General features: G+C 40.3%; 6 protein-coding genes across 6 annotated transcripts in view; 2 read left to right on the top strand and 4 right to left on the bottom strand.

The window, feature by feature from the left end:
* The first annotated feature begins 7,299 nt into the window (after positions 1 to 7,299).
* On the top strand, positions 7,300 to 44,331 carry LOC135479532 (uncharacterized). Its single transcript, XM_064759407.1, has 6 exons — positions 7,300 to 7,608; positions 18,070 to 18,265; positions 24,110 to 24,137; positions 41,466 to 41,612; positions 42,055 to 42,297; positions 43,988 to 44,331. Exons 2-6 carry the CDS (start codon positions 18,131 to 18,133, stop codon positions 44,011 to 44,013), a joined length of 579 nt encoding a protein of 192 aa, XP_064615477.1. The 5' UTR covers positions 7,300 to 7,608; positions 18,070 to 18,130; the 3' UTR covers positions 44,014 to 44,331.
* A 2,304-nt stretch (positions 44,332 to 46,635) lies between these two features.
* Positions 46,636 to 58,401, bottom strand: LOC135479661 (uncharacterized). Its single transcript, XM_064759557.1, has 7 exons — positions 58,176 to 58,401; positions 55,595 to 55,748; positions 53,155 to 53,390; positions 52,435 to 52,588; positions 51,102 to 51,313; positions 49,165 to 49,297; positions 46,636 to 47,162 (listed from the first exon to the last, which is right to left on the bottom strand). The coding sequence occupies exons 2-7, from the start codon at positions 55,659 to 55,661 to the stop codon at positions 47,002 to 47,004; spliced, it is 963 nt and encodes a 320-aa protein (XP_064615627.1). The 5' UTR covers positions 55,662 to 55,748; positions 58,176 to 58,401; the 3' UTR covers positions 46,636 to 47,001.
* Positions 58,402 to 63,057: 4,656 nt separating this feature from the next.
* LOC135479422 (uncharacterized protein YwbO-like) lies at positions 63,058 to 69,651 on the bottom strand. The gene is made up of 4 exons (XM_064759249.1): positions 68,998 to 69,651; positions 65,880 to 66,039; positions 64,644 to 64,806; positions 63,058 to 64,201 (listed from the first exon to the last, which is right to left on the bottom strand). The coding sequence occupies exons 1-4, from the start codon at positions 69,207 to 69,209 to the stop codon at positions 64,077 to 64,079; spliced, it is 660 nt and encodes a 219-aa protein (XP_064615319.1). The 5' UTR covers positions 69,210 to 69,651; the 3' UTR covers positions 63,058 to 64,076.
* A 10,039-nt stretch (positions 69,652 to 79,690) lies between these two features.
* Positions 79,691 to 85,727, bottom strand: LOC135479702 (uncharacterized). The gene is made up of 6 exons (XM_064759606.1): positions 85,654 to 85,727; positions 84,156 to 84,210; positions 83,450 to 83,562; positions 81,426 to 81,608; positions 80,835 to 80,881; positions 79,691 to 79,711 (listed from the first exon to the last, which is right to left on the bottom strand). Exons 2-6 carry the CDS (start codon positions 84,200 to 84,202, stop codon positions 79,691 to 79,693), a joined length of 411 nt encoding a protein of 136 aa, XP_064615676.1. The 5' UTR covers positions 84,203 to 84,210; positions 85,654 to 85,727.
* A 12,363-nt stretch (positions 85,728 to 98,090) lies between these two features.
* On the top strand, positions 98,091 to 107,621 carry LOC135479703 (uncharacterized; the record flags this gene model as incomplete). The annotated part of the gene is made up of 9 exons (XM_064759607.1): positions 98,091 to 98,324; positions 100,042 to 100,208; positions 101,098 to 101,348; positions 101,620 to 102,044; positions 102,580 to 102,858; positions 104,159 to 104,347; positions 104,784 to 104,931; positions 106,365 to 106,614; positions 107,513 to 107,621. Coding segments are annotated over 9 exons (2,052 nt in total), but the record flags the coding sequence as incomplete, so codon positions are not given.
* Positions 107,622 to 116,434: 8,813 nt separating this feature from the next.
* The window catches only part of LOC135479705 (inactive pancreatic lipase-related protein 1-like), a 5,044-nt gene continuing 318 nt past the window's right edge, over positions 116,435 to 121,160 (bottom strand). The window contains exons 2-7 of the mRNA XM_064759608.1: positions 120,754 to 120,873; positions 119,273 to 119,398; positions 118,373 to 118,606; positions 118,100 to 118,217; positions 117,106 to 117,288; positions 116,435 to 116,504 (exon numbers count right to left, since the gene is read on the bottom strand). Of these exons, the coding sequence (XP_064615678.1) occupies positions 116,435 to 116,504; positions 117,106 to 117,288; positions 118,100 to 118,217; positions 118,373 to 118,606; positions 119,273 to 119,398; positions 120,754 to 120,873 (851 nt within the window). The remainder of the gene's footprint in view (positions 116,505 to 117,105; positions 117,289 to 118,099; positions 118,218 to 118,372; positions 118,607 to 119,272; positions 119,399 to 120,753; positions 120,874 to 121,160) is intronic.

The raw sequence follows: 121,160 nt of genomic DNA on the forward strand, positions 1-121,160 counted from the left end.
CCGCAGAGAAAACCATCTGGATTCAGCAAAACTTGTGCCTAGGCAGAAGGGTTTCTCTGACACTAGAGCCAGACAATTTTTCCAGATGACACTCAATTGACGCGTGTCACACAGGTGCAGCGCGCGCTCTACTCATGACACATGACAGTTGATGCAATGTGGGTCACTGGAACCTGCGTTTTGGAGGCTATGTTTCATTTTAATCCTGTGTACAGACTACTCAAGCTATGACCTTGAAAGGGTTTGAAAGGGTTTTGAACAAAGGATAATGGAGCAATGCAGCATCAAAGTACAGTCCATTTTTTTATGCCCACTCGATATATATATATATATATATATATATATATATATATATATATATATATATATATATAATATATATATATAATGGTATATTTATTGTTATTTAGGTGTTTAATTTTATATTGAAGGAAACCGGAGTGCCGGGAGAAAACCACTTTCCCACCTGTGACGTCCCAGATTTGCCCATCGTATTGGTAGAAGACAAGTGGCCTTTAACGCACGTTTAATACAAACGGCCACGTGCTATCTTCGACCGCTTAAGGTTCCCACGCAACGTGAGCGGTGAAATCTACAAATGAGAGGGAAAGGTCTGTCATATTGTGCCAGCAGAAAACATCGCTTAATAACGCATCAAGATATGTCCGTAATAAATAACTGGATAAGAGTACTTTATACAACAAGTTAGGTCTGCAAAGCTGTGATTAGTTGTACCGCCCTGTCTTGTTCCATAAGTTTACCTTGAATACCTTGTACTTCCCGTGTTGTCCTCAATATACTAATGCCTTTCGCCATATAATGAGTCTGTCTGTACTCATAGCACTGGATCAATTTCCGGTTTGGGCAAAGATGGCACAAAAAAGATTTAATTTTGGAAGAAAACGGTTTGTATTTGCAAGACAGAAAACAGCAAAAGATTGTCAAACTGCATCGCAAAAGCCACTTCCGTGTAACATCTTGGCTTGGGGTCAATAGTAGAAACTACATGTTAAAATAATCTTTGAGGATAATTGAATATGTGGAGGATAATGGATTTGAGCTCCCGGGCTGTGGTTTGAATGTGGGCCTGTTTCCGCTGACATATTTGGCCTGACATGCCGAGGATATTCCTAATTTCCGCCCATTTCATCCGTTTAAACTTATCAGTGCGAAAACACCTTTATGTAATGGGTTGGACACTTAGAAATTATACCGGTAAGGCAAATACTTCTGACAAAACCAGAAACGACAGTGGTAATTGGAATCTGGGTACGCGTTGCTAAAAGAAAAACTCCGTTGCTGAATTATATATTTTGAGATAAAAAAAAACACAGAATTTTCTCTGAACAGACTGTCTTAACCATGAATGAGACGTGTGTATAGTCTGCACAAATTCCTCAGCGGTTTGATCATCTACAGCCGATGTGACCCATTTTCTAAGAAGTGACATAACTCATTTTATATGCATAAAACATACATAAATGACGTCGTCGTCTGATGTCGTAAAAAAAATCAAAACGAAGAATAGGTTGTTTTTGGTAATTAAGGTTCATTCAGCTTTTAAGGAATCAGCTTCAGTATTCAGGGTAGTCCTGTCCTATTCGTACACACACCCTAAGTGTTCCTCAGCTCAAGTATTCAGGGTAGTCCTGTACTATTCGTACACACACCTTAAGTGTTCCTCAGCTCAAGTATTCACGGTAGCCCTGTACTATTCGTACACACACCCTAAGTGTTCCTCAGCTCAAGTATTCACGGTAGTCCTGTCCTATTCGTATACGCACCCTAAGTGTTCGTCAGCTCAAGTATTCACGGTAGTCCTATCCTATTCGTACTTACACCCTAAGTGTTCCTCAGCTCAAGTATTCAGGGTAGTCCTGTCCTATTCGTACGCACACCTTAAGTGTTCCTCAGTTCAAGTATTCAGGGTAGTCCCTGTACTATTCGTACACACACCCTAAGTGTTCCTCAGTTCAAGTATTCAGGGCAGTCCTGTCCTATTCATATACACACCCTAAGTGTTCGTCAGCTCAAGCACTGTATTGGCAAATTAAATACACCTTAAGTATTTCTCTACTTGCAGTTCATTTATTTTACGTTGTGTAGATTGGCAGACCCTTGGCTCCATTGCTCTCCACGTCATAGTGACAGTCAGCAGTGCACTTCAAAACGGTATGAGGAGTTTTAAAGTTCCTCGGATATCATTTGCCTTTCACCGACTAAAATCTGCGTCTGACGTGGAAAAGCTCATTAGTTTCTTACCATAAGCAGCTGGTTTATTCTAGGATCACCCGTTTCCTCAATCCTTGAATTAAAGTGATTGGAAAAAATCTTGAGTTTGGCGTTAAACATGAAAGAGGACAGCGCCCGGCAGAAACAACATACCTTTGTCAGGTACATGACAAACTCAAGCGGAGGCTGAGTGTGTGCCAGTTGTTTCAAACACACAAGCTCATCGCTTACGGATCAATGCCCGGTTTCACGAAACCACGAGAACTCTTGGTTTTTTTTATTTGCTTTACCATGAATAAGCAATTTCGATATGTAATGTTTTTCTCAGGAATAAATCATGTTGGGCTTTGGTAAAAACTATCGACTTAGCATAAACGATATGGTGATAAAGCCCTTCACATAAATCGATCAACCGGAAGCAGAAATATGAGAGTGTTCATCAAGACATTTTATTTGGACATGTTCATCTTGTGATTGTGATTTTAATTCACAATGGCCTTTCTAGAAAGTCTTATCTCAGCGATAACAGAACTGATCATTGATCTTTCGTATGCAAGGAGATTTTAAGTTGCAATTTTATGGAATACATTACGCCCGTTTGAAAGGTAATTCTTAAATATCACTTCCTAAAATCGGCTTTCTGACTGACCATGTGAAGATTCAATTAAAGACAACTCTTCAGTCGACGGGAAACCACACATACTGAATCCGCCTCCGTATCGAAACATCGTTTGATAAAGATTTCATAAAGTAAGCAGAAGTAGGCCAAAAATTATGAGGAAAGTTGTTTGTTTTCATTTAATATAGGTTAGGATTTGTTCTGTTCTGTGAAAGTCGTTAAGACCTCTTTCCTTGAAAATGAGTTACGAAAAATGCCGTTTTCCTCTGTATGAAATATTACCTAGTAGGTGTTATTATTGTTGTTATGCAGTATTCTTTAAAGGTGTCACTTGTCAAAGCCACGATGCATGCATTGTGTGGATTAGCACAGTTAAAATCCGACAACTGAGTTTGAGGTAACTGAAAAGAGATGTTGCAATAGGGGCAGAATTGATTTATTCCGCTAAGCATAACGTAAAGAATCGTTATTAATCGAATTATCAGATTACTACTCGAAAAGCTGAGCTGATAATAGACAAAAAAACTCTCTCAAGAGAATCAAAAAGGGCAGATGGTTTGTGAATTTATCTCCCATTCCCCCAACTTCCCTGGAGAAACACATCGACGATTAATAAATGAAAAATTACAAAGGGGTTGTGAACATATTTAACTATTCATTTGATTGGTGTTTTACGTCGTTCTAAAGAATATTTCACTTATACGACGGGAGGAAACCGGACAAAGCCCAGGGGAAACCCACTGCCATCCACAGGTTGCTAGGTTGCGAAGAGAGAAAGGTTGTCTCAATTGTGTTACATTCTATAAATTTATCCGCTGGATTGAGGGTGCCTTTGATGTATGATACAACCCCAGACCGTTGCTAAGCCGTCTGTCATCATCCATCACACACGCAATTCTGCAGCAGTCACTTGCACAGATTATCTCTAAGCGATTAGCTGATATTTTGCACTGCAAATCTGGCTTATGAAATGTGTATATGAAATTGAGACATTTCTGGGAACTTTTGGCATAACGTTATAAAATTCTCACTGTTGTTTTGCAAAATATAACTTCTGTCTTATTATTGCGTACGTTCAGATTCGGCAGAGTTAGGTTATTTTCTTTGCCAAACATGTCTGGTATTTAGGTCAGAGTTGATGATAGGCCTATCTTCCCATGCCTGTATCTGTTTTAGGGTGCATTCTTCAGTCAAACCAAGTGGAATAATTGGTCGCATTCTGAAATGTTCTCTTTTAGGGATGACAACAGAGTCACAGCGACAAATGCTTATTCTGTCTATAAATGTATTTGCTACGCATGAATGACGACACAGCTTGTTAACGCGCCCAGACTGGACTGTATCAGTTGGCACTACATGGTGGGAATGAAGCCGTCATCTGCTGTCCAGATATGTCGCCATTCCCAATTATGATTCCAAAATAACTCAATGAGGCCATGGCTTTCTGAATCAGCTTCTAAAATAAAAAAACATGAATGCTGTCAACTTTGAAATAACGAACTATTTTCACAGTCAGAGCCGTATACTGTGATTGGTCGATCGAACGTATAATTCCAAAGATTTTGAAAGAATACTTTGCCTAATGGCGACGTTCGATAATCGCGGAATTCTTCGTTGTTTGGGCTTAATCACAGACCGGTCAGGAGAGTTTGGATTTGGAGAAGATGCGAGCCGTCACGTAGTGATACGGCCAGTAGTTCCGGGTAGAACACGTCACATTTGCCCACGCACCGCCCCTGTCATGCCACATCGAATAGCTCGCAATGATACATAATTAATCAGGCATTCCAGTTTTATTCACTCAGCCGGTTATAAATAAGTCTTCTCTAGCACATAAATGATATGTGGTAACAGGTATTCGTCCAATCATTTCATCATATACTCAAAGATGTGACCTTTAACTGAGCAACACATCAGGCCCAATATTCAAACACAGGTCCAAAAATAGACAGAGAGAAGGAATTTCAGCGCTTCACTTTCAGGTTCATTACTTCGACAAGTTTTCCATCACATTTTTCCTTCTGCCATGACCGAGTGCAAAGGGTTAACTCATGCAATGTGATATAGGTATTCCTGAATCTTTTCCGGTAAACCAACCGTTGCTCAACTGGATTTTAACACAGCTTCGTTACCATACGTTCACGGTAAATTATCACTTGGATGGTTAACAAGACCCGAAGAATGGATTGTCTCGCATCTTAAGATGGGTATACAGATTATATATTGAATACTCGGGGCGATACAGCCAGTTATAAGTCATGAATTTGCTTGAAATGGAGGCCTGAAAGATCACTGTTCACAGCTCATTGTCACATTGATTCTCTGTACTTGTCTGTTTGTCTGTACTGGCGAAATGCCCTTTGCCATGGCAGCTGTGGAACGATGCGTGATGCCGTCTACTTTGATACTGTCTACTTTGTGACAGCGTCAATGTCAGCTAAAGTGCGGGATGCTGTCTTTGCCATGAGATTGTTGGATATGTGTACGTTACACTTGTGATTCACCGCGGGCATTTTGGTCAAGTGACAAATTCTTAAGTAAGGCGTTTAGCAACGATTAAAAGTTGAATAAATATAGGCCTATATTTTTTTCTAGTTTTAGATAATGTTTGCTTTTGTGACTGCCTAACATTTCTGTAAAGATATTTTAATATCCCAGCTCACCTGCCGAAAAATCTTGATAAAAGGAAAAACAGCCGCCTTGATAATCACTTTTAAACAGACGGCAGTTCATTATTCATCACTTGTCACGTGACAAGCCCGTTATTCATCCTTTCAGGTGGCTTTGGTTCCTTTGCGACTCACTTACTCATAAATAGCCGCTCTTTTGACGATCCATTACTATTTTTTTAAAAAGAAATCCGATTGTAAACGGCTCTGTTTGATTTACATATTTTTTTGTTTGATAATTTACACCATGGTTAAGGGTATTTCGCCCTTAGAAGACCAGCCAGTTTTACGTGTTAAACAAGGAAGTCATTGATTCCATTCGAGACATAGTAAATGTATTCCTTATGTAACCCATTCCGGTGAAGAGTAAGTTACACGAGGAAACGATAAACGAGTTCGTCTTCTATACGGTACCCGCCATTCATGTCACGTGGCGGTATACATGCATGTTTATTGGGCGGTGTGTATGGCTTGTACATCCGTGGCATGTTTGAATATGTACTTTATGAGCAATACTGTGAGAAGGGGTGGGATTTTGCGAAATAACGCAGCAAGTTGCAAACGTGACGGTAAATATTACCCCGTCGTGGAGATGAAGAAAAAACATACCCTACACTCTAAATCCTGCCAGTCAAAGTGCGATAACTGACATATAGTTACACATAGGTGATGACCAAAGTAGCGACGACAGTGAGATAACTGACATCTGGTTACACATAGGTGATGACCAAAGTAGCGACGACAGTGAGATAATTGACACCTGGTTACACATAAATCCTGCCAGTCAAAGTGCGATAACTGACATATAGTTACACATAGGTGATGACCAAACTAGCAACGACAGTGAGATAATTGACATCTGGTTACGCATAGTTGATGACCAAAGTAGCGTCGACAGTGCGATAACTGACATCTGGTCAAACCTAATCGGGGGACCAAAGTAGCCACTTCAGTGACATAACTGACGTCTGGTTACACAGCCACGACAGTAGCCACGATAGCAGCCACGGCAGTATGATAACTGACAACTGGTCACACCTAATCAGAGACCAAAGTAGCCACTTCAGTGACATAACTGACGTCTGGTTACACATAACCGTTTACTAAATTAGCCACGACAGTAGCCACGGTAGTATAATAACTGACATCTGGCATAACCGGTGACAATGGTAGTGACTAATTTTCCGGTTCATTCGCAGAAATTAATTTCAGCAGAGCATTTCTTTAATATATTGTGGGAATACAATAACATATTGTGGGGGACAACTAATATAAAACACGTAGGCCTGCTCCGCGAGGTAGATTTTGTAATGAGGAACGCAGCAACGACAGCTTCGTTATCATACATTCATGGTAAACTATCACTTGCTCTACTGTGTTCTACATATCGCCCTAACACGTGCAACAGGTCCTTAGTAATACATAGGCCCTACTACAACAGTTAACGTCGCAAAAATAGGTAGTCTGTATAGGTCAGGAGTTGAGTGCAAGCACTACGCCAGGCAGACCTAGTTCATGTGTCTGTTTGTGTGGTAATATACCGGTGCAATTGTTAAATTATCACGTGTATAATCCGGGAAGCAATTGCCGGTGTAAATTATTCGGCTGTCAGCTCACTGCAAAACAAACCTGTCATCAAATGTTTTGAACTGCGTATGCCTTTCTCACCAAACCTTCTTGGAAATTTCTCTCAAACAATGCAATTAGGAACAGAAAAGCTTTCTCGGTAAATGAACTGCGCTCCATACAAAAGTGGCAAGCGACAGAGCTTCGCGAGGGGCCACAAGTCAATACCGGAGTAAAAGGCTTTCTGATTGGATGAGACAATTTGGTCGAGTTACAACTTCTGTGAAAGGCCATACGTCTGTAGCACTCGCCGCTCGCGCCGTCTCTCGTGCCTCCCCCTGGTAACACCGCTCTACGAGACTTGTATAGTACACGGATGCTGACGTGACTCGGTGTGAAGCTCTATAGACCTGCCCTGGCGACGTATATGATCAATACCTAGGGCTTGACATCACGAACGGGACGCATCACTGCTAGACCAGATTGAAGCAAACTCAGAAGCAAGACAGTCTATTTTACACGGTAAGTTCCATATTTCCCAACACTTTCCTAATCATACATACTGCAAAATTTAAGCGTGAACTTCAAGCTCTTTTCTGCTAATGGTAACTGATTGAAACAAATTAAAGTAAATGCACCTTAAGCAACAATTTTTTATATTTACCGTTTCGAAGTTTAAGAAATATACCCAAGCGAGAAAGTTTAAGGCAAGATTAGTTTAACAAGAAAAAGATAATCAGCATTTGCTGGTAATAACTGCATTTCGAACAAACAATTTTCATGTATTTTTATGCTTCCCTGTGAAAAGCGCCGTCTTATAAATTATTAGAGAAAACATTTACAAGACTCTGTGTACTACAATCAACATTTTCTCAGATAGCATGCAACAAATCAGTTTTTATCAAAAACGATCGAGAGAATCGATGAACATCAACACTTAAATTCTTTCATTTTTCCGATAGTGCGGTTCTGGCATATGTGCCGTCCACTGTGACAGAGGGGCAATAAATATATCTTTAGAGACCAAGTGTACAATGCGTCACAACTCAAGACCTCATATAGAAAGTTTTCATACTTATGATTCCTGACGCCATGGAAATATTTTATCATTCTGGTTTAACTGTTGTTTGCGACTCTGGAAAACTGGGTGGGGATGACCTCTTTGTAGAAGTGTCCTTAATGAGTCCGAGAGGCTTTGATAAAGCTTTTCCTTATAAAACTGTGCGGCCCTTAATTTGATGAACTAACTATAGCTGTACATCCACAAAAGCGCAATTCACGGTGTATTAAAACATCAGTGTAAGGACAAATTAGTCATTTTATATACTTTATTCCAGGCCATTTTATAGTTGTCTTCCTTGTACTTTATCCTGTTCACTTCATCAAAAAAACCTAAAGGCTATTGTAGGCTTATACGTGAAATGCTTTAGAATATCACGAAATTTTTTAAATTAGAACATGCAAATGGCTATTCTTTCACTCATCTATTTTGCAAACCACGGGAGATCGTTCTTTAAGAGGTGAAGGCGGTTTCTTACAATGTGCCCAAAGAAACACAGATCACGTATGGGCAAGCTTTAAGAAATCTTTGTTGGTTGATATTCCTATTGATTCCTTTGAAATTACGCGGAGAACTGTACATTTATAAAATAGGCCTAATATTGTTCAAGGCTAAAACTGTACATTTATAAAATAGGCCTAATATTGTTCAACGCTAAAATAAGTATTCTCAAAATCTCACACTGGCTGTCCCTTGTCCAGGATGACGACTACCTTTTCACCATTGATAGCACGTATTCGAATCCAGCTTCCGCTGAGTTTGTTGGAGAACCTCATTATTCCATCCATAAATCGTAAAAGTAAACAGATAAGAAATCAAAGTCTGTAACCCAATATTCCTGATCTTATTGGCATTGGGTGAACCAGTTTTTTTGTACTATAAACGGGAATGATCATTTTTCTTTTGATGTGTTCAGGTAACAATGTTTCTGTTTTCAAATCTGCTTTTAATGAAAATCAAGAGACAAAGTTACTTTTGAAAGTATACAATTTATTTACAAGAATGCAAAAGAGCAGCGTATACATGCCGATGTCAGCTGCGGATTGCTGCACAGCTAAGTGAATCAGACAAGAATGATTTATGATCATTTATAAACATGTCAAGGGAACATTTTTTGGACTTCCGTTCCATTAATGAGATCATTTATTCAAATTAATCTTACCATCCGTATACTGTCCACACAGGTAAACTTACTTCAGGGTATTGTCCATCAGGTCAGAGTTCTGAATAGAATGGAAGTGCACAGCACAGGCACGATATTTCTCGGTATATTTTATTTATTTATTCTATTGGCATTTTACGCCGTACTCAAGAATATTTCACTTATACGACGGCGGTCAGCATTATGGTGGGAGGAAACCGGGTAAAGCCTGGTGAAAACCCACGACCATCCGCAGGTTGCTGCCAGAATTTCCCGTTATCTACACAGCGTAATCCTGTGTTACACAGTATCCTGCGCTCAAGGTACGTGCAGCACAGTATTGTCGTGATTTTTTTTAACCCTTCTGAAATGTGCCACACGGTAAAGGAGCACCAAGCTCGGAGAAATCATGACTTCAGTGCTCAAAGCGTGAAGTACACTTGGTTTTTCTCTATACACGTAGTAATGCAAGGTTTGTCATCTTGCGTTAAGTCTTCCAAAAAGCCTATATCACCAGCCGATTGTTAGAATTATTGGATATGTCAAAAATTTAAAAAGTGTAATTCTGTGTTATTTGATGTTTGGAGGTAAGATTGCAACAAGATTATGAACAGAGGGCCGAGTGTTGAGGTGCGTGCCTTCAGTCACTAGAAGATGCGAAGTACGGTTTAAAACTCATTGGATGCGGAAATTAAAACACGTCGTCATTTCAGGCCGATGATAAAAATGAGGTTTTGTGCCTGTCGTTTAGACGAGGTAGAGTTTGCTATGTTTTCCTTTAGACGAGATGAAGTACAATATATAGGAGCTTCGCTTATTATGAGCTTTTATTGATATTACTTACTTATGCCAAAGTTGGAAATGACAGCTCTCTTACAGCACCATGCGTGGGTTATGCAACCTAAAATGATTAATTATCGACCAATCAGTATGTATGATTAAACCTGGGTCAAAAGTATAGCTCACTTATTACGATCTCGGCTGAATATTAATCATTTGTGGGATATATTGTCATAATCAATGTACGCGACGCGCAGATGAGATCCATACAAACTCTGAACTTGATAACAGTCAATAATGTACTTGCTCATATATCTGTTTGATTACTTTTTAACGCCATATTCCATGCTGGCTTCCTCTCGGCCGTACGTGGGAAGAAACCTGCGGGTGGTTGTTGGTTTCCCCCGGGCGCTGCCGGGTTTCCACCCACCATAATGCTAACCGCCGTCGTATGAAAGTGAAATATTCTTGAGTACAGAGTAAAACACCAATCAAATAAATAAATAAATAACGCCATATTCAAGACTTTCCCCATGTACGATGGTGGCCACATTCATTGTTTGGGGAAATCGCAGTGCGCAATTCCGGGCCTATGGAACGTAACTGACATGTGACATACAGATGTGTACCATATTGGTAGAAGGCAACGAACTTCATTTAAGATCATCTAATCGGCCCCACGTGCGCCTCCCACCGGTCACTGCCATGTGCCGCCCGCCGCTCATACGTGCGCCGCCCACCGTTCACACGTGCGCCGCCCACCACTGGAACTTTGGAAGCTGTGGAAGGATCAACACGTCACGTGTCCTAGCGATTGAAAGTTGAACTTCATACCACTCGGCCACAGCACTCTCCAGACAATAATGTAAACAACTACTTAACAGACATATTCAGTATTCCACCTCTTTACTTCATGCACATAAGTAATAATCAGTTCATATTTCAAAACCGAAAGCAATAGATCAAATCGTAAATGTGTAATTATCTCCACTGGCTTAAAACAATGACAGTTAATTCAAATCTTTGATGAATAAACATAAAAGTGAGTGGAGCGAAGGGTTGGCGATGGTGTAAATTATTTTGTTTTTTTTCTGCAGTCTGTTCAGTAGGCCGTTAATGTATTCTGATTGGGGGGGGGGGGGGGTGCTCCGTCGCTCAGTCGGTTAGAGCGCTAGCACAGCGTAATGACCCAGGAGTCTCTCACCAATGCGGTCGCTGTGAGTTCAAGTCCAGCTCATGCTGGCTTCCTCTCCGGCCGTACGTGGGAAGGTCTTCCAGCAACCTGCGGATGGTCGTGGGTTTCACCCGGGCTCTGCTCGGTTTCCTCCCACCATAATGCTGGCCGCCGTCGTATAAGTGAAATATTCTTGAGTACGGCGTAAAAACACCAATAAGTAATAAGCAATAAGTATTAGGGTAGTGCACGTGCGCAATCCAATCAATCAATCATATGTCTCTTAGACTATCGTTTGCGAGCCTATGCGTGTTGTTGATTTATATTAAACTTTGTAAGGAGGAAGCTAGCAGACAGTCCACAACACATCATGTAACACGACACGGGATGGAATTCTACAAGACTACACAGTAGCAACAATGGCAACACATTTCTTTTTATAATCGTTATGTTATTTTTTTAGCGCACAGTGAACATGGATCAGTATAGTTTTCGTTGGTCATGAGCGGTAGTTGGAGTATTCGTATTAAAACACCATGTTATATTGACCTCTATATGTATGTTCCGTTTTGACACACTTCCATCCTTCCAAACAACTCGAATTTTGACATTCTGGCTGACCAGAGGGTTCGAATTCTTACCAATGGAGTCAGTCGGTGTTGGGTGTGTTTTCTATCAGGTTCGCGCACATCCACATCCTTTCTCACCAATATCTGGTAATATTTATCCTAATGTCTCCGCACTGCAAGCAAAAGAACGTAGGCTGATGAACAGTGTGGTAATTGATGTTCGGCCATTGTGGAACCGGTGGAACGCGGCCATTTGACGCTTTTTCTCCATTCAAATTTAGCCCTCCGCTGCCTCATTCAACAGAAGCCGTGTTCACACGATCCGATTTGCCGTATTGACTGGCGGAATGATGTGAACAAGTGGAACGGAAATATGACAAGCTTATCTCTTAACCCACATTCAGACGGATGTGTCGGATGTGTCGGATGTGTCGAATGCTACATTTCTGTGTAATAGAGCATGCCATATGTTCTTTCGACCAGTCGAATTGGACGGGTTGTCTCGACAGTCCAGGTTGTCCATGCCTGACAAAAGCTGGATTTTAGGTATGGCAGATTTATTCAAGCGTGACCAAGGCTTCCGTGTTTAACCCAGAAAATCCTATCTCAACTGTCGGCCAATCATCGGAGTGGTTATGTACTTTAGGATGCGGATTTAAGTCAGCGTAGGTTAGTCAGGTATCTCTACACATGCGCATAACTGTACAACTGGAATATTCTTGAGTAAAGGCTTAAAGAACAATCAAGACATATATAGATAAATATATGCAAATCAGTTAAGGTTGTTCTAGCTATATATCCCAGTGTATTTTATTATGTTCTGTTTACCTGCAAAATATAAGGCCAAATAGAACAATCGCTGTTTTTGAATTGTAACTGGGTTGTGCGTTTTTTGTTTATTGAGTTTTGTGTTGGGCATTTCTGTTTTCGTGACACCGTTTGTGACGTATTCATTTTTCACTTCGAATATTATAGCGATCAATCTTTCAGTGGTTAACAGTAAATTGGAGTGGCCGGGTTATACGAATCTTTCCACGTGAGACACAGGAATATGCACACCATATTGATGGAAGGCAAGAACTCTCCCACGAACACTGAACTGTCCAAATAGCCCCACGACGATCGGAGATTGATTACTACCTCCATCAGTGTAAGCGCTGGACATGCTTTATGCTAGTGCATAATGACTTAACGGATTTCTGTAATAACATGATCTCCTTACTTCCCCACATGCAGAGTCAAATTCTGTAAATGTTTCTAAAGTGGAAAAAAACCCAACCCTCAATTTGTTATGAAAAGATAAGCGTGTAGGATATATGGATAAGCGTTAAAGCGAAGTCACAGAGACAGCATTCTTTCTTGGGGGATACCCCTTCATATACAGGTCTACGCTTAGCAGGTACTTTAATGAGGGCTACCCATGAGCCCTAGACAACTGTTTGACAATTTTGAAAAGTCACCTTTACACGCACGATTAGCGAAGATATCAGTTAAGCAATCCATTAAAGCGATCTTACGCTCAGTCCAAACAAGTGTAACCATTTGAATGAATGATTATGGCTCGACGTCACATTGGCAATGTTTCAACCATATGGTGACGAGTAACCATTTGACTACTTACAGTAAGATCCCAACACATGTATTAGACACTGTGCTAACATGTCCGACGAAGAAACCCCGCAACAAAAAGACATTTTGTTACTGAAGAGACAGATCCAATTTTCAGATGTCTTTGAAAATTGCAAAATGCTCTCTACACCGAAAAAAATGTGGCTTTGCAGTTTTTCTTAATCATTTCGTCTACATGGTACGTCGCGTGTCGTATATTTATCTTTCTGTTCTTCAGATCACATATAAGTAACAAATTAACAAGGTCATAAATTTTTTCCTCTCTTGTGATAAATTCCCGATGTCCGTGATACCTTCATTACAAAAGGACCAAACCAATTACGCTTTCCACACCAAACTTCGATTTTTTTTAAATGAGTAAGCCTTTCGTATAATGACCGGTGTTTTCAGGTGTCTTATCAGCTACACGATATTGATCAAAAGACGAGGTGTGAATAACCAATCCCTGGTTATCACCCAACAAGGCATATCCCTCAAATGGTGAACGGACCAAAACGAATTTCAAAAGCTACAGCACGAGTTTATGTTTCGGAAACCTTTCGTCCCATGCAGATGCTATTTGTCCAGTTTCTTCGACATCGAATGTCGCGAAACAGTTACTTACCAACGTGAAGTGGTATACTCCAGGCACACCTTTCATTGTTTGCTATACAATGAAAATGGCCACTGTGAACCTCCAGTCAATCAATTTCAATTTTCTTAACGAAAATGTAAATATAATCGGTTCCAGCTCTGCAGTTTTGAGCTACGAAAACAATTCTAAATAAGATCTTAACAGTGGAATCTCAGGATTTTTAAGTGTTAAAGGAAAATACGCATAGTTAGTCACTAAATGAAATATACAGGTTCAACTTCATCCAAAAAATGCTTATTATAAATTTTAAAAATCACAAAGCCCCAGAAAACCTAAAAGGTCAATGTACATGAAGCCATCCGATAACAAGCACCTTTGTTGTCGATGTAATAGACGCCCATTGTTCAGATGTATTCAGCATCAGAGAAGCCTTGCAGGAAGTTGCGATAGAGAGTCTACGCTTCCATGAAATCACCCTTTCAACATTTATTTTTGATTCTGGAGATTGTTTTGGATGTTCATGGCTAGGTGCTTTGTGTGTCTGCTACGCCTGCTATACAAATGGTGTGGGTTGCTTGATGCAGCATGGATTTACACGCAGGTTTATTGCTTTGTTGGAAAATTCAGGGATTCAGGTTTACGCAGACGTTAGTCCAATTTCAGATTATACTTTGGTCTCTTTCTGGAAAATTAGAGTTGCCTTGAAGTTGTATTTAAATTTTATCGCACATGAGGGCTCATTTGAATTTGACTGAATGGAGATCATGCGAGCGGATCTCGCCAATTCGCCTTTCATGGGTTCTTCCTTGCAGAAACAACTGTAAACAAAGGTAAAATATGGTAATGGGAAACATGGGATGTCGGCAAGTAAAGCCTGCAGCGGAAGTTGATATGTCGTCTGCTCAGAGAAAAGATACCATCGGCTCAAAGTGATTGTGCTGGCACACTTCGTTGACATTATGGGCCGTGCACAGGTCGTAATTTTGGACAACCTAATTGCAAGTTGATCGGTTGAGATGAAAGATAGTTTGGCTGTTGATGATTGGATCAGTGTGAGTGGCCATATGTAGGTCTGTATTTTGTCCCCATTTGTCACCCACGCAAACAGCCTCGTTTTCAATTTTCATCAAATATGCGTCCACTACTTTCCTCTAGCGAGATAATTCATGTACATTATACCAGTTTGTGGTGAAATTTTTGTCGTGTTATTTGTGGGATTTTGGTTGTCAAAAGGATTCCGGTGGACGTGTAATATCCTTTAATCCCCTTTTCAGCTATTTTCCTACTGGTGTCATCTGATTGTGAAGTGCGATAGTTATACAGCTGGCAAGGGAGTGTCTCGCGATAAAAACATCTCTCAGATATATTATAAGATCCACATTGTAGCATACATGCACACTATCTGCGTGTAAATTGTGCTAAACAAACGGAATTTATATGCAGATAAATGAGCACTTGTATGTCGTATGTGGGAAATAGGTGTTGGGGTTAGATGATGGTCCCGGATACTCATTTGTAACTAACACATACTTTAAATATAGCAACCGAACTACAGTGTAAGGGTAAACCACCTATAAAGCTGTGTAAGGTGAACAAACGTAATCCTTAAATATAAATTTGATTTAACGATTTGGTGACCCACAAGTAGTATTTCATCTGCGTTGCTTTCCTGTACGACAGAGCAGCAAGAGGCTGTTGGAGATCTACCGCTTTTCGACCATATGTGTCAATCCACTTAGACAAGCATGTTTGGACAGCGCTTGGAGGGCGCGACAGGCTCGCGATCGGCTCACTTGTCTGATTTCGCGAGGTAAATACTAAACGACCCAAGGAACATGCAGAGACAAGTTCTCGGTAACCGGCGCGTTTGTTTGTCGGTTTAGTTCCGATTGAAGGATAATTTGCTGACCAATTCCTCAAATACCTAAAGCCTTCGAAGGCGAGCTCCGGACTTTGCAATTTGGCCAGGAGGGTCAAAGATTCGGATCAATTTCCGGTTTAAAGGCGACTCGATATGGATTCTTTGACTTCGCCTAATCAAGGAGAACCCCGGCCTAATTGATACCTTCTATTATCAATCGATGAGCTTTCTTCGCCAAATCATAATGTTCTCAGAGTTTATGACTAGGCTGAAGGGCTACGGTCGATGGGCTCTACCGACTGGGCTTTCCCTCCCAGGCCTTGCTTGTCTGATCGCCTCTTGAGACTCCAGAACAACACTACAGGTGTACTGGCTTTTTGCTTTACACTATCCATTATCTCAAGAACTTGTCGTAAACAGGCATTGGCTCTTTATTTTTAAACGATCTAAAAGTCTTCCAAAGCAGAGGCTAAAGCACCACTTTTGGGAGTTTAATAAAATTTGATAAGTGAGTGAAATTTCGCATGAAAATTCACATGGCTATATTTGATATTGCTTTGTCCTCTGCGTTAACGAGCTGAATGGTTATGATTGTACATTTCCTATTATAGAGCTCCGTACTTCTAGGCTTTGAGGAATAAACCAGAATTCTGCTGGTGCATGAATGAAGCATCTCCGAGCTCTGACCCCGTTGCAATGTTTCTGTATGATTATTTATTAAATGTGATGACAACATAACATTTTGAGTATTCAGATGAATCACTCTAAGGTAAACTGAGATGTATTTATTTATTTATTTGATTGGTGTTTCACGCCGTACTCAAGAATATTTCATTTATACGACAGCGGCCAGCATTATGGTGGGTGGAAACCGGGCAGAGCCCGGGGGAAAACTGACATTTAAAGTTACCATTTGCCAAGTACCGGTTTTTCCCTTTGTGCTGTATAGTATTCATTTATTTGATTTGTGTTTTACGCCGTACTCAAGAATATTTCACCTATACGACGGCGGCCAGCATTATGGTGTCCAGAGAAAAACCACGACCATCCGCAGGTTGCTGGAAGATTCTGTATAGTATTTCATGTTTTATTTTATATTCTGAAAAAAAAGTCCCCAAAACAACTGTTTATGTTCCATATATCCTGTACTGATGGCATTGACTATGATTGTCAGATAAAGATAAACTGTCTGCTTTTGGGTTCTGTGGATGTCCACAGTGATTCTGTTTGTGTACTGTACCTATTTGTGTACATGTCTATACTCACAGGTTTGAATTACCGTTTGACTAACTCTTATTATGGATTCCGTTCAGATTCATTGTGTACTTTCATATCTGTTGCACAATGGTTAGATGAGGTAACTATTTGACTGATTCTCGTGCTCTGGCGACTATCTTTTCAACAAGTATTTCCATTCTCCTATGAAAAACACGAGTCCTACAAAAGAGTACTTCTTTAAAACGTTATCTCAATGGACTGTCGGACTTTGATCAAACGTTATCTCAATGGATTGTAGGACTTTGATCAAACGTTATCTCAATGGACTGTCGGACTTTGATCAAACGCCCGAGTCAGTCCGACTCATAGAGTACTATTGCTCTGAGAATGTGTTCCCTTTATATGAGTATATAACAAACACTTGCAGAGTTGTAATTTGAGGTTTTTTAAAACACATTTCTTTATGATTGCGTCTTTTGGTGTCGCGCCACCGTGGTATAAGTAAATTATTCTTGAGTACAGCGTAAAACGACAATCAAATAAGGAAGTAAATTTTTTAGTATTGCGGTTGGGAGTCATGGGTTGTACACTGATGCAAAAGAGAGAAACATGTCTTTTGTGATGCTGTAGACGAGAGGTTCTATTTTACATGGTACAATTGGCCCGGCTCGTATTACACAGAACAAGAGATGAGTTCATGGTTGTTTTTTCAGATAAAATCTGTGTAGGGTGTTTTTAACTCTTCGCATATATCACTTTGAATAACAGACTAGAATCGTTTTTTTTTTTTGCCAATTCCCCCTTCAACTGTGAACCCTACAAATGTTAATTTTCAAGAAAAACATGTCGGTTTCATCGTGAATGTCTTAATATGAACCATATATTTTTGGCATCGATTACCCATAAATCAATGAGATTCTCTGATTCGTTTAGAGTCTCGCACTTTCTCACCTTACATCGTTTGTCCTTTTCTCCAGAAGCGATCAGTAGCATTACCGGACAAGTCACTAACCAGCGCAGACCCCGGGACACTTAACCATGATAACGGTCACCCAGAGTTTATGTCTCGTCGTGGTGTGTGTAGCCGTGGCCGAGGCCTTGCCTGCTAAGAGAGAGACACGGGCGGGACCCCCTGCCTTCTCACGGAGGAGACGGGTAGAGGAAGATTACGAGGTAAGATCTTGCATCCATGTAATATTTATTTATCTCCGCTTCTCTGGTCCAGACAAACAATTCATCTACAAATGAGATCCAGCTGCCAATGAGCAGTAGGGAGCAGCTGTTTACCCTCGGGGTCTGACCCATCTAACCGACATTCTGAAATACCTTACTGTCCACATGCATTTATTTATTTATTTGATCGGTGTTTTACGTCGTTCACGCCATTTAAGCGAAATTTTCTAAAATGGAATGCTTAGATCATGGAATAAGTAAGGGAGCAAAGAAATAAAAAACAATAAGAGAATAATAAAGACATAAATGAATAAGAAATACCGCGAAATCAAGATGATGGGCGGAGAAAGGAGATTAGATGCGAGAGAAAAATATCGCCTTGATAAGTTGATCCGAAAGTTTCTTAACGTAAAGATTCTATATTGCGAGAGTTTTATTACCAGAGCTCAACCTTCTTGAGAGGAAAGATTGTGGAACGGTTGCTATTTTAATCTTCAAAGGGGCTCTGGATGATAAGGAATTGCATTTCCATTCATTCATGTGAACTTCATTGACAAATAAATACGGTAACTATAACTGTATCCCCGTCTCTTGTGAGTCACAGGGATGAAAACTGGTATAACTCTGAATGAAGACCTTATGGCGGGTCCGCTTGCATCGCCATATTACTTGGAGTGAAGTACAAATGTGTCATACAGTGTCAGCTTTCAGTTCTAAAAAAACATAAGCATTGTGATGAGGTTTTAAGTTTCAGAAATAATTCTGTGGAATCGGCCTTTAACTATTAAAGTATCGGAAGGAAAAACTGTTAGAAAATCCGTATCTAACAATGAATGTCCCTTTGGTCTGTGCGTTTAAGTGATTAAGTGTCGGTCGGTGTTAGTATTCGTTACACTTTTGCATTCGAATATTGTTTTCAGACCATCAATGTATACGAAATGAATCAGTACTTGTCATTAATAAATTTAAATCTTATTCTGCTGATGAAGCACAGTAAATTTATCAGTATTTATGACACGTTTAGTCACATCACAGACACATTGAATTGGACATTATCTCCAGGAGTTGGAATGATAGCACTAAATAGCTTTAATCTTTGTCTGAACTTGTATGATAGTTTGTTAAATATTCCTATCCTTGCGTTTGCGCTTATATCTCCTGCATGTTTTTGAATAATAAAGTACGCTGCATAATGGAGGACCAGATGGTTGGGGTCATCGAGACCTAGTATTTTACCCCAGGTGGCGAAGGCTCAATTACAAATGACTGTCAGAGAGGATGAGATAATTTAGGGGTCAATTTTAACTAGACTACGTTCAGGAACGCTCTCGCCACTAACAAGAGCCGATACAAACAGGTATTTATGTCCTGGCATGAGTGACTCGGTAAATATGTAGCTGTGCTTGGGAATGTCCGCGTACCTGCAGGGTGTTGTAGATCGCTCCTACCGCTATGTCGATTAACTATCTGTCACGAGGCATTGCAATCAAATATTCATCACTATCGTAAGAATAATGCTGATGTATTTCTGTGGCGGGCAAGTTCATCAAAGTTAATTTGAAAAGTTACTTGGACAGTGATGTTAGCCTTCAGGCTCGAATTTTTGTAATTTGGAAAAGTACGATGTTATGCGACGCATTATCTTAAGATATTTATCTTTCGATTGTTGAATAAAATATCTGAGTGTGGTCACCTTTCCACTTGCCAACCAATGCAAAACAGTTTTACCCAAAGTCCTTGAAATTTTTGAGAATGAAAAGACATTTAGACACAATTTCTACAGTAAAGTTATCTCAACACGTAACACCACAAGCTCTACAGTCACATCGTTAACACGTAACACGACAAGCTCTACAGTCACATCGATGACACATAACACGACAACCTCTACATTCACATTGGTGACACGTAACACCACAAAGCTCTATAGTCACATCGTTAACACGTAACACCACAAGCTCTACAGTCACATCGGTGACACGTAACACCACAAGCTCTACAGTTACATCGTTAACACGCAACACGACAACCTCTACAGTCACATCGGTGACACATAACACGACAACCTCTACAGTAACATCGTTAACACGTAACACCACAAGCTCTACAGTCACATCGGTGACACGTAACACCACAAAGCTCTACAGTCACATCGGTGACACGTAACACGACAAGCTCTACAGTCACATCGTTAACACGTAACACGACAAGCTCTACAGTCACATCGGTGACACGTAACACCACAAGCTCTTCAGTCACATCTGGTAACACGACAAGGTCTACAGTCACATCGTTAACACGTAACACCACAAGCTCTACAGTCACATCGATGACACATAACACGACAACCTCTACATTCACATTGGTGACACGTAACACCACAAAGCTCTATAGTCACATCGTTAACACGTAACACCACAAGCTCTACAGTCACATCGGTGACACGTAACACCACAAGCTCTACAGTTACATCGTTAACACGTAACACGACAACCTCTACAGTCACATTGTTAACACGTAACACCACAAGCTCTACAGTCACATCGGCGACACGTAACACAACTTCTACAGTCACATCGTTAACACGTAACACCACAAGCTCTACAGTCACATCGGTGACAGGTAACACCACAAGCTCTACAGTCACATCGTTAACACGTAACACCACAAGCTCTACAGTCACATCGATGACACATAACACGACAACCTCTACATTCACATTGGTGACACGTAACACCACAAGCTCTACAGTCACATCGGTGACACGTAACACCACAAGCTCTACAGTTACATCGTTAACACGCAACACCACAAACTCTACAGTCACATCGGTGACACATAACACGACAAGCTCTACAGTCACATCGGTGACACGTAACACCACAAGCTCTACAGTCACATCGTTAACACGTAACACCACAAAGCTCTACAGTCACATCGGTGACAGGTAACACCACAAGCTCTATAGTCACATCGTTAACACGTAACACGACAAGCTCTACAGTCACATTGGTGACACGTAACACCACAAGCTCTTCAGTCACATCTGGTAACACGACAAGGTCTACAGTCACATCGTCAACACGTAACACCACAAGCTCTACAGTCACATCGTTAACACGTAACACCACAAGCTCTACAGTCACATCGATGACACATAACACGACAACCTCTACATTCACATTGGTGACACGTAACACCACAAAGCTCTATAGTCACATCGTTAACACGTAACACCACAAGCTCTACAGTCACATCGGTGACACGTAACACCACAAAGCTCTACAGTCACATCGTCAACACGTAACACGACAAGCTCTACAGTCACATCGGTGACACGTAACACCACAAGCTCTACAGTCACATCGGTGACACGTAACACCACAAGCTCTACAGTTACATCGTTAACACGCAACACCACAAACTCTACAGTCACATCGGTGACACGTAACACGACAAGCTCTACAGTCACATCGTTAACACGTAACACGACAAGCTCTACAGTCACATCGGTGACTCGTAACACCACAAAGCTCTACAGTCACATCGTCAACACGTAACACCACAAACTCTACAGTCACATCGGTGACACATAACATCACAAGCTCTGTAGTCACATCCATGTGTGGAACATCCATAATATTGTAAAGAAAATACAGTCTAAATATTGTTTCCATTTCATAATGTTTAACTTCATAAACTTGTTTGACCAAAAATTCGTTGCCTCAGGTTACGCCATTGTTAATTTTTAATTACATCTTTTCATAAGAGAGTCACATTGATAAAGACATCGTCTCAAAAACAAATTTTCATAACGAGCGACTTTAATGAAAATTTTAATAAATAACAACAACAACAAAGAATAAGAAAAAAATAAGAAACCAAAAATACCCCCCAAAAAGCTAAAATGACAGATTAATCATGATGAGAGAAGACTTCCTTGATGTGTATCCTGTAATGGATGCTCCTGGTGTGGGGTTCTCATTCCACTTGCGCGTTGTCGACCATATCCAGATTAATTACTGGCGAGCGCATCCAACAAATCCCAACTTTGGCTGTCACTGTTCCTTTATGAACAATATAATATCATAAATCAACATGATGTATATAGAACGTTTCAGGACTGTGGATAGACGTGCTAGGTAAATTTTCAAAGGTCAGGACGCGCTTTCACGGAAATGCAGCCGACTGTTGATTGTAACTATCACAACAACATATGTCATGGACATGTATTGCCGGGACAGATATAGTCAACTTCAGTACCGTACAACAGCTTTGTGGAAGTGGATCCGAACATTCGAAATATGAAGAAGAATATACAGGAACATAGTCAGTGGCTGTTGTCAAGAGGAATTGCTCGTATACATGTAATTACCTTCAGAGATCACCGTAAACAGTTGTTTTAATTTTGCTTCCTACGAACCCTTATGGCACCATAATAATTAATACGTGACGTACCGGGGGCATTTAGAGTTATGAACTGCGCCCCCCCCCCCCTCACAAACCCAAAAATAAATTAAATTAAAGGGTACTTTCAAAGCAGCGAAGATGGTGTCGTGACTTGTGTACATGAGAATACTATGATATAGGGATGTGACAGCAACTGGACATGGCTGCTTCCCTCATTTATTCACTCTTACTTCTCGTTCCTTACAGCGCTTTATCGATACAGTGAGACAAACCCCTTTCCATCAGATACGGGCCTTAATATACAAAAAGGTGATATACCCATCAGATGTACGTTTAGACGTCTTTGGAGCCGAAAGGCACGGAGTCAATTCTTACTCTGTATTCATGAATTCAGAATTCACAAAAGTCGCATTAGGGAAAATTTGCTGATCAGTTGACTTGTGAAAACCCGTACGTAAATAGCAATCTGTATGGAGTGCCTCAGTGTCTTGTCACAATAACTTCACAGATTCGCTGTCCACCCGCCGAGAAAGACTTGACCGCTTTATATCACAGCGCTATTCTGTGGACATTCCAGCGGTCAGCTGACTGTCGATGTCCAAGAAAGGCCCATTTCTGCTTCCATTCCATGAGTGCCGGGTAGAAATAAGTTGCTGATATTAACTTAATGAAAGGACAACCAAGAAGCCGGTTTGGTTCATTGGTCCGTAGTGCCTGGGTTATGGCGAATTCAATAAGACATTGAATCCCACACAGCGAATTACTACAAGGAAGGGATATTTAGTGGTTCGAATCACGTATTCCTTTTGGTCACAGATTTCCGCTTCGGGATACAGTATAACTGCCGTGTATGACGACCAGTACAATTCTCGTGACTACTTTATGCCATCTGGAACCAGTTGACTCAATATCGTTAATAACACAATCTATAGACATTCTTTTTGTGACGTCGCGAGCTGAAAGGCATAGTCCAGTTGTTATACTATGTCTCTCGTCAAATTGTCCTTCAGGCTAAGGCATTCTGAACCTCAAAGCAATTTCCGTTGAAGTGTAATTGGTATCATCTGCTGTAGAAGTTTGCCGTATTAATACTGCAGGGTAACTCGCAAATTCATACTGGTCGATCAAAATATGTAAACAAGCATTGTTTTATTATACTTATTTTCCCAACTGTAAAAACAAATATTTCTATAGCAATGGAATAATGTTTTATTTATTCGTACTAATGACTAATTTTCACAGGTTTATTAGGTACTTTCTGGTACGATAAATCTAGAACCGACTACATCGATTCTAGTACCTCCCATTTACAGCTGACATTTCAGCTGTAAATCAGTGTGATTTTGGCCTGGTTGATCGGGATAACTCCATTGATCATTGGAAACTTTAACAGATAGTAGTGGGAATAAATCGTAATTTTCTTTATATTTTCAGCTTTTCTGGACACTTCCTCGGCTTATGGGTGAGTACATATGATACTTTTGTATTAATTACACATTTGTTCACCAGGAGGATGAAGTCAACGAACTCAGATTTCAGATTTCTTCCAGCTAACATAAATACTTTATATATTGGCTTCAAAGATGCTTTGCAACAGGATTATCTTATTAGGGAATGAAATCTTTTTAAAACAAATTAAGCTTGCAAAACTGACCCATGGATGAGCTATAGGAAATCGATATCTTCCCCAAATCCTAATACAGCTCCATTCGCTAAAAGTGGAAATAACCCAATCAGAATTATGTTGAGACAAATCGTGTGTTATTTTTTCCAGCTTGCATTATTCGATAGGTTAAAGTGGTCATAAAGTCAGTCACTAAATCTAAATTAATTTCCTTAGAAGTTTTCAGAGGTGTTTTAAATTTTTAAAAAATCTCTGCAACGTATATTTATTTATTTATTTGATTGGTGTTTACGCCGTACTCAAGAATATTTCACTTATAAGACGGTGGCCAGTATTATTGTGGGAGAAAACCGGGCAGAGCCCGGGGGGAAACCCACGACCATTCGCAGGTTGATGACAGGCCTTCCCACGTACGGCAGGAGAGGGCGAGCTGGACTTGAACTCACAGTGACCACATTGGTGAGAGGCTCCTGGGTCATTACGCTGCGCTAGCGCGCTAACCAACTGCAAAGAATATGAAAGAATGAATAGCAAATGATACTCAGTACATGACCACTCATTTGGTTACGCTAATTTGCCATGTTAGCTATCTAGATGGACGTAACATCCGTATGAGCTCTACTGTAGCGTTGGTGTTCTATTAAAACAACGTTGCACGTTTCCGAAATTAGGTGTACGTGATCGGGCATGAAAGTCTGATGGAGAAAAGTACAAGTACAACACGTCACATACTCTACTCAAGAGTTTCAGCTTTGTTCCGTTTTCAAAGGACTGAAGTTTCCTTGAGTTGACAGTATGTTAGGGCGAACGTGAAGGCAAACGTCGTTGGCACAGCGTCGTCCTTAGATCGTCCTTTTCGTCTTCGACATCAAGGAATCTACCGAGCACATCAGGGCCTTGTCATTTGGAGCAGACTTTTTCCTATCGACGTTGGGAAGACATTTCCTTAATAAGTGTGGCTTAGCTAAGGAATTATGCAGTGAAATCTTCTGATTCTCAAACAACAGATATCCTGAGGCGGTTACGTTGCCAACTCGCACTGACAAATTACTGCCCAAGAGGTAATATTCAGACACGGGTAGCCGTTCTCAGTTCCACATAAACGTGTGACTCTTCAGTTGAATCAAAATTTTTCAGTTTACACCTTAAAACAATCTCGAAATCCGACTTATTGTAGAGATGTCTATCTATCTACCATAAGAGGGCGCACTATCTCGTGACGCATGAAGGGGAGAGTGCAACGACTGGTTGACCCGTATCTGTATAACTACTCGGGCGGGGCGGCATACTTGCCTTCGGTAAGGCGTCTCAGTGAAGCAGCACTAGATAAAAAAGCGGTGGAAATCCGTCCTGCAACAAGGAGGCACATTACATGCGGTCTAAGGATTCCTTCGTCGTCATATGACTGAAAAATTGATAAGTATGACGTTAAACCCCAAGCATTCACTCACTCTCTCGTGACGCTTTAATATTAGCGGTTCGTGAAGTCCCTAAGGGCCTGTACCACATGTATACTCGGGCGTGAACTGTCTGTCAGCGCAATATTCCCATGCAATGTTAATTCCATCTTCTCCGCTTTCAAAACTTTGTTCTAATGCCTATGAGTAGATTTACTTCTTACTTTCTAGGTATATATAGTGACACTCTTTATGTTCGCGTTACAGTTGTTGTCAGCAAAATTACAGTCGAACATTACCGTTGGCAAACGGCCTTCAGAACGTTGTTTACTTCTAAACCAATCTTTTAGCAGTAGTAACTGTGTCTATAGTACGCTATATTCCGGGCCTGACTTGAACTCAGCTCATGTCACCTTGAAACAGGGCGCCTCGTCCGTTCCTAATATAATTAAGACGCTCGTTAGCCGACGGGACGAGGTGTCATTCAGTGGACTTAATTCTACGAGCCTGACAAACTGACGCTGTCTACGCGAGCTTGTCCGAATCACCTGCTTCATGGGGGGTCGTGGTATAGAGACCACGGCGAGAGAGAGAGACGAGTTGTTGACGATCAGTCACCACAACCAAGCAGACTGTTCTGTAATTGCTTTCTAATAAGCATAAATATCCAGCAAATGAGCCCGTCTAGCTTGCTTAGCCGCACAGCTGTGTAAGTACCCACCCTCTTCACTCCCGCGGCACTTTTGCGAAGCTCTCACACCCCTCTCCCAGCACTCACCACTATGTTAACTTGATAGAGAAGTTTCCCTTCTCGTCCCTTGCTACGGACCGTAGAACAATTTTCACGTTATTCTGACTAAAACAATACGATCGGAATGCAGACATAATTACTAGTAATCAAGCCACATCCACGGCGTTGTCTACTCGTGAATAATACGATAGTGACGTGCTGGTAAACACTGGAACCATTTTGGTCAGCCCACTGAATCATGATACCATGGTAGTGTAGGTGTTAATCGTGAAGAGAGATGCTTACCTAAAAACCATCAGCCGCAAAATGAAGACATTAGCTCATTAGTCGCTGGGTTGTTACATCTGAGAACATTAAACAGTCGAGAAAAGTAAAAGAGTGAATAAATGATTATGGCTTTACGCCAAATTGACAATATATCAACAATATCGAGGTGACTAAATGAAGGGAAAAATAGCTGAAGCAGCCATAGTAACAGAGCTCCAGTTGTAAAAGTATCGACGAATTTTACGCAGTAATTGGCTAGGCAAAAACCGAATAGGACTAAGAATACTCCGAACCATGGGCTTTAGGGATTTACGACGTTAATCTGTCTATAGTTTCTTGTCATCTCATTTACCGATTCAATTCATGTATTATTCGGCGTTCCTCACGTTAATGCTTTTGAATGCGCTAGACTGGTTAAGCGATTGCTAACTATGGTTATTTATTTTATCTTATTTATTTATTGACCTGCTGTCGGCTTTGGGCAACTGGACCAGCGAGATACCCTAATTTATCTTGGTTTCTGTCATGTTCTTATTTGTGGACATGAACAAAACGTAGACAAAAACCCCGCGGGCTGTGTTTTATATTTGTGTCTAACTCCGCTTACCCTGAGGCTGACACGTGCATAAGCCTCAGTGCTTTTACAGTTATTCCCGGCATCAGTGGTAAGGGATGACTGCATTTCTCTGCATATTTTATGTATTTGGACATTACTGTTAGTAATTGTGTCAGAAACTGGCCTTGTGATTATTGATCGTGAATGTCAGGTCTGATATGTCAGGACTGGATCCGTGTTTCCGGAGTCAGAAGAAGTTATTATTACGATGTGTGAGCTAATAGTCACTATTTCGCACAAGTGAAATATTATATTTATGTAGTGCAGGTTCTCATTTCTTACAGAGCATCCAAAAATTGTGGTAAATGACTGAAAAAACAGAAAAGTAGAAAACCAACGAAGGCTAAGCCAAACTGTTGTTTCAAACACTGTAACACAAACGCATACATCTTTGTCTATCAGCCTGCATGGTGAACGCTGTGATAGCGTCTTAGCTGACCACTCCTGGATAAAGTATTAAGAACCAAATCCCAGATGATCCTTTAATTTGGTTTAATTCGTTTTCTCGTTATCAGTAAACTGCATGCCCGGGGAGAATTTATCCATGATGCATTCGTTACACTCCATGGAATCATTTGAACGTATTGAACGCTAAACCCAGGGCAATGTCGCTCTTATGTCCGGGTAAACCTCTTTAATACAGCGTTCGCTGGAGTGAAAGACAATTGTAATTTCCTTTCAAGGTTAATATCTTGAATGAACAGAATCGACCTGAATGTTCAATTGGCGGAGCGTCATTTAGAGCAAGAGTTCTTTACTGGGATACATTTACATAGCCGTGCCCATTATTTATTGCAGATGGGGTAGTTAAGTGGAACAATTTACACAAAATCTCTCATCTGCAGGTACAATGCCCAGCGAAAAAATGTCAGTGTACACTGGTATCTTTGAAGTGTGCAGTAATTATGCGAAAGGCAACCAACATTTCATGACGTCATCAATTCGAAGTTTTCCATGCAGTTTAAATGTAGTTATCAATAATAAAGTCAATCCGCCCCAGACGCTGCGGTTTCTCTTAGCCATAAAACTAGCCACAATAAAAAACATAGATAAAGTGAATAAGTAAAACTTTAAATTATTCTTTCAGATTGACAAATACTACCTCTATACACCACGGAACGTCAAAAGTGCAGCACGGTGCAGCTTTTCGTGTTCTTGTGCATTTGGTATCCCTTCTTGGCACTTACTAAACGCCCAGTAAGGTAGAGAAGTTGGCTGACCTAGTGAAAGTCTATAAATCAAGCAATTCATGGGACTTGTTCTGAGACTAACTACCTGCCGTATAACGATCACGTCTTTAGGAGGCTCAACCTCACAAACAAGCTTCTGGTCCCGTGGTTTAGCACCAGTACCTGTCTCGTAACCGTGTATGAGACGGCCGCCAGGCCGCCATTATCATTTCTAGGTCCGCACTTAATCGCATTAAACCCACCGGACGTGGCGGAGGAGAGCCATATTCCAATCATGGAATCACGGCCTGGCAGTCGGCGCTGAAGAAGGCCGGCGGTGGTTCTTACCTCGTTTTATCCAAAATGGACTGATTACATGGCCAAAATGTCCCTCATAATCTCTCCTCGGTGGCGGGATTTAAGGGAAAGATCTGTCCTCCACCACGAGCGGTAGTTTGAGGCGATTGACATGGATCTCTTCATATAGCACGGCTATGTTTGCACGATTTAGGGCCAAGTGCGGCATTGTTCTATTAACTTTAACCCTTTTACTGGACGAAATATGGTGAAATGTGTGATTGAAAAAAAGGAAATGCCTGGCCTTGCTCGCAACTCCCTACACTTTTTAGTACCACTTTGACCTTATATTTCTAGCGAGTACAAAGCTATTTATTGAACGACTGAAATAAAAAAGGCCTGTTTCACTCCAGAACGATATCCCGATTGTCACCAGAGTCATGCTGTCAGATTCTGGGATGGAATAACCAAGGGTAATGATAGAAGCAGTTTATCTGCTATAACGTCAATTAGACACGTCACATTTCTTAGATATTTCATTTGCTCTGCGCAGGTGAGACATGTTCTCTGCATATTATTGAGTTTCAGTCGAACTGACTCTCTCCATTCTAGCCTAACACGTCTTTGATAGCAGATCAACAGAACAGATGATACCTCTGTGATAAAATTTCCACAGGTAATCTTTCTGCGAAGATCACGGAATTGGGATATTTATTTGCATGTCTTAACGTTGACTGACTTCTATGTCGCTCTCAGTTGTAAGAAAAACCCAAAGGGTAAAACTTTCAGATGTCATTTCTGGGATAAGTATGACGCACTGACGAGTTTTTATAAACGAGACTGATTATTTATTCGTTCTTTATTGGGGGTGTATGTGGTACTGAGGTCTGTTTCACTTACACGGCGACGGTCAGGATCTGGAACCGAAGGAAACGACCACCCTTCGCATCTAACGCATACACACTTGGCAGAGATTGGCAAAGAAAGATAAGCTTTGAGTTGTTCTGTTTTGCTCATTTCTGCCAGCTTCTGCGTGCATAGAAAAGAGAACGAGACAAAAAGTGCACACCGATTAGTGTGCCTAAAGGATATTTAATCGTTGTGAAGGAATTCTGATGTATTGTAACTGTCATTCTTTCCCCATCTTTCATTAAATGTTTGAACTATAAATGCAATACACGAGACTTATCAATCGATGAAAAATACTATGTGGATGTTACAAGATCCTCCAACACAAGCTTGTGTTACATTTTATGGAGACATTAAGGTGAAACATGCTGCCGCATCGGGGATTAATCTACGTAAAATTCTCTGTTGACATGTTTGTAGATAAAAAATTCAGCATTTATGTACTATTTTTTCACGCAAAAAAACGAGATATTCATTCACAAAATAGAGTGCCGTACTTAGTTTAAGACCAAACTTGTTGTGGACATGCGCATTTTTATCTGTGCAACTACTGTTATCTCCCATTACAATATTTTCTTCTATTTTCACTCTACCTGTCAAGGTGAAAACATCTAATATCAGTTCACGACGTAAAATGACCCGTGCTTGTGTTTGAACGCCACGAAATGCCGCTATTCATTTTCCATTAGCTTTTGTTGCTTTTTTAAGCAAGGTGTCCTATTCAAAGTTATTATGTATATTTGTATGCACGCAGACTGTGGAGGAAAGAAATACGCCAAAACAACAGATCATGTATAATCCTAGAGTAACAAAAACGGCAGATGGTCCTGACTGTTCACACCTTAAAGATGACAAGACCATGGATAGCCCACACGGTGCGTTTGTGGATCTACAGGCAGTTTACATCTTCGAAATGACAAGATCATGGATAGCCCAAACGGTGCGTTTGTGGATCTACAGGCAGTTTACACCTTCCGGATGACAAGATCATGGATAGTCCACACGGTGCGTTTGTGGATCTGCAGACAGTTTACACCTTCGAGATGACAAGATCACGGGTAGCCCACACGGTGCGTTTGTGGATCTACAGGCAGTTTACACCTTTGAGATGACAACATCATGGATAGCCCACACGGTGCGTTTCTGTATCTACAGACAGTTTACAACTTTGAAATGAGAAGATCATGGATAGCCCACACGGTGCGTTTCTGTATCTACAGACAGTTTACACCTTCGAAATGACAAGATCATGGATAGTCAATACGGTGCGTTTGTGGATCTACAGGCAGTTTATACCTTCCGGATGACAAGATCATGGATAGCCTACACGGTGTGTTTCTGGACCTACAGGCAGTTTACACCTTCGAGATGATAAGATCATGGATAGCCCAAACGGTGCGTTTGTGGATCTACAGACAGTTTACACCTTCGAGATGACAAGATCATGGAAAGCCCACACCGTGCGTTTGTGGATCTACATACAGTTTACACCTTCCGGATGACAAGATCATGGATAACCCACACCGTGTGTTTGTGGATCTACAGGCAGTTTACATCTTCGAAATGACAAGATCATGGATAGCCCAAACGGTGCGTTTGTGGATCTACAGACAGTTTACACCTTTGAGATGACAAGATCATGGCTAGCCCACACGGTGCGTTTGTGGATCTACAGACAGTTTACACCTTTGAGATGACAAGATCATGGATAGTCCGCACGGTGCGTTTGTGGATCTACAGACAGTTTACACCTTCGAGATGACAAGATCATGGATAACCCACACGGTGTGTTTGTGGATCTACAGACAGTTTACACCTTCGAGATGACAAGATCATGGATAGGCCAAACGGTGCGTTTGTGGATCTACAGACAGTTTACACCTTCGAGATGACTAGATCATGGATAGGCCAAACGGTGCGTTTGTGGATCTACAGACAGTTTACACCTTCCGGATGACAAGATCATGGATAACCCACACGGTGTGTTTGTGGATCTACAGACAGTTTACACCTTCGAGATGACAAGATCATGGATAGGCCAAACGGTGCGTTTGTGGATCTACAGACAGTTTACACCTTTGAGATGACTAGATCATGGATAGCCCACACGGTGCGTTTCTGGATCTACAGACAGTTTACACCTACAAGACAACAGATACCCCAGATGATAATCTCCTGGATCTGTAGACAGTTTACACCTTCAAGTTGACAAGACAACAGATAGTCCAGATTGCCGCTAACGGATCTGCAGACAGTTTACATCTAAAAGCTGAGAAGACAACAGATAGCCCAGATGACACACTCCTGGATCTGTAGACAGTTTACACCTTCAAGTTGACAAGACAACAGATAGTCCAGATTGTCGCTAACGGATCTGCAGACAGTTTACACCTAGAAGCTGAGAAGACAACATATAGCCCAGATGATATGCTCCTGGATCTATAGACAGTCTACACCTTTAAAGTTGACAACACAACAGATAGTCCAGATTGCCGCTAACGGATCTGCAGACAGTTTACACCTAGAAGCTGAGAAGACAACATATAGCCCAGATGATATGCTCCTGGATCTATAGACAGTCTACACCTTTAAAGTTGACAACACAACAGATAGTCCAGATTGCCGCTAACGGATCTGCAGACAGTTTACACCTAGAAGCTGAGAAGACAACATATAGCCCAGATGATATGCTCCTGGATCTATAGACAGTCTACACCTTTAAAGTTGACAACACAACAGATAGTCCAGGTTGCCGCTAACGGATCTGCAGACAGTTTACATCTAAAAGCTGAGAAGACAACATATAGCCCAGATGACACACTCCTGGATCTGTAGACAGTTTACACCTTCAAGTTGACAAGACAACAGATAGTCCAGATTGTCGCTAACGGATCTGCAGACAGTTTACACCTAGAAGCTGAGAAGACAACATATAGCCCAGATGATATGCTCCTGGATCTATAGACAGTCTACACCTTTAAAGTTGACAACACAACAGATAGTCCAGATTGCCGCTAACGGATCTGCAGACAGTTTACACCTAGAAGCTGAGAAGACAACATATAGCCCAGATGATATGCTCCTGGATCTATAGACAGTCTACACCTTTAAAGTTGACAACACAACAGATAGTCCAGATTGTCGCTAACGGATCTGCAGGCAGTTTACACCTACAAGCGGAGAGGACAACATATAGCCCAGATGATATGCTCCTGGATCTATAGACAGTCTATACCTTTAAAGTTGACAACACAACAGATAGTCCAGATTGCCGCTAACGGATCTGCAGACAGTTTACACCTACAAACGGAGAAGACAACATATAGACCAGATGATTGGATCTATAGACAGCTTTCATATTTTATTTTCACTCTGGCGAAAATAACAACATAAATTGTGCTTGAATGGTCATCAATGTTCCAGCAAATTATGTCATATTTAGCGAGTACATATAGCACCTAGATGCTTTTCATGAATCCTGTGAATGTTAGGATGACTTTACGTCAGAGTTTTCCCGAATTCAGAAACTAACACTGACAATACGTGGCTCTCGTACGTTGTCTTTTGTGTTGAAACTTTGTGTTAATTTTTAGGGGACATGGTTTTGGGCAATTTTCTTCTCGGGTTGTCTTCTTAGTGACTGGAGAGATTATCAGAGGTCACGGACATATTCCAGAAAAGGAAAGCAGATTTATGTGCAAAATATAATGCAAAAACGGATAGCAAACCCAGTTACTTTCCAAGGTGTGCAAGAAATATTGAGTGAAAATGAAGTTAGCCTCTATATCTGAGGCAAGAATTGTCACATTTTACGCTAATTGCATTATTCAAGCCTTCCGAAAGAGACCTAATGAATAGCACGATTGTGAGATATAGATTTAGTTCGGTCACACAGAGCGGCTGATATATAGCCACTTGACATCTTCACCGCAGTCAGCATGTTTTAGATTTATACCACTTAGGCGCCATAGTGCAGCACGGTAATGCCTGCAAGATTTATTGACTTGTTCTCGTCATGGATCGAGTGCCGGTAAATTGCACAACGACGGCCCAAAGCTTGGTGTGAAAAGGTTCACCTTTATCTGGACGTGCTTTGTGTTGGTGGATCGACCGTGTGGGAAAACGAGAAAACCAAGAAGGCAATTGTACCCCGTCCCTCAACGGAATGCCTACAGAAATGATCGACACATCGATGTCTATATTCTCGCCAAAGCTCAAAGTGTCACTTAACGGTTTCATAACAACAGACATCTTAAGGCCCACGAAAACATCAAAGTTGTGATGTGAATGTGCGGAAGGTGTTTTTCTCATGTGAAAGACCCGGGATTTCTGAATGGAAGAGCCCTTTACATTTTGGTAATGTAATCGTTGGCTTAACCCTTGAAACGTTTGTGGTAACACGGAACTGCATGAACGAACACAACTAAAAAATCGTTCTTTAAATTTGTTCTTGAAAAATTGCTTGCAAAAGTCCATGTTTTCAGACACGAGGTGTGCGTGCTTTCTTCTACTCCCAAACCCTCACCGGCTATGAGCGTTAGGCCAGGAGGTTTTCATGTACCCAGCGAGGTGTGACACCGTCACACTCTCCCACACTGCCCCCTCCCCTCCCCGCCCGCCCATGCTGTAGGCTGATACATTGTATTCTTGCAAAAACCAGCTACTGATGAACAACGCATCCCCGAGGTGTGGTCATTTTGCCTTGTTTCGATGTAATTGAACATCACTGCGTTTGTTTTTACCTTAGGTTGCTGAAACCTTTGTACCAAGGAGCATATAAGTTTGCATGAAACACTTGCATGAATGACCTCAAAACCTGAGGTATGTTGTTCAAGGCCGAATGACACCGGCTTTGTGTGGCCACGTGTTATGATCTATTTCACAGTCGCCGCTATTCTGGTTTTGTTCTCCTAGCCAGAATCCTGTATATCGCACTCTGCTCTGTCAGTCTCTTCTATCTATGCTCTTACTCTGAAACCTCTCTGAGTGCAGCTTTACCTCATGAGGAATGTCTCGTACCTGGTGAGGTGAGGTAGATTCGATCCGGTATTGCTACACGCATAAACAAGTCTCCAGTCGTCCCCTTGATAGTGGGGTAAAACACCAATCATATCATTCAATGAATACAAAGGTAAAGAAGAAGGTTATAACAAATTTCAGTGTTGAAAAAATGAAATACCGCTGTTCTGTACACCATCCAGAACCCATGACATTCTGTGCAACATTACTTGTCTAAAGATTTCAGTGTCCTTATTGGCTACACGATATTCCATATACCCAGAAGTAAATGAATACTAAAGACTTATTAGCACAATTTAAGTTATATCAAGTGCTTTATCAACTCCTTTGGAGAGCATCCAACGTGCTGTTTTTAAGCAAAATAATAGTTGGGACTCGGGAACCCCGTCAACGTCAAGTTTTTTATTTTATCTACCTGACCATGCTGCGCCGACACTGACGCCTAAGTCCCCTATCTTTTGTCTTTAACAACAGAGACACGACGGCGGCATACCAATGGCTGTCTTATGGTTCTCAAAGGCAGCCGAAGTCCAGGTGATCTCACTGTCTCCGCCCGATAACGGACGGAGACGCCGCCTGGGAATATTCAAAGTCAGTGAGACATGGTAATTCGTTTAGAGAGGTTGAGACAACTGGTGTCAGCCATTTTATTCTCCTTGTACAAATCAAATAAAGCGACCGGGGACCTTTACAAGCCAATACATTATTGAAGGAAATACCAACCACTTGCTGAACAGAAGAACATGCCAACATTTCAATATCGCCAGACGAAATTATCGGGAAAATATCGGTGGACTTCGGTTATGTGCAGGTCTGGTAGGTTTCCGGGCAATCCGTCCAGCTAGTCAGCGTGAAATACCATCCATGTGATAATGTCAAGATTACGAACATATCTGCCGGATTTCTTTGGACGATTTGTCAGCGGGCTAGTAACTTATAATGTGTGGTGGGAAAAATTGATGGGGAAAAAAACCATTGGCTTTATGTGAAATGCAAGCATCCTCTTTCATGTTATAATTTCTGCGTTCACGCCTGTTGGTTGAGGCATTTTCTACAATACTGTCATATAATCAAGTTCTTATCCATTTCCATTAAAACTACGTAGTTCTGAACAATGCAGTTGTCCTTTGAAAACAACTTTGAAACAGGAAAAGAGAAACTCGGATATGTTCCGATTGTTGTTAAAGTACAAAGGTGACTGGTGTCAGGATGCTCTGGTGACACATGTATACCGGACAAAGTAAAGCCCCTCACATCAAATGGTCACTAAATATCTTCAGACCTGCATTTGTTTGCAAAACAGTTTTAACAGAATACAGCTTAATGTAAACCACATGCAATGGAGCCATAACCACCCCGTTCTACACAGAAAATGGCTGCCCTGTACGCTGGCATGGACGCTGGCATGGACGCTGGCATGGAGGCTGGCATGGACGTTGGATAAGGCATGGTAAGGCAGCAAACTATCGACTAGATAAAAGTGTGCACGCAATCATAACACAGATAAACAAAAAGTGTGACGTAGAATACTAAAGAAAAGTGTGTACGCAATCATAACAGAGATAAACAAAAAGAGTGACGTAGAATGCACGACTAAAGAAAAGCGTGTACGCAATCATAACAGATAAACAAAAAGTGTGACGCAGTCTACAGATAAACGACAAAAAGTGATCATGGGGTCACAATAATGCTAAGGAAAAAATGTGGCATATTGCACAGAAGAACAAGGCAAAAAGTGATCATGAGATCACAATATTTATTTATTTATTTGATTGGTGTTTTACGCCGTACTCAAGAATATTTCACTTATACGACGGCGGCCAGCATTATGGTGGGTGGAAACCGGGCAGAGCCCGGGGGAAACCCACGACCATCCGCAGGTTACTGGAAGACCTTCCCACTTACGGTCAGAGAGGAAGCCAGCATGAGCTCACAGCGATCGCATTGGCGAGAGGCTCCTGGGTCATTACGCTGCGCTAGTACGGTAACCGACTGAGCCACGGAGGCCCCTAGGGATCACAATAGGGCTAAGGAACAAATGTGGCATATTACACGGAAGAACAAGACAAAAGTGATCATGGGATCACAATAGGGCTAAGGAAAAAATGTGGTATATTGTACAGAAGAACAAGGCAAAAGTGATCATGGGATCACAATAGGGCTAAGGAAAAAATGTGGTATATTGTACAGAAGAACAAGGCAAAAGTGATCATGGGATCACAATAGGGCTAAGGAAAAAATGTGGTATATTGTACAGAAGAACAAGGCAAAAGTGATCATGGGATCACAATAGGGCTAAGGAAAAAATGTGGTATATTGTACAGAAGAACAAGGCAAAAGTGATCATGGGATCACAATAGGGCTAAGGTGTATTACACGGAAGAACAGGATAAAAGTGCACGTCTAATCCTGATAGAGCTAACCAGAAATTGTGACATTTTATACAGCAGGAGACAAAATTGTGCCTGTAATGAACATAGTTTATCTAAACATAGAGATTGGCTCCAAAATGATGGGACAGAACAAGATAAAAATATGCATCTAATCGAATTTATAGAAGATATCAGAATGTGTGTCACATTACAGAGAAGAACAAAAACTGAGCATCTAATCATCATGGGTTAAGGAAAAAGCTATTAAAAGGCCTGACATAAAAAGTCTATATTTAATCGCCTTAGAACAAAACAGAAAGTGTGACATATTACACAGCAGGGCAAGGAAAAGTGTGTCCCTAATCGCCACAGAGCTTAACAGAAAGACAAAGAGGTTGTACGTTTCTGCTGTAGGCACTCTGAATCAGTATCACCTGTTTTACCACATCAGGACAGAAACACTACCACAATAATGAATAATACCCTTCCCACCTTTAGATTCCTGGGTCGAGTGACACGTAAGACCTTAAAAGAGGAAGTTGTAACTCTCTCACTTGGTGTTCAATGTGAAGGGGATAATGCAACGACTGTTTGACCTGTATCAGTATAATGCCTCGGGCGGGACGGGTTACTTGCCTTCGGTAAGGCGTCTCAGTGAAGCAGCACTAGATAAAAGAGCAGTAAAAGAGGCACATTACTTGTACTCTAAGGATTTCTTTGTCATATGACTGAAAAATTGTTAAGTTCGACGTTAAATCCAAGCACTCACTCACTCACTCACTCCCACCTTTAGACGTGACATGTTTACTTCGCGGGTAACAACAATCAAATGATAAAATTTGTCAGTCTGAAAGACTACCACCTGATTTATCGGATCGAACGTCCAATCTTTTACATCCTAAATACTTCCACGGAATATATTAACAAAATGTCATCATCTCCCCCGAGGAGTTACTGCTCATATGTATTCCGAGATCCATGCAGTGTTCAAACGTCTGCTGACTTCACCGCTCTATTTGTTGTCTTGTTAGTTGATTAGACTCACGAAAGTAAGATATACTTACTATATTAGCCCCCAAATCTTCACATGGAAATATGTATTTTTAGATGCAGATATGATTCACAGAATACTACTTTTGGAGCTAAAGCTTATATTTCCGTGTAGTATATCATCCTACCTTCCGAACGACCCAAAAACGTCTTTCAAAGATGAAAAGAACTTTCAAAATCAGAAACTGGTAACTTATGACTAAAGTTTGTTTAACAATTTGAGCACAACGTGAACGTAATTTCTTTCGCATCGATAAAATCAAAACTGCTTCTGTCTCCGTAAATGACTGCCGATGTCAAAGCTGTAGACTTGTTGAACCCACTGACAATGTGAAACAGATTGTACTGAAGTTAGCACCCTTATATTTTTGTCTATCTGTAACATCGTGTCATGTTACGACGGGAAACCAATCTACAAAAAAATATAGACAGTAAACAGGGAAGATCGATTAATTTATTTCATTGCTGTTTTACGCCGTATTCAAAAAGATTTCTCTGTTACGACGGCAGCTAGTATTGTAGTGGGAGAAAACCGGGCAGAGCGACATCACTGATATAGCTAGTGTTTGGTCATACGTAACCCGTCAAAAAGTCAGTCAGACATAACACGTGAGGTAAAGCCACGTGTCTCAGTGTCATAGTCGCTGAGACATAACCCGTGAAGTAAGGCTACACGTTTCAGTGTCCTTCGCGGGTTATGTCTGACCTCAGTGTGATAGTTGTTCAGACAAGACCCGTGAAGTAAGGCCACGTGTTTCAGCGCCATAGTTGTTCAGACATAACCCGTGAAGTAAGGCCACGTGTTTCAGTGTCATAGTTGATCAGACATAACCCGTGGAGTAAGGCCACGTGTCTCAGTGTCATAGTTGGTCAGACAAAACCCGTGAAATACGGCCACGTGTCTCAGTGTCACAGTTGTTCAGACATAACCCGTGAAGTAAGGCCACGTGCCTCAGTGTGATAGTTGGTCAGATATAGCCCGTGGAGTAAGGCCACTTGTTTCAGTGTCATAGTTGATCAGACATAACCCGTGGAGTAAGGCAACGTTTCTCATTGTCATAGTTGGTCAGACATAACCCGTGAAGTAATGCTACATGTTTCAGTGTCCTTCACGGGTTATGTCTGACCTCAATGTGATAGTTGTTCAGACAAGACCCGTGAAGTAAGGCCACGTGTTTCAGCGCCATAGTTGTTCAGACAAAACCCGTGAAGTAAGGCCATACTTGTTCAGACATAACCCGTGAAGTAAGGCCACGTGTCTCAATGCCAAAGATGTTCAGACAAGACCCGTGAAGTAAGGCCACGCGTTTCAGTGCCATAGTTGTTCAGACCTCAAAATTGATATTAAAATGGTGAACTGTTTTTGTGTAGCAAATTTGTGTTCGCGGGTGTTGGACTATTGTCGAATTGATACCCAGATGCCCTGTTTTCACAGCGTTAGGTCCGTCCAGGACACATGTAAGAACCTTAATTAGCTAATGTGTTGTGGAAACAACCATCGACGGCTCCCCAAAATTTATAGGACATCTCTCTAGAGACACTAATAGTTCTATTTCCATTAAGGCAAGCAGCTGATACTGTGCCTCACTGTGGTGAACATATCACCCTTACTTACTAAACTGGATATCTGAACCATGCGTAAGGTCGCCGTCTACGTTACCGTCTACGTTATGCATTAGTATCTACTTATGCCTGCTTCCAGTGTGCACGATGATATTAGAGCGTCAACAAGGCATCTTGGAACCGATGAAACGAGTGATATCCCTAATGGATTCACAGCCTATAAGACGAAATAACTCATTTGCTTAAGGTTTTAAGATCTGCATCATTTATGTGCTATACACTTTCACTGAAATACTGTATCTCGGCATGTGAGTATCTATAGAACCAGTGACAGAAATAACTTTCTGCACAGCCAAACTTTTACCATTTGAATCTGTGAGGTGTCGTAAGCGGTTTACAATAAACCCTTACGCTCATAACATTCCCCAAAGTTTTTTTTGTGGCGTGAGGGATGCTTTAGTTGATTTCTCTGACAGTCTCATATATGTAGTATATGTTATACCACGATTGTATATCTTTTAATTCATATATAGAATATTACCTGTCGTGTCGATGACATCAACATCATATAACAAACCGGGAGTCGAGTGGTTAAGTATGTATGTGTGTATGCTTGGGGCTTAACGTCGTACTTAACAATGTTTTCAATTATATGACGATGAAGAACCTTGCTCTAACCTCTCAGTGCTGAGCACCAAGCGAGGCAGAAACAACTACCATTTTTAGTCTCGTGAAGTAAGGCTTCATCCCGGGTCTCCCAACTTCGGCCGAGTGGTTAAGATGCTTGTCGTTAGGTCACACGTGGTTTAGGTTTAATCCCCGTCTTGGGCCGGTGGTCATTTTTCTTCCCCTTCAAAATGGTGTACCTGTACTTCACTTGTTGGAAATTTCGTCAGTCATTTGCCTTGGGCACTGCGGTTTCCTCCACCCATAAATCTGACCGCCAACATATAATTCACCCATTCACCCATTCGTTTGTTTCGGTCTACGTACTCTCTAGATGTATTGCAAGCGCTAATCTTCGGAATGATCCACACATCAAGCACAAACGTTTTGTAATAGGTAGCGTGGATCCCCGGGGATGGTATAAGGGTATGTACATGTGGTCAGCTTTACTCACTTTTCAGCCTGCTTCGATTAACCAAAAAAAACCGTAATCAAAGGGCTCATTCACCCTCTGCCTGCCATTTATTGTCTGTTATTGAATTTGCCCTTGGGTGCCGCGAAATGACGTTCATCAGCGGGACCAGGAGAATCCGCAAGCGTGTAAAAACGATCAAATATTGACGGGATATAGCTGAGGTGGGTTTGCCCGCTAGGCTTACACTACACCGCTTTGTTTCGCTCGACGATCTGGAATCAGTCATTTCTTTGGCGTTATTACATATTAAAGCCTTGTACATGGAAGCCTTTTCAATCGCTCATCTCTTATTTATGACGTTCGCATTTTTCTGTGTCGAGATTTGTAAAAGACATTGCTAATCTTCTCAAGCCTGGAGGACTTGCGAATGATTTTAACGAGTTTTACAATAGAAGAGAAAAGAATGGAACTTTTAGTCGGACCGGATGACACTTCCTTCCACCCACGATCCCCTAGCCACAGGAACAACTTATTCACAATCCGCCTTATGAATGTATGACATATGAATGTATTTTCAACACAACACCTAATTAGACAATAGAACTGTCGATCATACTGTGATTCAATGGCACTATCAGTGTTGTTGTCAATCAATCATAATTTTGTATATTTCAGCGCTGAAGAAAAGGTTCCAGATGTTCCTCGATCCCAATGATGACTGCAAAGCAACATTCGATGAAGCCAAGTCGTTTTTACAGAAGTACAGTCCCGACGTCAGCGAAGCCAAAATCAGAAAGTTTATGGAGAGAAGAGACACAAACGGTAACAACTTACTAATTGTCTGGTCCCTAACAGTAAGCCCTACTGTGATGCGAAGCATTCTTGTCCCTAACCATACCGTGATGAATTAGACTGGTATCATGAGTTTTCTATTTCTGAAGTATTCTGTACTGGCCTAAGCCTTCAGTATTACTACTGACAGCCACCGCAGACAAAATTCAAACTTCAAACAACGGAAAATTCCACATATCCTGCATTTCACAATGCTTGGATATCTTGAAAGTCCCTGTCACCGAAGTTTTAGGAGATGGAGATGACACTTTCAGAATATTTTAATTGGCTTCTGAACATTTTTCTCGTTAAATATATATTTTTCGGTTACTTTTAGTCAATTTTTTTCCTCGATAAAAAGGACACATATATAGCAAACAGTTGTCACCAATAAGACACATGACATCAACGTTACTCTTTTCTTGCTGTCAAGGTGACGGCGTACTGGAGTTCGTCCCCGAATACATCGTCCACATGTCCCTGCCAGATTACACGATAGAGGGCGCCACCGAGTGGTTCGACCTGGAAGACTCTAACCACGACGGAGTTGTCTCCCGTGCTGAACTCTTAAGGATTGCGCAGAACGTGGGTCTGGGCGAAGAAGAAGCGGCGCAGACTGTGGATGGGTACTACATGGACGCTGACATGAATGGAGATAATGTCCTTGATTGGGAGGGTGAGATATATGATCGAGTGTTTGTAAAGAAAAGAAAACTGTCGAACCTGGCTTTTTTAAGGTTCTGTTGATGTTATCCTATCTATATATTAGAATTTTTTTGTAAGCGAGTAAATTTTGAATCAACACAGTAAATACAAATACACTGACACCGCCACGTTCAAAGGAACAGTCATGGCATGTGGTTGGACCCATAGATGCCACGTCAGATTCCAACAGAGGGCGCTGCGTGTGTAACCGTTATTGCACTTGTGATGTCTTGTAACCTAAGTGTTAATGATGTGAAGACGTATTATAAGAAACTGTAACAACAAGCATCACTTCTGCAGCTACTGCTAGTAATTTACAGGATTTTTCTCACGGGAAAATCTTTAACGGCTATAGTATTTTTCTATGAAATTTTCTTACGATTTCAAACTGTGTTCAGCAATTAAAAATATTGTAAAATCTTGTAAAAGTCACGAACAATGGTGGCTCCAAGACCAGTGAATTCTTGTTACCTGTGTGCACACAAGGACGTCGTACAGTAGTAAAGGAAAGAATTGTCAGTAGGATACAAAAGGCGACAGTATGGAGAGCAAAACTAGAGTAGTAACGACAGTGTGATAAAGGCAAATGGTTACATGCAGTCTGTTGTCAAATTACCTCATTAAAGATATCATTCTAAAAGTCCATGTAAATGTAAAAAAAAAAAAAACAACCCCCACCCGGCCCAAATTAGGTAAAAATAAATAAATGCAGTGTTGTTAAATACAATTTAGTAGACGTCACTGGTCTGGAATCATTCAAAACGCTGTCAGTGTTGCCATCACATATACGCCACCCGAATCACTTTGGGCAGAAGACGTCCCACATTGATTTGTAGCAATCTCAAAAGAAACTCTTTTTTTAATCATAACTGAAAAGTAATCTTTTAAATCCATTATCTTGTAAGAGGACATACCTAGCCTTAACACAGGGCTGTTATTTGATTTTCAGTACACGGAGTAAATCAAAGAAGAAAAAAAAAGTCGAAATGAACGGCAGAAAACGTTCTATTGGTTCTGTCTGGTGCGAATAGTCAAAAAGCTAACAACTGGTCAAAATGTCTTATATTTACCGTTCAAACCAGACCACCGTACAAACTGACCTATAGTTCCAGGCAATCGTTAATAGATAAATATGCTCGTCGATGCGGGGTTGTCTCACAGCTTAAGGGTAGGAAGAGAGATAGACAAGGACAGGGGTAGTGGGAGGTGGATTGGTTCCACCGTCTAATTAGGGACCTGCTCTAGCGGCTACTACTCTTCCAACCTCCAAATTGAAACCCTTTTCCATAACGATAATGCCTAATTCCCCAATCACTTCTCGCTCCATTGCGCTCAAAACCAAGGCTTTCCCTATCTCTAACTTATTTTAACATCTGGTTAACATTTATATCTTTGGGTGACATGTGTTATAAGCATATATATGTGTACCACACTTGTATAGCTGGAGTTTCAATATCGTTCTGAATTTAAGGGCTAAGTCTTGAATTTCTTAACAACAAAAGAAACTGCGACTGGACATTATGTCGCGTTAATTGCTGTCGCTTCCGAGTTCTGCTTCTAGTTTCCTTCATTCCATAACTTGGTCAACTTTGAAAACGAAGTGATATAATTAAGGTATTGTTGAGAAAATATTAGGCTAACGAAAACCATTTCTGTTTCAGAGTATAAGAAGCTGTACAACCTGTAATAGGCTGAGGGTTTTGAATGGATTCAATCCTGAAGAGCCCGGGAATGGCCCCAAATAGATTCAACACATCAACTTTATACTTTCCGAAATAATCTGATTATGTGGCGTTGTTTGTCAGTCTGGTACCATTGTGTATTTGTCTACCATCAGTCGACGTCCGCGTGACTGTCACGTTATTTATATATAGGTTCACGTTTAGTTCACTTTTTCTTACAAGAAAACAAAATCAGAGTTTCCGATGTTCATTCATGTTTTTACATTGTCATTGATTATACTTTATATCGTTACTTATATATAAATATATACATAATAATCCTCTCATCGGGTTGTGTTGATGTATAGACATTGTCAGTGAAGGAAATAAAGCTACCAGCGTGATCGCCATGCAACCAGTGCACCTGGCTGACATCTCACGTCTTCTGCTTTTTTACAAATTGAATGTCCTGTCGCCATGCCATCTTGCCCCTCAGTGGGCGAATGGCCTATGTTAAACGACAACATGTCAATAATTGGATCCGCCAACGAACCGACAGCCGACCGGCCGACCAATCGACAGACTTAATAATCGCGATTATACAGAGCTGATAAAACTGAGAACCGGCGTGCACACGGAGTGACATTTACACCAAAATATGGTAATCTTTTTTTTAACATCATTTCCCTTTTATCTTATGTATACAATATGTGAAAAGAAAAATTAGGACAAAATGAAGAAAACTGTTTGAAAATGAACTCTGCAGAATTTTACCTTGTCTTTCTTTCTTCAGGTAATGTAATTATTTCACCTTAGTTTTCCTTCTTCCCTTTGGAATTAACCTTTTTAGCTCAGACAATAAAGCTGCTGTATTGAGTGGGTAGTTCTGTATGTCAATTTGTCGATCGGTCAAATGTTGGACATCCTATCTTAACGACGGATCTGTGTGTAACACCACATAAATTCCCATACGGGCAATGGCGCCGCTGTTCTGAATTTGTGCTCGTTAAATAACATGTATCTGTAACAAGAATTCAGTTAAGTGTGTGCCTCAAGCGTATCCACCAGCTCGATCCCAATAAAACAACAGTGAAGACACCTCCGAAAAAAAACAGGAAAGCCGCAGTTGGTCAAGCCCCAATATGTTCTCGTGACGGCATGACCGTATTACTGCCCATGTAGCTTTTACACCGCAAACATTTATTTATTCATTTATCAATCCTTTGGTGTCACAGGTCTCCGTAGTTAGTCTGACTGCCAAGCGCTCCGCAGAATCTCAGAAAGCCTTTGGTGTCGCCAGTCTCCGGAATAAGCCTGATTGCCATACGCTCCGCAGAATCTCAGAAAGCCTTTGGTGTCGCCAGTCTCCGGAATAAGTCTGATTGCCATACGCTCCGCAGAATCTCAGAAAGCCTTAATTTACACTAGCACCTTCAACAGGTGTCCACCTGATCCTTAACCTCAAAGGTTATATGGAACTACAATTTAGTCCGTAAAAGTACTCGACTGATAGAGATTCCGATGTAATGTCTAAAGAGTTTGACAGGCAAGCTCATTAGCAACCAAAGAGATCATGATGTTCATTCAAATCCAGATTTTGTGGTATTATAACATGGAAGTACTCAAGATAATTAAAGACTTACAGCATAGGGAGTAAGACCAGAGCAGCGACGACAGTGTGACAACTGGTAAATGACAATAGACATCTATTTTTCCTTCGGAACAACAGTTTCGCCATGAATAATCTTGATTATGGAAAACAACATAATAAATTAGGCGCCTTCAGAAGGCGAGGCAGACGGTACTTAAATGATCTTCGAATGATCAAATACCACATTCAGAAGGCGAGGTAGACGGTACTTGAATGATCTTCGAATGATCAGATACCACATTCAGAAGGTGAGGTAGACGGTACTTGAATGATCTTCGAATGATCAGATACCACATTCAGAAGGTGAGGTAGACGGTACTTGAATGATCTGCGAATGATCAGATCCCACATTCAGAAGGTGAGGTAGACGGTACTTGAATGATCTTCGAATGATCAGATACCACATTCAGAAGGTGAGGTAGACGGTACTTGAATGATCTGCAAATGATCAGATATCACGTTCAGAAGGCGAGGTAGACGGTATTTGAATGATCTTCGAATGATCAGATACCACATTCAGAAGGCGAGGTAGACGGTACTTGAATGATCTTCGAATGATCAGATACCACATTCAGAAGGCGAGGTAGATGGTACTTGAATGATCTGCAAATGATCAGATACCACATTCAGAAGGCGAGGGTAGACGGTACTTGAATGATCTGCAAATGATCAGATAACACATTCAGAGGGAGAGGTACACGGTACTTGAATGATCTGCGATTGATCAGATCCCACGTTCAGAGGGCGAGGCAGACGGTACTTGAATGATCTGCGAATGATCAGATCCCACGTTCAGAAGGCGAGATAGACGGTACTTGAATGATCTGTGAATGATCAGTGGAAAAAACTATACAAGATGACAAATACATGTACGACAGGATTCACCGACCTCGACCGTTGTTTTTCTCTCCACAGACAAAGCCTTCATTCCTTTACCTAGTCAATACACGTTGATCGTTTTCTACGCAATGAAGTACAAGCGATATACTTCCTTTGTTAAAACAATTGTTTATTTCAAAAATCACTTGAAATCAAGCATGATTCTGGTAAAGATGTTACCATCGTTTATAAGGAACCATACAAAAATATTTTTGGAATTTTAGGAATGGTAAAAGCCGATGTAGTATCAAAATATTCGCATTGTACAAATTACCTCTCAAGAAAACATATATTCATCTAAAAACCCATATGATGAACGGTGATGAATTCATCTCCCAAAATATACTTTTTTATGTGAGGTAATTTTGTCACTTGTAATTCTCAATTTCAGGTTAGAGGTTTCAGAATTTGACTTTAAATTCATTCGTTGTTTTCTTTCTTCATTTGGTTATATAAATTAACCAACTTAGAGGTAATCATATGGTCACTGCCAGTTACATACTCCAATCCGACCCTCTAGATACAAGCGGTGATCTGTAAATACCTCATCAACTAAAGTAAATATCTCTTCGTCCTTGTCTTTCAAATTCTGCCTGCTTGACCACTCGTCTGTACAAAGGCCACGTCCGCAAATGTTCATACCACCTACAGGAACAAAAATAATGTTATCAGTTTGGTAGGTGTCATCTATAAAATGGAATTTTAAGCACCTGAATTATCGTTATTAGAGACTGTATGCAACACAGATTTTAGTGCTGAAAATTAGCTGAGACCACTGCGGGTTTCGAACCATCGATCACATAATCAGGGAACAAATCTCCTGCAATACATATATACTGGACGTCGTGACCAAGAGCCCTCCCATCAAAATAAGATGTAGGCATAGACCGTACATGCAAATACACACGTGATGAGCAGGAATGTGTGAGGCCTGTTGGTTGTGAGGATCTCAAATAACAATAGTTGTGCTTAAATAAATATCATTTCATACTCCGTAGATTATATTAAATTAGTCATATTCGCCGTCGTCTTGCTAGTAGATGCATGAATGAGATTTCTGGGACTTAAAAAAAGGCTAAAATATAACTCCATGAGTCATTCATACCCCACAGATTATACTGAATGTGTTATATTCACCGTTTTCACCTTGTTATTAGATTCACGGCTGATATTTCTGTGAAGTTTACATGAAAATTCAACTCAAGTACGCTTAAGTTATCCTTTAATTTATTTATTTATTTTTTTGATTGGTGTTTTACACCGTACTCAAGAATATTTCACTTATACGACGGCGGCCAGCATCATGGTGGGAGGAAACCAAGCTGAGCCCGGAAGAAACCCACGACCATCCGCACATTGTTGACAGACCTTCCCACTAACGGCCGGAGAGGAAGCCAGCATGAGTTCTTGTCCTTTAAGAGGAACTGTATCGCTGCTGATTGTTTGGCTGTAGTGGCAAAGCTGCCAGAGTTAAAGCTTCCGTCGCTCTTGAATACATTCATAATTCATGTCCATTGTCAGAGGTTGACCCATTACTATCCATTTTGGTTCTCTTTAAATGGGAAATGCCAGTACACCGAAAGAGCCTCGTAAACTTTTCCCCAAATAAGAAGTTATAAAGGATACGTATGTATGCATGTGGTTTGTGAGTACCAATGGGCCTGTGGGTACGTCGTTTTAGAAACAGATGCTTGCACTTGTATATACATCGTAAGGATGGAAAACTATAGGACAAGAGCAAACAGCGACGGTAACTGGCACAATGTGGTAACAGACATACTGAAAAGTTATCCTGCTGATTTCTTTCTGGTGGAAATTCCTTATCACTAATAGCATCAACATTGGTCTCATTTGGTAGAAACCAAAATGAGATATCATTGACGGAAACCCTCATTAAAAATCAACACAATCTAAAGCCTAATTGTGGCAATTTTTATCCTTTTGAAAACATTTAAGTTAAAGAAAAATAGTCTACTACTATTTTAGCAATATCATGACAAAAAATAAACTTTTTTAGTCAACTACAAGAAAAAATGATCAGGTTATTTGAGGCGGCAGCCATGATGGGAGGAAAAGCCGACAGAGCCAGGAGGAATCCCACGTCCACTGCCAAAAACAGGGCGAAAGTTTAATGACTGTCTTGTGCAAATGTCTTGAAATCGCGTGTAGGAAAGGTAAAATATACAGGCGGGTATGCTATGCTGTGCAATTCCAAAATTTTACGATTTGTCTGTTTACTTTATCAAACCTCCAAACCTTAAACATTGACCGTCTTTGACTGACACCGTGTCTTGAACTAGAGTATTGCGGCTTCATATTTCAACACTAAAACTCATGTGATGTGGTGGTCAAGTCTGACTTCTGATATTAACCTGTGGATATATGCATGACTAAAAATGCAGACAAATCATGTAAGCACTACTGGCTGTTTTTGACATGGAAGTATTATACCGCCATTATTGATAGGTCCAATCGGATCCAATCAGAGTCTAACTATACTATATTTAGCAACTGTCTTTCAAAATGGCATGGATGTAAATTTGCCATAAAGTGGACAGTAATTCCAGCGTGCAGTGGTAGCTTTTCCGGTCCAGCCTTGCTTTCCCTGGGGCTCTCTACCAAATAGCTATGCACCGGACGCACTCACCGGAAGTACTTTCAGAGGTCAAAGACGTCAAGAAATAGGAAGTCACTGCCTCGGCAAAATACTCTCGTCGGTTGCTGGTAGCGTAAGTCCCCGACTTCCATTTATCAGCAACGGTACTGAAAGAGTTTTTGATCTGAAAATATTTTTAAAAAATAGCACGTGTAGCCTACGAGTGTGTATGACCTGCAATACTGATGTCGACTCGACTGCGTTTTACTTAAAAGCAAAATATGATTTCAAAGGAAGTTATTGATGAAGTTCATAACATGAAGGACCAATACCTGTGAAGGAAACCTATACATTACATATTAACCAAACAACATTCACTAAAAGGAAAGGAAAAATGTTAGGCCAGGTAAAGCAGACCAAATGGCCGGCAAAAATTAGGAGAATATTAACGAAATATACAGCGAAAATTAGCAGAGTTTAGCAAATGGATAGCAAAAAAAAAAATAGGACAGCTTATCCAAATTGACAGCGAAAATTAGGAAAGATTAACCAAACTGACAGCGAAAATTAGGAGAGGTTAACCAAATATACAGAGAAAGTTAGGAGAGTTTAACCAAATGAAGAGCAAAACTAAAGAGGGGTCAACCAAATGGACAGCAAACATCAGGAGAGGTTAACCGAAAGAACGGCGAAAGTAAGCATCTCCACGCGCACAACCCATGCAATAGCGTCACTGGACATTTTTTGCTCCCGAAAACTTCTATTCCAACCTTTCATGATAAAACTGAGGACGTAGCAGAGCAGGGTTCGAACGGAATTAAGGAAAGAAATACTGAGAAAAATGCTTAAGCGAAACTTCAAGCACGATAAGCAACGCGTATTTTACTCTAATCAGCTTTAAATGCCATTTTAATAATATCCAGATTCAATCACGTCGCTAGTAACATTTTCTTTACATCAAGTGGCATTTCCTTGAAGCAGAACACATTCAATGCGCTAAGAGTTAAATTAACGCCTGGATTAAACTTCACGTCAAAAACACCCGTAGAAATTATTTTTGAAATAATGCCAAATTTAAAGAAAAACTGGTCAGTTTTGAAGTAAGTTCCACTTTCGAAAGTTTAAAAAAAAGTGCATTTTTTCAGTAATTTTTTCCCTTTATTTCTTTTATTTCAAGAATAGTCAATACTTACTTCAAAACTGGTCATCATTTATTTCAAAAGTGGTTCACAAAACACTCGACATAGCGCTCCATTCAATCAAGGAATGCTGGCACCGACATGACAGCATAGAGCACCATAAGAAGATGAGACAACTATCACGCTTGCCGTCTTAAGTATGACCCGGTTTGGGAATAAACAAGTTGTTTCTAACAGACAACAAATAAAAGATAGGTTCAAAATGAAAAATAACTTAACTTAGAACCCCCCGTTGGTCTGTGAAAATAACAGGTTGGAAATAAAATAGGAGAACAAATAAGACAAAACAAACTAAGAGCAATGAAAAGAGAAGTGTGTTATTTACATGCGACACCAGAGGGACGTCCCTCTGTGGTGTGACATGGTAGAAGGGGTCGAACTGAGGCACAGGTAGCGCAGTCCGTAAAGTTTAACATAAGCTATTTGCTTCTCATCTGCGTACTAATGAAACGTATTCATTATTGAAATACTGACAAAATCCTTAAGTATTCATTCGTTCCACGAAATCCGCATCTTCCGGAACAGCTTGTCACGTGGTCTATGACGTCATGCAGGACACGTGACAACACAGCCACAATGACTTGAGAAAACATCACCATTTAAGTAACCCGTTACTGACAGGCATACGAGTCCAGCTAAATCTGATTTCACATCTTAAAAGCTGTACTACATGCTAAATAATGTTGCGATCAGCGCTCTGGCTTGCAGTTGTGGTTGACAGGTAGAAATTGACCATAGACGTAACGTCACCAATCTCGATGTTGTAAATCCTGACATACATTAACTCACCACGGTGTTATGCGTATTATTCAGGGCCCTGAAGTTAATGGTGTGACCAAACTCGTGACAGAGAACGTTGAGGGTTCCCCGGTAAGGGTCGGAATCCTGACACAGTAGGTTGTCCTCCCTGATCACGGCGCGAGACCCACCGTACCCAACCAGATCGTCTATCTTACGACCATCTGCGGTGCACGTGTACCGACAGCTTCCAGAACAACTGGCTGGCAAAAGGAAACGAAAGTAAGTCATGTGAAATCGATGCTGACTGAGTAATTGTTTTGTTAATTGACCGATATTTTTTTCCCTGTGTGTTTAACGCGATACTCTAGTATCGTTTCTCTTCGCCAGGTAGCCTATTAAGCCCCCCTGAATTAAAACTGGCGTAAAACAAACACCTAGCTGCATTCCCAGTGTGTTTTGTCGTTTGTATTCTTGGAATGCGATTAGTCTAAACGAAAACTTATGTACACGATTTGTACCTTCTGTGACAATCGCACCTTTACCATAAAATGAATGACATAACATTTCCTCTGATAACAATGATGGTGTTTACAGTGCAATGAACAAGTGAAGGCGGGAAGTGTCAAACTTGGCAAATCGGACAAAACAATCAGAGAGAATACCATTAAACATGAGCTTACATGAGTTGAGGGGCAAAGGCATCAAGTACTCACGATTAATCACTAGGCACTGTTCGATATCACAATGAAACAGTTTTTCTGATAAGAGATGTTGATGGGTTAAAAAGCTTCATTGTGCAAGAAGAGTGTGTTGGTGCATACCAAGAGATACAACAAAAGCAGTTAAAATAACTATTCATACAGCGATGTAAAAACACTATATCCAATTATTCCCTAAATCTGAGCTAGAGGAGATATGTTAAAGACTATACAAAGAGAAACAGTTACAATTAGATCCGGATTTGTAGGACAAAAACTCAAACCTTCAGACCTTTTTTCGTACGTTCATTTCATTTAAGCATGGCGACTATATAACGCAACAATGCTCTCGCTTTATATACCGGTACGCACTATAAGTACTGAGTAGAGTGACTTCTGTGCAGTAATGCGTAACGTTTCCTCCATAGAACGCCACCAGGACAACCCACATCAGGTCAAGGTCAGTTCCGTATAATAGAGATAGAGAGTGACTAGTGTTTGACCGTTGTACTTATGTCCTTATATAAACAAGCAAGCAAGATTGTTAGGTTTAAAAGCTAGGGACAGATCCGACAAGTGGCTAAACACAGGCCTAAATGACCTTGACAAATAGGCCAAGGTCAATGACTCTTTTGTTGTGAAAAGCGAGAAATTAGGGGTTTGTACATTCAGGATTTACTCACATCCACAAATTTCGGTATTTTTGGTACTCTGGAACTCGGGAAAATCTCCGATAACCTCAGAATTGGAGAACACCCCGACACTTCCACCTTTTGCTAACGGTTCGAACATGCGCAAAGGCATGAAGCGAGTCATCCGGTAAATAAGCTTAGCCGCCTGCAATTAAAGAAAAATAGGTAACAACACAAGTGAAACATTGTTTCCAAACTAAAAATGAGGAGAAAGATATTTCTAAATAAGAAATTGACACTAACTATAAAATATATATGTGAAAACTTCTTAAATACGGCATTAAACACAAATTAAAAACACACTAGTGTATAAATTCAGGCTTTGCTGACAACAAAAACGTACAACATGTCATGCAGATACGAAGTGTAAAGGGAGACAACTTCTCTCACGCTTGAAAATAAAAAAAAAGAAAAGTCATGTTTTGAACAGATTTTGTCAAAAATGTATCGGCAAAAAGGATAACTTTTTAATACAAATATTTATTAATTATATAATAACACTAATGATTACTCTCAGCAGACTGTCTCAAGGCCTGAAAACTGTTTAAACCTTAACTTTTGTTAACAAAGATCTGGTCGTAAATATCCTCTGATTCGGACGTGGACGGTGGTATTTACTCAAGCTGATATGTTTGTACTACAAGAAATACAAGGTTTCAATTAAAAGTATGATTTCAAGTTTTACATTAGAGAATGGCAGTGAACGAGTACCGTTTGATGCGCCTCATCACTGGCCTGAAGTGTTGCAGCCACCTCAATCGCAGGCAGATCTGCCGGCTTGTCCACGCCATAGCCGCACTGAGACACCCATATATACTTGTACTTCGTCGTGTCGATCGCCGCTCTCCTAGCGCGTGTGTGGTGCGCCTCCTCCAGAGCCTCATTTGTGACATCAACGGTCCATCTGCTGACGTCAAGATTGGGCGGCGGAGGAACAGCGTATACTCCTGTACGTAAGCGTAATAAAGAGAGTTCTCTAAAGATTGGGTTTTAGATCTTCAAATTTGAAAACTTGGGAAAGTTCTTTTTATACGTTAATTCGGATATACTAACGATCATACTTTGTGTATGTATTTGTTTTTTTACGTTTGCTTTCTTGTAGTTTAACGGCATTATACTGTGTGACGTCACTAAAACCGCATGCTGCAGACAGAAGACCAGAGACATCTAGCCACCTACCGCGAATTAATGGTACGTTCGCGCCGGTGGAACGAGGACGATACCATTCATGTGCGATTTGTTCCGTTCTCGTGCCGCGGATCGCGAGCGGCGGGGCGAGATGTCCTCATCGGTACCGTTCTCGAGACGCGGCCCACGACCACGTGATGTAGGTATACCTGCTGTACATCAATAGTAGTAATCTGGAGGGCAAACCGCTGACAGAAACTGACGTGTTTGTTGGGGGTCATTCTTAAACCTTGCTCTAGACTAAACTTGTAGACGCTAAAAATAAAAATTATACATGTACAGAGTTCTTAAATATCGTCTAAACAGAAAATGTTTAGAAACTATGAATAAATGTTTTATAACACCAATGGAATATGCAGATATATCTTAAGACAATATCACTGAAGGTCAGATAAATACCATAGAGAATATCCAAAAGGACGCTCTGCGTGTTATCACTGACTTGACGAAAAGCGTTGTTTCTAACCTACTGTATGGATAATCAGGTGTCATATAAATGCATAAACGACACTACATACATCGACGGCTATTCGTTCAAAATCATATCAATGATACATTAAGCAATGCACCAACATATCAGCGTTGTTCGCACCATATCAGAAGAACAAACAACCAGCTTTATCCCACCATAATGCCGACCACCGTTGTATAAGTGAAATATTCTTGAGTACGGTGTAAAACAATAATCAAATAAATAAATAAATAATAAATCGATGACACAACCCAACACACCGGGGCGGTCACTGAGCTGCAGTTATGATACATCTCTAAGTATGTACTTGCGTGCATTGTTCACATGACGTTCGTGCATATTCCATTGGTGATGTTATAAAACATTTCTACATAGTTTCTAAGCATTTTCATAAGTCTAGACCAATGTTTAAGAATGACCCCCAACAAACACATGTCAGCTTCTGTCAGCGGTTTACCCTCCAGATTACAACTATTGATCTATAGCAGGTATACCTACATCACGTGGTCGTGGGCCCAGGCTCGAGAAGTATATCGATGAGGACGTCTCGTCCCGCGATTTGCTCCGTCCTCGTGCCGCGATCCGCGTACCGCGGAACGTGGGGACGAGAGGGTCCCTTTGTGTCGTGCTTCCATAATAACCAGCACCGCCCCAAGACTTGAGATCGGCACCGCGTCTTCCAGTCTTATCGTAGGCGCTCTAGACTATCAGAGTATGACCTTATTTCACGAAGTCTTTAGTCTTTTCCCTTTTTATTTCACAGTAGCCCTATCAAAAATTAGCAGTAGGCCTATCAAAAACTAACCAAGAATGTTTTATAAAAAGATTTTCTCAAAATCCCTATTCAAAGGGCAAAATTATAAAATTAATATAATTCGTATTAATGTTAAATTTATAACCCAGCGCTCAACACGGGTTTGAATAACGTTCGATGTAAAAGATATCACATACGTGTAATGATAATTTCAATGCAAATTGTGATCCATAAAATGTTACCCGTTAGCTTTGATTTCGTGGTTGGATTGTTGTTTTCACTTTTTCACTTACACCACGCAGGTCACGTTTATTTCTGTAAGAAATTCGAGTGCCTGAAATTAATAAAGCACTCTGTGCACTTCACTAGGAGAAAGTATTATTCATATATGTGTAAATGGTAACACAGTTCAGAGTGAGAGCCTTTAGAACTTGTTCATCTGGCTGTGAAGTTTTTAAGGCCATCGGTATTTTTGAGTAAAGAAACCTTTAACGACCACTACCCTCAAAAAAATTTATATTTCTGGCTTATGCCTTGAATAGTGTTTACACCACATTGACACATTATCAGCTCTGTTAAATAAGCCACCCAGGGCATGTAAACATTTGCACAGAAGCGACAACAGCTAATTTCATTGCAAAGAAATAACAGTGCGGCATCGAATATTGTTTATGACTGCATTACTTTATGACTTCAACAGCATTTCAGTTTGACCTAATACATTCAAGGCAGCATACCACACGTGATGATAGCGGTTGTTAGGAGCAACCGATGAAGATGGCCGCTGGAATGCAATGACGTCATTGTTGAACCACGTGACCCGGCCAACCTCAGGGGCGCGGATGATCTCAAGCACCAAGCGACCGAAATGTAAATCGGGACAGGTCACATCTGTAAATAGAAAGAGGAATAGTAATTGCATGTGTATGTCATACAGAAACTACTGAAAAATATTCAAACTCCTAAGAAAATATCCATTTATTGATTAGTGTATTAACTTGTATTCTTGCAAGGTATCTGTCATTGATGACGGAATAAATTTGACCGATGAAAACTTCTGCAACTCAAGAGGTCTATATCAAAGCTGTAAAAGCCGTAACCGAATCAATGCCCATGAACAGTATACCCGTCGAGTAACTATGTCCATTCAACTCAGTTTTTAGAGCTTCGTAAGCTAAAGCAAAGGGTGAACTGTACCCAAATGTATCTCCAATTCAAGCGAACGGCCCTATGAACTTCCTCACGGAGAGAAAAAAGCCCTCGCAAATCAGAACTGTTCATTCATTATTATGTAACCCTCAACAGGTAGCATTAGCCTTCCGCACTTCCGGTGCCCGGGTATTTAATTTGATTTGTGAGGTTAGCTCGTGGCGGGCGCCGCTTGCAGGAAGCCTGAGATCCTCCACAGTGACAAGAGAGATAACATACGCTTCCGTCTTCAAAGTTATCGCGAAGTGATAACGGAAGCAGCAAGAGCCTAGGTTAGATGTGAGGAGAGAGTGCCTTAAAGAATTTGTCAGCAGGTGGACGGTGTCAGATGAGGATTCCAGTTCAACAGGTTGTGGTTCATTGGGAACTACCGTCGATGTAACTGCATATGTGCAAAAAAATAACTTCTTGTAGTAATATGCCCCAAAAGTATTTGCGACAGAATAGATTAATATGAATCTAAAGTTATTTAGACCCGACATAACATTCAACTGATTGATTAACTGATCAACTGATTGACTGATTGACTGACTGACCATTAAAGAGTGCTTCATATCGAGAGTACGGAACATGATTTACTAACGAGAACATGAATAACAAATAATAGTATAGAGGGAATGGGACAATCAGTAATGCAGATGATTGATTAATTGATTGACAGGTACATTAGCTGATTGACTGACTATGCGATTGCCTGACTGTCGGACTGACTAACAGTTGGAATCAGTGGTACATTTAATGAATGTTTTAATAAGAAGTTATGAAATACGTGCAGAAGTTTCCTATTTCATACTGGCACGCGTATAGCACATGTAAAATTCCCATTTACATGAAATTGTGGAGTATTCGGACATAAGAATTTGTTGGAATTGCTCTGGAGGAAGTTATCATGTATTGGGTATCTACAATAACGGAGTCCGATATGAAAATCAGGAGATGACGTTCGTCACACCATGCCTAAACCGGCAGCTCGACAGCCCACTAAATTAGCATGCGCGTAATGCTTTCGTTTGTTTGCACAGCTGGTTACCATGACAACTGATTACAACGTTGTGCGGCGGTCTCAGACGAGTAGAAGCCTACAGTTGATGTTACACAGGTTACGAGAATTTCATGATTACAAACCTTTGGACTGCAGAGGGGATAATATATGTACCGCAATTAAGCTGTGTTTGTAAAATTGGTCGGTTATTGTTCTGGGTGATTTACAGTATTGTGTTCTACTGGAGGAGACTGGTTCGATGACAGATGTATTGGGTTTGTTTCCTGCTGTGTCTAAGTTTGGAGTGAGTACAGGACAAAGCAGCTGCATGTATTCTTAGCATAAAGGTATACTCTCAAACGTAAAAGATTTTATTAAAAACTGTAACTTTCTCTCAAAGTACATGTCGTATTCGAACTTTTGTAATCATGTATACCTGTATACGATAAAGGTACAAGTTGCAAGGAGTCTCTAACAGCGTATACAAGGTATAACTTTGTAGAAAATTGGTATTTTAGGTAGACAACCGTATCTTTCATTATACTGCTGTCATTTATATTGCTAAATTTTAAACTTAATCAAGTTTTCTAGAATCGGTCTCTCTATAGGTATTGTCCCAAATGCGTACAATGTTTTATGAATATACCAATTGTTCTATATTAAGATATTAATTCTGACTAAATTATCCCCTAGTCCTATGGGTGGCAAACATAACAAATTAAGTAAGAAAGGGTGTATATAAAGCTGAAAGTTGTTGAAATAGCCCAAAATTAAACTTAGCATTAGTGATGTTGATTCCTTCCTACTTATGTTTTATGTATTGTGCCGAATTTTACCATCTATATGTTGAAACAATCCTGAATTATCCATTTCGCAAATTTGTGACAGTGCTTACACCCGGCCGTACTATCATAATGACGTGTAGTTAATTAAGTCAGGTCTGTATACAGGTCTATATGGTGAGCAACCGTCAGGGTTTGTGTAACATTTTAGCTCATCGAGGGTATGCTTGAGCTGTCTTGTGCCTTTGGAATGTACACTTTCACAAAATATAATATATGTGAATTTACCCAAGTTGAGTCCTTTTTGTTTAGGCGGACAGTCAATCGCGTAGTTAGCCCACTCACCTCCAATTTGTAATCAGTCCGGTCGGTCCGAGCCGTGGCCGTTGTCTGACTGAGAACACAGCTTATATCAGGGCGAGTAGAACCGCTGACTTACAACTTCGGCTCTGAAAAGACGAACAGCCGCTTGAGTAAAGGTTGCTGGAGTATACTTCAAGGCAAGTTCGGTAACTCTCTACCACCTAACAGCTGACGGACGTTGCTGTTTTAGGCGGAGTAATACCTATACATACGGAGAAAAGTTTGCCAGTTCAGGTTAGTCAGTACATGCAGCAACGACCGACAGCTGTCAGAATGGAGGTTTAGACTACCCCAACAGGGCGGGGCACGCTTAGCTTCGGTGTCTGACCGGCCGGTGTGTATACAAATAGTCTATATACAGTGTATTGCTCACGGGGAATCCAATATATGTCCCGCGCGTCCGCCAGCCCTGTCGAAGAATGCACAGAATACAGAGTCCTACAGAGACGAAGAAATCGGTGGTGACTCAAAGGGAGGTGAATCAAAGCATAAAATGTCATCAATGAATGATATTATAATTTCGACGCCCTGGCTATTGAAATGCATTGACGCCTGCATGGATTTTTCCGCCGGCCATTGTAAAAAAGTGTCAAATTGTGAACCGCGTGTTAGAATATCGGCTATGTGTGCGTTTGTGTTAATTTCGTCGGCCGGTTAACATGGGATAAGACAGCTTATAGTGTGTTAAGGTACGCCAGCGGAACATGCATAGGCATTCAGAAAACTAAAAGTCAGCGCATGAGTAACGGTGCGATCAATGATTGTGACCTCACCATCATCAACCATTCATTCACTAGTCACTTATTCTGACTGGATGAATGACCAAGTGACAGTCCTAGTACTCGTCTCGCTACAATTAACCGCCATTGGTCTGCTGGCTATCTCTTTGACTGACTGACTGACTGACTGACTGACTGACTGACCGGCTAACCTACTGACTGACTGACTGACTGATGAAGTCACAATAATGACATAATGATTAGCCAGTCGTGCAAGTGATTAACTTATGACCTCAACCCCCATACTGACTGACTGACTGACTGACTGACTGACTGACTGACCGGCTAACCTACTGACTGACTGACTGACTGACTGATGAAGTCACAATAATGACATAATGATTAGCCAGTCGTGCAAGTGATTAACTTATGACCTCAACCCCCATACTGACTGACTGACTGACTGACTGGCTGACCGACCGACTCACCGACCGTCCCACCGACCGACCGACCCATCCATGGACCCACCGACCCAACGAAAGACCGACCCACGTTACTGGTCTATAGGATTGCTCAAAATACTGACTTGTCGTCACATATAACATACAATAACACTAAAACAATACAAAGAGAGCAGGCCCCGGGATACTTTATCCACCAGTAGAATCCCGGTTAACGCAGGAATACAACATAGGTAAAGGATTAGTGTCCAGATTTATTAATTATTCATAATTAGTTACCTCTTTTTATAATGTTAAACTGAGCGTAAAAACATTAGAAACGGGCCCATCTTCGCCAAATTACCTCAGTTATGGTTTATTCCAATTGTTTATGTAAATGCTAAATCGGTATGAAATTACACGCCCCTTAGCACCATGGCTTAAGCAGACACTTACAGTACAGTTATACAGTACATGTATGGTTTATACAGAATTTATTAGGCTAATCATCCCCATTATGCAAATGAAGACAGAAAATATTACATAATAAGCGGTAGGCTATTTTGAAACAAAACAAAAACCGATTCCATCCCCCGAAAGATTACGTAAATTTTCTAGACATTATGCCATAATGTTGACTTTATGCCAACTTTCATTCAGAGGCTTACAAATTTAAACATGTGATTTGCGATATTAAGGACAGGCTTGGCAATGCGGAACTGAAAACTGGACTGAGGACACCCCCCCCCCCCCCACCCAATCGTTCGTAACAGGTCTGGAGAAGAGAGCAGAGTATACAAAAACTGTCAACATATTCATATTTAAGGCTATCGTCACATTAAATTGTGTGGTGGCGGAGACGCGCATTGAGGGGTGAAACACCCGACAGGAGCCTAAATGGCAAAACGTCAGCATGTCTGAAAGTTGAAAAGAAAACTCATTATCAAAAAAAAACCCCAAACCTCCACCCACCCACCCCTCCCACCCCCCCCCCCCCAAAAAAAATACAGTAGAACCGTGCATTTGCAAAACAATTTGCCAAAATTCTATAAAACGTGGCTTAAATGAAATGGTGAACGAACGTTAAGTGTAAGCTTTTTGGACCACATAATCAACATACTCATAGAGGGTAAAACTAGAGCAGCGACAGCATTTGATTAATTTGTAGACCATTGACGTCTATTTATATCACCTAATGGCTGCTATTTAAGCACTTACAAGAACAGTTAAAATAAACCCCTATTTGAGATAAATAGACCATTTGCCAACAATAACACTGTTGACGCAGTTCTGGTTTTACTCGCTGGACTGTAATTTGTTATGTTACACCATCTGACGACGTATTCTCCTTGTAAAAAGAGAACTCCTATGTTGCAATACGACATGTTTTTACTTTCTGTCGATGCTAAGTTGTTTTTAACGTTGTCTTTTCCTTTAACGGCATACTTAATAATGCCCAACATAAGGTACTGGAGATTGCTCGTTAGCCTAACGGTTAGAGCGCCGCCTCAAAGCCGGGAGATCTGAGATGAAGCCCGAGTCAGGTCACATCAAAGACTTTAAACTTTTACTTTTCCTTGCCTCGGTTGGCTCTCGTCACTGAGGAGTTAAAGCAAGGAAACATGACCGGTTGGCCCTGTGTCAGTTTAAAAGAAAAGACAACTCTACATCAAATGTATACATGAATTGATAAAGAGTCACATGTAAAGTTGAAAAAACGCCACATTTAAAGTCAACAAAATGTCACTTTTTATTTTTGTGATGTAGGATAACCACGATGAGTAGCTCAAAGTAAGCAAAGTCGCCCACGCAGGGAATATCGAACGGGCTCTTAGTATTAAACAATCAAGGTACAGATATTTCTACCACCCAAGATGGCATCTGTTCCGCTGTGACGTCACCCGTAACTAGTTCACCATTTTCACATACAGAAGTAGTTTTAAATCAGGTGTTTTCCTTCTGATGTGTTTTAAAGCCATTTTCAACGAGAAAGTTGAAGTGGAATGCGTCTGGTGTTATTTCTCAAGGTCTCAAGCAGGAGGCCACTTTGCGTGGCCCTCGGTTGTAATAATAAGGGGGACCATACTTCGCACGATAAAGGGGTGTCTCGCCTCTAGTACTGACAGCGTAGGGTACAGATGACGCGACATCGTGTTTCCGGTTTCTCTAAAATCTAACACAAAAAATGCCCATGTCCGTTTAGGTCTGTATGGGCAACTCTTCTGAAATAACTTTGGTTACGGTATATTTTTTGTTGTTTTTTCTTTTAATGATACTGGGTGGGGTGTCATGTCTGGTGTCTTCGGCATGACACTTCATTGGCGGCAGCACTTTGGCAGCATGGACTCGCCATGCCATAAGAATGTGTGAAAGTAAACATAATAACGCCTCGTCATATGACTAAAAATTGTTAAACAGAACGTAAAAATCCAAGCATATGATGGCGGCGAGTGTCCGGAGAAAGCAATCCATTTCATTTTACTGACAAATTACCTGCAGAGTTCTCCAAGCATTACATACCTTATCATCTTGGCGGGCAAGCGGTCTCCGGGTAATTCAGTGTAAAAACCACACAGACGGTCGAACGCGTCCACCGTCTCTTGCCACAAAGGCACTGAGAACAATGGAAGGAGGAGAATCGGTGAAATTACACGTCCGAAACTGGGATCGAAACCAAGTACGTCTCGTGTCACACAGCGACTGAATGGTAAACAACGGCCCCGACCTGTTCCCTATTAAAACCTGTTAACTTCTGTTACTATAACTAAAATTGTGTACTTTTAAAATTCAAGTTTAAAACTTTAATTGTAGTCTGTGTTAATGTCGGTCACTTGCACTCAAATCGGTCATACCATATGGCGTTATGAAACGAGCATTGACAGTGCTTAATCACTAGAATGTTAGGCCTACTTATTACGGAAATATTTTGAACATGGAGTTAATTCATTATCCTTCCACAAAAACTTGTTTCCAGTCTTCAAATCAAGGGAAGTAAGAGTGTAAACAGTAAATCGTGCGATTCCACTGAATTACCTCCCTTACTTATTAAATCGAAGTGGACCTTTGAATTCATGGATAGGCCCACCTAAAACTGGATTGATTGCATAATTCTGTTCAACGTTTGCACGATGCTGATTTGATTCATTACATTATGAACCATTATGGCAAAATAAAATAAGCTGTAACAAAAGTTATCAATGGAAATCACAGAATGGACAAAAATATTTCCAAACTATGAATTATTTTGCACATTTTAATGTGTATTGGAAACAGAAATGTCATATAACTTTGCATGCTACATCTGGACTTGTAATCTCCTTGTAGCAACACTCTCCCAGGTCAATGCAGTAGAGACACCAAGTGCTTTCTGACCATCGGGCAAAACAGCAGCAAGAGTTGTTTTGAACGGGGTTTGAAATTTGAGTAAACCTGAATAAATAGGCAATGACTGAGAGATTTGACTGGTTAGGCATAGGACTATACTGCATAAGCGTTATATAAGCCTACATCAAACACCAATTCAACCAAATGTTCATCAATACCTCAATAATAAAGATTCTATAACCTTGGGCCGTTTTGTCATACATAATAAGAAGGCGACCAAAGACTATAAATCTCCTGTTAGACATCCATTTGCAGGTGCAAATAATATTTAAGTCTTAAATATAATTCCATCACGGAAAGAAAGTAAAAGACAAACTTCCATTAACACACTGAACGCATTGTATTCATAACGAAATAATATAACTATTCAGTAAAGAACACATTTACAAGACAGATCAAGACAAGCGCACATACAAGTACATACCCGTAGTTACGTAATTTATTATAGCTAATGAACTTCACATCAGTTATTTCATTCATCAGTTTAAATTGACTTGCGTTGCTCAAGATTTATTAACTATCTTTGCTAACACTCATGTAACATTTTTGTAACTTACAGACATTTACTAAATCACAGAAAGAGTTACAAAACTTGATATGAAAACAATATCACGCATGAATTGAAACACGAATTGTGTCAATATTCCTATCCATATTAACATCACATGGACAGATTTAAAGACATCATGATCCCTTATTCTTAGAAAGCATCATTTCTCAGTCTGTACCAGTCACCTTGGAGAGGCAATTTAAAGGCAAGACGTCATTGAGCTTTCTGTGAAAAAGGTTTCATAAGAACAACAACATATGTTACATATGTTCTGCAAATTATTTGGCTTCTTTCGAAGATTTTACACATTCACAACATTGTTGAAATAGCTACATGCAGTCGATCATCTCGTTTGTGCTGCAAGTTTCATACTTTTTACAGCATGTGCCGCTCTCAACGCTCGCTTTACATCACTGCCACCGCTAGACAAGCTTGAGATGAGGACCCTGTGTGTAGCTTAGCGTTACCACTGATGAGCAGCCATCCATAAAATTGTTTCCGGTTCCCATTATAATCATGCTGTGTACACTTTATACAAGAGAATACATGCGTATCGAGTACTGGTAGAAGAAAAAAAGGTTAAAGTAGAATTTTTGTATTTTTTGACATCGCTTCCTGTCTCATCACGTCAGTGACCTTGTCAAGATTTCTGTACAAAATACATATATATGTAGGTTATAATTGTGACAGGGATGTGACAACGTACAGAGCGGCTCACCTGCTGCAGGGAGTATGTCTAATCTTATTTCCCAACGCTTGCAAGTTGGAAAAAAGTCATCTTCTCAAAATTTTACAAAGACGCTGAACTCTGTAGCGGGAATTTCTCCGCCACTTTCTCGATGACCTTGATGAATGTATCCACGTCCTGAGCCCCCGAAAACACCCTTTGTCCGTTCATGTAGATACACGGCACACCTGGAGAAGAGAAACAGGTGAAATGTCGTGATAAATGCTCTTTGTGTTCTCACCCCCTGTCAGAATAGGCCCAGCTTCTACATGTACATGCATTGGTTGTCAGTTTCAAGGACCAAAGGGGACAGTAGACCTGTGTCAGTATACTGGTGTAATTCAGTAGGGTGCTCCAGTGACGCAGTACTACAGTCGGCATTAGGACGAGCGCTCTTCAAGGAAGTTCTAGTTGTTGACAAATAATGATGAAGCTACATTGAGGCTCGGACAAATCAACAGATAAAGCAATGTCATGTAAATTATATTTACTTCACCGTCAAAGCTTTACACAAAACCTAAAGCAGAATGATGAAAAATGGACTGATCGATGAAATTTGTGTGGAGAAAGCACAAATTGTTCATATTTATTTTCCAAAACCATTCGTCCTCGCTTCCATTCATTGCTTACCGGAGACTCCTTGTCTGGACCAGTCCTTTGCCCTCTCGTGTGTGTCCTCAATAGCGTTCTTGTCGCTCAGAAGAGCTTTCACTTCCGCTTTGTTCAATCCTGTGCGCCCAGCTATACCCACCAGAGCTCCGGTGTCCAAGAATATTCCGTCTGTAAAATAAGCCTATGCAAAAAAGGAGAAAAAAATATGAAACAGATTTATATCTTACATATTATTTGCAAGAAAATGCTAGTTTACTTAGCATTGGTAGTAAAGCTACCAAAGAGCTCGCAGGTATGAGACACATGAATGCAAAACTTCATATAAAAAGCTCAATGCATAAAGAACTGAAATCGTGAATTTGGTTATTTACGGTATTTAACATGCTCACATAGCATCAGCGATGGAACATCCCCCTTGTGCAAATTTGTGCTCTATATACATGTAAAACTTCAGATAAATACATACAATAATATACAAGATACCAACCTGACAATCTGTTTGACAGAGATTCTAATACATAATAAACTAAGTCAAGAATTCAGTAATTTGAGAGACTTAATATGTACCTGATCAACTATTGAATATATCCCTCTCGTGCTATTGTGCTCTACATGTGTGCAAATCCTAAGCTCAACACATGCAGCACTTTTTGAGAAACCACCCCTTACACTTTGTTTAACGTTGATTCTTGTACACAATACACTAAGTCAGGAATTCAGTAATTGACGGTACTTAATATGTACACACCAAATCAACGATGGAATATCCCCCTCCTGCTATTGTGCTCTACATGTGTGCAAACCCTGAGCCCATTATCTGCAGTACTTTTTAAGGTACCACCCCTAGCATTTTGTTTTCTCTCTTATTGGACGCCGACGTTCATGGTACGACATATGCTACGCCTGTACTTTATACAGGCGAGCAAAAAATGCATGAACTATTTAATTAATTTAATCTTCAGAAATTCAATCGGACATAATTTTTAATTTTCATTACATTGCGGAAGATACCTTAACCCATCCAGTCTAAATATCCAGTTGCACTGTCTTCTGTTTAAATAGTACTCGAATGAATAAGTTTACACATATTCCTAACATCAATATTTATACTCTGTGCTCTAAGTATCCATATCATCACTTTTTCAAATATTTTTATTACATCAACAAACACGGGGAACATGATGCTATTTTGTTTAAATAGCTCATTCTTTTACTTCCGGTTTCTCTTCCTTAAACCCCCGAGTTTCCGCTTACCTTATAGATTTCCTCCGCCACCCTGTTCTGGTACTTCCCTCCTTCCAGTTCCTTGGCGTATCGTAACAAGGTGTGGCCTTTCAAGGTGTTAGGTATCTTTGACGGCCTCTTTCTGAACTCTATCCCAACACTGTGCCCAGCATCCTTTAACATCTTCACCCTGCAGATATCAAGGTGACCACTGTATGACCAGATCGTAACCCAAAATCACCCAATGATTTATCCTCACCCAATGATTTATCCTCACCCAATGATTTATCCTCACCCAATGATTTATCCAGCGATTTATCCTCCCCAGGGATTTATCCAATGATTTATCCTCACCCAATGATTTATCCTCACCCAATGATTTATCCTCACCCAATGATTTATCCAATGATTTATCCAGTGATTTATCCTCACCCAATGATTTATTTCATTCATTCCAGTTTCCTGACCACCGCCATATATATCAGTGAAAATTTGTGAGAACAGCGTTACATGAAAAAAGCAGGCATGACTAAATAGGCCACTTAAAACTATACATAAATTTACTTTCATGTATTTTTTTTTACATTTTTGTGAAAAGAGTTAAAGGCGCTCAAACATTTGAATTCTAAGGAGGGCTTTATGGACCATACTATCAGATGTTAGCAACTCTGACGTCACAGGAAGTTTATCCAACTCTGATCACGATTCCGAAAGTTGGAATCACTCTTTTTACCGATGAGTAAAGGGTTACTGAAATAATGTTCCCAAAAATTTCTTTCCTTCGGTTGAACATCAGGGAAAAAAAAGGTGATTTCAAGTCAGAGTTCCTAGATACCGTTAGTATGGCTCATAAAGCCCACCATACTATTCAAATATTTCAATGCCTTTCAACACTCTTTAAAAAAAAATTTGAAGAAATAAATGAAAGTATTTTTGCTCATAGTTTTCAGTTGTCTATGATGAACCTTACTTCATATTTTAGCGTTCTTTTAATTTAAATAAAAATGAACTAAATTACTATAATATTTACTTTTTCATTGGAGTTCTCATCGATACGCTTGTCGTCCTGCTTATAAATGGAGGATACGTGATACATCCCAGATGAAGCCAACTCGACTCACTGAGTACATGACGTAATCTCATCAGTCAAAGCAGGCTAGTGGTCTGAACTTAAGCAATCTAAACGGTATGTCCCGATTAATGTATGAAATGATATGTTCATAGTTAAGACTAAATGATGAACTTACAGTGTGATGACGAAGGCTCTGTTTAACACGAACCTCTAAAAATATCTAAGCAATAGTTTGCTCTAAAAGCAATAGACCGTTTTTCCCCGGGCTCAATCCGGTTTACTCCTACCATGATGCTGGCCTCCGTCGTATAAGTGAAATATTCTTGAGTATGATATAAAAAAACACCAGTCAAATAAATAATCAAAAGACGGTTTAATTGATGAATTATGTGGCTACAGAAAGTTACAGAAATGCTGGACTCCAAAACAACCTATAACTATTTGGTGCAATTATGGAAACAATCCTTTACATGATGGTTTACTCCATCTTTTTGATGTCAGTGTCCAGTATGTGTGGATTTTTTCCCAGCGGGATTTCAGACTGGTGATCGTGAAGTCACAGCATTTTTTCCTGATCCTGAGCTAGGTAACAGTTTAATCTTGATTAGGCATTATCCTCTATAAATATAGCACACATTCTAGAGATGAGTGAGTGAGTTCTTGGGGTTTAACATCGTACTCAACAATTTTTCGGTCATATGACGACGAAGGAATCCTTAGGGTGCATGTACGTGTAATGTGCCTCCTTGTTGCATTTCCACCGCTCTTTCATCTAGTGCTTCTTCACTGAGACGACTTACCGAAGGCAAGTAAGTCGCCCCGCCCGAGCCATTATACTGATACGGGCCAACCAGTCGTTGTACTATCCCCTTCATGCTGAACGCCAAGCGAGGAAGTTACAACTTCCTCTTTTAAAGTCTTAGGTGTGATTCGATCAAGGATTGATCCTTGATCTACTGGTCCCGATGCGAACGCTCTACCAACTGTGCTATCCAGGCCGGTTTTTCTAGAGATGAAAACTCACTGAAACTACCCCGGGTATCGAAGCAGCGACCTCAAAATCAGCATCAAATCGCCACCACTACATGTCAATAGTCACGGAGAATATGCATTACCACTGTTATCAGCAGAAATGATACAGCTCCCTAGCTGAATATATCAGATCCGTATTAATATCATTTAGAAAGTAGATATTTGACAATACACTCTCTAGAAATAGCGCGAAGCTATATATATAGAGAGTGTAAGCTCTAGTATATAAAACTGACATTTACCAATATGGTCATGATAGAGATTCGCAGAAGTCGCCACGGGCCGATGGCACAATACGATTCTTGACAAAATTCGTAACTTCAGCGTGGTTTAGCGTCACCGATGTGCAAAATTGATATGTCTTTAACACAAACGACGTTCAGTTGCTTTTAGTTTGTGGGACATAACATTAAAATCAAGTTTCAAACATGCCAAAGTCAAAAGTGCATTCCTGGAACCTGACACAGTCGTTTAATCTTGAAAGCTAACCCTGAGGCATCGGCATTTACAGAAATAAATCCGGGCGGATTAATTTCATATATACAAGTAAGAAAGAGTTTAGGCTTGTAGCATTATTCCGTGGACAACGATACAAATAGCAAATATTAGAGCAAAATAGATTAAAATCTATATGGGAAGGTCAAAAGATCAAAATGTCAGTACAGGGTTTAATACAAATAACAATGTATAAGAAGTGAGCTTTCCTTGGATTGTAGCATGCGGTTTTCACCCTCAAGATCCCCACGACTAGCCTAGATTTTGCGCAGCACGGCCATGTAACTCAATGTACAGACGTAAACAAGGTACATTACTGCACCAACAATAGTCAGCTTTGGTAGACTAGGCCCTACCCACACACGCATGATTTGGACCTATATAGGCCCCGCCTGTGGATCTGAGCCACACGGACGGACAGATTACTTGTTGCACACAACAGAATTATGCTGGCATCATCATTACAGCAAATGTAACTTTTTTGCCACCACCTATATGAATGATGTTATTTTATTTCCTGTAAAAAATGTTCTTTGTGTCTCGGCTTACCTGGGACTGTCATCCGGGTACTTAGGGCTGGGTGTGCCCTCTGACGGGGTACTGGGTCGCAGAAGAAAGGGCTCCCATTGGACGCGAAACTCAAATTTGTCTTTGAGTTGCTCCACGGCTTGCTCCAGTCTCTTCTTAGCGACCCACCCCCATGGTCATATAATATCGCTGATAACGGTGACGTGGAACTCCGGCTTACCCCCTGACGACATGTTGACACCTTCGAGATTCGAACTGCTGGCTATAGCCAACGCCTATAGGTACCGCTCCGAGATGAACAAGTCTTTCCCGATTTTCGCAGCTATGTTGTTGATGTCGGAGGAAAAAGATGCTATGTCACGGTGATCGATAAGAGAGGCTCTGGATGATAGAAATCGATTACCGAGGTACGTGGTACGCTAAAATAACGCTACAACATCAATAACTAAATGATGCTGCTTACAGTCTCCGCGAAGTGCTGATTTTTGAAGCTATGTATAGGCCAACGTTACACTGGCGCCTTTTGTCTCAAACTTTGTTTCTTCAACTCATAAACCAACTCAACCATATCATCAGAGCAAGGTTGATGGTTTAAGCCATGGATTAATGGCCTGGATTAATGGCGAATGGCACCGTTCTCGTCCTCTCGTACCATTCGCGCCCGAACAGTGACCGCTCTCGTCCCCTCATCCTGCGACACCGTGGGTTGAGGCCCGCGGCGCGAGGACGTAGCAAATCGTGCGCGAATGATACGGATCGGGGACGAGGACGCGATCTGCGTCGTCCTCGTGCCGCGACCACATGATGTAGGCCTAAGCGCATTAGATTAATAGAATAATCTCGAGCGCAGCCCGCTGAAATAATTGACATGTGTTTGTTTGGGACATTCTTAGACCTTGGACTACGCCACGAAATGGACAGACCTCTCCTGTTTTATACACACGGGGGCAGATATGACAGCAGCCTGCGGATGTTAGTGGATTTCTCCCGGGCTCTGCCCGGTTTTCTCCCACTATAATGATGGCCACCGTCGTATAAGTGAAATATTCTTGAGCACGGCGTCAAACACAGTAAAATAAATAAATAAATAAATAAATAAATAATCGACGGGACAACATAGGATGGCCCCTGAGCTACAGCTATGATATAGCTGTGTGTGTACATGCGTGCATTGTTCGCTTGAGGTTTGTGGTCAATATTTTCATCTGACTACAGCAGCACGCCAGTTCCGAAGTAAACATATTGATCACACGATGTTTCTCGTCTTCCGCCGTTCATTCAGTTTCACTGACGAGGAACACTAGTACAGAATTTACTGAATTGCATGTACTCTGATCCCATGAACGTCCCCTCTCAGCACTGATTGCCACTCATGATGCAGTCTTTTTCCTGCACCTTTCTTTATCCTCCCATATCTATGTAATATATATCCATTCATGTCTATGTGTCTGTATGATATTTTCCGACTGCACCTACGATGTATGTTAATAAAATGAGACAAGCCCAGAATCATAATGTTTACAAACAAACGGTAACGATTTTTTCTCTCGCTATTTTTTAACATGGAATGAAATATGATCACTTTATTGGGTTCATTGCATTGTCCTAGGGATGTAGATTGCATATCACAGGCCCACTTCCGAGCTCTAAGCGAAATGAACGTGTCATCGTGTGTAACTTATATCTAACGTGATGGAGAGTGAATGAGTGAGTGCTTGGGGTTTAACGTCGCACTTAATAATTTTTCAGTCATATGACGACGAAGGAATCCTTAGGGTACATGTAGTATGCCTCCTTGTTGCAGGACGGATTTCAATCGCTCTTTTATGTAGTGCTGCTCCACTGAGACGTCTTACCAAAGGCAAGCAAGTCACCTCACCCGAGCCATTATACTGATACGGGTCAACCAGTCGTTGCACCATCCCCTTCATGCTGAACGCCAAGCGAGGAAGTTACAACTTCCTCTTTCAAGGTCTTAGGTGTGACTCGACCCAGGATTGACCCTGGATCTACCGCCTCCCGGTAGACGTAAACGTAATGGAGACACAGGAAACTCCTGGCTACATGAGGTGGTTGGAAGTCTGGCTTCTAACTAGTGAATCACTATGGGATTAGAAAATAAAAGTTCAAGGTTTAAGAATGACCCCGACAAACACATCTCAATTTTTGTCAGCGGGCTGCGCTCCAGATAACTACTATGGATCTATAGCACATAGCCCTTCATCACGTGGTCGCGTCGCGCGGCACGAGGACGAAGTAATCGCGCGCGAACGGTATCGTCCTCGCCCACTCGTATCGCGCCCCACGGGCCGCACAAGCGGCATGAGAACGGTACTATTCGTACGCAATTTGCCCCGTCCTCGTGCCGCCGGCCTTGGAGAGAGACATTTTCATCCGGCATAGCTGATTAGCTGATATATTTACTACTTAGAAAACTGGCTTGTCTCAAGCTTTTAATATCATTAAAAAATACTTATTAAATTACGATAAAAAATTGTTAATGTAAAATTTGGCATTCGTGTCGGGAAGACTGTGCCTCCTCATTTTCGTTATTTGGTTGTACAGATAATATACATCTACACTGGCTGAACTGCATGTCAAAGACGCCGAGGGTAGATGAGGAGGGAAAGGGTAGACATCTTAGCCAAGAGGCTGGCTCATCCAACCTCTTCACAGTCTCCCAGACGAACAATCCCATTTCCGCAAGCTTACCATTTGAGACGAGATCAGGCAAAGATTTACCCGGTTCAACTCATAAGTGCATATATCTGCTATACACCGTGTTCCGTTCTGATATACTTGAACATTCACGAAGAACAATGAATTGAGGTCTGCGTGGCCGAGAGAATTAGCACGCAAGCACGGCGCGATGACAAAGGAGACTCCCACCAATGTGGTCGCTGTGAGTTCAATTCCAGTTCATGCTGGCTTCCTCTCCGGCCGTACGTGAGAAGGTCCGTCAGCAACCTGCGGATGGTCGTGGGTTTTCCCAGGGCACTGCCCAGTTTCGTCCCACCATACTGCTGGCCGCCGTCGTATAAGTGAAATATTCTTCAGTATGGCATAAAACACTCTATCAAATAAATAAAATTAATAAAGCAATAGAAGGTCGGACCCAGTGCCAACGTATTTACAGTGCCCGAAAATGAATACAGAAGGATTACCGAGTTATGGTGCACTCTTTATTTGTTCATGGCTTATGTCTTACAAAAGCATTCAGAATAAAACGCTGACTGAGAAAAATTCACATGAATCCGTTTTTCACTGGTTACGTGTGACCATTTGTCAATTATTACACTGTCGTTGCTGCTCTGGGTTTACTCTCCGTGCTGTAATTGTTCTATTACACTTATTTATTACGTGTATGGGTAAAGTTAATAGATGAGGAAAACCTGGCCGATGAACTGCTGTACCTGGCAAATATTTAGTCATAAAGTAGCGGGTGCTTAATTTGAACACAATCTCATATTAGCGAAAATTTCCATTTTGTTTGGTGAACGTATTAAAGGACCTGGTGTGGTCTTAAAGGGTTAGTGTCCAGAATAGTTGTTTATTCATAATTAGCTCCCCCTGTATACAGTGTTAAAATGAGTGTGAGAATATATTAGAAAAAGTACAGTAATTTGAGTAATATGGCATTAAAATCACTAGATGATGGGGCTGGGTTTATGAATTTTCCCCGCCAACACTCGGTAATCTCCGCCGAATGACGTCACACAAGTCCAACCTGTTCGTGAGTCCAAAAGTTATGAATTGTCAGAGCTTCGCCATTTAGTTCAGTACTTCTCCACGAAATGGTTTGCTGTTCTGCATAAGTTTGTGAAAATAGGTCATCGAAGAACCCTAGAGTTTTTTTACGTTTCTAGACGATTTGGCCCTCGGGAAAACGAGAATTCACGACACAAGACAAAAGGGTTTTTACCCACCAAACACAGCTAAATCTTTGTCGGGTTGGTAGGAGATGAGATAAACAATTCTGGGGGCAGCTAAATTTTAACAGCAGGGAAGAAAAAGTAGGCTTGAAATATATGCATGTAGACTCTGGCGATAAGGATTGGTGGGTGTAAAACAAAATGAATGTCCATTCGTCGTTAGTTTGATCAATCTTCGGGATGCCGGTAAAATGAGAGAAGTAGACACAACCGCATTATGGCTTCCAATGACTGTCACTTTGATACACACTATCCCGTTGGTTGGCCATCTATAACGTCATCCGCTGAGTTTTAAAAGGGCGGCTGGCTAGAGGTCGCCTAGGGGAGTAAATCTATTGTTTTTGGTTGATTGAAAGTCATGAACTCAGAGGCCCTCCTGTTAAACAGGTTGTAATCTTTATACTTTAGGCAAGTAGCTAATACAAGGATACAAATCCTTTAAGGCCACTTCTTTCTTCAGTTATGTTTTGTTTATTTATATATGAAATAATAAATGTTCTGGACAAAAATCGAAAAACGGTATCAGACCCCAGTCACTCTGAAACACCATCTTTGCATTAGACACTGTAGAGAGGGGAATATCACTGCACCACAAATGTAACTTTCTGAAAAATCCTTTAGCTATGCACCTATCAAATAATATATATATATATATATATATATATATATATATATATATATATATATATATATATATATATATATATATATATATATATATATATATATATATATATATATATATACATGCAGAGCGGAAGTGAAAGGCTGAAAGTGACATTTTCTTCTCCTTTAAGCGAGCCTTAAGTCACGAATACACCTTATTACGCGATCGTTGCATTGATTTCAACAGGCTTTGTACTGGGATATTTCTAGGGTGTTTGTCGGGTATGTTTTTCCCTTGTCCATAAGTCAGTTACTGAATCCGTAAGCCCTCTAATGTAGAAGAAGTGACCTAAAGTGTAAGCCTCTTATCTGAACGGCCATCGCCGGGGTTAAGGGTCAGACTCCATTATACAAGACTGTAGTCTGTGCATGTCAGCATGCTCTTAACAAAATGAATCGTATAAAGCCAACGTTTAGTTCGTGGACACTGAGATCTGGTTAGACAACTTCATTGACATGCTCCATGGTTCTCAACGACATGTTTTCCATCAGTTATTTAACCAACACAACCTGGATGGAACTGTCCAAGCGTATCGTGATTGTATCTGGGTATATTTCAGTGTGTGATTCTTAGATACGCTTTAGTGATGCGTACAAATCCATGACCTCCCAGACAAGTTAGGTTCTCACCTTGAAAACACATCACACGGGTTTGTTAATAAATATAAAAAAAGGCTGAAAGAAAAACTCACCAACCTTGACCATTTAACCTGGAAAGACACAAGTACTTTCGTCAGAGTGGAACGACCGGTACGTATTTATTTGACTTGCTATGTGCTGTTCATACAAGAGGCCATCATATATCAAGGTCCAGCCTATACTCTGAAAAAGACTCGTGAAAACACTAAATACTAATAACATGGTTTGGAAAAGAATGCCCAAAATATGTCAAAGGACGTAGGGAAATGACCAGCAGAGAAAGCTGGGAATGACCTGCTGTGAATAGCGATTACCAAGTGACAAAATAATTGTCAAACACAGCCTAGCAAAGTGGGTTTTACCCTATATTTATTAATCACTTATGTGTCTAATCGATACACTGAACAGCTTAGCGTAATAAATAAACAAAGTTACCCCAAAGAAATTCATTTTGACGATTTCTCAAAATTTATAATACATTTGCTTATTTTTTTATGCTAAGTGGATCAGTGGATCAACTAGATTCTGGTCGACGCTCCGAGTCACCGACTCCGTTCTTCATCACAAGACAGTGGACTTCCAGAAAAGTTACAAACAACTAACCAAGCCTGAGATCATCAAAATGAATTACTTTGCTTATTAATCATTTTGTTTATTAGTAGGTGATTCGTTCTATTCAACGTCACACGACTCACACAGCGTTCTATATACGGGAAAATATAATTCCAATGGACCTGGATGGTGCTCGGGCCAGGGTGGGATGCGGCTAGTTGTTTAGCTCTAGATATGTCAACACACAACATATATATTCCAAAGCGAATATGGTCTGCAAGATTTCGTAAGAGTTCGTAAGAGTTCGCAAAGGTAACCAGATTTGAAACTGTCTCGGATGATAAGGACTCATTTCTTGAAAATATATCTGAGAAAAACACATTTCTCCACAACGAAAGGTGACCTGATGACTTTCTGTGAAGTGTCTTGTTAAACAAGTCAGATTAATAAATCATTTAGTTTGGTCCAAGTTTGACTCATGAGTCATTGAAGTGTCATGCCGAAGACACCAGACATGACACTCGACCCAGTCACATTATACTGACACCGGACCAATCAGTCCTGTTTCCTTGCTCTAACTTCTCAGTACGGAGCGCCAAGCGAGGCTGCAAAAATACCATTTATTAAAGTCTTTGGTATGACCCGAACCAGGTTTGATCGGGGTTTCCCAACTTCGACGGGGACGCTCTGACCATTAGGCCACCGACGCGGTCAGATCGATATGATTTATTTGATTTATTTATTTATGCGAATGATGTTTTACAACGTACTCAAGAATATTTCACTTATACGACGACAGCCAGCATTATGGTGGGAGGAAATCGTACAGAGCCGGAGGGAAACCCACGGCCATCTGTAGGTTGTTTGCAGACCTTCCCACGGACGACCAGAGAGGAAGACGCAGCGACCGCATTGGTGAGAGGCTCCTGGGTCAATGCGCCTCGCTGGCGAGGCCTATATGAGAACAAACATTTAATAACATAATACTGCAAATATATAATACAAGTACTGTGTACATGTATACGCATAGTTAACAGTTTAAAAAAAGAATACATCTACCCAGCAAACAGGTAATTCTACGTGCCGTTCTTTTAAAGTATATATGCGCGGGTGCTAGTTCCAGTGTTAATTTTCAACAGCTAATATGACTCTATTATCCACGGAATCCGTATATCTTTAGTCGTTGTAAAATTGTGCAAAACGTCGACGTCAACTTCATTGTAGTTCCCCCTGACAAGAGTTGTGTCCATTTTAAAGGAAATCATGACAGAGAGTTTGCTACACAGAGCTACTGAATTCATTTGAATAAAGCAATCATCTAAGAAAGGTGTTTACGAAATCCTTTCCAGGACAAATACCTCGAGCCGGTATGACAAGTGACAGTTAGTTACTTGTTAGTCATTCCTGTATACCTTAAATACCTGCATAATAGGATACGGAATGACTGCATATTTATGAAATTTCGACCACTACAGAGGGCTTCGATCACAATTGTTATCAGTGTAGTGGTCAGCACATTTAAGGAGCTTTTCATTAAATTCTGTTCATGCCCAGGTCAACAAGTTTGTCCAATTCACCATAAATTTATCTAATTCAACAGCGTTTATTTATTTAGTTCATTGTTTTGCGCCATACTCACTTATATTCGATGAAGTTCAGATTTGTGGCTGGAATTACCGGAGTGCCCGGCGTAAACCACGGACCTTCGGTAAATTTCAGACGAACTTTCCGACATGTGACATATAGATTTGCATCCCATAAATGGCCTTCACCGAACGTTAGACTGCACAAGCGGCCACACGAGCGTCATCAACCACTTATCGTCACCATGCACCCCATAAGCTGTGACAGGTGGGGAATTTACAAATTCCCTGTCCAAGTCAGGTTTTGAATCCGCATCTCGTGTTTTCGGCGGTTGATTCGACGTCATTGGCTACATTACAAGAGTCTGGGCATATATGTACATCTGAATAAGCACTGTAGTCTGTGGTGTTGGAGCTGAATTTGGACTTTCAACCTTATTCGTCAATAAGTAATTTTTTTCGCAAAAAAAGATCCAATAAACCAGGCGGTCAGCGAAGGGCTATAAACATATTTTTAATTGTTTACCATGAATGTCGAAATCTGCTCTCAGGATACAATGAATTTAATATGACATTTTTATTATAAAATTTTACTTGTGAATCAGGAATGTAACCGTGGACTGGTGTTTAGACGGCTTTTAACCTTTGTAAATCCTGATTTCAATCTGAGCTAATATAACAGTCTTTACTGGTATCATCTCATCATCTAAACAGCACAAGACGTTGTAAAGGTTAGACTTTTGTGTGCCTAAGGGAGTGGTTTCAAAAGGCCTCGAACAAATTATTTATCTTACCTGAAGTCTGAGTAACCAACATGATAGCGAGCTCAAGGTCTTAAGGTTGTCATATGTTTTTGACTGCTTGTTTCATTGCTTAAGGCTTTAACGTCGCCACCGTCATTACTTCATTCTTTGAGTCTTCTTGAAGCCGACTGGTTCCAATGGGGTCATAAGCGGGACTAAGCTTGCACTGACCATTGCTCTCTTACAACGTATGAGTACAACGTCACCATTCGGCCCCTAAAACGTCTTCGCAGAAGCATGACAACAACTGTAAATCTTAAGCTCGATTCACCTGGGCCAGGAAACGTTTGCTGTCATAAGACTTCAACACTATGACCTCAGGCCTACCCTTTGATGTCTGACTTGTACTGATTCATCTTCGATAATCAGGGTTTTTGAATTATTCATCATCATAAGTAAACATGTAATTTTATAGCCGCCTCACTTAGTGCATATGTATGTACACAAAAGCGAGGCCAAAATTTCCATTCTATTGCCTTACTTCAAATATTAGCTTAACTACTGTATAAGCAGACTTATCACACAGATTCCATACCCGATGAGCCAATAACCAAAAACCAGCTATGCTGAATTTTTAGCACGCGGTTTGTTACACACCTCTTGAAGGTCAGTGGTTTTCTCCGGGCACACCGGTTTGTTACGCACTTCTTGAAGGCCAGTGGTTTTCTCCGGGCACACCGGTTTCCTCCCTCCATAATCCTGCCGGCCGTTGTATAGGTGAAAGATGAAGTCCTTAATAACCAACATCATGACGACCGGAAAATTTCATTATATTTAATTCTTGAATTTAATTTTGGGGTCGAGGTACCGAGGTAGACGGAGTTCCCGGGGTAAACCAACGACCTCCGCCAGGCACCTGGCAAACGCCCTTAAAGCCGCGGAGAAACAGCACGAGTTGGATTCGAACATGCGACTTCACTGGGCATGAGCTTACAGCGAGCCAGAGCTTTACAATCAAGAATCTGAGGAAGCAAAATATAAATTTGTTTATATCATTGTTGATTTACGTCTTGCTCAAGAATTTTTCACTTACACGATGGCAGCCATTGCTATGAGTGGACAAAACCGTTGGACACTGGTAAGTTACTGACGAACTTTCTCACGTATTGCGTACAGATATGTACACTGTATTTGTGGAACACACGTGGTCTTCCACGAACGTTAGACCGCCCAAAGCGTCGTTAATCACGTGCCTAAGGGAGTGCTTTCAGAAGGCCTCGAACAAATTGCTTATCACACATCTACCTGAAGTCTGCGTAACCAACATGATAGCGAGCTCAAGGTCTTAAGGTTGTCATATGTTTTTGACTGCTTGTTTGATTGTTTGAGGCAAGACACCACGGATGTTGAGAGCTCGGGAATGTACAGATTCCCCAAGGCCGTGCTTGATCCGCATCTATAAAGAGTCCTAGCGATTGACTCCAGCAAAATATCATAAAAACTACTGTATAGCTTATGGGCAAAAAAGCTGTCGTCAGATGTCATATTCAGGAAAATAAGTTTAACCGGCGTAAAGAACCAAGTTAATGGATGAATAAACAAAACGTGGCTAGTATGTCGACGAAATCCACCAGATCACTTCACAAATAATAATCCATATTTTACGCCTTTCCTTGGAATGATCTGAAATTCTACAACTTAATTTGGTTATCGGGCATTCACACACCAATTTTGAAAAGAGCAACAACCCTGCGTATAGCATCCTATAGTAGATTCTTGTTCTAACAGAAGTTTGCTTATCCCATACATGGTCGTTCTGCTGGCGCAGGTAGTAAAATCAAAGGAGGCTTATTTGAAAAGGTTGCATTGAATGAAACAAGCTGAACAAACGTAGATTATATGGAAGCTGGCAAAGGGGCCACACGACGTCGTCACATCAAGCCTGAAATTTTGACAACCTACACGGAGACATACATTTCAAACTGATGGCCACAGTTGGTACTACAATTTGAAGCTGAAGGAAACCACGTTGTATTCTCACAGAAACATAACTCGGATCAGTTTTATTAAACTGCTTGCCTCATAAGAAGATGTTAAATGAATAAAACATGGTCGTCTGGAAAATTTGAGACAATAAGAAACTTTCCGACCTGCAATAATGTAAAGTACGGTAATATATTACCCATGTGCTGACGACCTATACAGTCGTCATTGAACGGGGGAAAATGTTACGCCATTTGTTTGCAGAAAAGCCCTATTCAGTATTGTCAATAATGTTTACCCTGTAAGAAAATATACGACCCAGACAGGCACCCAACTAGATATACAAATGTTTCTAAACGGTGTTACTGGTACAAATATAAACGAAGACCATACATTTGAGGCATAATTTACCCGCAGGGTATTGTTTGCATGATTTTTGACTTTCAGTCTGTATCACCGATTAAAATGTTTAATTGAAATTCAAATCAAACACCACGACAGGTCTTTCGTTGGGACTGTTTATTGTTAGCAGAATGTATTACAAGACGATCTCCCCCAAAACAAGAGTTCGAATGCTATAACTAAATGAGCTGTCATGAACTGAAAGCCTTTACTCTTAGCCAATGTTGACGTAAACCTGAAATAAGAACATCTTTAAACAGTGCTAGAGTTCAATATATGACATCAGTAAGTAAGATATACGGGTAAAATGTATACAGGGTTACTTTACAGTGTGTGATGAAAATTTAATTACCGGTATGTGTATATATATATATATATATATATATATATATATATATATATATATATATATATATATATATATATATATATATATATATATATTTTGGATTAATTATCATACAGGTTCCTCAGTAAGGCCAGCTTTATGAACGGAAGAAACCGGAGTAAGATATCGGTCTTGGCCGGATTTCTCACAAATTTCTTGACTTAAAGCAGAAAGAGTTCGATTCAAACATACGAACTCGCCGAAAGGTCTGATAGTCGTAGCGAACAGGTATTTTCACCATGTGAGTGTACATCTCCGCCTCAGCTAAAAGCCTTATGCATTATGCAAGTCTTCCACTGCAGGCAAAGAGACAATATTCTGTATTTGTGTTGTATTGCGTGAAGAATCGTATCAAAAATTCCAGAATCCGGCTTCAGTATTTTTGGTACTTGTGCGAAGGCCGCACCTTTTCATCAAAATCTTGCCAGATTAGGTTAAAAATAATTCCTGGGCCGAGATTCAGTTAGAGTTCACAACTAGAGGTACTAGATTGGTACTTGTCCCAAAGCCAAGTTGTTCACAAACTTTCATCAAAATCCCTGTGTGACAATGGTGAAGATTCACTTAAAAATCCGTGGACGCGAATCCATATCATAACCAAACGGTAATGGATTTGTGTTTGGTAAAGCTGTGCACAAAATGTCACCCAAATCGACCAAAGGCTTTTTCCATGGATTTTCCCGCAAACAGACTGGCAGAAGCATACTCAAGACAATGCACTATATTCCCTCACTTTTCTAGCCCTATTTCCACATAATATACCCAACCGCCTTCACCCAGCACATTTTATGGCACATGAAGCTGACAAAATAAGCATTTTTGTGACTTTGCAATGATTCCATATAATTGGTTATCTGTATAGTAAGACGAATGCATATCTGCAAAAGTTTGAGCTGAAAAGATGGAAATGCTGACTAGCAAACACTGAAAAACTGGATTCGAACTCAAGTTGTACAACAATTATACACACCTTCTTCATGACGACCTCAAACTCGACAAAGGTTACCAGCTTGTCCCCTAAAACCAGATGTGTATTTGTAGAAACAGGAACAATGGCAGCAATTAAAATCTAAATGAAGATCTATGCTTGACAAGACAGGTTGTGACAATATAGAAAACACGATCAAACAAAACGAAAAACCTCTAGAAAATAACAATTATTGTTCATTTTTAGGTTGACATACACAAAAATACGTGTGAGCAGCATATGTATTACAGCAAAACAGAAAACAAGTCTACACAATTTGGGACAGCGCGTTATTTATTTATCTATTTGTTTATTTGACTGGTGTTTTACGTCGTACTCTAATACGACGGGGGCCAGCGTCATGGTGAGGGGAAACCAAACAGAGCGTGGGGGAAACCCACGACCATCCAAGGGCGCGTAGACGTATCTGGCAAGCATTCCCACGTACAAAAATTGCAAACTGCATGGATGAGATCCTTACTGATACGGAAGCACCATAAAAACACAGTCCCCATATTCCGATGATTAACGTACATAGAGTATAATAAGAGATTATCGGAGTAATCTATTGACTCTTGACTATGTGGAACTCACGCTTTGAAGCATCGCCGTTGCCGTCAAACTTATTAAACAGCTCGACATAGTCGTCCACGGAGAGCATACCATTCCCACTTGTATCGAAGAAGTTGAAAATAACATTGGCCTGTACCCCTGTGTCACCGTACTTCTGCATCCAGCTTTTCATAAACTCCTCCTTCTCTATATCACTGTGGGGATCTGAATGTAGACAAATAAACACAAGTATCATACTTGTCTAATTTCCTATCCAGTTATTCACAAACTCTATTTTCCGTTTAGGGCCTGGATACATATTAAAAACACAAATATCCGTTTGGACTGAAATCCACATCCAGTTATTCACAAACTCTATTTTCCGTTTAGGATCTGAATACATATTTTAAAAAAAACCCCACAAATATCTATGGCATGTATGGTTCTGAACTTCACATCCATTTCTTCACAAACCCTCCCTTCTTCAGATCACCGCGGGGATCTGAATACAGACACGTAACCTTTGTTCTGAACTCCCCATGTAATTATTCACAATCCCTCCTTTTCCATGTCACGCATTATTTAAATCTGAATACAGGTTGATCAACACAAATGTCACCTTGGTCTGAAATCTCCATTCAGCTATTCATCAACTCTTTCTTTTCCATACTGCAATAACAATCCGATATTTCTCTAGTACGCATGGGGTTTAAAGAAAAATCAAACGAAATGACAATCCGATGTTTCTTGAGTACGGCGTTAAGCAACAATTAAATAAAATGACAACACAATAACAAAATGACAACACAATGACAAAATAACAACACAATGACAAAATGGCAACACAATGACAAACACAAAATGGCAACACAATGACAAAATGACAACTCAGTGACAAACACAAAATGACAACACAATAACAAGTAGAAAACAGGTATTATCGCATGTTTACCCTTGATTTTTGCATATGTAGTATGTTGGATGTCTACAAAGCAGAATTTATTTATTTTTTTATTTCATTGGTGTTTTACGCCGTACTCAAGAATATTTCGCTTATACGACCGTGGCTCATGTTGGAAAATATGTTTAGTGACATATATCTCATGTAGAGACCTACTTCATTATGATATACTAGTTGGCTTCTCCATGTTTTCTTAGTGAAGGCGAGTCTTTGGCGTGTCGTTAAAAACATATGGTAAAAATAGTTAAAATGTTGACATTTTTCTATCAAACCGCAAATCGGCCCTCGGCCGAGTTTTGTATTTATCTGACCATGAATGTCAATGTCCGGTGAATATATAACGTCAAAAAAGTTTTATTTGTTGTCCCAGGAATAGAATTGCACGCATGAGAGCTTTGTCTGCGAGCTGATTTTGATGCTAAAAATGTTAGTGAAATGACGCCTATCACTGAGTATGCATGGAAATGTACGTGTCACACGCTCCGCGAAGCATAACACATATTTCCGCAGTGTGGTTTGTTTGAAACGACATCTACATGTGAAATAAGTTTGATAGTTTGGTAATGCGTGTAATCCTATGAAGACAGGCCCAATAATGCTGGAATAAGATTAATGACTGTGATAATGGCATTGAAATAGCGGAATAATAACGATTATAAAATAGGGCCAATGTAACGATATTGTAATATGCCCAACACCAATGTCGCTGTCTACATCTAGAGTTAAACTCAAAAGATGCGATTCGGACTGATTCCGGTGTTGTAATAACGTCATCTGTTTCATGCGCATCATATAGCGCAGTAAGAAAACTCAACTTCTGGAGATATCTTAGATATTACTCAGAGTTTTAGGAAATTGTCTGAAATACTTTAAAGCGGTCAGGTGTGAATATTTACAAGAAAGTTTAGGAATTAAAAAAAAAGTACTTATGCAGTTTTGTAACAGTGAAGCCTGGTCGAAAGGACACGTTAGCGACAAATACTGAGAAGAAAACCGTAGATAATGTACGTATAGGACCTACAATACTTCGATACAATTGTCATTATTTTACTCAACACCTTAATTCATCCAACAATCTAATCAGACATATTTGTAAGTGATTTACCGTGTCCAAGGTGCTGTAAGAAGGCGCCGATATCGTGAAGAGTAAGGAGTCCATTATGGTTAATGTCCATATCATGGAACATGGCCACCAGCTTGGCGTGCTCACTGGTGAAGCTGGAAAGACAAAAACCAGACAAGAATTTAGACACTCATATCTGCTTTTGAGTGAATGGCTTATTTGTTTGTTGTTTTGCATCATATCATCATTGTATTTCAACAGACACCGACCGCAACTTATAAAGTAGGGGTCAGTTTTATGGGTAGAGGAAACCACGCAGAGGCCGACAGACTCCCTCAGCCACAGGTGCATGACAAATCTCCTGGATTCGAACACCCTACTTCATCGGGCAGTTAAGGCAGATGAATGTTTTACAAAATCTTCCCCCTCCAGGACACATTGTGCTTTCACGCTAAATGTGTTTAATAAGAAGCGAATAAAATCTTTCTTTTTTTCATTTTCAAAACAGAAGAATATACCTATCATACAGTTTAGGTTTAATTCAAATACCGGTGTGTGGGAAGGCCTGCAAGCAACCTGAGGATGCTTGTGGGTTTCCCCCAGGCTCTGCCCACTTTTCTCCCAGCATAATGCTGACGTAGTATAAGTGAACTATTCTTGAGTACGGCGTAAAACACCAATCAAATAAATAAATAATTCAAATACACATGGTATCAATAATTTATATAATAATAATGTCGAGATTTACCTGAAACAGCCAGCGACTAACACACACAACACAGCGACAGACAACATGATCCGTTCTGGAAAAATCAACATCAAGCCAACGATCAGCGTATAAAAATCAAAGCGTATAAGAGTCAAAAAGTGGGAAAAGGAGGTAAAGCTCCGATCGTATGGAATCGTTTTGGGCGCTGCCAGCAGTGACACAGTTTCATGACATGAGTCAAAACTGTATGACATCGGGAGGTTTAGATTTCCTGTAACAAAGTCACTACAAGTAACAAAGTCACTACGAGTAACAAAGTCACTACAAGTAACAAAGTCACTACAAGTAACAAAGTCACTACAAGTAACAAAGTCACTACAAGTAACAAAGGTGGATGTATTGAGATCGTTTGACCCTCGCTGTTTGTTGTCATTGTATTTTTAACCATTTAGCTACCCTAAGAGGAATTCACGTTGAAAGTGTAGGATGGTATTTCCTTTATGGCTATAATGATTGAATTCTACTGAGGTGAAATTGTGCAAGTCTGCACCAGTCCTAACCTTACCAAAAACTGAACAGGGCTGCACAAAAGAATGTACGTTCAGGATTAACGGTTAAATGGATTAATATATCAGCTACCTGTGTAAGTTCATATGAGTTTTTTTCTCTGTACGCAAATGAATAAATGGTTAGTGGAGATATCTGGGCGTCTATCCGCAACAACAACCACTTAAAAAAGTGTGAACAAAGTTGCAGTAAAATAGCGCCATGCTTTAACGGAGAAGAAAACATAAAAATGAACCCAAAATCAGATTAAAGAGCCTCAAAACTTATTTGCAAATATGGTCTCTAATAATAATTTTCGATTTTTCTTTCAGGAGAAACGGGTACTTGAAAATATCTTTGTATATTCGGGCCACCTTTTGGTATTTATCGTCCTTGCAAAATAATGTCCCAAATAAGGATGTGATGCAAACACATGGATTTAATCCGAATTATGATAATATTTATGGATTTATTAAAAATATAAATATGATCAAAATCCAGGTTAAACAAAATTGTTAGTTGCAAAGATAAAATTCTAGTACTAATATATTTAATAAACATATATTACATCTTCATTTATAACATTATTGGGCAAAAGTTATATATATATCAAAGGGTGGTCCAAATACCCACAATACAATTTTTTTCAAGTGTCCATTTCTAAAGAAAAATCGATAAAAATATTGAAGATCACATTTACCCTCTACCTTCTCCCAATCTCTCATCTGAACTTTTTGTATATCTTACGTTTTTCCCGCCTTTAAACCAAGTCTAGCATCAAAAGTCAGTGACATTTTATGTATGCCAATATGCTGGAGCGAAATAGTTCTCAGTCGGTTTCGTCCACCGATAAAACTAATTACTATCGTAGAAGAAAAACATTCGTGAATAAGGCGTTAAACAACTATCAGTCCGTCATTTAAACCTCTAACCTTGCTGGAAAACAGACTGACAAAATTGCGAGATAATGCAACTGGATATTTTTCCTTACCTTCCAAGTTATTAATGATTACTGGCACAGAATGTACACCGTCCTTGACGACACTTTTGTTGCTACAGGTCCAGCTGTTGTTTTCGAAGGTCAAAAGTTTGGTCGAAAGTTGTCGTGATCTGTGTCAAGATAAGGACAGCAATCTCTGTGAGCTACGATTGGACAAATGGGGCGATGCGCTCCCCAGATTAAACCGGTCCAAGCTTAGTTATTCACGTTAACGTCATATGTCAAACCCTTGGGTTAGTTTACAAGTCGGGTTAAGTGTTCCATTCCTTGCTCATTGCGGTGTTGAAACCAGAGATAAGCACTCTATACACAGCAATACCTTCTGAGTAAATCAAAACTGTACATTATAGGTAAATGTCCATGGGAGATATTCTTCTGGGTGCGGTTTCACAAAACTTGCTAAGTTAGATATTGTTTCACCTGAGTGCAACAAGTCAAACTCTTCATTAATATTGTATTATTTTGTTCAACCAAAACAGTTTGGTTTAAACGAAAAAAAAACTTGGAAACAAAAGAAGCTGCGTGAAACCGGGTCCTGAACACATGGAGTTTATTTTTGGAAATTTCTTGTTCACCTATACCGAATATAAAAATTACAGCATGGAGAGTAAAACTAGAGCAGAGACGATAGTGTGATAGACGTACGGCACAGAGTAAAACCAGAGCAGAAACGATAATGTGATACATAGTTGGTAAATGCTCACACAAGACATTTTTGTCGGAATAACCTAAATAATTGAATGAATAAGGAATGAGGCTTAAGGTCACAAGCAGCTAGCAATGAAGGGTAAAGTCTTTAGGATAGCAACGTGTACGTGATTATAGGAGCAGCTAGCAATGAAGGGTAAAGTCTTTAGGATAGCAACGTGCACATGATTATAGGAGCAGCTAGCAATGAAGGGTAAAGTCTTTAGAATAGTAACGTGTACTTGTTTATAGGAGCAGCTAGCAATGAAGGGTAAAGTCTTTAGGATAGTAACGTGTACGTGATTATAGGAGCAGCTAGCAATGAAGGGTAACGTCTTTAGGATAGCAACGTGCACATGATTATGGGAGCAGCTAGCAATGAAGGGTAAAGTATTTAGGATAGTCACGTGTACGTGATTATAGGAGCAGCTAGCAATGAAGGGTAACGTCTTTAGGATAGCAACGTGTACGTGATTATGGGAGCAGCTAGTAATGAAGGGTAAAGTCTTTAAGATAGCAACGTGTACGTGATTATAGGAGCAGCTAGCAATGAAAGGTAAAGTCTTTAGGATAGCCACGTGTACGTGATTATCGGAGCAGCTAGCAATGAAGGGTAACGTCTTTAGGTTAGCAACGTGTACGTGATTATAGGAGCAGCTAGCAATGAAGGGTAACGTCTTTAGGACAGCAACGTGTACGTGATGATAGGAGCAGCTAGCAATGAAAGGTAAAGTCTTTAGGATAGCAAGGGTGCGTGATTATAAGAGCAGCTAGCAATAAAGGGTAACGTCTTTAGCATAGTAACGATTATAGGAGCAGCTAGCAATGAAAGGTAAAGTCTTTAGGATAGTCACGTGTACGTGATTATAGGAGCAGCTAGCAATGAAGGTTAACGTCTTTAGGACAGCAACGTGTACGTGATTATGGGAGCAGCTAGCAATGAAGGGTAAAGTCTTTAGGATAGCAAGGGTACGTGATTATAGGAGCAGCTAGTAATGAAGGGGTAACGTCTTTGCATAGCTACATGTATGTAACTACCGAAGCAAGCCGTACTGAAGTGATAACGTTTTTGGAATAGTAAGTTGTACAAAAGTTTATCAGCACTGAAGGGATAACGTCCCTGAGATGGTAATTTGTGCCTATTTTGCTTGAATTAAATATTCAAATTTCTGGATTGTAAGATAGGCATTATAAGCCATATTTGATAATATACGTCTTCCATAACCTCAATAGGCCAATATTTTTTCCTTTACCACTTGCTTATCTTATGAATTGCGTGTAAATAGCTGATGACGCCTCTCATTTAAAATGGCGGATTTCCCCAATTCCACCAGAAATGGATTAAATTTTTGTAGTGTATAATTCGGTGATTGTGTCTGCTTTCATATTGTAGCTGACCGACTTACGTGTCGCTCATATAAACCTATGCTATCACAATACTCATGTCTTCACAATGAACAAATGCGTCTGCTATAGTTGCAATGCTTTGTGTCTCTTGGCACAACATATACGTCTGATAAATAGGGTGAGTTTGTCATTGATGTATGTAGGACACATGGGCGATACTAAATGTTGAACGAGCAGTTTTTTTTAATGATGTATAAAGGGAAAGTATGGACATTCAGTTTATGTTTCAATCGGATGATTCAAATGAATTATCGAATAATAAATAGTTTATGTCATGGAAAAAACTTGGTAGTATTCCAAACCCCGGTGCTATTTTGTATTTTTTTAAACCTCAGGCATTTTCTATATATACACATAAAAGCTTTTTTATTGTAAGCTTCTACTCACGTAAATTGCATACACAATGTCTCCATTTTTCCCATCTGTAATACCATGGGCATTGCACGCACCTGCCAACAGAATAATGGAAATGTAAGAAACCGTTACATTAGAAATGGGTCACCATTATAAGCTGCAGGCAAACTTGTACCGTACAACATAAAAACTTAAAGGATACAAGACACCTTTGCTTTATATTTCTTAACACGGTGTATAGTGTGTGGTTTAACATATAAAATTACCAAAAAGCATCTCGTCTTTCTTCTTGGGGTGTAAAAATTATGGAAGCCAAATGCGACCATGCTTTCATCTATACATTTTCCCTCTAACTGGAAAGGCGATTTAAACGACAGTTTTAGTCGAGATTCATTCCAGATTAATTCGAAAAAGCGACACTCTGACGAGATTTTAACGAGACACCGTCGAGATTCAGTCTTGAATCTCTTGTAAATCTCTTTGGCTTTGGCGACTAAAACTCGCGCCTCTGCTCTAGTTCGCCTGTTCGTTCACTTCTCGACCAGATCTCTTCTGAATAAGTTGATCTCGCGTTCGCAGTATGTTCATCGATGTCATTTCCAAATATTTCGACTCTTGACTCGAAATAAAACTAAGGGGTTATTAAGAATAAAGATATGGTTCAAAAAATGAAAAAAAGAAAGTTTTGTTCTAAATTTTTTTTGTCATACCTTTCTTCATTTGTATTAAAACCATATTCTTCCTTTATATTGCCTTTACATGTATCCTTTTACTTTATTTATGCTTTCTACCTTATGTTGTATGGAAGAGATACATGTAAACAAAACTTTGTTTCTGCTTCTTTTTATGCAGAGCGTCTTATTTGTATCGCCCTCTGTGAGTAGCTTTGTATGGAGAGAGATACGCATGCATAGCGCTTTATTTCTATCGCCCTCTGTGAGTTGCGTTGCAAGGAGTTTTGTGGGGAGCTTTATTTCTGTCAACTTCTGTGTATAATGCATACAGAGATAGACAGAACTCGATCCACTTAATATATCGTATGTTTCATCTGAACTAGACTGCTGTGTAAACTAGGCGATAGGCTTAACACTTGGGAGATTGCGGATATGTCGATGACTGCCGATGTAGCTGACGAATCGTCTACTGAGTGTTCCTGCTCACTTGAGCAGTGCTCACAGGGACGCTCAGTCGTTCAGAGTAGGACGGCTTGACAGGACCGGATACCCTGAGTCTTGTTCAGTCGCGGCTTGGGTATAAACTGATCAGTTGTCTGATGCACTCGACGAACTTTTCATTCATCGACTTTATACCGGTTGAAGACGTCAAGCCCGACTTTTCAATGAACACATATCTACACACTTTAACAAAAAGAATCACCTAGCGTTGATAACGTTTGGATTGCTTTCTCTGGAGATTTTGTTACAATCACCGGTGACTTCGACATCTAGCGCGGTGCCTATGTGACAACACCACCCCTGTGTTTTTCACACAAGCCTGTTTCATTATCTGCTGTATTATGAGATGGATATGTATAGCGGATTAATCCTATGCTTTCTGCTCGGAGCTGGCAACGTTTACGGTGTGAGCGAGTCAAGACTACATCTAGATGGTAAGTATCCGGTTCTGTTGACTTACTGTATAATTACTTTCACAATTCCGAATTTTTAGTTGGAGTTATTAAAACGTTTGTGTAGTATCCCGACAACAATGAAAATAGTCCCGTATATAGTTCCGATGTCTGCGCATCGTTAAAGGCGCTCCCATTTAGGAATATTCGCAAAGCACTCTTCAGGTCTAGCCCTTGCTCGCACTTGAAAACCCGGAAGTTTGATTATTTATTTATTTATTTATTTATTTGATTGGTGTTTTACGCCGTACTCAAGAATATTACACTTATACGACGGCGGCCAGCATTATAGTGAGGGGAAACCCACGACCATCCGCGGGTTGCTGTCAGACCTTCCCACGTACGACCGGAGAGGAAGCCAGCATGAGCTGGACTTGAACTTACAGCGACCGCATTGGTGAGAGACTCCTGGTTCATTACGCTGCGCTAGCGCGGTAGCCAAATGAACCACGGAGGCCCCACCGGAAGTTTGATAGTTTCTTATTTACATCGGAGTTGCGATGGCAATGGCATACATTTTTCATATCTCTATGATATTTTGAATTAAGTGAACCATTCACAAATCGCATACATTAGTCAAAATAAAATAAGATCCTACCTGAAGAGTTCGCTTCGACAGCCTGACAATCTGGTTCATTCCGTTGTTACTTTATAGAATGCAAAACAGATTTGTTTGTTTGTAGCATGACATTGCTTTACACATTGTTCCATCATATCATACACGGCAGTGGCCACTTCTAATTGTACCGTCCGAAAGCTTACGTATTTACAACACTAGAGCACCATAAATAAGACACCAGATTTTTTGTGCTAACCCTCTGGAGCACGATAAATAAGATACCAGGATTGTCTCTGTAAGCAGCTGTCTAGAAAAGATAATCAACATAAATATAACAAATTTGGACATGCACGTCAGTATGTACATTCCATTCTTCATCTTTATGTGCAGGTGTACTCTTTAAATGTGTACCAAATTGTGTGTATATGGTGTATAATTTTCTTACATGGCGAGCAACACAAAAACATGCAAAAAAAAACTGGTACATCTTTGCTTTTGGGAAGTATTCTACATTGGAGAAAAGCAGGTGAAAAATAATACATCAAACAAGAAATATCCATTAGACTATTCGGTTTGTACATGATGCGCCGACACGAGCAAAGGGAACTTTTTGGAAACCTAGGACAGCTTATAACGGTTTCGGAACGAGGGCTGGCAGGAATATGTTCAGGGCTTATAATCCGAGGTCCATTGATATCACAGAATGGGTTATGATGACTATGGATAGAGAGAAAACAAAAGAAAACACAAACCGAACATATTCAACACTCTCTATACTTTACCCGTAATGATTTCCATGCTTTTGTATTTCGAATAGCATATTATGTAGTCTTTGTTACTAAAAAATATGTATATGTCTACCGTGTGAATCCTTCGAAATAGAAAATAAATAAATAAATAAGTTAAATTAATAAATAATGGTAGTAATTTCATCAACTTTCACTTGGATTTATCCTCAACTGGCTCAGTGAAACAGCTAACGCGGTAATGCATTGTATGGGAGTAATCTTGAAACCGCATAATTGTGGAGGGAGGATGGTGGTGGTGGTGGTGGTGGGGGGGGGGGGGATCACTGTGATCTTTCGTGTACCCCTAACAAAGGGGGGTTTTTGTGATGACCTCGAGCTACATGCTACCGCATTAATAAGTAACTGTATCTGTGTTTGTTGGCCATTGTTTGTCTTCTGTACAGCTGGGTCGGGTATCCGTTATACCCTCAATTAATGTACACCCTTTCGTTTATTTATCCCCGAAGGTAGAGAACAATGTGGGTATGGAAACTCGGACCTGTTGACCTTTGCTATGATCTAGCTATTAAAAGATAACCAGATGAGTTTTAGACACAAGTGTTCTTAAGGTCGATGAGTATTTCCTTCGGGAAACTGGGTCTTTGGGTAAATTACTTCAGACGAAAATAAATCGTGTGTCATTTTAGCTTAATGAGGACACGTATCTGCTACAGAAGCAGGATAAACACACACAAATATTCGTAGACTTATGCAGAACATATTGCATATTGTAACTGATTCGGTGTTTGTTTTCTAAATTTTTACACACGCACTTTTCTCCAATACTCATCGGTTACACGTGGAGCTGTCTGCTATTACCTAACGTGGGAAGTTACGATGCTGTTTCCACGGTACAATTACTAGTTACTAAATGACTTGCAACAATATTATCATGTTTTACGCGTATGCAGTTTTGCAGTGATCTCATAGCTGCTCTAAGTCAATCATCATTACACTCTTTGGTAACGTGACTAGAGTGCTGGAGGTGAAAACAAAGCGAAATAAACCCAGATGAGATTGGCACTTTAATAACAGATTTTCGCATAAAAGATGAAAAATATAGCTTTTAGGTTTCAGATTCTTTGTGGAAAGTAACCAGAATGTATCTAGCTATCAGATGTCATGGTGTCAATGACCTGTAGTTCTTTAAACTTTAGCAATGGGCAAATATCGGCATTTCGCCCTTTTAGCTCTGTGTTATTTATCACCTGTTGCTCTTTGCCAGGAACCCAGGAGCTCGAAACTAAGAATTGTAGTCATCGATGTAATACCGCATAGAAAACGGAAAGTTGTATTTATCTTGACCACTATTAAAATTGATTACAAAGTTTTTGGTTACTACTGGTTAATGCGTAGTAGCATCTTCGTGACAACTGCCTCCACCCACGTCAACTTCCCATACCCATGACAACTTCCTTACATTACCCAAGGCGACTGCTGACACCCACGGTAACTTCCTACACCCATGGTAAATGTCTACATCCATGGTAAATGTCTACATCCATGGCAATTACATGGCAATATCACACAACCACTGATCTTCCCACATTCATGGCAACGTTACACTGCAACTACAACTATACCCACGGATGTCAACGAAATTCCAAACATACAGGACAATTCAGCTATTTGTTACATTGAGATGTGGTATGATTTTTCCTCCACGTGGCGTGTATCAGTATATTATGATTAAACAAATACATAAAAGCTACCTGAAATGGAATTATGCATAATACATAACACTGGCAATTGGTGTTGAACATACATGTATAAACACCCGGAGGGAAATGTGCAAAACAAAGCTGTCCTTTTACAGAAGACAATCGCTAACCTTCATCAGGTTATGATGCTATCAAAGTGACAAACAGTAGCTGCAATACGTTGTGTTTGTGCGAGGTCTTAATGGACTGTGATATCTCTGAGCGACCTCAACATTGCTTTGAAGTAGTCTCAATATTTAATTAGGGTATTTGCTTAATATAATTGCATATTGATTATGTATGAACATCAACCATTCATCATTATTCTTATAAAATACGTACTTGGAGAATGAAGTCATATCAATTGCTATTTTTTCATTATATTGTACCGAGAGTATGTGTACATTTCTAGCTTATCTGTGAGAACGACAGAAAGTTTTAGAGCCCCGAGGAAGTACAAAATAATCATACCGCTGGGAGGCTCGTAAAAATTCTGTACTGACCCAATACAAAGGCCTTATCTCACTCTAATGGATAAAATAAATATAAAATCACTAAAACCGTTTTTATCAGTCCACCGTTTATTGTCACATTCTGCTGCCATTCTGTCTTGTACTGCAGCAAAGCGAAGTACTGATTTTGATTGGCTAAAATTATTTCACAGTTACTATCATGTTGTATCACACACTCTTAGAAGTGGCTATCATAGTCCTTGGACTACGTGATTGAATCTATTTGATTTATTTATCTTATTAGTGTTTTCACGCCGAACTCAAGAATATTTCACTTATACGACGGCGGCCAACATTATGGTGGGTGGAAACCGGGCAGAACCTGAGGGAAACCCACGACCATCCGCAGGTTGCTGGTGACCTTCCCACTTACGGCCGGAGAGGAAACCAGCATGAGCTGGACTTGAACTCACAGCGACCGCATTGGTGTGATTGAATCCAATCAGTGGTATTACAGAATGCATATGGAAGGTGTCCAAAAAGACATATGACCACAAAGTGATCATTTATAACAGTTGTTATAAATATATAACATATAACAGGAGTTTCATATCCTTCCGTCTTGGTGTATGTAGACAATTGTTTACCGAGATCATCGCATAGTGGTGCATGGTTAAACATCACCATTTAGCCATCTTATAGCATTGAACTGTCTACATCTATATGTGCTTCTGTACCGATCGCGTTATAAATATGTTGAGTTGTAGCTATTTTTGGAAAGTAAATCGTCAAATTAGGTTGAGGACCTGGCCATGCTCTTAAAAGTGACAGATTCGTGAAGGTAACTATGCATGCTGCTTACAAAATAACTTCATTTTCTATAAGTGAAGTTTTGTATAAATGCTCTGTGTCTAATATGAAAAGGCCTCTGGTAACCAGAATCTCAAGGCCAGTGTTTGAATGAGGGAGCGGTTCATGCTTAAAATGGGTGTCAACTTTGATGGATCCGGTTCGGTGCTTTGACCTATATAATACTTCACGTGGAACACTGTAGATCGGACGTTTTTGTATCATTACATGTGGCAGAGAGCGAAGAACTATATTCTAAATTAATAATCATGTAATGTTCATTAATCTTTGAAGAAAATGGAGTTTATATTCATCAGTGGTCAAGACGGAGCTCCGTTGACATGAATGATTGTGCCTGGAGTGTAGAACACTATACATTCTCTACATGATTTTGTAACTGAAAATAATTTTCTGGACGAGTGACGTCAGTCGGTGTGGTTGAAGAGTAGACTGACCTGATTAACTCAAGGTGCTTAATACTACGTCAATTAAGCTTGCTAACTGAACATTAACTTCGGTCGCGTGCTTGTAAAAAAAAAGCCTTAAAATAAAAACAAATCATAAACTTCCACTGTCAGAAAATTGATGTAATGGTATCTTTTTAAAATGTGTGAACACGTTTTCTGTTTTCAAATTAGATAAATGTTGATCCTAAATCCTCTCTATGTGTACCTATATACTCTCTTCACACATACCTATATACGTATGCGTATCTAGCAGTACGTTTGTACCTATGAAGTATGCTAGTCGAATTGTGTTACTGAGCAATACTCAGCGTGTGTACTTACCCATTCGAGGTAAAAGAAATATTTCATTTTTGCCGCTTTAATAATTTGATTGATTTATTTATTTATTTACTTATTTACCTACTTACTTACTTACTTAATTACTTACTTACTTAATTACTTACTTACTTCCTTACTTACTTACATATTTGTATTAGAGTTTTACGCCGTACTGAAGAATGTTTCACTTATTCAACGCCGGCCAGCATTATGGTGGGAGGAAACCGGGTAGAACCCGGGGGAACCCAACACCATCCATAAGTTGCTGGTACACATTCCCACATACGACAGGAGAAGAAGTCAGAACGTATAGTTAAAGGCTCCTCAAATGCCATTTTTCTGCGCTAGCACGCTAATCACTCGGCCACAGAGGCCAGAAATAGTTTATTCATATGATTCATATAAGTCTTGTGAACGAATTAAGTTTGGCTTTTAAAGCCATTAATTTAATGTCTAAGAATATACAAAATATTGTTTTTAACTCAAAAGGCAATAATTTATACACACATACTACCTACACGCCTTTACACATACTGATTTTAATTTTGTCTTTGGTCTGTATATCTAAACATAATCGAACAATTCTGACTTCTGGATTAATTTGTACAGAAATGGAGGAGACATCTCTTTGTATGTATATGTATGTACATGCATGTGTGTACGCATACGTGCGCGCGTCTAGCCACCCTTGTTTTTGCCACAGAGCCTTAACCTGCACGCAGTCAGTCATCCGATGCTCTATTGTCTCAGGAGATTTATGGCAAAAAGTCACATATCTCATTGTCAGATTTATCAGTTTATCAGGAAAAGCATTCGTATTTATTATCCCGTGTAAAAATCTATAATTAAAGTCTTGTGGATAAACAGAATTAGTAGACTTAAATGACGCAGAAAAGACCCGCTGCCAATTAATATCTGACCTTCCTAGATAATTCACCCATTGGGCGCATTATTTCATTTCTACACTTCCATTATCATAGAAACCACCGCAGCCTTTTCTGTGGCGCAGCAGAAGTTTAATGTATCGAGAAAGCGTTGGTTGACCTGACCATATCTCTAGCTGTTGTTGGGCAAGTGCGTTTTTCCAGTGTTGTGGGATGGATCTCTGTAATCTTTTGTACGGTAGTTTAAAAACGTTCCATATACTTTATATTTTTGCTTTATGTATTGCAAGGCGAGAGAATCTCCATCTGTATCAGCTATATCCCTTATATATCTAATTTGGTGACCATACCAGTGTTTTATAAAACGTTAACGCTTTGTGAAAAACCGATTATACCACATAGGTTGATTATATATTCCAAACGCACATTTGGGTTTCGTTTTTAATTGGATGTTAAACCATGCTTGGAAGCAATATTTCCAAAATGTGTTATTAGTATTTGCGATAGTCGTATTCATATATAGAGGACCAACACTAAATTGCTTGTCATAGACATCGTTAGCTACCAAACTATGCATTTTTTCCTCTCTACAAGTAGTTTTCTAACGCATGTACATTTTAGTGATTCTATGAATGAAATACCATTCAAAAGGGTATGCATTTCCTCGCAGGTGCATGCCATAAAAAACTCTAAAATCTACCTCAAGTTGATAAAATATAAATAAAGTCAGCGCCAAAAATTTACATTTTGCTTAAGAACTAGTCCTGAAGTCTTCTGTGTTAGGAGGATAATTGCCGTCGGTAACTGCCGAAGTGCAGTTCGTACATTTCCGGTAGCGCTATTGTTCCCAGAAGGTAGCGAACAATACAGTTCGTTTTCCGCTTGACGATCGGGAAACCGGAATTAGGTTCCGATTTTACACTAACAAACCGGCAGTTTTAACGACTCTCATTGGCTGAGAGGCAACACATCCCCAGCATAAATTACAGGGTGTTAAAGATGGAGGACGCGATGGACTGAGCGATTTATGCTAGCTTTACCGTATCCAGGCTTTTCGTGTATGACGAGGAAAAATCGCAAAATTCTGCAACAGGCACCACCAGATAGAAAAAAATCTGCTCTTTTCAGCCCATAGTGACATGTTTTTAAGTTTTCTTCTCCTTTAGGTCTACCATACCCAAGTCCCCATTTTTGTAATATAGTACCAGTGTTCTTGCGTCCCCAGTTCTGTAATCTAGCACCAGTGTTCTTGCGTCAACATTTCTGTAATATAGTATCAGTGTTCTTGCGTCCCCATTTCTGTAATCTAGTACCAGTGTTCTTGCGTCCCCATTTTTGTAATCTAGTACCAGTTTTCTTGCGTCTCCATTTTTGTAATCTAGTACCAGTGTTCTTGCGTCCCCATTTTTGTAATCTAGTACCAGTTTTTCTGAGATTTATGCTGTCATTACTGTCATTCCAAACAAATTTAAACATGGTTCTGCTTATATCGTTCATAATTTTTCTTGGTGGGTTTGGTAAAGCTAAAAAAAAGATGTATCAATTTTGACATTGCTAAGGACAACCAGTGTGACTTTGCCTACAAGCATTAAATTTCTCAATCTCCATCTGTGCAAATCTAATTTTATTTCATGGATTTTCCTCACGTAATTTATTTTCCAAATATCCTGCAAATCTGAGGTGGAGAAATTAGTACCAAGTATTGTAAATTCACTGCACCAGTAAAGTTTTATCTCTTTGCATAACTTTATTTGCGAACTTCTCATAGAGCATATCCAAACTGCCTTTGTTTTGTCAGTATTTATTTTTAACCCCGAGTGTCGATAAAATAGGTCTAGGCATTCTAATGAGGTTCTAAGGAATAATTTTGAACCATCAAGGGTTAACCGTCTTTCATCAATATCAGCCATTTGGCTTAACTTAAATTCAGTTCCATTATGAATTATTCCTCCGATAGATTTATTCTCTCGAATCATTTTTCTTAACCCTTTCCCACAAAGTAAAAGTAGGTATGGTGAAATGAGATCACCTTGCCTACATCCACGCGACACCTCGAAAAATGATGAAAAAATACCCGTTTTGAATAATGGAACTGCTCATATCCTTATATAGTACATTAACCCAATTTTGAATCATATCGCGAAAAATTTTTATGAATTTTACGAAAGTTTTTATGACTTCGTTTATAAAGGTCCAGGAAAACTGAATCGGGGGCCTTTTCAAAATCAACATATAATAAAAGTCAGAGGATTTGTTTGTCTTTGGTTTCAAACATCAGATCATATACACTCTATAATTTCATGTGGTTGTATAAGCGGATTTCAGCTTGATCTTGTTCACGACTCACAGATTACAAGACCCACAGCTGCATGCGGTCATGCGAGGAAGGAGAACCAGCGAGAACCTGTGAATATCACTTCACCGTGGAATGGTATTTTGTGCTGACAAAAGCCTGCTACAACTGTCCCTTTAACAAGACGGATTGTTACCGGCCTCACTGCATCTCCGCAGATGGCTTCCCGAGAGCCGTAGTGGTCGTAAACCGCATGCTTCCGGGACCAGCAATTCAGGTAAGATTTCAGGCTCTCCCACTGCGCATGTGTCAGCCGCTGAGCGTAATCGCAGACAGACGTTCCCGGAAATTATAAAAAACTCACTTTAAATGTAAGAGTATTCTTACAACTCTGTTTATATAAACCATTAGATAAATGTTTCTAGTAGGAATTCATATCTGGCGAAATGTAGTGGTGCATCTTTTAACAATTACATAAACGACAGTTAAGCGAAGCCAAACAAAGCATTGAATGGCAGCTATATGTAGCTTTACGACAGTGGATAGGAGCTACAATTCAAATTGAAACAGCATTTGGCATTTCAGAACCATATTAAGGACAATTGCAATAAATAAGTAACACAGTTCCTATGGATAACACAATTTATATATCATCCCCCATCTATTGTTTTTGATCATGAATCCCTCTTTATTGTCTACATAGTCATCCAACATTGTACCTGTTCAACCGGCTTAGAAACGGTTTTAGACTCGAGATCTAAACGCTGCCAACTAATAACCCAAGGAGTTGATACATGTACCTGCAATGTGTTATTTAATATTAGAAATAATACTTAAAGGAACAAAGCTTAAAGGATTGTCCGTGATCTAGAAACTACCTCACAGCGCTAAGAACCTCTAACAAATCTCCAGACGTAAAGCTGAAAGTTAATCAACGGAAGGAAGATTTGAGGCCAATATATCGTTGGTCTACATTACGGACTTTTGAACTGTTAACTTCAATTCGGCAGTGTAGCATAACTTCAAGAAACCTTTATACTGCGAATGCAACAAAACTGAACTTCTAAAGCTCCTTTCAGACAATCACTTTAACTTTTAAATGGGACGCAGGTATTTCTTAGTTTCTCAGGCCATTCGACCATAGACAGCTCGAAGTTTTCAGTATAATTATTTATAAGTATAGAAATATATTTTATAACAATGCACGTGACCGTGTTTAGGAAGAATTTTGGACATCCTTGTCCTGTTAGAAGTATAACAAGGCCGCATTGCCGTGAAACAGCAGCCACGTTAGGGGATATATGTGCTCACAATCTGACCACAGAGACCGAGTGGTTCACGGAATTAAACCACAGATAAATACTCGTGGTTTCAAACGACTGTCCCCCCACTTTGGTTTGAAGATAAGCCTGTGTGTGTGGTCTGTCCTCAACAGAGGACAAGAGAGAAATCGTGTACTAGTTTGATGAACTATGGGAATCCTTGACTTATGATGACGTCTCGGATACGCAAACGACCGCAAGGCGTTATTGTAATTTATTACTTCCTTAAACATTTCATGCAGTAGCGTAGTTGATTGATTCATTCCCATGATTCGCTCGTAATGACGTATCTAACAGAAAGAAAGAAAAAAAACTAATAGTTATCTCTTCGAGGCGTATTGCTACATGCAAAATAGATTTTGGCTCGTATTTAGATAACAAATAGCTCTACATTGCATAGAAGAATACTTTCCAAAGGTTGTGAGGAAACAAGTGACAAGGAATTGTAGAAAGGAGCTTATCGCCTATTCATTGGACGATAAAGAAATAAATGATGGTCACATACTTGAAATAGTACCTGTCTCTGTGCAGTGTAATGAGTCTGAAATGAATCCATGTATTTTTTGGACTATCAGTTATTTGAGTGATTACTCAAAGAGTCAATCAGCCAAGTAATAAATAAGAGTTAATCAGTCAATCCCATTAACTCACATGACTATTTAACTGTTTCAGGTATGTGAAAACGACGAGATCGTGGTGACGGTTGACAACAAGCTGAACATGGCTGAGGGAACTACTATCCATTGGCACGGCATTCACCAGAAGGGCACCCCTTACAACGACGGTGTGGAAATGTTGACCCAGTGCCCTATTCCCGCACACACCCAATTCCAATACAGGTAGAATAAGAGCCACGCTAGAGGATCAAGGGTCGTTTCCATAGAAATTCGATTTACTGGTTTATATTCTCGGCAAACAATTGTGTACAAATTTGAACAAGTATTCACCGTAAAATTTGTATCACTGTACACAGTGTAGAAGAGTTGCTCAGATTACACAAATTTATACACCACTGCTGGCACGCAAGGTGCACTTTTGGGACAATACTGTATGCTACTCGTGCGAAGTTGACTTATAGATGATATGGTCGATGATCCTAATATTTGTGTTGTGCTATATCTTTCTTCAACCCGTGTTTCTAAGGCTAGTAAGAATGTGTTTACCGTGTAATGGCATTGAAACGAAGATAGTAATTAATTACAATACAGAGTTTAAAGGAATACAACAAAGAAAGGAAAGGTTTAAAATATTTTGTTGAAGCCTTCCTGGTCGATGAGACTATCGGCTTCTGTCTGAAATTAGCCACGGAACTATCCAATTCGAGGTTTATGTAAAGATGATCAACGAGCTTTGGCAGCATCTGTGTGTCAGGTGATATCTGGAGAAGTGCGGTTGTTTTCCAGCCGATTGTGGGGTCGTGGTGGCAATCAGCGTCCGACGACGCTTGTGTGACCGTTTGCGCAGTCCAATGCTTGTGTGACCGTTTGCGTAGTGTAACATTCCTTCAAGACCACTTGGCTTTTACAAATATCATGTGCTGATCTATATTAAAATGCCGAAAGTCATTGGTTTGCGCTGGGCACTCAGGTGTTCCCCACCCTACAAAGGACCGGCTTCATATAAATTAAAAATTCTTATATATATGAGGCTAAGCAACAATCAAATCAATAAATAAATATTATCAAAGCGATTAAAGGACTAAGAAAAAATTGAAATGTTTCAAATCAGGTTTATTGCCGACACACCGGGAACACATTTCTGGCACTCCCACGCCGGATTGCAGAGGTCTGACGGTTATTTCGGGGCTCTGATTGTACGACAGACTCCATCCGCTGACGTCCATTTTGACCGATATGACTACGATTTGTACGAGCATAGCATCCTGATTACCGATTGGCTAACAGAGGTGTCAGTCAACAGGTTCACCCATCATCACCATGACGACGGAGACAACAAACCTAAATCCATGTTGATTAATGGTATGTACATCCCAACTTTTCAGTAAACAATCATTTTATAGTATTTGGCGAGGTGAAATTTTTAACACAGTCACCTGGCCGGAAGACTTGGATTGTTGAATTACAGCATTTTTATCCTGGCCAAATTTACCGCTGATCTAGACAGGTTGTGGAATGAAACGCCCTAAATACCTCTTTTCAAATATTCGGGTGTTATAGTGTCAAAGAAACCGGCAGGCGCTTCTTGTTCTAAGGTAAAATTTTAACGGTTTTTTTCTCTTTTCTGTTACAGGAATGGGTGCTTATCAAGAATTCTTCGACCACACCACAAATCAGACCGTATTCACACCGAAAGCTGAGTTTAAAGTCTCTAAGGGATATCGCTATAGATTTCGAGTTATCAGCAATGGTGTTTTAAACTGTCCCATCCTGTTCTCAATTGACAACCATACACTGGAGGTCATAGCATCGGATGGGGCACCGTTTGAACCGTATACCGTCGATTCCATTGTCGTGTACGCTGGGGAAAGGTTCGACTTCATCCTGACCGCCAACGAGACAGAGGCGAACTACTGGCTTCGGCTGCAGGGATTAGCGGATTGTGGCCCGCAGTTCTCCATGTCAAAACAGACGGCCATTTTGAGATATGATGGAGCTCCAGACGGGGAGGATCCGCAGGGAGAAACGGACTATTTCAGCAATGCAAGGGAGGGTAAAGTGAGTGCAGGGAAATTTTTGAACGATCTGTATCGTTATTCGTGAGTTTCATCACAGGTGGACAGGTGTGAAAAAAATGTTCGACACGTGAGGAATTGTAGGGTTGTTCGAAAATAATGAACCTGCGTGTATTCAACATTAAATCCATCATCTTTACAGTGCTGGATAAGTGACGCCTCCAATAAGTTTACCACCAATAAGTAGCCACGATGCTATAACTACAAAACTTACAGTTTAACCAGTGAACATGGTCATGCAGAAACGATACACAAGAAGACTGGTTCTCTAAATTAGTTCAATTTGACGACAGGAGACGACTTGGTTCCCTTACTATATCATATAGATATATCACCTTGGCATGCAAGTTGATCTATTAGTGAATGAAATCAACCAACACCACCTGTATATAACAATCATATTTTGAAAAAATACATAGCCTTAGAAGTTTATTCACACTTCAAATAAGTCCGGTATACAGACGAGCTATACCTATATACTAACTGATACGCTTATAATATTCCTTGTTTGCTTTCAGCAACTGAACCCGCTGAACACGCGAGAAACAGCAGACATGGTTCCTATCGCCAAGATGAACGCTTCCTTTCCAGATGACGATGTTTCTGGTACACCGGACAAAAAGTTTTTTATCGGCATGGATTTCCACAAAATCGACAACAGATATTTCCACGACTCTAAATATTACCCTGTATACGCCATTGAACGGAAAAAGCATTTATACACCCCACAGTTCAACAAAATCACCATGAAGCTGCCGCCATCACCACCTATCAGCCAGCTTGATGACCTGTCAGAGGTGAGACTCCTACACAGATGTAGCGTTAACAATATACAAGCATGTTCTCAGATTCTAATATACACTGCAGCACGTGTTAAAATTTTGTATATCGAGTCTGTCTAGCTGATGTCAAATAGAATAGTTCCACAATGAAACTCTCATTATGTGCTCTCCTTGCTGAGTGTGGCTCTACTGAGCCTTTTCCAAGTTAGCCTATCTCTCCAGTGTCTCCCAAATGAACCTTTCTCCAATGTTGAACCTTTCTCTCCGCAACATTTCCCTACTGGACATTTCTCCAACATCTCCCAAATGAACCTTTCTCGTCCCACCATCTCCCTGATAAACCTTTCTCTCCCAACATTCCTCTAATGGACCTTTCTCCAGTATTTCTCTATTGAACCTTTCTCTCCCCAACATTTCCCTAATGGACATTTCTCCAGCATCTCCCAAATGAACTATTCTCTTCCCACCATCTCCCTTTGCCCAATGTTTCATTAGTGAACCTTTCATTTGTCTCCCTAGTGGGTCTTTCTCTGCCCAGTGTCTCCCCAGTGAACCTTTCTCTCCCCTTGTCCCTAGTGGGCCTTTCTCTCCCCAATGTTTCCCTAGTGAGCCTTTCTCTCCCCAATGTTTCCCTAGTAGGCCTTTCAACACCCCCCCCCCCCACCCATCCACCCACCTACCCAGTGTTTCCCTAGTGAATCTTTCTCTGTCCAACGCTTTCTAGCGAACTTTTCGCTCGCCAACGTTTCCCTAGTGAATCTTTCTCTCCCCACCCTTTCTCTAGTGAAACTTTCTCTCCCCAAGTATCTCTTCCCAATGCGTCTCAGGTTAACCTTTCTCTCTCGAACCTTTCCCTGGTAAACCGTTTTCTCCCAAATCCTTCCCTGATGAACCGTTTTCCCTCAAATCTCTCCCTGATAAACCGTTTTCTCTCGAACCTTTCCCTAATGAGCACTTCTCTCTCGATCCTTTCACAGCTAAACCATTCCTTCGCGAAACTTCCCTAGGGAATCGTACCCTGCTCGGCGTTTGCTTAGTAAAACTTTCCTTCGTTAAACTTTCACTAAAGAGCTTTCCAGTCTGTCTTTGTCATATTGTCGTACCTTATGTATTTATCACATCAGTGGAGAAACAAGATATTCACGCGACTGTATAAATGAAATATGATCTTTGTGAATCACGCATGCTAACATTTGGGAGTTGGTCACACGATTCACCACGATTAATGACAAACTTCCACAAGAAGATATAATACATATTTATGTAAGGATCTGACATTAATTATGCATTAATGTTATGTTTCATATTTTTGCAGGACTTAATTTGTAACGAAGACACTGTTACTAAAAACTGCACAGAGGAACATTGTGAATGTGTGCATATATTGCAAGTGAAGCTAAACGATCTAGTAGAAATCATTGTTGTGGACGAAGGCGTGACCTTCAATGCCAATCACCCGATACATTTGCATGGCCACGCCTATAGAGTGGTTGGAATGGACAGGGTGAGTTCTTATGCTTTTATACATCGAGACCATCGTAAGAAAAACAACAAAGATTTCTACCACCAACCCTGCCTCGACCAGTGCGGGAGAAGTCATGTTAGGGAAGGGATAGGTTGGGTTGAGCGTGGTGGAGATCGTTGGTGAAGGGATAGGATGGGCGGTGCGGGGATTTGTGGTGCGGGGATAGGATATGGGGTGGGGGGTGTAGGTGGGAATTATTAGGGATGGTTGTAGCAAGTCAGATTTAACAATCTCACATTACCTATACCTCCTCCATCGTTGCCAAAATGCTGGTTTTAGCATTATTAGAGTCGTACATAACATGTCGGGTTTAAAGGAGCATCATCCTCTCTGTTTGTTCATAAACTTGACTGCTGTCTTTAGTTAATGTCTCAATCGCCACGCGTATAACAGCCTTTTGCTGTGACGTTTTCAGCTGGGTGAGAGCACGTCCGTGGCAGAAGTGAGGCGCCTGGACGAGGCGGGTGAGTTAGCTAGGAACCTCTTATCTGCTCCCCGTAAGGACACCGTAACTGTGCCTGACGGAGGCTACACCATATTTAGGTTCCGAGCAAATAACCCAGGTGAGTGAGAGGCCTACAGCTGGCCTTGTCTGGTAAAACATGGTACAGGTCCATTTACTAATTAGCTTTTAATATTTGACTGGGGTTTCAAGGCGTTCTCAATAATATTTCACATATACAACCGCAGTTAGCATTATGGTATGAAGAAAGCGAGCAGAGCCCTGTTGAAACCATGACAAACAGCAGGCTGCAGGCTGCAGGCAGACCTTCCCACGTACGTCAGGAAAGCCACCATGAACTGGGCTTGAACTCATAGCATTCGTAGCGGTAATAGGCTCCTGGGTCATTGTGCAGTTCAAGCTGGACAGGCTGTTATCGATACACGTGCACGAAGTTCAGATAAATGAAACCTTTCGGCATTAAGTAATTTTTGCACGACTTTTGGAAATGAAGCGCCGATTAAGACGGTAGGACTATTTGGTGATAAATTTCGGCTAACACTGTATGGGTCCTGAGTTAGCTCCCCTTAATGCCGTTGCACAGAAAGAAGAAGTCCCTAGTTCACATCAAATACAAGTATTTATCCGCACGTGTACCTGTCTGGGCTTTTCTGTTATGCGTCAGCTTCATTCGGAAATTTGTGACATACCATTGAAACCAAATATCATAAAAACAAAAAAGCAAGAAAAACTTAATAATGTGCTGAAGATGGCGTTGTACCACGCTTAAGGACGATGGACTGTCGCATGCATCTACAACTTATCAAACAGTGTTGAACCATTGCAAGCCTTTAGATTTGCATCGATATTCGTAGTTGTGAATTTCCGACAGCAGATTCAGGTGGCTTTGTGACGTGACGTGACGTGACGTGGAACAATGTCAACCGATTAAACGTATGAATTTGAATAGACTGCCCAAAGAATTTCTTTATTTAGAATCTTTATAACAGCTCGAGATATTGACATAATCGAAAGTAAGGATTTAAGAACAGCATATTATGTTTGATAAATAAGCAAAGTAACTCTGAACAAATTCATTTTGACGATCTCAAAAGTGCGACTTTAATTAAGTCATCCTCAGGTGCTGTGTGAGGCACGTTTTAGATATATATACATGTACACAGGTGTATACGATGTTGTTTTACGATGTGGTATTATATGTGGTTTTAGTGTCAGTGGGACAGACTTGGCAGAACAGACAACGATGACTGGATTACTGTGTAGAGTATAATATGACATGGCGGCATCAGTTAACAGTTAGTTGTCAGTAAAGTGGATCATAAAGGTCAATAATATGTTAAGAGCATATTACAGTTTTGTTATCGTACATTGTGACATGCGATTGGTTATACATGGATCTTGATAAATATATAAACACATATACATGCATTTTTATAAATATGAAAATACTTTGTGAAGGCATTTACGTTTGTGTGTAGGTCGAATTTATCACATTTAACTCTCGCTGTATACCAAGCGTTTTTCTTTCTCCAGGTTTCTGGCTGTTACACTGTCACATAGCGTTCCACGCTGAGATAGGAATGGCTGTGGTCATACAAACAGGGGAGAAGAAAGATCTGCCCAAAGTACCAGAAAACTTTCCAAGATGTGGTAACTACATCAACACGGGGAGACTCCAAGGCGAAGAGAATACAACGCCAAGCAAACCAGAGTGTCCTATGCCTAATGGGACAGAATCCTTCCAACATTTGGCTCCGTCCGTTTTTATTCTTGTGTGTATACTGTATGTATATAGCCTTGTATTCTAGGTGTAAACAAAATGCAAATATTCCCCGAAAATGTTCTTGTCAGCAGTTCAGAATCTATCAGGATTTTATTTCTATTTTCATTTTCATAGTTTATATTAGTGTAACTAAATTGTTGACGGATGTGGGTCAGGCGAAGGCGGCAACGTCATGCCAAGTATTATGGGATATCTAGTATAGGACACGTCATGTCACGTATGATATATCGCCCAGTCCGCTGTTTGTTTCGCTCCATACGTCAATTTTTTTCGTGAAAATGTAAATTCCCACTTGAGAATCCAAATATTGTATTTGCGCCAGTCACGCTTGGCTGATTTCCAACTTGTATTAAACTAGTGGTTGCACCTCTCTTCTTGATACTGTAAAATCTCGGATATTTCCTCTAGATGCGGTTTTAACCTTCTAGCTAAAAATTTAACTTAAACACATATCTTGACAATCCCTCACCTTACCCGCACTGTATTGTTAAAACAAGAGATTCCAAGAAAAAGTATACATTATATACAACATTAATGAGTTTATCGAGTTTGTCCAAGTATGTATATTTTTATATATGTATGTACAACTTTTGGTGATTACCCATACATCTGATCAAATGTCCTTAAGTTAAGAAGGCTCATGTTGAGAAATGCTTCTGTCTGGTGTGATATTGCGGTGCTCATTTACATAACAGACAGCGTTGTGATATTGCGGTGCTCCTGTCTGTTACATTTGCCAAGCAGGCACCGTCGTGATATCGTAATGCTCCTGTCTGGTACATTCTCCAAGCAGACACCATAGTGAAAATATATTGCGGTCCTCTTGTCTGGTGCATTCGCCAAGCAGACACCATCGTGATTTCTCGGTGCTCCTTGACATACTTTTGTGCTAGAACAGGTATGAAATGCCATCAGGTAAAAATGGTAAAGCCGACTGGCTGACTGTAGTGGGAGGAGACTATTTTAAGTTGGACATTATCAAAATCGGCACAAATCCGAAAGTCTGATAGATAAGACTTTCTTTGTCTTTGATGGACTATTATTGGGTTTACGGTTTTAAATGGTGGCGCTTCCACTCTACAAATATGTCTCAAAGTAAAGTTGAAGAGATTTATATGTTTCTTTGACTAAATGTAATATTAAAATGTTTTCCTTTGTATTTTTCTGTATCACACGGTATTATTATTATTATCACACTGTTACTACCATTCTATCACACTGCATTATTACTATCAAACGATAACATAACACCTTATCATTCTTTCTATCACATTTTCTCACTGTAATATTACTATTACATGAGCACACTATATATTATCATCACTATCACTGTATTACATTAAGACACTATCACACTGGGTTTTTTTTCATACTCAATAACACTATCGCCATTAGTACTGTTGTATCACGTTTTCACACTGCATCCTTTTATTATCACACAGTGCTCAAGTAGTGTCATGAAAAGTGCTCATTTTACTGTTTGGTGGCTCTGGATATGGTATTTTTGTGGTTTAATATTTGTGCATCCACAGAGGCTATACCAATCTTATTTAGACCGGAATATTTTCATAAACATATATACCCACAGATAAAGATACGATTTTGTACAGATTAGTTCTATTTATACAGCTTGAATATGGATAGGCATACGATTTTGTGCATATATCATATTTCATATATTGATATAAATGTGTTACATTCAGATATGGGACATTTCAGTATTTCAGAAATCATAAGAAAACCATGCGATATTGTAGCCTACACATATATATGCGGACCAGAAAAGATTTCGTGGGACATTTTGAAGTGCTATATAATAGTCATCGTTAAAATGACCATTTCCTGTCAACAGTAAAACTTCTTACTGTATAAATTCTGATTCATATAGGATGAAATACGTTTTACACATGCCTCGTGTCCGGTTGTTGGACAGACAAAATTGTACAATAGCCTTTTTGGCCTCACCGCAATCTGCCAGCTAGGTATCGTATTGTTGTATGATATCTAAATATCGCAGTGATGTATGATATCTAAATATCGCAATTTTGTATATTTCAATATTGCAATGTTATGTGATATCGAGACATCGCAATGTTGTATGATATCGACACATCGTATCCTTGTAATTATCTAGATATCCCTTGAGCAACTTTTCCATCTGGTGGATGAATTCCTGTATGAACTTTTCCCATGCGATCGGAGGGCCATTATTCTTCCTTTGATCGATTCTCACCTTGAGATTCACAGTAGCGTTTCTAATACTCGGTATACAGATTGTCCTTCGCCCTGCTTCACACAGTAAGCTGAAAGATTTTAAAATGAAACTGCTATTTTACTTACGTAAATCTGCTCGAACAATACACGGTTTGGACCCCAGGTAATATATATATATATATATATATATATATATATATATATATATATATATATATATATATATATATATTAATTCTTAAATCTATTTAATTTGATTATGTTACATTCCTCCAGGCACATTTCTATTAATTTTCTTAAAGTTTTTACTGAATAAAATTACTTTGCACAACAATGTAGTTTCTGAACATTATTTTTGCTGACAGAAACTTTGCTATCAACTACCATTAAGCATATGATATATAATATCTATCTATTACATATCTAGTACATTAATAGAGATAGAAGCCGAACAGAACACATGAGGTGAGCCTTAAATTTCTGCCATGGACAAGGAATTGATGGATTTCCCCGCTCTCGCGTTTTATGGCTGCCTTGGTGGCAATAAGCGGTCGGTGGCCACCGCTGTCTGCCACCAGTATTGGGGGAAGCGATCGTGGGTCCGCTGTCTGCCACCAGTATTGGGGGAAGCGATCGTGGGTCCGCTGTCTGCCCTAGTATTGGGGGAAGCGATCGTGGGTCCGCTGTCTGCCACCAGTATTGGGGGAGGCGATTGTGGGTCCGCTGTCTGCCACCAGTATTGGGGGAGGCGATCGTGGGTCAGCTGTCTGCCACCAATATTGGGGAGGCAATCGTGGGTCCGCTGTTTGCCACCAATATTGAGGGAGGCGATCGTGGGTTCGCTGTCTGCCACCATTATTGGAAGCATATTTGTTCGTTAATTTGTCAAATGTCCATGATTTGCCCTGGGAACTCCGGTCTCCTCCACATAGGACAATGAGTATGCCGTAAACAACAATTAATAAAAAACAAACTTTGTGCGCTCAAGAGAGCACAAACCTTGGCAACAGCCGGATACGCGATTTCTGTTTACAGATACCAGGACAATACTCGGCTAATCTCGCAATGGTGAGTAATGATTGAAAAAAAAAAATCCCTGGATGGGAATCCAGGTTCGCACCAAAATGTACGGTAATGGATTGTGTACAAATCTCATCCAACTCCCTTCATAACTTTTTACCTTAAGTTACCGACAGACAGAGGCAGACATACAAAGGCGAGACACGTAGTAGCTGAATACGCCAACTCTCCACGCATAATGCGTTACACTATTGTTTCTGCTAAAATATGCACTGTTGTGCGCATTTGTGGCATTTTGTCCGCTAAGTTCTGGTGAAAATGTAGTGCACTTGTTCACTTTTGTAGATCGATTTAAGAGAAACAAATTCCACTGCCTATATGCATATACACGCATGCTCGTCTCTACCAGTGAACGCATGACCAACATAGACACAAAAGGTCACAGTCTGAATGTCCGACTGCCGCAATGCTCACTTCTCCTTGACAGAGCAATACCAAAATGCGAAGCTATAAATCGAAATTTTCTGATTTTTTCCATAGGATGGGCATTATCCGTGAGTAAATACAGAGGGACAGTAACGTTGGAAATGTAATTCTGAGGTGACATCTCTATTAATATTTTTTCAAAAATAACAATATCAGTATACTGAACCAGTTTGCATGTGCGTGTGATTATGAAATATTTGTCAGCTCTAATTTTACTTGGCGACATACTTCTAAAATTATGGCTGGAGACAGAACCTTGAGTGAAAGCAGTGTACAATAGCTGGGACACCTGGGAAACCTTCAGACTTGTCTCTACACCTTTCTGGGAATGGATTTATGTGGTGTTACATAATCTAGATCAATTCACATATGCAATACATGTCGACAGTTGGAGATACGGCCAAAGAAAAACAGACAGTCCCCCTGCGTTAAGACCATAGTCAAACCGACGTGAGTTAAATACGAAGACGAGAACACAACAACTAAATCACTGGACTCCCACAACCCTTATTCTACGACAAGCTAGATCAGAAATCGCAAACAGAGTAAATGCCTGTTGTTATGACAAGCTAGATCAGACAAGAGATTGTAAACAGAGTAAATGCCTGTTGTTATGACAAGCTAGGTCACACAAGAAATCGAAAACAGAGTAAATGTCTGTTGTTATGACAAGATAGATCAGACAAGAGATCGCAAACGGAGTAAATGCCTGTTGTTATGACAAACTAGGTCACACAAGAGATCACAAACAGAGTAAATGCCTCTTGTTATGACAAGTTAGATCAGATAAGAGATCGTAAAAAGAGTAAATGCCTGTTGTTATGACAAACTAGATCAGACAAGAGATCGTAAACAGAGTAAATGTCTGTTGTTATGACAAACTAGATCACACAAGAAATCGCAAACAGAGTAAATGCCTGTTGTTATGACAGATAGATGACACAAGAAATCCCAAACAGAGTAAATGCCTGTTGTTATGACAAACTAGATCAGACAAGAGATCGCAAACAGAGTAAATGTCTGTTGTTATGACAAGCTAGATCAGACAAGAGATCGTAAACAGAGTAAATGCCTGTTGTTATGACAAACTAGATGACACAAGAAATCCCAAACAGAGTAAATGCCTCTTGTTATGACAGATAGATGACACAAGAAATCGCAAACAGAGTAAATGCCTCTTGTTTTGACAAGCTAGATCAGACACGAGATCGCAAACAGAGTAAATGCCTGTTGTTATGACAAACTATATCACACAAGAAATCGCAAACAGAGTAAATGCCTGTTGTTATGACAAACTAGATCAGACAAGAGATCGCAAACAGAGTAAATGCCTGTTGTTATGACAAACTATATCACACAAGAAATCGCAAACAGAGTAGTGAGTGAGTGAGTGCTTGGGGTTTAACGTCGTACTCAACAATTTTTCAGTCATATGACGACGAAGGAATCATTAGGGTGCATGTACGTGTAATGTGCCTCCTTGTTGCAGGACGGATTTCCACCGCTCTTTTATTTAGTGCTGCTTCACTGAGACGACTTACCGAAGGCAAGTAAGCCGCCCCGCCCGAGCCATTATACTGATACGGGTCAACCAGTTGTTGCACTATCCCCTTCATGCTGAACGCCAAGCGAGGAAGTTACAACTTCCTCTTTTAAAGTCTTAGGTGTGACTCAATCAAGGATTGATCCTGGATCTACCGGTCCCGAAGCGGACGCTCTACCAACTGGCAAACAGAGTAAATGCCTGTTGTTATGACAAACTAGATCAGACACGAAATCGCAAACAGAGTAAATGCCTGTTGTTATGACAAACTATATCACACAAGAAATCGCAAACAGAGTAAATGTCTGTTGTTATGACAAGCTAGATCACACAAGAAATCGCAAACAGAGTAAATGCCTGTTGTTATGACAAGTTAGATCACACAAGAAATCGCAGAGTAAATGCTTGTTTTGGTAGTTTTCTGTTGTGCATTACAGCATGTGTGCCACAAATGATGATGCCTGGAAAACAACTCTAAAAATATGACACTGTCTTTTGTTCAATGGGGAGTTAAATTCGGTATCGTCACCGCTGCTCGGGTTTTACTCTCTGTTCTGTAGCCTTTTTATATTACGGTATTGATCCATGTACCTTGAGAATGGGACTTGTAGAGCGAAAACGGGCACTGGTTACGGAAATCCTTAAAACGCATCTGTTACGGAAGTCCATGATTTCGCGCGAAGGAAACAAAAGCCTGAAATAACCTATGACATTAAAATCTAAGGGATACAAATGGATTATTTCGTTGTTGATTCAACGGCATTTCGAGCTAAGGGTTACAATCTTCATAGTCTGTACATCACAAAGTTGCATGTATTCCTCTCTTAATGTTCATTAAAACATGTTCATTATTCCGTTAGGCTCTCCAGTTCTCGGGTTCAACATCACGTGATATCGACATTTTATCCACATGAGCCAACTCGGACGACCACAGTTTTGACTAGCACGTTGAAATGTCCCAAAGAAACAAGTGTCATACTTGATGTCTTCATATGTCAACCATACGAACTCGGGGGGAGGGGGGGGGGCTGAATATTTGGGTACATTTAAGGATGGGGAGTTTTGTAGCATTGGTAGCACTGACCCTAGATATCAGTGAAGGTCACATAGCGATATCGGAGGGCAAAAATGACCACATAAGATGGGGTGAAGGTCATTTCACTGATTCCTTTCCCTAGGTGTCTGCAAGGTGAACTTTCCTTCTTTCCCTCGGGTATAAAGAAAACAGAATATATTCCAGATGTGATGACACGAGTCGACCGCCACTTTATCTTCCGTCCAAACTCGTCAGTGGTTCCCCGGACGGCGTAAAAAGTGACCAGTAAGATGGTGGTAGATCAATGTCCACGGTGTAAATTTCTGTGGCGTTTGGTTGGCAGTTCCCAGTTTCACAATGACCACGATTAGAGCTACAGTGACGTCGGCATAGGAAGAATACCATACATCCCATGAAAGCTACCAAAGTGAAAGACATTATTCCAACAGCAACCATCTTTGGCAGGATACCTGGAAGGTAAGCAGAAGAGATGGTACAGAAGTTGGCGAACGGATGAAAGATAGTCTAATTTAAACTCAGACTTAAAGTCGGATTATACCATCGGTTTTACAAAACAGCAATCTCGGTAATTCGTGGGTCCCTGGTTATCGATCTGTCATAAAAAATACTGCGATTGGCCAGCACACCTGTAAGGGGTCTTACGTAGAGCTTTCGCGTAGGATGTATACCTTACATTTGTCATCTGTTACAACAAGACATCGTCAGGATATGACCGAAGTAATGTTGAATGCGACCAAAACGCAAGAACGCAAAGAGAATTTATGAATTTGAGATGTCTCAAGTCATAATTAACATCACCTAACTACAAAAGCCGTGGAAATCATATCATAAAACACATTCCTATTACAACACGATTATTGCTTGGGAATCGAAATGAAGTGAAATGTAACTTCTCTGTCAGAGTTCTGTATCCAATTTCCCCCACTTTCAAGTCTGCAGTCTCCAAAGGCGCAGTTGACGTTGAGCCACTGGCAGCTGTTATATGCCGTGAATTAAAAGTTGAGCGAGAACGAGTTTGTGGCATTGTACACAAGCTCAATGACAGACTTTCCAATTGTGTGTCATGGTTGGCTGATTGCAGGTTAATTAGAGACCAGGTGCTGTAGTTTCGTGACATTTTAACTGACATGTTTTACATTTTGTACTAACAGCAAAATAAAAATTTGTACTTGCCTTCCATGGTGCTTTCTTGCCAACGTTATTTATCTCAACGTGGGTTGTCTGAAGACGAGGAAGCTCGGCTAGTGAGGCTGAATAGCCAGCCTTCATATCACCTGACATATATCAGACAACCTCAAGTATTCAACACATATCCGCATTTTTACTGATTTTTTCATCATTTTTTACTTTTAAAATTGTTTAAAAATCAAGCAATCTTTTAAAAATGTGTACACAAGAAAAATATCAAAAATATGTTTCATAAGTTAAAACAGGCTCAGGGGCCTTAGGCGCGCTTTTCTCTCACCTGAGATATATCTGCTATGAGAATTGTCTATGTTGCAATTCGCCGCCTTTTCTGTCAATCTTACTCATCTCAGATTTAACGTTAATAGTGCAGCGGCAAGAGTTGTCTATATATGATGGCGATGATTTACGTGCGAGATGCAACTTCAAGTTAAACATCCTTTCTTCAGGTTCGCATTCCCGTATCCCACCCATCATGCATAATGAGATTTCATAATTTATAATTACCATCTAACACATTTTCTTTACTGACTGACCTTGAACTGCAGAGAACACCACATTATATCCGTATACGCCTCACAAAAGCTGACTTCAGTTAGTGTATTTCAAATGCAGCCATCACTAAGACGGATTTTTGTACACCTCATTCTTCTACAAATTCGCACATTTTTAGCTTCTATCTGGTTTGTCTCTAGCATGTCAGTCGTTTCCATTGCCTTTAGCAAAAACAGGGAACCTTGCTGGCTCAACTGGTAGAGTGTTGGAAGAAATTCTTTCCATGTATAACATACCTTATATCGGATGAAAGGCAAGCGGTTTCAAGAGATTTTGCTATATGACCAGAACGAGCCGTAGACGTATTCTTACCACCTGGGCCTAGAGAACAACGGGAAAAAATTTCCCGCCTGAAAAGGCAAACACCGTGAGCACGATCACATCAAGCTCCCTCAGTGTGGTGTATGACGTCGCTCTCGTCGTTACAGATCACTTGCCCAGAGCAGAATGATCGACGCCCATGTCAGTGTAACATGTGAGATTGCATTAGGCTAAGTTTGAAATTAAAATAGGTCAAGTCTACTGGCATCCTTCTACTCAGTTTTAAACATCACTCAGTACTTTTGATTGATTTATTTGATTGGGGCTTTACGCCGTCTAAGTAATAATAAGTTTTATAATATGCATACGCTATAATACGTTGAAATATTTATTCGTTCGTGTCAGAGTACCCCTAGGGAAACGTTAGGTACCTTTTCCCCGCCATGTCATATCACATGTGTGTTATCTTCCTGCTATGAGCGTGACGCGCAAGATGCTAACTGCTTGGGTGCTGTCGCTGTAATCCCACAATGAATTTACTGTTATAACCCTTGGCGCGTTACCACCTCTTCTCTAACGTAGCTAGGGGCCTCCGTAGCTCAGCCGGTTAGCGCACCAGCGCAACGTAATGACCCGGGAGCCTCTCACCAATGCGGTCGCTATGAGTTCAAGTCCAGCTCATGCTGGCTTCCTCTCTGGCCGTACGTGGAAAGGTCTGCCAGCAACCTGCAGATAGTCGAGGGTTTCCTCCGGGCTGTGCCCGGTTTACTCCCAACATAATGCTGGCCACCGTCGTATAAGTGAAATATTCTTGAGTACGGCTTAAAACACCAATCTAATAAATAAATAAATCTAACTTAGCTAACATTAACTAATGTTCAGTAACATGTGCTTGGTCGACACTGTTAAGCAGGATTTATATATGCCATTCAGTGGTTAACATTGAACTTTTCGCACAGTTTACGTCACATCCGGATTGAACTACAAACAGGGACAAAGAAAATCGATTATTCTGAATGGACGAAATGACATGTTCGGGTAAATACATCACCTTCCAATATGGAGGCACCAATCCTACTTACTAGATTCCCTGATAGTTATAGGGTTGGAATTTGAATAACTACGTGTCATAAGCATCACAAAAATCATTTGCTGACAAGTTTGAATCTGGAAACCTTGGTGTTTACGCAAGAAGAGGTTTTCAACTTCCCCTGGCTTTAACTTTTTCTTTCCATAATTCGCTCCTAAAAATCCTAAGTTAAAAAGAACTCATCGGCAGATTCTCGTCTTTCTTGTCTGCCTTACTTGGAATTTAAGGAGACTAAAAATTTGATGCAGTTAATGGCGTCTTTCCGAAAAGAATATATAGGTTATAATTTGAAAGCCAAGAAAATAACAGTTCTCATTAAACATACATATCTATTTATTTGTTATTTATTTTCATTTTAAATATACTAGGTATACTTATTAAAACTTCATGCATGGAAATGATCACGTGATCAGCAGCCGGACTGTGATGTCAGCGCACGAGTTCCATGTACCAACTCATCATGTCCACACAATTTTCGACTGAAAAGAAAAGTGAACATGAAATACAAGGGATTTGCATGTCCATGGAAGAAGGCAGAGACAGAAGGTGAACATATGTATGCGTGTGTATATTTTAACGTTTAACCCTTTGCGGGGGGTCCTCAAGGTAGATTTGATGATTTTCACGAATATTTTTGGTCCTGAGGGTATCATTTAAAGCATCTAAAATGGTTTATGTATTCCCCTGGTTAAGTGTGACCATTCGGCAATTATCACACTGTGGTCGCTCCTCTGGTGTTATTCTCTGTGTTGTAAGTCTTTTTATCATATGTTTCTTAACTGGAACTTTGGTTTCCATACAATACTCATTACCGTAAAGTTCTTAAGACTGGCTTAAGTCAAAACTGTGTGGGATCTGTTTCCGAGAGATATCCATTTGATTTTTGATAGAATTAAGGTTATCTCCTCTTGTTGAGGGAAAGGAAGGAACTTGTTCGTGTCACCGGCATACATGTAGCGAGGTTTATGTTAATTATGTGTCTCAGTAAGCTAGAACTTAGTGTCACATGCTAACTTTCGGTCCACGTCTTTTTAACGAGTTATTTTTTTATCACAACACTAACTACTAAGCGTTGCATACCTAGATCCTCCTGCTTCCGGTCTCACTGTGATGCTGTGCACAGCAAAGTCGTCTGTTGTCCCGAACGCCACAAATCCAGTGACACGATTAAATCTTATCTTGACCTGAGAAATGGTTCCAACGTCTTTAGCCACAGACACAACATAGCGTTCAGTTGTCCCCTTTGCTAACTTCTGAGACCCTCTGAAAATGACAAAGTTGACGATTTTCAAACTTCATGACAGTCGCTTTTAGTTGTTGGTTTGGAGCTTTGCTTCACTTAAACCCTCACTAGACCTCTGGAGTCTGTGCCACGCCTAGCCTCATCACTAGCCTCATCACTAGTATCCTTGCGCGGACCTATAATCAGCATTCATCAATTAAACTGCGTCAGGTGATCGTTAGAGTTATGTTGAATATACTTCATATAAACAGAATGCATGCGCATCAAGTATTAATAGTAAGGAAAGTTGAGACAAGATTTTATATTTTCTGACATCACTTCCTGCCTCCTCACCGTCACAACAGTGACACAATCTACAAATGATGACTGCCATGTTCGGCGAGTGTAGGAAGCTGTAAGAAATATACTGACTTCGAGATGAACATATTATACAAATCACATATGATGATAAAGTAAATTTCGCATGAATCGACGTATTACACGTTTTATTAGATTTTCCCAACTATTCTAGTCCCAACGAGCGGAAACTAGAGCTAGCAGACCGTTTTCCAGATTAACACCTCCCCCTGCCCCCCGATAAAAAAGTGGCATACACGCATATTATTAGCGTTCATCATTTTCTGTTGGAAAGATCATTTATTTATTTGATTGGTGTTTTACGCCGTACTCAAGAATATTTCACTTATACGATGGCGGCCAGCATTATGGTGGGAGGAAACCGTGCAGAGCATGGGGGAACCCACGACCATCCGCAAGTTGCTGGAAGACCTTCCCACGTACGGCCGGAGAGGAAAGATTATTTGTTTCATCGCATATAAATTTTTAGCTTACCGCAAAAACCTCGTCTCTTCACTTTGTCCTTTGGAGCCAATCAGCGTGACGAAGACATCTCCGTAAGTAATCTCCATGTTTCGACTAGCCATTCGCAACTCGATGTAATATTCATAGCCTAAAATATAATAGGTTTTTAAATTAACGACTAACCCATATATATGCAACAAAAATGACAACTCCTCTTCAAAGTATACCTACTTGAAAATTGTACGAAAACTTACAAATAATCCTTTTCATCTCATGCTGTCTGTTTCATTTACAGGCACGTACCACAATACGGGGTCTTTGGTCTGGTTGCAAGGTAGAATTTGCCCTTGGGCCCTTGACTGTGGGCTGGAAATCCCATCATCGCACATCCGTGACTCCCACATCCCGTACATTTTCCGGCGCTGAAATCCTCAAAACTGTTACATGGGTGACCGCGAAATGGGCAATGAGACAAGATGGATTCCACATAGAAATCATGCGACCTCCCGTGACTACAGGAGAGGTCTTTCGACACACCTGAGTAAACAGAGAAGGGAACAAGAGAACTGAATGTTACACATACATCATAATAATTAATGTCTTCGATGAGGCTGCCACCTAACATTTTACATGGCCATAATTGCTTTCCCCATATAAGGAATTCCTGTGAAGTGTCATTTACCACAGTTCATCATAGTGAGCAGGGGTCACTAGCCTGGCGATATCCCCCATCTGGTTCCGATAGGAGCAAAAGTCACGTCTAGTGATACCTCATCTGACTCCGTCAGGCCCAGAGATCACGCCTTGCTATACCCCATTCATACCCAGTTAGGTGCAGGGGTTACAAGCCTAGCGATACCCCCATCCGATCCCGCTTGGAGCAGGGATCACAAGCCTCGCGATGCTCTCATGTGACCTAGATAGGCGCATGAGACACAAGTCTGGTGATACCCCCAGCTAACTCCGCCAGGCGCAGGACATAACGTGGACGAAAGCAAACTTATTGTGTGGCTGCTGATTACATTGTGAAGTCCATGTTTAAATTACTGCATTCCTGGCTACATTGGACCCTTAAAAAACAATGCCGTGATCTCTCTCGGAGTGTTCATTTCACTGTGTGCACTGGATTCATTTTCAACATGGCAAGTGCAAGTCATCCATACCTACTAATCATAATTCATTCTGCATACTTTATGAATATACCTGACAGTCCTCCATGTAAGATGTCGCCGATTGCACTTCCCAACGGGTCCTGGGAACATCCCGGCTGATGCTGACCGCCATTTGGGTAGAAGTCCACGTGACCTGCCGGGTTTGCTAATCCGAAGCCTTGATGAAAAAACGTCATCTTGTACAATATAATGCAATAAACTTAAATATCTTGAATACGTAACACCAACTGCGCACACAAGCCTCGCGTGTTGCCATTCACGAGAACCATGGAAATGTCACTGTCTCGTTTTGTGAGAAACGTTCAGGTTTTTTTATTCATTTAAATAGTGTCAAGAATATCCCCCCAAACACCCCCACACCCTGAAGGAATCAATTGTGCCCAACAAAATGAGACAACGTTAAACCCCAAGCATCCAAGCATGCATATATATTGAGACAATAACGGAGAGGAAGCAATTTCTTTTGCGTCACAACAGTGGTCTAGAGATACATCAAAGAGCAATTATGAAACAAATTATCATACTCTACATTTGTTTGATTAAATAACTAATGAAATCCATATCATCTTTGTTTCTTGGCTCGTTCATACAAGGCACATTCTCTCAATTGACAGCAGACACCATATCTGACAATCTTTCAAAAAATAACCTCCAAGCATCTACCGCATTCTTCCACTCGATATGTTATCGGCAACAGCAACAACCCAACTTCACTTTCAGGCAACGACTTACGAACTCACAACCACAGAGCCACTAAAGCACACAATTCTGTGCGGCTCATCCTTTCCAAATTGTCATTTAATGATTTGTTTCCATGCAGACAGAACTCTAACTTCATATTATGTGGACACAGACCCCCATTACAACTTCCGTTTTTCGGTAGGGACGATTGTAGTTCTGTGAATTTTAGGGTATAAAGTCTTTTTTTTGCTCCCAGGCGTCCATCTTTGGTGCACAGGTGCATGCTTGGTATTAAAATGCTGGAAACTGTCTAAACTTTGAGGAGGTATGAGCTTTATTGATGAAAGTTTGAAATTCTGGGCGAGAGGACACAAGGTGTGAGGTAGTGATGAGGCTGCGAGTGACGTCCCCTTGGCGTTGCTAGGCACGCCTCCCAGCTGCCGGCATGGAAAGGTCCAGATTTTGACGGTCAACCTATGTCAAGATTTTTATGGCTTCTTTCTCACAGGCTGGGACAGGTATGCACCAAAGCTTATTGGCCACGGAATGTTTGGGACTGAGCTACAACGCTAGACGTTAACATTGTCGCTTATGGAAAATTAATGGGGGTCCGAGGCCATGTAAATAAAAGAGCTCTTCCCAATTGTGTGGGAATGTTTGGTTTTGTAGTATAGATTAAACCAGATTCTAAAACTTTTAATGCCAGTGTCATCATCGTATGTAACATATTAAACTTCATTCCAGAATTAAGTTATTAAGTGCATGGCTTAAAGCTTTATACATTTTCACCAACCGGCCCATGGTACTGATAATAATGCACGTATGTGTTACCTTGTAATCCAACAAATGGCGTTCCGTCCGAGTGAATGACGTCCACGAAATGAGCATCCGACGGGTCTAGAATAATGGATTTGTCTTTTCCTTTAAAGTTGGGCTCGGCAGGGTCCAACCCTTGAACGCAAATGAAATGGAAATAGCCGTTAAACTATCACAGTCATTTGATAGCCAGAGATTTGTATCCAAGCAAAAACATTCTAGAAGCGTGCACCACACGACAGAGTTTGATGATTAACACCCAACAGATGAAACTGTCAATAATTCATAAATTAATATGCACATTTTTTCTGGCAGTCTGGGTAATAAAGTTATCTATGCTTACAAACAACACGTGATCATCGAGGCCGTGTGGTTTTGTCTATCTCACCAATCAGTTATGACTTTCGGCAAATGAAATTAAG

The sequence above is a fragment of the Liolophura sinensis genome, chromosome 12 (assembly GCF_032854445.1).
Source record: "Liolophura sinensis isolate JHLJ2023 chromosome 12, CUHK_Ljap_v2, whole genome shotgun sequence".
NCBI lineage: Eukaryota > Metazoa > Mollusca > Polyplacophora > Chitonida > Chitonidae > Liolophura > Liolophura sinensis.

What these genes read in the sequence shown, in the direction of transcription:
- LOC135479532 (XM_064759407.1), top strand. Translation starts at nt 18,131, where the DNA reads ATGATAACGGTCACCCAGAGTTTATGTCTCGTCGTGGTGTGTGTAGCC. An exon ending in GACACTTCCTCGGCTTATGG is followed by an intron (nt 24,138 to 41,465) that starts GTGAGTACATAT and finishes TGTATATTTCAG; the next exon opens with CGCTGAAGAAAAGGTTCCAG. An exon ending in GGAGAGAAGAGACACAAACG is followed by an intron (nt 41,613 to 42,054) that starts GTAACAACTTAC and finishes CTTGCTGTCAAG; the next exon opens with GTGACGGCGTACTGGAGTTC.
- LOC135479661 (XM_064759557.1), bottom strand. Translation starts at nt 55,661, where the DNA reads ATGACGTCATTGCATTCCAGCGGCCATCTTCATCGGTTGCTCCTAACA. An exon ending in AACCGCTATCATCACGTGTG is followed by an intron (nt 53,391 to 55,594) that starts GTATGCTGCCTT and finishes GCTTACGTACAG; the next exon opens with GAGTATACGCTGTTCCTCCG. An exon ending in AAATACCGAAATTTGTGGAT is followed by an intron (nt 51,314 to 52,434) that starts GTGAGTAAATCC and finishes TCCTTTTGCCAG; the next exon opens with CCAGTTGTTCTGGAAGCTGT.
- LOC135479702 (XM_064759606.1), bottom strand. Translation starts at nt 84,202, where the DNA reads ATGTTGTCTGTCGCTGTGTTGTGTGTGTTAGTCGCTGGCTGTTTCAG. An exon ending in CAACGGCGATGCTTCAAAGC is followed by an intron (nt 80,882 to 81,425) that starts GTGAGTTCCACA and finishes ATCTGGTTTTAG; the next exon opens with GGGACAAGCTGGTAACCTTT. An exon ending in TTGAGGTCGTCATGAAGAAG is followed by an intron (nt 79,712 to 80,834) that starts GTGTGTATAATT and finishes TTCTTATTTCAG; the next exon opens with GTTTACGTCAACATTGGCTA.